The following is a 144,179-nucleotide window of genomic DNA, read 5'->3' as shown; positions in this document are numbered from 1 at the left end:
TATGTTTTAATCTCTTACTGTTTTTAATCTCGTAAACTGGTTTGAGTGTCCATGGATGGAAAAATGGGGTAAAAATAATAAATCAAATCAAAAGAGTGAGACAGAGAAATAAATTGAGAACTCAAGAAAATCTGGTTTAGTAGCACTTAGTCTGATAATAACTTTGACCAACTTGCACCTGTATAGTAGTTTGGGAAGCTAATGAGAAGAGTTATGCTGCCATCTATTGGCAATGTAGTTCTGTTCCACGAGTTTCTTGAGTTAGGAAAACTAATTTTCTTCCTTTGAAGAAAAAATCTGGAGGAATTGTGGCATACATCTATTTTCGATATGCATTTGAAATATGTGCTTCCAGGGATTTTGCTAGCATGCTTTTGAATACCACCACTGAGGGAGTAGACATGGACAGTAAAGGCACAATCTTATGCATGTTTAGATGGAAATAGGGCTCACAATTCCCAGCATGCACCAGCCAGCTATGCTATCTAGGGGATGTTGGGAGTTGTAGGGCCTTTTTCTGTTTAAACATGCATAGAATTGCACTCTAAGTGAACCATATCTTCTCCTTGGCTTGTAGCCTCATTTATTTATTTATTTATTGCATTTCTTTACCACCCACTAGCTGAAGCTCTCTGGGTGGTTCACAAAAATTAAAATCATTCAAAGTATAAAACTATAAAAAGTATAAAAGTATGTTCGAATAGTCTAAAATCTCAATTCACTTAAACCATGAATGAAGAATTGAAAAATTCTATGCCATTTCCCCCAAAACTGCTATTAGAGTAGCAATTGTTCTCTAGTAGAGTTAGATACCTGAATGGCGCAATCAGAATTTATTTATTTTTGCTCTCACTAAGACTGCAATTCTATACTCCAGAGGTGCAAATATTGAGCCCCTAGACCTCCAGTCCTGTCTGGCTCACACCTGGACCTCCAACATCTGCTGCTGAACAAATTGTGGAAGCACTGTTCCAGCAACCCATACAGCAACCTGTGTGTGTGTGTGTGTGTGTGTGTGTGTGAGTGAGAGAGAGAGAGAGAGAGAGAGAGTGAGGTATGTGTGAGAGTTTTATGTGAATGTGCATGCCTCCACCACCCCAGCAATGAGATTAGACCACCCAATGCTTGGGCTGAAAAATTTGTGCACCTCTGGGTCTATTCAAAAGTAAGTCCTAGTGAGTTCAAATCCCATTGAACTCAGTAGGACCTATTTTTGAGTAGAATTGCATAAGGTGTAACTAAAGAACAGTGCAAAATTTAGGCTGCAATCCTATAAGCACTTACTTCAAAGTGAGTCTCATTGAAGTCAATGGGGCTTACATCGAACATACATGTATATGATTGCACTGTCTGCTGAGACACTGGAAGTAGCCCAAGAAAGAAGGAAAGCAAAAGGCAACAGTGATAGAGGGAGATATGCCCAATTGAATGCAAAATTCCATAGGTTAGCCAGAAGAGATAAGGAATTATTTTTAAACAAGCAATGCGCGGAAGTGGAAGAAGACAATAGAATAGGAAGGACAAGAGACCTCTTCCAGAAAATTAGAAACATCGGAGGTAAATTCCAGGCAAAAATGGGTATGATCAAAAACAAAGATGGCAAGGACTTAACAGAAACAGAAGAGATCAAGAAAAGGTGGCAAGAATATACGGAAGATCTGTATAGGAAGGATAATAATATCGGGGATAGCTCAGACGGTGTGGTCAGTGAGTTAGAGCCAGACATCCTGAAGAGTGAGGTTGAATGGGCCTTAAGAAGCATTGCTAATAACAAGGCAGCAGGAGATGACGGTATCCCAGCTGAACTGTTTAAAATATTGCAAGATGATGCTGTCAAGGTGATGCATGCCATATGCCAGCAAATTTGGAAAACACAAGAATGACCATCAGACTGGAAAAAATCAACTTATATCCCCATACCAAAAAAGGGAAACACTAAAGAATGTTCCAACTATCGTACAGTGGCACTTATTTCACATGCCAGCAAGGTAATGCTCAAGATCCTGCAAGGTAGACTCCAGCAATTCATGGAGTGAGAATTGCCAGATGTACAAGCTGGGTTTAGAAAAGGCAGAGGAACTAGAAACCAAATTGCCAATATCCGCTGGATAATGGAGAAAGCCAGGGAGTTCCAGAAAAAACATCTATTTCTGTTTTATTGACTATTCTAAAGCCTTTGACTGTGTGGATCATAACAAACTGTGGCAAGTTCTTGGTGGTATGGGGATACCAAGTCATCTTGTCTGCCTCCTGAGGAATCTGTATAACGAACAAGTAGCAACGTTAAGAACAGACCACGGAACAACGGACTGGTTTAAGATTGGGAAAGGAGTACGGCAGGGTTGTATACTTTCACCTTACCTATTCAACTTGTATGCAGAACACATCATGCGACATGCTGGGCTTGACGAATCCAAGGCTGGAGTTAAAATTGCAGGAAGAAACATTAACAATCTCTGATATGCAGATGACACCACTTTGATGGCTGAAAGCGAGGAGGAACTGAGGAGCCTTATGACAAAGGTGAAAGAAGAAAGTGCAAAAGCTGGGTTGCAGTTAAACCTCAAAAAAACCAAGATTATGGCAACCAGCTTGATTGATAACTGGTAAATAGAGGGAGAAAACGTGGAGGCAGTGACAGACTTTGTATTTCTGGGCGCAAAGATTACTGCAGATGCTGACTGCAGCCAGGAAATCAGAAGACGTTTACTTCTTGGGAGGAGAGCAATGACAAATCTTGATAAAATAATTAAGAGCAGAGACACCACACTGACAACAAAGTTCCGCATAGTTAAAGCAATGGTATTCCCCGTAGTAACCTATGGCTGCGAGAGCTGGACCATAAGGAAAGCTGAGCGAAGGAAGAGAGATGCTTTTGAACTGTGGTGTTGGAGGAAAATTCTGAGAGTGCCTTGGACTGCAAGAAGATCAAACCAGTCCATACTCCAGGAAATAAAGCCAGACTGCTCACTTGAGGGAATGGTATTAAAGGCAAAACTGAAGTACTTTGGCCACATAATGAGAAGACAGGATACCCTGGAGAAGAGGCTGATGCTAGGGAAAATGGAAGGCAAAAGGAAGAGGTGCCGACCAAGGGCAAGATGGATGGATGATATTCTGGAGGTGGCAGACTTGACCTTGGGGGAGCTAGGGGTGGCGACAGCTGACAGAAAGCTCTGGCGTGGGCTGGTCCATGAAGTCACGAAGAGTCGGAAACGACTGAACGAATAAACAACAAAACAACAAACACAAAAAGTGATCTTATGCACATGTCTAAGTGAATGACACCTTTTCAGTGATTAACAATGGAAAAAACAGCAAATTGCACAAGTTAACTTGAAAATCATTAACTTGCACAAATAAACTGTCATTAACTTGCACCATCCCCATAAATACAAATGTTCTTGAGATTAAATGCTGGATGATCAGGTGAACACACACCATAGAAACCATGGGTTCCTCCAATTGTGAAGGGAACCAAGATCCAGCAGAGGCTTCCTGATGGAGGAAGACGGTAGGCTCCATGATTTATTACATTCCCCCTTTCTCCCTGCCCCCCAGCACCATCTCCCATGGAGTTCTGAAGGGTCTCCCAACCTTCTTAAATAACTTTTCTGTAGGCACAGGGGATACAGGGGGAAAGGAGATTTGTAGACTTGCCCCTTCCTCCATCACTAGCAGAACTCTGCCAAACACAAGTCTGCACCCAACTCGTTGATTTCCTTTCCTTTGAACCGAGAGGAAAAATACACAATCAGTTAATCATAGAGCCAGTGTAGTGTAGTGGCTAGCACGTTGAACTGGAACCAGGAATATAGACATTCAAATTGCCATCAAACTATGAAACCCACTGGATCACCTTCGATAAGTCACTATTTTTCAGCCTAATTTATTGCAGTCCGAATAAATGACAAGAACCATGAACACCATCCCGAGCTCTTTGGAAGAACAGTGATATTTTACTGCACAGCTACTGATGAGAGTGGAAGCTGAAATGTTTGGCTCAAAATATGCTTTTTTAAAAAAAAAAAACCCTCTGTTGTTATTAGTCTTTCTATTTTTCCCATATATGTACATATGTACAACACTATCATATCCAAGGAGAAGGCACTGAGACACATGTTCCAATATGTGACCAAATCCACAGTGACTATTCTAAAATTATCCCTATGAAGTGAATTTTGTTTTGACTTTCATCACATAATTGCCATAGTGGTTATGTGAATCTTGGTTGAATTTGAAAATGTAACTTCGCATTCTATACTGGGATAGAAAATAAAGCTAAACGTAATAACAGCCACATTATAAAGACAAAGAAATTAAGTATAATTTCCCCCACTGAAGATAATTAATGCCAGTATCTGGGACACAGAAATGTTGATTAGTGGAATAACAGGACCATAGGAAGCTTCCTTATACTGGTCAGACCACTGGTCCATCTAGCCCAATATTGTCAACACTGACTGGCAGTGGCTTTCCAGCATTTCAGGCAGGCATTTTTCTAGCCCTGCCTGGAGATGTCAGGGATCAAATCTGGGGCCTTCTTCATGCAAAGCATGTACTCCACCACTGAGGTATGGCCTCTCTATAATAACTCTAGCACAGGTGGTGTTGATCAGCTGATGTAGGGTACAAAGTCCTCTGGATTTCAACCATTGCATTCATTTCTGCAGGCAAAATTTTCTTTGACACATTTTCCCCCTCCTCTGCCTTTTGCACACTGTGATTTGTTAATACCCAGCAAGACAGGAGAATCTTATTTGAAATACTTCATTGTATTTTATATTAAAATCCAGGAAATTCTAAGCCAGTTTAATGCATAGAAATGTGGTTGAATTTGCATCTTCTGCTTTGTAATCAGCCATGTTATTGTCTGTTACTCTCAGCTGAATCTTCTGTCAGAAACAATACTCTTATCAATCCATCAGGAGACCCAAGCTAGAAGTCTTTCTCCTCTAACATTCCCATTAGCTGCACTGCCCAGAGACTATAGTACATATATTATTCAAGATGACATGGTGTCTCAAGCCTTCTGCTATGTCACATGTCAGGGATATGTTCTTCCTTTTATCCTCCTTTATGCCCTCCTTTCACAATCTTATTTTGAAGAAATTGTGTTGGAAGAGCAAATCTCTTTCGCATGCTCTCCTTCTCTCTAGTTCACTGGGGTTTATTTACTCCTACTTACACTTATTTACTTCATTTAAACTATGTATTATTAGTCTTCTCTTGAAATCTTAGTTTTCTTATTATATAACTAGGATTGGGGGAGCATTCCCGCCCCCCCAAAAAAGAGTCAGGCAATTTTTCATGCTGTGCATTGTGAATCATCAGCAAAGACAACAAATAAACTTTAGAGAAACTAAAGAAACTTTAGAGAATGTGTGGGGTCGGTGGGTGGGGGTAGATCTGCAGTAGGTATTTGTGTGTGTGTGTGTGTGTGTGTGTGTGTGTGTGTGTGTGTGTCTGTGTTTGTGTTTATATAACTGGGGAAAGCCAATGAATGTCAGTGAAAATCAATGGAAAGCATTAATCCTATGGGCTGGTTGTTCAAAGCTGGTCTAAACGTTACACCTGCTATGGAGATAAACATCTTAAGTGGATAAGATCTTAGACATGCAATGGGATAAAACCATATGACAGGTTTCATGCCTCACTGTGCCCTAGCCATACTGTTCAGCAGACTTGACCAAAAGAAGCATATCCGTAGTGAGTTTCCCCATAACTCCTCCACATCACTGGAAGCCATTATCAGGGGCTGGTAACTGACTCTGTGATGGCCAGGATTCATTTACTTTAGCTCTAGATTGTACTAATGGTCAATATAAGGAACAACTGTATGCAAACATCCAATTACCTTGGCTATATCATCAGGTCTAAACAGAAGTCTACCAAAGTCCCAGGCAAACATCTTTCCTACTCTTCTTGTAAAAATACAGGTGGAATGAGGGTGGTTGGGGAGTTGTTTGCAGTTTAAAATATTGGAATGGGTGCTGGAAAACCTGTATCAAGAAGTATACATCTCAGAAAACTAACATCAGTATTTTAAAAGATAATTGGTGACACACACATAGATGTCTGAATACACACACACACACACTTGAGATGGGACACAGTCTCATTAAGTGTTGAATTCTTCCAACAGAGTTCAGAGGGCACCTAGAGGTCCTAACCTGGAGAAGATGAAATGATGGTCATTCCAAGGGATACCAGCATGTGCCTTTGTATGAAGGTCAAGTGGTATTTTATTCTCCAAAATACTTTCTTCAAAGCAGATCAAAGAAGTCTATTTTCAAAGCAATATATGGGGATTAAGTTAGGTCACCATGCTTTGAAAACTGACTTCTGCAATACATGATGGCTTCTCTTGCTTTACTTTATTTTCTTTCTTCTCCCAGGTTGTTATCTTTTTTATTCTTCCTGATAATCGAACTCCTTCCTGTTTGGAGTCCTTTTTTTTTTTTAATGCCAACCCTGTCTCTCAGACTTGTCTTTTCTCTGTCCTCTCCTCTCTGCTCTCCTTGTAATCCTACTGACAACCATATCTCAAAGACATCTATCTGCTACAATTAACTGTGGTGTTTATAGCACACAGAAGGAAGATGCATCAGCCACCAGTACAATCACGTTTAATTTTCTCGGCCTTGTGGATCAGATATATATTTGGAATGCTGTGTGGAATGAAAACTACCATGTTGCATGGCATCTAGTGGAACTCAATGCCATAATACAATCATAAGCAGCCACTATCGTATTCTTGGCTATTTATTAAAATCTGCTAGCATTTCAGTTTGGATTGGTGCAATTATAGAAGTGGTTAAATAAATCATCATCATCATCATCATCATCTGTTATTCAGTCACAGACGCACTGAGAGACAGTAGCAAACATCATTAAGACAGCAAAAACACAATCATTGAATCATTATGCTGAAGGCAGAGAAATATTAAAACATACGCATGTTTAAAATACCTTAAACACATTCTTCATTTTCATTAGCACTTCCATCCCTTTAGAAGCCCATAGTCAATATCAAGTTATTTTGATGTATATTTATGGCTGAGCTATTATTATTATTATTATTATTATTATTATTATTATTATTATGATGTCAAGGGACCATCATCTTTGGCTAAGGTGTTGATGGGCCAGGGATATAATTTGTATCTCTGGGCTCATCTACACCAAGGAGGATATTCCACTATGAAAACAGTATATAAAAGGCAGGAGCCACACTACTGCTTTATAACAGTATTGAAGTGTAATGCAGGATCTACACTGCTGCCTTATAGTGGTAATGAAGTGCTCTGACAACTGTTGGGGCATGTCACATATCTACACCAAGCAGGATATAACACTATTAAAGTGGTATATGGTCTGTGTCAATGGGCCCCAACAGTTGTCAGTGCACTTCAATACCACAATAAAGCAGTAGTGTGGCTCCCGCATTTTATATACCGTTTTCATACCACTTCCATAGTGCAATACCTGCTTGGTGTAGATGAGCCCTCCACCTTCCTAAACCTCATAAAAGTTAGCCCAAAGATATCACTTTGCTCAACTGAATATTACATCTAAAACTGCTAATATATAATGTGTATGAACAAAAATAAAGTTTTATAAAGATAGAAAATCCTGCAGTTCAGTATTTCAGACTCAAAGGAAATTACACTGAAAAGGTTGTGAAATTAAAGGTAAGTTTCTTTCTGGAGAATTGAGTATACTCTGTGTGATGATTCCAGCCTCTTGCAAAATTACAAGTAGCTAATCTAGTACATTCTTTTTTTTGGGGGGGGGACATGGTAATGGCACATGTTATAATGCCCTGTCCCACTGTGCTAAAAAAAAAAGAATACATCACAATTAGATTTCAGCAAGTCTTTGGAGCAAGTCTTTAAAATGCTTACTTCTGCTTACTTCACTTCTTCATTATGTGTATACATTCAGTTTAAGCTGCTATTATACATAAAGTGTTTTCAAACTGTTCATTAAAATAGTTTTTTCATGAATTTTGTATAGCACTGAATATTTTCATTTTAATTATTGCTTTTATATTAGAGATGTATGAATTGGCAAAGCCTGAGATCATGGAAGTTCTCTGAATTCCATCTTGAATCTCCTTCTGACTCGAGTCCATATCAGATTGTAAACTGTTTTTTCTCATGAAAATCCATGCTTATTTTCATGAATAACTTCCCAAATGAATGCATCAGTTGTGCACATCTTTGAACTGTTTGCATTCTTCTCCCATTAATTGAATGCATGTTTGTGTGCATTATTCAAAAATAATTTTTCAATGCATTTTTTAAAATGTTTGGGGTCTTCAATTCACATTGCAAACTTGGAAAAGTACAGACTTTGACTGGAATTTGCACTTGGATCTAAGTTTCATCTGGAAGATATGAACTGGATAAATCCCAGTCAAAAACAAATTGAAATGAATTTCTCATATATCCCTATTTCAGATGATTATGGGCTCTACCACACATGGGAAAACACGCTCCCTACCATTGCTTCTCGTCTCCTGTTTCTGTTGCTCAGTTACTTCCTGTTTCAAAACAGGAAGTAAACAACGAGCAAGAGGCCCATTCAGTAGGCTGTTCTAATCCCACCGCTTCTACTGCACACAGCAGGAGAGAGCAGCAACTTCTGGGTTTAAAATTGTATCAGACTTTCTTGAGAGTTTTTTTGTCGCACAAGGAAGGCCGGAAGAGGCCAAAGGTGTGTGGGAGGCAGGCGATGTCAATGTGAGGGACCTGCAAAAAATCCATGAGTGCCCAGTAATGAGCATGCAATAAAATGCTCGTCGGATGGAGCCCTATGTAATATGAAAGCATTGACAGGGAATGTTCATTGAGTCAAGGTACCTTACAACTATGCTAAATTCCATGGTTGCTATGGAGCAGGCCATTCTACTGAAGCAGAATACAGTGAAGTAGTGATGGATGAGAATTTAGTTCCCACTTGCAAATCATGTGAATGTATCCCATTCGCAGCCCTGAATGCGAACACGAGCAGGAATGCAATTCTTGGATTTTTTTCCTCCAATTTCCTGAATTTACACTCACCTCTGAAAGTGTGCACTTGCACAATTTTGCACAACTGAAAATGTGCATATGTGTAAACCCCCTTCCCCAAATCTATAATTTTACACTTTAGCCAATGGATGGAAGTGCATATTTTAAGTCCGGGAAAATGTGCATTTTTTTAAAAAAATGTGTGTACTTTTAAAAATATGCATCTTATCCCAGTCAGAAAAAAGAAGTTTGTGCTCACAAATGCGGTCAAATGAGCTTTAAAGAAGAATTCAGAGCTCAAAAAGTGCATGTTTGCCTATCCCTACAGTGAAACTAGTTTCTAACAGGGATAGGTGAGAAAATTGCTCTGTTGGGTTTCTTTTCATTTAGAATGGATTTAGCCTATTTACAATTCTTTAACTTTTTGTGAGTTGAGAAAGAGGTATATTGTGAAATCCACATTTTTGTGAGCTTTCTGGTGTAGCTTGTCTTGAGAAAAAAAAAACTTTACCAAAAACAAACATATTAGGGTAAACAGCACACAAAGGGTTTACATTTGAGAAAACTGTGCACAAAACAGTATTTCAGTAATGGAATACTTGGAAAATAAATATGTACATTTTAAAATGTGTACATTAAGGCCATAGCTAGACCTAAGGTTTATCCCTGGATCAGCCAGGGGTCAAACCTGTTCATCTAGGTGACACACAGGGGACCCAGTGCTCAGGCAGGGGCAAACCCTGGATGATCCCAGGATAAACCTTAGGTCTAGCTGTGGCCTCAGTATGCATACATTAGGGAGAAATGGACAAAAAAGGTACAGGTTTCCATATTTAACAACAACAACAACTTCATGCAAAAATGGGATGAGCTTGACCTCAGAGAACCAACAATCTTGGCTAGACCAAGGTTAGATCTACACCAAGCAGGATGTAGCGCTATGAAAGTGGTATGAAAGTGTTATATAAGAGGCAGGAGCCACCCCAAGCAGGATATAACACTTTGAAAGTGGTATGAAAATGGTATGGAAGCAGTATATGGTATGTGTCACGGGGCTCATCTACACCAAGCAGGATATTCCACTATGAAAGAGGTATGAAAGCAGTACATGGTATATGTCATGGGCCCCAACAGTTGTTGGTGCACTTCAATACTGCTGTAAAGCAGTAGTGTGGCTTCTGCCCCTCGTATACTGCTTTCATACCACTTTCATAGTGCTACATCCTTCTAGGTGTAGATCTGGCCCAAGACTAACAAACATTCATCCCTAGTCCCTATGTAAATAGTCAAACTCAAGGAAAGATTCATCTTTAACAAGTGTCAAAGTTTGTATGGAAGAAGGTGAAATGGAATGGACCTACTGTTAAAAGTGCATCCTATTCCCACCCCTTCCAAAACAGTTCAGAATGATTAGATGGCCCACCATCTGAATAGCTCTTGAGGTCAGAAGACTCCTTGTCAAACTCTACATGCTGGTGACCCACTATGACAGCTAAATAAATTTCCATTCCAAACACTGTTTTATCCAATGGTTTTCTGCAGGAATCAATTATGTTTATCAATGGCCACAGGCTTAACCACCTTATACAAAATGACATATCTGATGTGAACACATTTGGGAGAGAGGTTCAAATCAGTGTTGTTTAAGAAGGAGATATTTATTTAAAGCATTTCTATACTGCCCTTCACCATGTGAGATTCCAGGCTGGTACACACTATAAATAATACATTATTTAAAAACTTAATGCAGGTACAATAAAACTATTATCCAATACTTCAATACAAGAAAGCAGTAAAAAAAATCAATTACACTTTGAATTTGAAAGACAGACTGAGAGATTATACAAATTAAAATGATTCATCTCAACCTGAAGCCAAAAAGATCGTAAATTAAGCACCAGCTTACCTCGTTAGGTAAGGCATTCCAAAACCGTCACCACAGCAGAGAAAGCTCTCTCCTTCATAATTACATACTTCATTTTGATCAGCAAGGCACTTGAAGTAGGGCTTCAGCAGAAGGTCTTAAGACATAGTCAGGCTGGTATGGGAAGAGGTGCTCTTTCACATCTCTACATCCCTAGCTGTTTAGAGCTTTCAGGGTAAGTATCAGCACCATGCACTGGGCTCAGAATAGCCAATCAGTGCAGTTCTTTTAAAATCAGAGTGTGTAAACTAACCTGGAGATTCCACTTAAAATTCTGACACCTGAATTTTCACTAATTGGAGCTCCTGAATCAACTTCAAGGGCAACTCCATAGCACCACCTGGGCCTCAAGTAACAAAGGTGAATCTAGGAGCACTCCAATCTATGAACCCTCTTTCAGAGGGAGTGCAGCCTTGTCCCAAACAGGTTTATCTATTTATTTATTACATTTATATACTGCCCCTTAGCCAAAGCTCTCTGTGCAGTTTACAAAAGTTAAAAACAGTAAACATTAAAACAAATATATAAAGTTTAAAAACATAAAAAGCATAAAAACACAGTATCCTTACAAAAACAGCTATTCTGGGGTCCGTTAAAAACAAACAAACTCAGCATATGTTGTTAAATGCTGTTAAATGCCTGGGAGAAGAGAAATGGTTGAACACCATTTCCCTGGACCTGAGAACCATCTTTGCATAGTGCCTCCATATTGTCAGGATTGGACATATTGCACTTATTCAATAACTTTGGGGCGGAGGGATACATATCTCTTTCACTGAAGCATTAATGAGAGCAATTAAAAATGCTAACTTCTCTTGACCTGCATTAACTAGGGGAAATGGGAAAGATCTGAGTGCCTGTGTGCTCAAAAACTCCAATAGCATTTTAGTTCTTGATAAGTGTAATTGAAATGTACCTTAGCAACAGTAACAACCAGCTGTCCTGCATCACACTCTGTAACAACAGAGGCATCCAAGTCATATCAGATGCAAATAATGTCAGTTTGCATTCTTAAAGAGATGTATTTTCCCTCTCTCCTTTAAACAAAACAAAAAAACAAAAACAAAAACAAAAAAACAGAGATGAATTCAGTTTCCAGCATACAGAACTCACATTCTCCATCAGAGGGTGTTTTTCTTACTAATTTGTTGTTATGGTGTTTTTTATCATTGCCTTTGTACTTGGCACTTTAGCATTTCTGGTTCTCTGCTTTTCCCCCCAGCCTTTTGTGCACTGGGCTTCATTACAGCTCTGGTTGAAATTCAGGCCTTAGCTAGACCTAGGGTTTATCCTGGGATCATCCCGGGGTCATCCCTGTTCATGTAAATGACACACAGGATATCCCGGGAGCAGACAGGGACGATCCCGGGATAAACCTTAGGTCTAGCCAAGGCCTCATAAGAGAACTATGAAGGGATTTTTTGTTCACTTTAAAATTTTAACCTGACAATGTTATTGCAATAATTTATTTATTTATTTATTTAGAATATTTATATACCGCTCCTCATTGAAAAAATTTCGGAGCGGTGTACAAGGTAAAATGAAAATAAAAAAAGAATAAAACAGTTAAAACAAAATTTAAAAAGAAGCAAACAACAACAACAACAACAACAACAACAACAACAACACAGAAATCCAAGGCTGCATGTTAAAGAAAGGCTTCTTGGAATAAAGATGTTTTCAGGAGGCACCGAAAGGAGTACAAGGTTGGCGCCTGCCTGACCTCCAGAGGCAGGGAGTTCCACAGCAGGGGTGCCACCACGCAGAAGGCTCTTCCCCTGGTGGATTCCAATCGGAGGATGGATCTAGGTGGAACCACCAGGAGCAGGCCCTCGGATGACCTCAGTGACCGGGCAGGTTGGTAAGGGAGAAGGCGCTCTCTCAGGTATCCTGGTCCCAAATTCTTTAGGGCTTTGTACACAAGTACAAGAACCTTAAACCTGGCCCGGTAGCGAATAGGCAGCCAGTGCAGTTCCCTCAGCAGAGGAGTTACATGCTGGAAAGGGGCAGCTCCAGACAACAGCCGAGCTGCAGCATTCTGCACTAGCTCCAGCTTCCGGAGCAGCTTCAAGGGCAGCCCCACATAGAGCACATTGCAGTAATCCAATCTTGAGGTTACCAATGCCTGTACCACCGTGGTCAAGCTATCTCTGTCCAGGAGAGGCCGTAGTTGGCAAACCAACCGAAGATGGTAAAAGGCACTCCGAGCCGTGGCGGCTACTTGAGCCTCCAACCACAGAAATGGGTCTAAGAGTACCCCCAAACTACGAACCTGTTCTTTCAGAGGCAGAGCAACCCCATCCAGAACAGGCAATGAGCCTGTCTCCCAGACTCGGGAACCACTCACCCACAGGGCTTCCGTCTTGCCAGGATTCAGTTTCAGTTTATTGGCCCTCATCCAGCCCATTACTGAGTCTAGGCACTGGTCCAGGACCTGCACAGCCTCACCTGATTCAGTTGTCACAGGGAGATAGAGCTGCGTGTCATCAGCGTATTGATGGCATTTAGCTCCAAATCCCCTAATGACCGCTCCCAACGGCTTCATATAGATGTTAAATAACATTGAGGACAAGATGGTGCCCTGCGGCACTCCATAGCTCAATTGCCAGGAGGCCGAGGACTGGTCACCCAATGCTACTCTCTGAAAACGACCCCGTAGGTAGGACCGGAACCACTGTAAAACAGTGCCTCCGATGCCCATCCCACAGAGTCGATCCAGCAGGATACTATGGTCAATGGTATCAAAAGCTGCCGAGAGATCGAGCAGGATTAACAGGGTTGCATTCCCCCTGTCCCTCTCTCGATAAAGGTCATCCATCAGGACGACCAAGGCTGATTCAGTCCCGTAACCAGATCGGAACCCAGACTGGAATGGATCTAGATAATCAGTATCCTCCAAGAGTGCCTGCAGTTGCTCCACCACAACCCTCTCAAGTACCTTCCCTAAAAAAGGAGTGTTAGCAACTGGGCGGTAGTTGCCTAATACCATCAGGTCCAGGGAGGGCTTCTTTAGGAGTGGTCGCACTACTGCCTCCTTAAGGACAGCAGGGACCACCCCTTCCCGGAGGGAAGCATTTATCACCTCCTGGACCCACCCAGTCAAACCCCCTCAGCTTGCTTTTATAAGCCAGGAGGGACAGGGATTGAGAGGGCAAGTGGTCGGCCGCACTGCTGCAAGCACCTTGTCTACATCATCAGGCCGCAATAACTGGAACTGATCCCACAAAATTGGGCAGATGGTGGCATCGGACACCTCAACTGGAGCTGCACTAAAAACAATGTCAAGCTCGCTGTGGAGAGAAGCGATCTTGTCCTCAAAGTGTGATGCAAAAAGGTCACAGCGGGTCCTTGACGGAGCCAGGGCCCCATTTGCTGGGGAGGATGTTAGCAGTCCCCGGACCACCCGGAAGAGCTCCGCTGGGCGGCTACTCGAGGACGCAATGGAGGCAGCAAAATAAGCCTTCTTTGCTGCCCGCACTGCCACGCAATAGGCACGATTATGCGCTCTACAGCGTGCTCGGTCATCTTCGCTTCGAGTCTTGCGCCATTTGCGCTCCAGCTGACGTCCAGCCTGTTTCATTGATCGCAACTCCTTAGTATACCAAGGAGCAGAGCGGGCTCTACAGGACCGGAGAGGACACTCAGGTGCGATCAAGTCGATGGCCCTCCGCATCTCACCATTCCACAGTGAGGCTAGGGCCTCAGCTGGATCACCAGCTCTCTCCACTGGAAAATCCCCAAGAGCATTCAGAAATCCATTGGATTCCATCAGTCTCCTGGGGCGGACCATCCGAATGGGTCCCTCACCCTTGCAGGAGGGTAGTAATGCCGTGAGTTCAAATCTCACCAAGAAATGGTCTGACCATGACAATGGGGTTACTTGGACCCCCCCAATCTTCAGATTACCCATCTCACAGCTTGGAGCAAAAACCAAATCAAGGGTATGCCCTGCTTTATGTGTTAGCCCAATGACAAACTGAGACAGTCCAATGGTTGTCATGGAGGCCATAAAGTCCCGAGCCGGAGCCCCAGAGACAGCCTCAGCATGAAAGTTGAAGTCGCCCAGAACCACCGTCCTGGGTTCCTCCAACACCACACTCGAGACTGCCTCTGCCAGCTCAGTCAGGGAGGATGCCGGGCAGCAGGGTGGGCGGTATACCAGTAGCATCCCCAATCTGTCTCTCTGGCCCAACACCAGATGCAAACTTTCAAGGCCTGCTCCAAGATGGAGTGGTTTCCTGGTGATAGAGATGGAAGTTCTATGAATCACGGCGACCCCCCGACCCCGTCCCTCCAATCTATGTTGGTGCTGCACTGAGTACCCAGATGGGCAGAGCTGAGTCAGATCAACCCCACCCAGCTCACCCACCCAAGTCTCAGTAATGCACGCCAGGTCAGCCCTCTCATCCAGGATTAAATCATGAATAAGAGAGGTCTTATTGCGGACCGACCTGGCATTAAAGAGTAGCACCACAAGGAAGGAGGGCTCAGTGGATGAGCTACCAGGTACATGAGAACTAGAGGAGGAGGGTAGAAGGGGAACAGTATCAAGACACCTGAAACCCGTTCTACGCTGATGTTGCAACCCCTTCCTCCTGCCATATCTCCTTCTGCCCCAAATCACTGGAATAGTGGCTCCCCCTCCATGTGTCCCTGAATCACGGCTTCCCAAAAACATCTTTACCTACACCACCTATGCACTCACTTACCATTCAAACCCACACTCAGTCATACAAACAACACAGTCACATTTCTCACTTGTGGTAACCAGCCACTGGTCACAGATGGACATCAGGCTACTACCAACTAAGCGATAAAGTGCTTTCCCCCGCCCCCATAATAATAACATAGGAGAAAGAAATCTTATGGGAGGGGAGGGTGGTGAACTTGAGGGAGTATTTTTATCACTCTTTTCATACATAAAGGTATCACCTAACATAAATTATTATTATTATTATTATTATTATTATTATTATTATTATTATTTACATTTATATACCGCCCCATGGCCGAAGCTCTCTGGGCAGTTTACAAAGGATTTTTACAATCTAGCAATGCTTGCTTGCATAAGTTAAACGCAGTGCAGTAGTGGAGTGCTTCCACTTTTATTTATTTATTTATTTATTACATTTCTATACCGCCCAATAGCTGGAGCTCTCTGGGCGGTTCACAAAGCTCTCTGGGCGGTTCACTAAACTCTGGGCGGTTTTCTAACAGGAGGAACAATTGCATCATTTCTTGAACTGCTATTTGCCAAGCACCTGCATCCAAAATAAATAAGCATTGCACAGAGAGAAGGCTGCCAAATAAGCTGAGCAAACAAAATGAAAGAAGGGGGTGGGGAGGGAGAGAGAGAGACTTAGGGAAATGGTCTGAATTAGTCCTCATGGAATAAAACCCAATAGGGATGGTTGAAGTCACCATAGTTCACCCCGTGTGCCATATGCTGGGCTCTGCTGGCTACCCAAACCTGCTCACCATATTTATGTATTTATTTATTTCATTTCATTTATATACCGCCCCACAGCTGAAGCTCTCTGGGCGGTTTACAATAGTTAAAAATGGTAAATATTAAAAAGTGTACAAAATTTAAAAAACATCAAAAACATAAAAACAACAGTATCCATTTAAAAACAACAATTCTGGGGTCCATTAAAAACAAACTTAACGTTTCTAAATGCTGTTAAGATGCCTGGGAGAAGAGAAAAATCTTGACCTGGTGCTGAAAAGATAACAATGTTGGCGCCAGGCGAGCCTCATCAGGGAGATCATTCCACAGTCAGCGGGACACCACCGAGAAGGCCCTCTCCTTTGTGGCCATCCTCCGAGGTTCCTTGCATGAGTGCCCCTCGCTGAGCTGCCATTTTACATAAAAATGGCAGCTCAGCCTTTTTCGTAAAGGGCCATTTACACAACATTACAGGTGTAAATGGGACAATAAAGGGCAAATATGGGGATTGCAGACTGACATCCAGGGGGCTGGCAATGAGAAATTGTCCAGCTTCGAGCCCCAAACTGACTCCCATGCTATCCCTAAAAACCAATAAATATACTTATAAAACAGTGAAATACTTCATTCAGACAATTATCTGTATCAGTGTTCAGATGAAGGTGTTGTCTTCTGAGAAAACTCATTGATTATGGGATTTAAAAAGCTGAAGCCTAAAGCTAAAATCCTATACACACAGTAACTCCTGTTGAATTCAGTGGTCTTTACTTAACATTTCCTAAGGAAATACTTAGAATTGGTTGATGAATCATCATCACCATAATCACATTTTATTTACATTATTTATATACTGCTCTTCCTCCCAAAGTAGCCTAAGGTGGTACACAACATAATAAAGTTACATTATTTATACATGACCATCAACTGTAAATGAAAAACCATAGCACAACACATATACATTCATGAAGCAGTAAGGTCCATGTTAATGTCTATATCTATATATTTATCTATAGCCAAACAAGGTAAGGGTGTACAGTATTCCATCCAAAATAGCTATGTTCAGTTCAGAAAATAGACTTGGCTTCTCTGAAGGCTACTTCAGGCTACTGAAGGATACAGTTCTACTGTCAGAGATAAGCAGATCTGGCTATTTAAACTGGGAGACCACCTGGGAACCATATATAAGCCATTCTGAGTTCCTTGAAGGAATATCATTTTTTAAAAAATGAAATAAATGCAACAGGGAGCTATTATTTGCTGTGGGTCCCAGTGCATGTACAACACACACACACACACAGTGAAATATATGTATGGAGCCCAGTGGAATCCCAGACTAATACACAGTATAAAATATGTCTATAAAATCAATAAAATCTGGAAGGGTTCTTATCACTGCAAAGTAGTTCAAGAACACAAGGAAAGCTGAAGAAGCTACTATGGGACACAAGGGAGTTAAAGCGGGATTTTAAAATGATTTTTGGTATAAGTAAATTGGAACAAAAAGCATGATTATGTGGAAGGACATTTCACTGGCACATTTTAAATTATTTTCGAATGTATTTTAAGGCTTAAGTAGAAATAGGATAGGGAGTTATGAGGCAAGGTCACTGCAAGGAAAAGGCGTCATTTCCCCTGAATAGTAGGGTACACATTGAAATAAATAAATTGCTCTTAGAGCACCTTGTATAATGAACCCTTGAGCACTGAAAGGTGAATGCAGCACACACAAAGAGTAATGTTCTTGTTTTTGTACTATAAGCACCAATAAGGATGCTGGATATGATGATTTATTTGTTGAGTTATAATATTGTAGATGACACTGCCTAATATACAGGAGCAGGCATACTTCCTCTTCAGGAGAAAGCTTACAATTTAAATTTCCATTTGTACTGAATATGATATGGTTGGTATGGCCATTTCCAATGTATTAGCATCTCCAGTCTGTTTCATGTGCCCAATAAGAAGGGCTGCAGATGGTAATGAGTTTTGGCTGCTACAAACTTGGGCTGGATTTTAAACATTGACCTGAGGTGAAAGGTTTTGTCTCTAATTACCAATCCCTTACGGCAGCAGCTCCCCACCCCCACCCCCCACCGCTGCTTCTTCCGTTCCATTCAGTAACTTCAGTGGTTGTGAAATGTCATATGTCAAGAATTACTGGACTGAACTGTCACCTTTTAAACTCAAGTGATTGCCTATATACATCGCTGCACTGATGCAAGAAAGCTAATGCACCATACCTCCCCACAGACATCAACTGTACAGCCTCATGTTATAGAAGCGCTGTGCATTTTTATGATGTCCTATGTAAATTAAGGTTGCCTTAAATTAAATCAGATCGGCCTCCAAGTATAAAAGTTAAAGATCAGCTTTCCTGGAATTAATCCAAGAAATGTTCAAAGATACAGTCTTTTAGGAAACCTAATTAAAGCCATTGCTCCATTCAGTACTTGTCTCTAGTGACGGGCTTAAAATAAGGAAGGGATTCTGGAACAGAAACATCCCCTCTGCTGTGATATTTTTACTCTCTTAAGACACCAGGGTCTTCTCTCCTTCAGCCCAAGCTGCAAAAGTTTGGAGAAGACTTGGGCCTAATCCACACCAAGCAGGATATTGCAGTATGAAAGCAGTATGAAAGTGGTATATAAAAGGCAGGAGCCATACCAAGCAGGATATAGCAGTATGAAAGTGGTATATGGTATGTGTTAATGGGCCCCAACAGTTGTCAGTGCACTTCAATACCACTATAAAGCAATAGTGTGGCTCCTGCCTTTTATATAGCGCTTCCATACCACTTTCATAGTGCAATATCCTGCTGGGTGTAGATTAGGCCTTGGGGCCTGTGGTAGGTTGGGCCACAGACAAATGGGGGCAGGGCCAAAGACAAAAAGCTTGCATTCAAAATATAAAATAACCAAAATACCAGCATATTGTAGCTTACAGTTCTTACTGCCCGTAAAGAGGCATTTCAACAGTATGGAAAATGTACAAAAGCTGGGGAACCAGGAAACGTTCCATGGTTTTGGTGGTGGTGGTGGAGAAGTAGGAACAACCTGGAGAAGATGGAGAAGGCAGTGCAGCTGACAGGTGGCAGGCTTGCTGGAAGAAGAGGAGTCGCAACGTCTTACCAAGTGCCCACAGACCATGCAGCAGCTCGCTCTGTGTGCCAAAGATGGTCGGGCAGCTGGTGGGAGGCTGTGTGGCTCACAAGGTGGGTGCAGGTGAATTCACCTGTATCCAAGTATTACTACAGCTTTTACATATAATATGTTTTTGTTTTGTAGCAGTTCCTATCTTTATTAAGAATATCTATTATTTTTATCTTCAAAAAGTATAAAGAAATGTTAAAATAAAAAAGTATCCAGCTGACCTCTTACAACTTACAGCTTTCTTTTATTATTATTAATATAGCACTTATAAAATAAAGCTGTGTTCCCCTGATTTTTTTTATACCTAGCACAAATGACATCAAAGAGTAGAAACTGAAAAAGAAATATACTTTAAAGCTAATTGAAGGAAGGTCATTTTTGTAGTACCCAAAGAATTTGTAGAACATTGAAAAAAAAATGTTTACCAGCATTTCATTATTGCATTTCTTCTCTGCCTTTTTTGCCCCAAGGAAACCCAATGTGGTGTACATAATCCTCCTCCTCTCCATTTTATCTTCACATAACAATGCTGTGAGGTAGGCTGGGCTGAGAGTCTGTGACTGGCCCAAAGTAACCCAGTGGGTTTCCTTTATTTATTTATTTATTACATTGTTATACCATCCAATAGCCAAAGCTCTCTGGGCGGTTCAAAAAATTAAAACCATGAAAAGCATAACAACCAACAATTTAAAAACTTGAATACAAAATACAATATAAAAAGCACAACCAGGATTAAAACCACACAGCAAAAATTGATATAGGTTAAAATATAGAATTAAAACAACAAAGTTTAAATTTAAGTTAAAATAAGTGTTAAAATGCTGAGAAAATAAAAAAGGTCTTCAGCTGGCAACGAAAGGAATACACTGTAGGCACCAAGCGAACCTCTCTGGGGAGCTCATTCCACAGCCGGAGTGCCACAGAAGAGAAAGCCCTCCTTTTCATGGCTGAGTGGGGACTAGAACCTGGATGTCCCGACTCCCAGTCAAGCACTTTAGTCACTACACCACATTTGGTTTTTGCCTCCCTAGTTCACTGAAGAAAGTACATAAAAACAAACACACACAGCCATTGAGCTCTAAGGCTGTTCCTGGCTAGAATACTGCTTCATAGGGCGTTGCTAGACCTGCCGGGATAAGCTGGCTGGGAGGCGGGGTGACGGCGTGCTAACTTTAGCGCGCACCGCCCAGCCTCCTAGACGGACGACGCGCAGGGACTACAGAAGCCCTGCAGCGTCGGCCATTTTTTTTGTTTTAAAGGGGCCATGTGCGCCCCAAAGACTGCGGACAAGGTAAGGTTTTTTAAAAAATTAAGCCCCCTGCCCCCTCTTTCCCCACCCTCCCTCCCCCTCTCCCGTGTCGCTGTGTCTCCTGTGCCAGCCCTCCGTCTCCCGTGTCACCGTGTTGCCGTGTGCCAGCTCTCCCTCTCCTGTGTCGCCGTGTGCCAGCCCTCCCTCCCCCTCTCCCGTGTCACCCCCCGGGATCCACCTCCCTGGCCTGGTGGGCACAGCGCTCAGCGCTGTGGCCAGTCCGTGGCTTTTTGCGGCTACTCGCTCGTGAGTAGCCGCAAAAAGCCATGGAAGTCTATAGATGTTCCGCAGCCCCAGCCTCAGGCCAGAGCTGTGGAAAAGGCATGCCATAAGTGACTTCGCTTATGGCGCATTAGAGGAGGCTTCAGTGCGGCCTGGGGCCAGATTCCCCTGTGCGTCATGTGGACGCACAGCAGGGAAACCGGCTCTCAAAGCGTGCTAAGGCCTCGTCTAGCAAGGCCCATAGATGGCAGTCTGAGCACTGGGAGCCTATGGATGTCTCATTTTCTCTATTCCTACAAGTAGCAAAGAATAAAGGAAAGAATGAGCAAAAGTAATCAGACTGAGGAATTTCTAGGAATGTCTTTTTTCAGAGAATTAATAGAGCAATAACTGTACTTAAATAGTAGAAATCCATTATTACTCACACATTCAGAAACATGGGATGCTCATTGTTTATATCTTCATATTCCAAAGGTCATCCTACTCTCAACATCTCTATGTGGGGCTACTTGAAGAAGCAGCAGCAGCTGCTGCTGCTTCATTTATGGCCACTTTGTTAATCTTCTATGAAAAATATACAAAGATTTACCACAAGTCATTAAAATCAAATCATATGTCAAGAAATACTTTTGTAAGCCGCCGTGAGAGCCTTTTTTGGCTGAATGGCGGCATAAAAATCCTTAAATAAATAAATAAATAAATAAATTACAACAAAGCCTAACAAAGCCAAGCTATACTACAGGGTGGGGATTCTCAAGGCCTTCTGGGATCCCAATCTGGCCTTCTGTGGTTTCCAAGATAGCCACATTTCTTCCTCTTGACTCCACTATTTTCTCCCAACCAACGATCATAGGTGGGCTTCCAGCTGTTGTGCAGTGTTTTCCCTCAAGTTCTAAATAGTTGAAATGCATCTCCCAAGGCTTTGGTACTAGCAGCTCTATCCACCATGAAATGTAGCACCTGAAGCTTCTCCAAAATTGAATTCAGCCCTGAGGCTGCTATATCATATTGACAATAAACTATTACAGAGGCCGTAGCTAGACCTAAGGTTTATCCCAGGATTGTCCTGGGGTCAGACCTGTTCATCTAAGTGCCACACAGGGCATCCAGTGCTCAGGCAGTGACAAAATCGGGATGGTCCTGGGATAAACTTTAGGTCTAGCTATGGCCTTAGTGAACCACTCCAGTACTTAAAATACCTGTTCAGATTTCATCTAGTGTAGTGGGCAGGTCAGCATCATCAAGCACCACAAGGAAATTGGGGAGGTTACTGCAGTCTCATCCTTAATGTCCGTTCAATGACAACCAAAGTCATTTTCTTTCTTTCTTTCAGAGGACCTTGACTCTTGATTTTGATGCTACTTGTTCTCATTCTGTTTTTTGTTTTTTTTAGTATTTGTTCTTGCTGCTTATTATTATTATTATTATTATTATTATTATTATTATTATTATTGGTCTTATTGCTCATTTTTATTTTATTGACTTAAATGATATGCTACTATTTTTAACAAATAGTTGTATATAAAAATTAAAATAAATGAACAGTGAACCAAAAGCATTTAAGACATTCATAGCATTTTCCTACTGCATAGTGTACAGTCCCATCATGTCTTGTGTCTGCCATGTTAACCTTTGCATTAACCTTCCAACATATGATACTCAGCCTCTTTTCAATTTGGGGAGAAAGCATATATTGGTATAATTCAAATTGCATTATTGAGTCTTACCGTCTGTTGGCCAAATTAGACTTTAACGAGCACAAGAATGCTAATACACAATGTATCAGGGGAAAATATCTACTGGTTATGCTGCACCATCTGGGAGAAAACATAAGTACATCAAATACTCTGACATCTAAGAAAGGCCAGTGAATGCTAGTAGTGTGAATGACCAGAAGGCACATTAGCACACATGGTGTGGAGCTGCCCATCAATATCACAGTTCTAGAGAGAGCATGAGGATTTATTTTGTATTAGATCCTGTGCTTTCATTAAACTAATATACAACACTCATAAGGATTCATCCAAGTCATCTGGACCTTTCGAAAAAGAATAATGTTTGGATTTATGTAACAGTGGTTGCAGAAGAGAACTTCTCTGCAAAATCAGGGGCCTAAGTAATCTTGACAATAGAGAAATGGACTCTTATTTTCCTAAACACAATTGTAATCACATGGAAGGAAAAAGAAGGGCCATGTCATTCCCCTGTTATTATGTTCCCTGCCAGCCCCACCTCACTATTTCCCACATGTTGTAATGGGGAAGCTGGCTCTCCCCATGATCTAAAAGCCAGGGTGATCAAGGTTCCAAATCATGGGAAGAGCCAACATACATAAAGGCCTTCCATTACAGATATTCCTCCAACATCAACAAAAAGTGTCGGGGCGAGGTTGGGGGGGGGTATGACATGTGGTGGATAATGAGTGAAAAGGGCTAGTATTTCAATTCTACTAAGTGTTCCCAATTTAAATTGAAGTAATTCTTATTATTGATTATTGTTTTTATTTTGCACTGCAGTTTTAAACTTGTAAAAGTTCATCTAATATTTTTTCATCTTGTATTTTATGCTTTTGATTGTTGAGAACCACCCAGAGAGCTTCAGCCATTGAGTGGTATAGTCATGTAATAAATAAATACACTTAGCAAACGATCATACTCAACATAGAGGAGGATTGTTCCTGTCTCTAAATGTATGTATTATATTGTATGTATAAAGAGATAACTCCCATTTGTTCGACTATTAATAATGCATTCGTCCTATATGTCGGAATTTGTTTTAAAGCAGTAGTCTTCACCTGATCCAGACCCAAGACCCACCTCGAACTCCCGACCTGCAAAGGGGACCCACTATCGCAAATTCAAAATTGCCCCAAATGGTAGCAATAGCTTTGCAGAATCCCATCTGGATTGATCTCGCAACCTACTAGTTGAGGACCACTCATTTATAGCAGCCTCCCCCAACCTCCCATTTTCCTCATCCAGCATGGCTATTGGCTGGGGCTGATGGGAGTTATAGTGCCACACTTTTGGAAGGCACCAGGTTAGGGAAGGATGCTTTAATGTTCTGAATCAAAATTATGCTCATACTTCTGTGCCCCATATATATATATATATGTGTGTGTGTGTGTGTGTGTGTGTGTGTGTGTGTGTGTGTGTGTAACTCTCCTTTCACACAAACATTATAAACTCCTTTAAACATTATTTCTGGTCACTTCCTTTTACATATTAATCACAATGTCAAAAGGGCAGAAAGCAAACACCATTCTAGTGTAATATGATCCATCATAGAAAATGATTACATGTACACTCACTGTTTGGTATAATAAGGACAAATAATTACAACAGAGCAATTTTTTGGCTTACTTCTTATATACCATTCTGTCATCATATACATATATGGAATATTTTAGAGGGAGTTTTATTTTCATTGAAACTACAGAGCATTCAATATTTGCCCAGCAGTTAGAGACGTCTAATTTCCTCTATATTATGGCACTGTTTGACAATACACATCTAGGGGGAATAGTGAAGACTTTCATTTGGTCATTTTTAAATGAACTAACTAACCTAATTTGCACTTCCCAGAATAATATGTGGATAAGAGCACATCCTTCAGATTTGCAATTCTCCAAATTTTGTGATGCAGTTCATGGCTCAAAGGTTGCATACAAAAAAGTGTCTATGGGAAAGTTCTGTATACAAAATATGTATACTAGTAGAAATTGTGTAGAAAAAGAAAAGTTATTTTTATACATTGTTTTAAAGATTGCAGACTGTTGCAGAAATTGTATGGACTTATGACTGAATAAATGAAAAACTGACCAGAAATAGAGTGATATAGTCATAGCTTTACATAATGGGTCACTGCTTTGTGATATTTCAAAGCAAAGAATGACACAATTTGAATGATGTTTTTGGTTAACATTTGTTGTTGAATAAACTGGCTTGGCTAACTGGGCTTCCATGAATAGAAGGATTACTTCCATTCACAGATGGGAGTGAAATCCAGCGATGGACAGCAGTAGCAGAAAGAGGGAGGCAATTTCTTCCTTCCGCCTGCATCCCAGCCTTCATACTGTTCCAGAGGTTCTTCATCGTGGTCTCTATGCATCACACATATGGGCTTTGCGCCTGCGCAGAGACCAGACCGGAATCTCCAATAGCTTAGGGAAACGTTTTTGGGCGGGAACCCCTCCCCCGCGCTACCGCGCATGACCACGGGGTTCCCGCCCTTCCCTCAGTTCTTCGTCGTCCGCATTGTGCACAGACCTAGAAACCGTATTCTCTCCAGTTATCTTTAAACCTAATACTTACCACTAAATTCTCCTCGTATTCTTCTTTCCACGTATCCTTCTTCAATTCTCTTTTCCTACTTTGCCTAAAAAAAAAAAAAAAAAAAAAAAAAAACCCAGTTATTCTTCTGTTTTCCTTTTCTTTTTCTAGCGATCCTTCGATCGCGTTGGCGCCTCAGGCGCATGGCCGTTAGGGCCCCATTTCGTAAGTGCGTAAAATGTGGCTCTAAATTGCCACCAAAGGACGGTCACTCGCTCTGTGTGCTTTGCCTGGGTGAGGGACACAAGGTTCAGCAGTGCCATCATTGTATGGCGTTCACCAAACAAACGCGGAAGAACAGAGCGGATAGACTTCGGTCTATACTTTGGGAAAAAGCTCTACGAGCTACTGAGCCTACGCCTCAAAAGCGTAAGGAAAAATCCTCCTCAAGGGCAATGGAAGAGACCCATAGCCCTGAAGTTCAATCGATTGTTATCGATGAGGAGATGAGGGCGGATAACAGGGCCATACCCCTGACGCCAGGCCGATCTCTAGCGGTGTCTGCGGCAAGAAAGATTTCAAAGAAAGCCCGGACCCCTAAGTCGGCAGAACACTTAAAAAAGAAGAAGAAAAAGAGGAAGGACGCTGATAAACGTTCCTCTCCTAGGGTCGATACCGTACCCACGGTGCCCGCTAAGCCTAGTTTGCCAGCGGCGACCTCGATACCGACGCAATCGTCGATGCCGACTCCGTTACCAACTGCAAGGAGTTCGATGTCGGAGGGCGAAATTCGTGACTCCACATCGGCTATCTCCGCACCGTACCCTTCGGTACCGTGCGCTACTGCTCCACAAGAACCAACTGGTCTCGCTGTGTCTACCTCTTATCGACAATTGCATTCTCCTAGACCTGACTTTGACCGCATTTCGCAGTACTCCGGTTTTCAAAGAGACTATTCTTATGATTGGGAATACTATCGTCCCCAGGAATTTTACCCAGCAGAACGGAGGCATTACGATCATTATGCTCATCCTCCTCCAAATGCAAGGGTCATTCAAATCCCTCCTGCTCTTCAATCTCACACTCCTCGCAGTCAGCACAGCAGAGTCGACCCTGCTGAACAGCGTTCTATACCGAGGCTGACAACACAGGTCTCTTCACCTCACCAAAGCCAGACCTTGCAGCCAGTGCGTCAAACACTGCAACCACAAGACTCTCCTGATGAGGACTATAGATCTGATTCAGACTCTGTGGTGTCGGTAGCCCCATCTATGCCTTCCCCCGATGACGTTGTAAACACACAAGAGCCCGTTTCCACATCGGAGGACATGGGAAACTTTACCGACCATGTAAGGCGGATGGCACGAACGTTGGGTCTCGATGTCGACCAACCGACAGAGGTCGATGATGACCCAATATATGATGTTATGCAAACGGAAGCTACTTCTACTATCGCTATCCCGTTCCCTCCTACCTTGCGGAGGACAGCACAATCCTCGTGGAAAACTCCTTGTGCGACTCAACCAACGTCTAAAAGACTTGAGTCGATGTACAAAATTAAAGAATCTGATGCAGACTTTCTATTCCAACACCCTAAACCTAATTCAATCGTTGTTGAATCTGCCCAAGGAAGATCCCAAAGAGTACATTCAGCCCCTACTGATAGAGAGGGCAGAAAATTGGACTATTTAGGCAGAAGGGTTTATGCGTCTTCTTCTCTAGGGATAAGAACTGCAGCGTATGAGGCTACGATGGCCAGATACCAGATATTCTTATTAGACAAGTTAAACTCCCTCTGCGACCATCTACCCGAAGAGAAAAAGGAGTTGGCAAAGATTTTCCAGACCGAAGCTACATCAATAGCTCGTCTCCAATTGAATTCAGCAAAACACCAGACGGATTCACATTCAAAATCAATGATGGGCTCCATAGCCCTACGTCGTCATGCTTGGTTAAGATCAGCCAACCTGACAAACGAAACAAAAACTAGGATTGAAAGTCTTCCATTTGATGGAGAAGGACTATTTAACAATAAAACTGACGAGTCCTTAGATTCAATATATAAGGCTCGCACAACAGCCAAGAAGATGGGCTTCTCGCAACCACAACCGCAATTTAAACAAAGGCGCTGGACTAGACAACCGTACCAACAGATGCAGCAGCGCCCTCAATACGACAAACAACCTGCAAAGCAGCAACAACTTCAAAGAAAGAGGCCGTATCAGGCCCGATACCAGCAAAGCAGACACCAGCCTGATTTCTCTAAAAGACAGCGGCTTTGACTTCTCCGTCCCAGGCCTACTACCATTTACCAACCGTCTAGCACCCAAGTACCATCAATGGGAGTCCATAACATCCGACTCCTGGGTGCTCGCTATCATCAAGACGGGATACGCCATCGAATTCGATGCCCTTCCTTTTTCTTCGGGAGTGAAGATAACAGCACCATCCCCTCCTCTGCTGCTCGAGGTACAGACCTTGTTATCGAAGGGAGCCATCTCTCCCGTACCTGCGGAGGAACTCAACCAGGGATTTTTCTCCCGTTACTTCACGGTCCCGAAGAAAGATGGAGGTCTTCGTCCGATTATGGACTTAAGACAACTGAACAGATACATCACTCCAAAGAAGTTTCGTATGACAACAGTTACTTCAATCCTCCAACTGTTGCATACAGGGGTCTGGTTCGCGGTAGTAGACCTGAAGGATGCGTATTTCCACATCTCCATCAGGGAATCGCATCGAACTTACCTACGGTTCGCCATCGGCGTCGAACAGTTCCAATTCAACGTCCTCCCTTTCGGCCTCGCGACGGCGCCGAGGGTCTTCACGAAGGTGATGGCTGTTGTGTGTGCCCACCTGCGAAAAAAGGAAATACATGTTTATCCATACATAGACGACTGGCTCCTGGTAGCGGAGGACAGTCACACGCTCCAGGAGAATATAGCCACGACTCTAGAACTTTTAGAATCCCTTGGTCTGTGGGTCAACCAGGAAAAATCTATACTGACTCCTCAGCGGACGATAGACTTCATAGGAGTGACTCTGTCGTCTCGAGATGGAAGAGCTTACCTCCCGTTAGCGAGGGCAAGGACACTTCGGGATCTAATTCTCGATGTCGAAACCCAAGCAAGACCTTCGGCATGGACAATCCAACGGTTGCTGGGTTTGATGGCGGCGACTACCGCTGTCATCAGATTCGCCAGACTGCGAATGAGGATTCTTCAAGGGTGGTTCTTGAAGACCTTCGATCTTCGACGCAACGCTCGCAGGACTTACCTTTCGATACCGAGTCAGGTTCGGGCGTCGTTGAAATGGTGGCTTTCGATGGAAAACCTCCTGGAAGGGATTCCTTTTCAGCAAGGAGCACCATCGCTTACCATCACGACAGATGCTTCTCTCGATGGATGGGGAGCTCACTGCAATTCGCTTACCGTCCAAGGTCGATGGTCCCCTCGGCAGAAAGGGGATCATATCAATCATCTGGAACTCTTGGCTGTGGAAAATGCTTTGAAAGCGTTTGCCCAGATCATCGAGGGCAAGGACGTTCTGATTGCAACAGACAATACCACTGTTGTCTGCTACATAAACAGACAAGGGGGAACGAGGTCATACCCCTTAACCCGTTCTGCACTCAGGATTTGGAACTGGTGCATAAAGAGACAGACTTACCTGACTGCGATCCACGTAGCGGGGAAGGAGAACATCGTAGCGGACTCCCTAAGCAGGTCCTTCCATGTCAACCACGAATGGGAGCTCGATACCGAAGTAAGAAACAACCTCTTTCGGTATTGGGGCGATCCGGCCGTCGATGTCTTTGCCACTGCAGAAAACGCAGTCTGTACCAACTTCTGCAGCAGAGCAGGAAGCGGAAGGAACTCGCTAGGAGACGCTTTCGCAAGAACTTGGACGGGGGGACTATTATACATCTTCCCACCTTTCCCACTCCTAACAAAAGTCGTGGCCAAGATAAGAACAGACGGCACAAACTGTATTCTGATCGCGCCGTGGTGGCCTCGACAACCATGGTTCCCCCATGTTCTTCGACTGTCGAGAAGGGACTACATCGAGCTACCATCGATACCGAACCTTCTGTCTCGACACCAAGGCAGAGTTCGACACCCAGACCTCTCGACACTCAAGATGACGGCATGGAGAATAGTACCATAACCTCCGGTATCGAACAATTGACGGTACACAGTATTTTGACTGCGTCGAGGAAACCTTCGACAAGGAAATCGTATGCTGCTAAATGGCAGAGGTTTTCTAAGTTTGCACTGCAAATGAATCACATCGCTGAGACTTGTCCCGTCTCTGTGATTCTAGAATACCTACTCTCACTGTTCAAAGGAGGCTTAGGACTTTCGTCCATCAGGGTTCATTTAGCTGCCATCACTGCCTTTCATGAAGGTGTAGAAGGGTTCTCCCCCTTCTCCCATCCTACATCCAAGGAATTTTTAAGGGGTTTGAGAAACACTATACCAATCTCTAGAAATATCGTACCATCGTGGAGCTTGTCGGTTGTGCTCCATGCATTGACAAGAAAACCCTTCGAGCCTATGGCTACAACGAACTTAAGACTTTTAACTCTCAAGACTGTGTTCTTGGTGGCCATAACTTCAGCAAGGCGTGCAGGTGAGCTTAAAGCTCTAAGGATAGATGCTCCTTATACAATTTTTCACAATGACAAGGTTGTGTTGCGTACAGACCCATCTTTTTTACCAAAGGTTGTGACGCCTTTTCACTTGGCTCAGGACATTATTTTGCCAGCCTTTTTTCCAAACCCCACAACGCCTGCAGACACTGCTCTCCACATGTTGGACGTTAGAAGAGCTCTCTCTTTTTATAGAGCTAGAACTGAAGGATTTAGAAAATCCAAACAATTGTTTGTATGTTATGGTGAGCCTTATAAGGGACTCCCGGTGTCATGCCAGCGATTGTCACGCTGGATAGTAGAGACAATTGAACTTGCCTACTCTATCTCTAAACTAGAGATACATCGACCTGTGACAGCTCATTCAACCAGAGCGATGTCGACGTCGGTGGCCTTCAGCAGGGGTGTTCCACTTCAGGACGTTTGTAAGGCTGCAACTTGGTCCACCCCTTCTACATTTGTCAAGCATTATAGCTTGGACACTCGATCCAGACATGACTGTTCGTTTGGAAGGGCGGTGCTCTCGGAAGTGTTGAAATAGTACACCAACCCACCTCCAAAGGTATGTGAGCTTGTTACTCGCCCATATGTGTGATGCATAGAGACCACGATGAAGAAATGCAGGTTGCTTACCTGTAACTGTAGTTCTTCGAGTGGTCATCTATGCATTCACACAACCCACCCACCATCCCCTCTTGGTGGTGTGATATTTAATAATGACATTATTGACTAGGGATTATATTTTTATCTTATTTATTGAATTACACTCATGTTTATGGGGGCACAATGCGGACTCCTGTAAACTGAGGGAAGGGCGGGAACCCCGTGGTCATGCGCGGTAGCGCGGGGGAGGGGTTCCCGCCCAAAAACGTTTCCCTAAGCTATTGGAGATTCCGGTCTGGTCTCTGCGCAGGCGCAAAGCCCATATGTGTGAATGCATAGATGACCACTCGAAGAACTACAGTTACAGGTAAGCAACCTGCATTTCCTCTGCCCCTCTGGAGCAGTCTTCCAGAGGCACAAGGGGCTTCAGGGGAAGGGGGAATAAGTGAAAGTCATCTCATACCCCCCTTTCACTGGTGAGATCCTCCCATGATATCTGGTATAGATGGAGTATTGGATTTAACCAAACCCCAACTGAATTGGGCCCCTTCAGATCATTCTAGTGAGGCAAAGTAAGCCTGTAATCTCTTTAAGCAATGCTTGAGTGATTCAAGTCTGGGACCCGGAACATCTCAAAGGGGAGGTGAACCAGGTTGCAATATGATTTAAAGCAATATATAATATGATTTAATGCAATATGTATGCTTATATGCCTTTCTCTCCTCAACATAGATGAGAAAACAGTCTCACTGATCTTACTGAAGAAATTTGTAGGTTTTCTATTGTAAATACTTTGGTCAACTTCACATTTCAAGATGTATAGGCCTCTAAGGTTAAAAAAGAGAGTTTGGCTGTACTTCAGTCTACATTTATTGTTCCTTTCAATTAGTATTGATATTTGCCTTAAGCAAAGTCAATAAACTTTTAATGTACTATTGAAGATCACCAAATGCACTCATCAAAGTCAGTGAATTATAAAAGAGTCACAAGGGACCGTATGAGTCTTTCTATTGGAACCTTGGTAGGGATAAGTGAGAAATTCATCAGGTTCACATTCTGATGCAAACATGGTGCATACAATGCATACAATAAAATGCATATCAAAATATGTACGTTTGGAAAAATGTGCATGAAAACATGCATACATTTCCACACAGGGGAAAGCAAAGTCTTTCAACCTGATGCAAGATGAAGACAGAATGAAAATACCTGTGGGGAAATGAGAAGTTCAACAAGAACAGAACTGACAGTTTCACACATCTCTAAACCTCTCAGCACTCTAGCTGAAATGAATATTAGCATATATTCAGAATTCATCGAATTTTTACAATTTTGCTAGGCAAATTTTGAAACCTACATTCACATTTTGAACATGTCGTTTTCAACTCAAAATTTGATTGATTTGGAATTAATGTGTCTTATTTTGATTTTAGCAGATCCCTATTATAATACCTCATAAGCGGTCAACTCTCAAATGTTATGACATAAAATACTTGGGTTCCTCAATAAGAAGAATATTTGAAAGACAGTGTGCCCAGTGCTCACTTCCATTGATCTTCCACTGCAATATATGGACACAGGATGTGATGTTGTGTGTTGTAGGAAACACCATAGTGGGCATGGATGAGGTCCAACAGCATTTCTTATAAACATACCCCCAACTATTCTGCCCTGGGATTACATGTCAAACACAGGTCAGATCTACACCTTGTGTCAAATTGTCATGAATTAGGAATAAAAAGCAGAAAATAACACTATGAATGCTGTATATGGAATGTGTCCTGTGCCCCAACAGGTATCAGTACACTTCAACACTGTTATAAAGCAGTAGTATAGATCTAGCCACAGTAGTTCCTTGAAGATGTAGATATGGTTCAGCTGCAAGCCATAATAAGGTTTTTAGAATTACAAAAATAAAATCTGCCAAAATAACTAATAAAGTGCAGACCAATAATCTGCACTGAGGCAACATTATAGAGTGGACAAAATTTCACAAAGGATCATTGACCTAGTAGCAATCAAGAACAACCACACTGCATTGTGATTTAGCCAACACTAAGGTAAACTTAACTTGTTATATCAGCTAAATTAGCTTCCTTAGATCAGACTGTGAGAAAAGTGACTAATACGTTTGTTTAGTATCTGCCTAAAATGTCCTTTTACATTAAACTTCACAAACATTAAACTTCACCTTTCACCTAGGCCCTTTCTACACCTAAGGATTATACTTATTATGGCAGGATCATCCCTGCCTGCTCCCGGGATCCCCTGTGTGGCATTTGCATGCACAGGAATGATCCCAAGACGATCCCGTGAAAAAAGGCAGTTGTAGAAATGGCCCTACTCTTTCACCCACTGTCCTTTTGCAAATACTTTGTTCCTTCAAAATGTGCACCACTAACTTTAAGTCAAATGGCCTGGAACAGCTAGTTAATGTGAAGACGTTTCTAATGTTTGCTTGTTTATTGCAAATTATAATTTGAGTTCCATATCAACATATTTATACAATTGTTTTCAATTATTGTCAACCCCATCCCCATCTACTCACACACTTTGGGATTTACTTCCAAGTAACATGCTCTAGTCAGGATGTAGTCATTTAGTAACTCCATCATTTTCATAGGTTTGCTGAACTTCACGAATAAAATAGGAGCGGATGATGTTTCTCATTACAAAAGCATGATTTTATTTGTAAGCATTAAGTAGGGAAAATTACCAAATTATTTGTAACTTGGGAAAGTATTAATTTCATATTATTACTGCAAGGGATTGCTTGCTGTGTCTCTTAATAAAGACTCTGGTAGATAAGTTTAATTACTGCTTGCTTTTTGCCCTGTTGTGGTTAATGTTAATATAATTTTGTTATTATTAATATCCTCTAATGCTTTATTTATTTATTTAATTTATATCCTGCCTGTCCACCAAGGAAATGGTGCTCAGTGGCTAATAATAATAATAATAATAACAACAACAACAACCAAAATTTAAAATAAAAACATAGTTAAAACAGTAACAAAGCAATAATAAAAAACGGAAAGAAAAAGCACAATATTCAAAGTATAAAACAGCTTCCAACCCAATAGACCAGCTTACAAGGCAAAGGTCTGTTTGAAAAAAAATAAAAAGCTTTGCATGCTGGTGGAAGCAACCTAGCTCCATTAGGCAGGAAGTTGCAAAGCCTGAAAAGGCCTTCTCTCATGTTCTACCGAACCTACCTCTGACGGTAGTGAAACCTATTGGATGGTATAGAAATGAAATGAAATGAATTAATGAATAAATAAGGACCTTACACATAGATCTTTAAACCCAGCCGGCTCATATGGGAGTCTTTCAGGTAGCCTGGTGCAAAGCCATATTTGGGCTTTATAAATCATAACTGGTACTTTGAATTGTGCCCAGAAACAGACTGGTAGCCTGTGAAGCTTTGTAACAAGGGAGTCACGTGCTCCTTGTAACCAGACTCAGTCAACCATTTGGCCACTGCATTCTGGACCAGCTGCAGCTTTCAAATATTTTCAAAGGCAGCCCCATAATACAGTAGTATAAACAGGACTATTTGACAATTAAATAATTGACAATTAGAATTGTTTTTGACATTGTGTACTATATCTTTTCTTTCATCATATTCTTTGTTTGGTATGTATTATGGTTAGTTACTAATATGTTTTGATGGATTGATTTCTTTTTGTTATTCTATTCTGAGCATAACCTAATTTCTATATCTGAATTCTTATTCACATAAGCATTTTTGCTAGGTGCATGATTTGCTAGTCCCCGATTGTGTGTGTGTTTTTCTCATCATTTTTATTTTTTCCAACAACATCTAAACAAACATCACACATCATACAAACATAATACATAATACATACCAACAAAAATGCAAATAACTACAATTACACTAAAAAAAACATTTAGGGGTGAGGTTAGAATATACATATATCTATATCTATATATAGATATAGATATAGATATAGATAGATAGATATATTCTTTCGCCCTCTTCATGCCTGAAATGCCCCTTAATTTCTCAATTACCCTTCCACCTAATTTACATACATTAGATTCATAAAATTGTTCCCTTTTCCCTGATTTAAAATCCACAAACAAATACATTATTTTTCTCTGTCTCTTTCAAATATTCTATCAAAAGTTTCCATTCCAACATAAATGTGACTGTTGACCTTTCTCTCATTATCACTGTAAGTTTTGCCATCTCTGCCAGTTCCAACATCTTCAACATCCGTTCCTCCACTGTCGGTATTGCTGGGTCTTTCCAGTTCTGTTTAAAAAGCAATCTTGCTGCCGTCACCATATACAAAAACAAATTCCCCCCTTCTCTTTTGTTTGTTTGTCCATTAGTCCAAGTAAGAATGCTTCCAGTTTCATTTCTATATTTGTCTTCAATATTTTTTGAATTAAAGAATGTATCTGAATCCAAAATGTTGTGGCTTTTTTACAAGTCCACCAAAGATGATAGAAGGTTCCTTCCTCTTTTTTACATTTCCAACACTTACTTGAAGCCCCTTTAAACATTTTTGCTAATTTTACAGGTGACATACGCTATCTATACATCATCTTATAAAAATTATCTTTAAGCTTTGCACAGAATGTAAATTTTAAACTCTTTCCCCACATATTTTCCCATTCTTCCATGCAATAAAATATTATGTCCAACATTCTGTGCTAGGCCCCTAATTGTTCTGTGCATGAAGATCACTGGCCAGCCTATGATTACAAAAGTGAGCACACTGGCTGAACTTGCTACTGAATGATTAGTGTGCTTGGTGATTCAAAAAGACAATGGCTGATTCAGCACTGAGCCCAGTTACTAATATCCCACCATACTAAAAGGTAAATGTGAATCAGACAGCAACTAGTGATTAACAGGAGAAGAAACTGAAAGGAGACTAAACCAGACCTGGCCCCAAACACGTTGCTGCTTGAGGTGACGGTGGCTCCTCCCTCTGCCCAATCCATATACCAAAGCCAATTGAAATAGAAGTTGATTTTTACTTCAGTTTTGGTGTTGGCACAGTATCCTCCAGTACACCTTAGGGCAGTGAGTTACATTAATGGGCACAGATCAGGCCACACACACTTGTTGTCTTCAAACACCTTGCCATCACTCCTTGCCCCTCCCCACATCCTCTGCCTGAGGCAGCTACTTCACTCTGCCTAAGGGTTGGACCGGACCCGAACCCAGTATAAGGATAAATAGAGCAATTTTGACAAACACTGAGAACAACGGAGATGTTGCATGGAAATTGTACAGGGAATAATGCAGTCACCTCAAGTTTAATATGCATAATATATGCAAGTATTTTCACCAAAGAGAAGTATATTCTCTGGGGGAGTCTACACCAGCCGTTTATTGCAGGATATCTTTATGAGATGGAAGTCAGTAAATAAAGAGACGACACACAGAACATGGGATTTAAACAGGGCCACATTTTATTAAAGATATGAAAAGGGGGAACCTAAAGGAGCATCCAGTCTGGCCTGGTTTTCAGACCTTTCTGAGTAGGGTGAGCTATTCATGTCCCATGGGTTGGTGCTGTACAATTCACCCTCCAACAGGCTGCCCCTTTTGGGGTAGGGAGACCTTCCAGTGTCACCCCCAACCCAGGCCACAAGGCTCAAGGTGAGTGAGAAAGGTTGGCCTCAGAGGTAACCCTTATCTCCCAGCTCAGCCACGGGGCTCAACACTGGGAGCCCTCAGGAATTACCAGTCACCACAACAGTGCCTGTGAATGCTCACCATTACAAAATCCTTCTGGACGCCCGTTCATTCCTGCCTATCAGCAAATGTGACCAAATTAATAAGCAACACCAAACCTATTTATACTCCCTGGCTGTCTTACAATGTGGAGTAGGCAAAAACTCATTAACAATTTAGAACATGAACAAAAAAATCCTATTCTGCTCTGAATGGCGACCAGAGAACTCACACTACATACAGAGATGGAGGGAGGGAGCTGCGCGAACAAGAAGGAAAGTGGGGTAGGGAGACCAAGCCTCCACCAGGTAGGTAGACCAAGCCTCCCCACATCCGTAGGGGTAGACAAGGCCCACCAGGTATGTAGATCAAGACTCCCCGCATCCGCTGGGGTAGACAGGGCCACCGAGGGGCCTACCAACCTAGACTAAAACTGTGGCCAAAAGGACAGGTGAGACTCTGTCAGAGCAAAGATGGCACAATGAGCATGTTGCTGTACGCTCCTCCTGCTCCTGATGTTCTCATCATGTAAGGCAGCTGCATGGACGAGTAACCGCTCCAGAGCTGAGCGAACAAGAAGGAAAGTGGGAGGGGTAAGTGCCTCTTTATAGGCCAGCATTATACCCCTCCCTGCTCGGTGGCACCTCCTGCTCAGAGCCAATAGTAGGAGGGCTCATCTCTATTCTTCCCCCACTCACAAATGCTTCCTTATGCCCAGGCTGTGCCAGGCATGGCAGAATGGCCCTAGTCACCACATCTGGGGCACATGGTGTTCACCTGATCCTGTAGTGATCTTGACTCCACCACTCAGTTTTCCCGGAATATCCCTGACTGCTTTTGTCACAGTCTTTCTGGCTCTCTTGCATCCATTCTGAAGAACGTTTGTGGCGTGCCCCCCCCCTTTGTGAGGTTGTTTCTGTTCACCATGGGCTCAGTCAACAGCCAATGAGCTGTGAGGGGCATGTGCATGGGTATCTGCATGCTTGGTTGTTGTTGTTGTTGTTTTAAAAATACAAACATATCTCTGTGCAGAAGCACAGGTTCAACAGAGTTCATATCCCCCCCATGTGTTGCTGCACATCTGAAGTCATGCACATTCCTCACGAGTCTCCTGCAATGGCACTCCTGTCATTGCGGTAAACATTGGTCCTGTGAGCCCCGATCATGGAAGTGGGGAACAGCCCTTTTCCATTGCAAAAGGGCTGCAGGTGTAGATTAGGCCTCTGTCTCTAAAAACGGGTCAGATTTGTCCACATACTTAGAACATCTCTGTGTTTAGATATGGTATGTCTAACTAGAATATGATGACTATTAACTAAAAGGAACAGATAGTGTCATCATGTTCTGCTTGTGAATATTCCTCTGGCATTTGACTGGCTAAGAAAGAATGGCTTGGGCCATTTAATATTCTACATTGCTTATTTACTTTCCTTTTTATGTTTTATTACAAAATATCCTTCTGCATTCTTGCTTTCTGCCTTTCCAAAGTTTTACACAGAATTTTGAGTATCTAAAAAATGGATCACATGTTGTTCGCTGATGGTAATGCTGTACAATATTTAATTACAACAGTCTTATCTGTTGGGAATGAATTCCCTTTCTTTATTGATGAAAATAATCGGATGCAATTATTTATATAATCTATATAAAACAGGTTATATAGTTATAAGATAATAATTGCATGAAAATGTTTGGATCGTTTTTGGGTGAAGGAAAAATTATTATTTTCTATTATTTGATTCACCCTATTATTTTCGAATTACACTTTTATAAAGTCATCCTAGAGCTGCATAGTTCAAAGTAAGTATCATTCATCTCAGTGAGACTTACTCCAACGTAGGTGAGTATTGGATTTGTCTGGGAATAAGCCCCATTAAACTCAATGGGATTTGCACATACTTTTAGCAGACATGCACGAGACTGAGATTGCATTGAAAATCTAAATTAAGGCAGTACAACTTTATCAGAAGATTTAGTATGGTTCAAATGTTTGTTTCTTGTTTGGATTATTGCTAATATCTGTTAAGGTTTTTTCTGGTCTTTCTCTCTCTTGCCTTAAACTTTTAATTTATCTTCAGAATTCTGCTGCTCCATCTAGCATGGTACTTTGATTATGTCACTTCCCTTTACGGTTCACTTCACTGGCACCTATTATCTTCAGTATCCAATTTAAACCTTTGTTTCTTACTTTTAAAGCCATGAATGGTTGGGCCTCCGTTGTCTCTGACCTCTCATTATATGCCATCTCTCCCTCTTATCTTGACCACTTCTTTCTTCTTAATAAGCCTTATTAGACTTTTTGTGTGTTGTTTCTCATCTTTGTCCTTTCCTTTTAGTTTCTCCATATACTATGTTTGCACTTCCTGTTATATTTTGAAATATGTTGTTCTTTTAAAAATCTCCTTAAAGCATGTATTCCACACTGACTTTATCTCAGTGTTTTTCTTCCCTGTTATATCATCTACTCTGGTTTAAAATAAGATAAAGAAACAGAAGCCAACTTTGGATTGATCTCAAACCCAAATAACATGATGTACCATGCAATTCTGAGTGTTCAGCTGGGGTAGGGAAGTACTTTTGGGTGGGTGGGGAACAAGTCATCCATGGGCTGAATGATGTCAGCGAATGTGGGTATGTCTTTGACATCTTTTGGTCCCTGGATAATGCATCAACTAGAGATCCTTTGGCTTAACTGCACATGGGTGTCCCCTGGCTGGAGAAAGTCTGCACGCAGCAAATTTGCCCTGGCCAAGGGTACAGATGGATGGCATTGGATGCATAAGGTCAAAGGTTCAATTGGGAGAGCAAGTGTTGCTTTAAGTCAGGGGAACCCCTGCTGTTATCTCCCAATTGGGAGGCAAATAACATGGTGGGAACCTCCAGAGGGCAGGGCTTGGGGAGGATAGGCTGGGGAGGTCAGGGAGGTGCCTGAATCCCAGATGGCAAAGCTTTTGTGGGCTGGATTAGGCTCACAATCTTCAGCTACTCCCCACCCCTGATCCCTGGTGTAAAATATTGAACAGATGACCTATTTCAGATGGTGTGTCCAGAACTGTTCACACCATTCCAAAAGTTCCTGCAAAATATTTAGTATAATGGCATACAAGATGAATAGTTTTATTATTAGTCCCTTTCATACAAAAGGCATTGGTAAATGTGATGGTCAATTAAGAAAATATCCAAAAATCATAGTAGGGCATTACTTTTATTAGGGTGAGATAAAATGTCACAAGCTTTAGAATGATCCAGAGCTCTTCTTCAGGCAGGGCATTTAGCAAAATAAGTGGGTGGGGAGAGATGAGCAGAATGTTAAAGCATCAATACCCAAATGGAGTGCTGAGGGTGTTATGCAGATTTCCAACATAATTTTTTATATGTCTACTAAAACCTGAGTTTAATGGTACCTACTCTTGGGAAGGTGAGTATAGGACTGCAGCCTTAACTAGATTAGTCTTTGCTAAGTACAAAACAGTTTCCAGACTGCCAGGGCAAAGACATAATGGCTGTTCCTCCATATGGAATTCAGGAATGAAGGTAGCTGGCTTTCATAGAGGCCTTACCTAGAACAGGCTATATCCCGGGGTGAACCCCGGGATCATCCCTGTGCATCCACATGATGCACAGGGGATCCCAGGATCAGGGAGGGATGATCCCTCCCCTGCCCCGGTATAGAGCCTTCCCCTTTGGTCCCGCTTTTTCCACGGTCCCGGCCTGAGCCCAAGACCGTGGAACATGTGGCCCATTTCCGCGGCTTGAGCCTGCTCTGCGCAATTACTCGTGTGGTGCCAGGAGGAGCACTGCGCCCATTGGGGTTGGGGGGGGGAGCGGGGAAACCAAATATTTTTTTAAAAAAAAACACTTACCTTCAGTCCACGAGCATTTGTGTGCTGCCATCGCTTTAAGAATTTTTTTTAAAAATGGTGGGTGCGATGCCTCTCTTCCTGAGAGGAAGTGTAAACGGAGGAGGGATCTTGCATTAATCACAACGCAAGATCTTCACTCCTCCATTGAGTGGTAAAAGGTAGGTCTAGCTAAGGCCTGAGTCTGCCCAGGCTGTTCAGCATTTTTGACACTGACTGGCAAGGCTTTTCAATGTTTCAGACCAATTTTTTTCCAAAGATACCTGGAGATACTGGGAATTAAACTCGGAACCTTCTGTATGCAAAGCATGTGTGTGACAAACTTAATTATACTCCCTTCCTCAATATGCCCAGTTGCTTGGCTCTGTGGTCGAAGTAACTGACCAGAACACATATTTTCTTTTCAGGCAGGAAGAAGAAATGTGAAATGATGTTGTCTTTAATTTTAGGTGGAGATTAATTTGGGGTGGTATATTAGGTCAAGTATCAACAGCGGCCCAATTGAGTAACATTATCTAGTGATAGGAAGTCATGTAACCCATAAAAGCTATGTCCTGTCTTTAGCTGCAAATGATCCACTTCTATTTTAAGAGCCCACTCATAGATGGCTAAATTTAGTATTTTCCTAGACATACCAAAGATATAGTTAGAAGCCTTGATCTATCAGAAAGGAAGAAAAAATCATAATCCCAAAAAACTCAAAACTTGCTCACTCTTTTGTGACGTTTTGGTTGGTCCCAATAAAAGTATTATTTATTTTATTATTTATTTATTTTATTTTAAGGATTTTTATGCCGCCATTCAGCCAAAAAAGGCTCTCACAGCGGCTTACAAAAGTATTTCTTGACAGTCCCTGCCCACAGGTTTACAATCTAAAAGACATGACACAAAAGGAAAGGGGATTGGGAGGGAGGAGAAGGAGGGGGAAAAGGAAAGCAAACTCAGGCACTACAGTCTTAGTTGGAAAGTTCAGCAGTTACAGGTGACAGCAGGAGGGAGGGGGCTCTCAGCTGGAGCTGGACCCAGGCACGGTGGAGAGGGGCCTGGCTGCTGCTTCCTCCCTCACTGGTGGCCTCTCCAGAGATAGTTCGTAGCAGGAGGGAGGGGGCTCTCAGCTGGAGCTGGACCCAGGCACGGTGGAGAGGGGCCTGGCTGCTGCTTCCTCCCTCACTGGTGGCCTCTACAGAGACAGTTGGTAGCAGGAGGGAGGGGGCTCTCAGCTGGAGCTGGACCCAGGCACGGTGGAGAGGTGCCTGGCTGCTGCTTCCTCCCTCACTGGTGGCCTCTCCAGAGATAGTTCGTAGCAGGAGGGAGGGGGCCATGCTGTGATGTTTGAATCCCGTTCCTAATGATCCCTAGAAAGGAATTGCCTGTTTCATAAATGTCAAACACTGATTGATCTGAAATACCCAAATGAATTGTTTGCCAACCCCTAGGTTTATACCACAAAAGTAGGGAATGGATGTCTGATCTGCTAAAGGTAAAAAGAAAGCAAAACCTCATTTTGGTTTTGGTAGTAGTAGCAGGGAGAAAAGCACCCTAGTGCTTTTCAAAGGCTTCAGTAAACGGATAGCAGTAATTTTAATAGCTTATTTAACATATGTGTGATATTGGGAACAATTAATAGCATAGTTAGAGTGATTGTTTAAATAGTTTCTGTTAATAGAAAATGCATGCTATCTTGTTGAAATCCCCTTATCTCTACATCAGAAGCACTAATGGTTGTCACCTTGTACTATTGTAATCAGTGACAGCATCTCTTAAAAGTTAATGAGCCATAGCATAGCATAGTGAAAGGAATACAGTCTCCGAAGGAAGAACTCACACATTATTCTTACAGTTGTATCTCTCTCTACAGAAGGCACATGTGGCATGGAATTCTCTTAGATATGTTCAATTGTAGATTCGTGAGATGTGGCTATTTATTAAACTGGAAAATTGCAAATTCATTTGCTTATGTAACTGGTTACTGTGTTGTGTGGCGGTTTTGAAGCAAATTATGGTTTGAAGTGTTCAGTTCGCCCCACCCGCTGCCACCACCACCACCCCTTACATACATAAACACACACTAAAAAGTTGTATTTAGAAAGAGCTTCCTAAAACTGATGCCTTCTAGATGTATTAGACTATGACCCCTACCATCCCCAGACATCATGGCCAGCTGCTGTATGGTTAAAGAACATTTTTACTTTTTTAAAATATATCTTCAGCTGTTCAATGAGGCTAACAATTTTAAAAAAAAACAATGAAAGGGGAAAAAAACATGAATTATGTCAAAAAGCAGGAGAAATCATTCTTAACAGAGGAAGCACCAATAAGATTTTTCAAGATATATAAGTAGAAAGATAAGTAGCCCTTGGGGGCATAGATTTTTTTTTCAAATCATGTTGGGGTTATTAAAGCATTTTCAGGAATATGAGAATATGTTCTCTCCTGTTTTCTGGCTAACAATGATGAACAATCTAATAAAAATGGGAATAACACCTTAAAAACCACAAATGCTGTTCCACCATGTCTGCCTCACATGGCTGTGGGGAGGCAATTGTGGATGGTGGGGAAGGAGAGATGTGCCCAATTGCCATTGGTGGTGATTGAGTGGCACCACCAACTGGGGGCAGAGCGACTGAGCATATATTTGCTGGCTGCACCCAGCCCTCCAATCTCTTCAAAATCGTGCCCCCTCCCTCCCTCACTGTATGCAGTGTAGGTTTCACCTGGTTAGCCTTTGTGGGGCCAAGTAGGAATTTTTGTCACGTCGCCTGATCGGCTGGGGTTTTGTGTCTTTTCGCCTACTTCACACTGTAAGTGGAGAGAGGGTGTCTTAAAACATTGGTAATGAGCTCCATCACACCTACATTTTTGTCCTGGTTTGCCCTCTCATTATCCACCTTTGTTTCATTAGCAGATCAAGCGCTGCTCACTTCCACGTGTGTGTGTTGTTGCGCTATTTCAGCTCCTGCATCTTTTCACCCATGCTGGCTTGCACTCCCTCATATTGCTACTATTCTGGTGAAGTCTCCTCTCATTTGGTTTTTCTCCCAATATTGTGCCTGCCCTGCCAGCTCCCTTCTCCATTCCCCTGCAGTCCATTGGCTGTTGTGTTTGTGAGGGACATTGAGATGGATGTGGGCAAATTTACACCACCACCACCCCATCATTCTGGTTTTTCATCTAACATTTAAGGGATTTGTAGTTTTATCGCCCATTTCTGGCATTTGAGCTGTGTGTGGTGCAGCATCTTTCATTACACCAGCTGCTTTCAAACTGGTGGGCAGAAACTTTTTTAAAATTATTATTTCTGCACAAATACAACAGTAAGCAATCATGGCAGCCTGAAACTGTGTAATTACAGAAAAGCAACACATAACACTTTCCCCCAGGAGTTTATTAAACAATATAAGTGAAGGGAGTGGTTGTTGTTAGCAATCGGCAATCAGTGATGGATGCTTTTGGGGAACCACACAAGAAACGGAAAGGTGATTTTTAATGGGAGACAGCACGGGCAGTTAGGGGCTTTAACAGTGGCACCTGTTTCTGCCATTTGAGCTTTGAGGGGCATTCATGCACCTGCACTCCCTTTCCAGTTGCGCAATTCCACCTGAGCACCCATACAGTGGGCAGAAAAAAGAAGGAAGCTGAAAGAGAGTGGGAGTTGGAGCAGTGAAAATATGGTTGACCGTTCGTTCATTCCACCGACTCAGCATGGAGAGCCCAAGCAGAATGAGGAAAGGAATTCAAATGGTACACTGGAGGAGAACTGCCCCCACCCTCCTCTTCCATCAGTGAGGCCACCCTTCAACACACACAGCCCCAACAAAAATATTGGGATGTGCTTTACACAGGGACAGAGGGGTGGTTTTATTGTGCATGGAAGGAAAAACTTTTCTTACCTTATTTCCCCCCTCTTTTCACTTGCAATCCTAAAACACACACACACCAAATATACAGACCATTGCAATGAATGCACTGAGAGAGTAGTTTATTAGTTAGCCTGCAAAAGTCATTCTGAACAGATATGCTTCCAGGAATTGAGAACAGGATTTAAGAAAGACATAGGCCATAGCTAGACCTAAAGTTTATCCCTGGATCGTCCAGGAGTCAAACCTGTTCATCTAGGTGACACACAGGGGATCCAGTGCTCAAGTAGGGGCAAACCCTGGATGATCCCAGGATAAACCTTAGGTCTAGCTGTGGCCATAGTCAGAGGATAGAACCAGAGTGGGACAGTCGTTGAAAAAGCCTGAGTTGGTTGGGAAGACATTCAATGATGGAACACATGTGTTGAATGCAGAATATCCTATCCCAGGTTCACTCTTTGGTATCACCAGTTTGTTTGTTTTTTAAGGGATCTGGTAATAGCAGTCTGAGACCTGGAGAGCTGCTGGCAGAAACAACAGGCAATACGAGATAGACAAAAGGCCTGCTGTTGTGTAAACACAGGTTCATATGATGAGCTTTGACTCATCAGAGCCCGGTGAGGCTTAGGTAAGGAAGGAGGCAAGACCTGTGGGATTTGAGTGGAACAGGGTTCAAGGCTGGGCAATGAACTCTTAGGCCCAATGCAAACATGCAGGAAAAAATGTGCAGTACCTACTGGGACTGTACAACTTCAAATTACAGCTGAAGGACTGGATGTTAGAAAGTAAATGTGAGTCCCTTGATCCAGACTGGGATGCTAGTGTGTGTGTGTGTGTGTGTGTGTGTGTGTGTGTGAGAGAGAGAGAGAGAGAGAGAGAGAGAGAGAGAGAGAGAGAGAGAGTTTGGGGTAGGGGAACTTAACCCTTTGCCCCCACTGGAGTCCCGATCTAGCTAGAGCCCATACACCTGCAATTTGCTTTGCCAAAAGAGAAAAGAAAAAGGATCAATTGAAAAAAAGAGGATCCATTGAAATGAATGCAGTGTTTTTGTTCAAAATGCAAATCACATGGAAGGCACCACAGCAGGGGGATAAGACCTGTAGCCTGAAGTGGTACAGTCCCAGCAGGATGAAACTGCATGCTTCTGCCATATATTTTATTCAGGCGTTAGTTGTTCTAGATAAAATATTTGTCTTTTCCCCCCCTTGGGGATAAGCCATCCCAATCTTCCTCCTATAAAGAGGATGCTTCTGAAGTGAAGTCAGCGGGCAGCCTTACAACATGCCATGAAGTAATATTGTCTGAGACTTTTGGGTAGCACAATGGAAGGGACTGTCTTTTGCCTGATGTCAGTGAACAACATCCAGTGTGAGATTGGCTGAAAATGCTTACATCCTAATCCAAGGATTTCATTGGGAAACAGGAACTCCCATGCATACATGGAGCCCCTAGATGTAAGGGTTTCACCATTTCTGCCTAAGGATGGGTGAGAATTTCATTTGGTGCTCTTTTTCATTTTGATAATAATTTACCAAAATTTGTGGCTTTCTCCATTAACTGGAAAGAACTTAATTTAAATAAAAAACAAATGTATGTGGGAGAAAGCAATGCTGACAGATTCATCCATCCAGGCAGAGGGGTTTGAATGCTTAGCTGTAGTTCAAAATGGTGCGGAATTGGGCTTGCTACCTCCTTTTTTTCTGACAGGCACTTTATCTTTAACAGCTACATGGCAGGCAGGTGCAACATGGTCCTTTCTGAGAGCCCTTGGGCAAGTCACCTTCAATGGGCCTCTTCCCTCAGAGAATCTAACTTGTCATCACACATGTCTCCAGCTGCTAGTGTTCCTCATCCTCTTTCTCCTCAATCCTTAACAAGCAGAAAGCCAATGAGCAAGTAGGAAGTGGCCTCTCCTGCTTCTCCTTCTCACCACTACCATTGTCTGGGCCAAAACAAGAGTCAGGTGAACAAGCAGACTGCAGTGCTGAAGAAGAGGAGAAAGTCCAGGATGATATTTTCAGTGGCCCCCTACTGGGGGTAGGCTTTCAGCAGGTGCCTGACCATGCCTATCTTTGACACCAACCTGGTCTTCTCCATGCTATTAAATTTGGTCAGTTCAGACTCAGATGGGTGAGAATTTACTTCAGTGTGTTGGTTCATAAGAACTTGCCAACATTCATATGTGTGATGAGTTGTTGTTGCTGTTGTTTAATGAATATGGAAGGAAAAGAACCTAGCAGATTTGCCTATCCCTGTTTATGTCAGTCGAGTGAGAGATATCAGCTGTATGCAAGGAAAGGGATGTACATGCAAGGCTCCCTCTATAGAGGGATAAATTCATGCAGGAATTCCATGTGAATACTGGAGCACATCAACAATGCAACATTTATTATAGCATTGCCCTGTTTATTTTACTTGTCACTTCCAGTATTTATTTTGGAAAAAATGTAAAATAAATTTAAATCAAATGTCATGTTAATGTGGATATCTGAATGTGATCTCAAGCAAGGCTTTGCCTATTAGTTTGTCATTGTTCTTTGTGTACATTTAATTAATTGCTGTTACATATTCAACTACTCTCTTTTCTGAAAAGAAATACTTTTAAGTACGTAGGGGAGGGGAATTCTCACTAGCTTAAGTTTCCTCTCTTTATTATGTTTAAAGCCACTATTTCATTTATTAAACTTTATTGCTTAACTGGATTTGTTGACAAAAATGCTCCATTTGGTTTCTCCCGTAGTTTGACTTTAATTGTGTTTACTGGCTGTGACTGATATGTGCTTTGTTCATTCTTTTCCCCCTGTGTTTTAATGCACAGCTTTATACCAGAGCATATTTTTATATTTCCTTGCAACTTTAGGATTTCAAATGTCCTCCTGAACAAAGCATTTCAGCAAGTAATCACATTAGACTGATTCTTGGCTACTGGCTCTGCAAAATTAACTTTTCAAGATTAATGGACTTTGTTTATTATTACCTCAAATGCTTCACACTCACATTTTCATCCATTCCTAGCCTTTACTTGCATTGTTAGAACAGAAATAGTTGGTTTTAAGTAGTTTTAATTGTATGGCTTCAGAATTAGATATCTCTCTATATAAAATATTTGATCCTACAAGGTCTTGAGTGCACAGTCAAAACTCACAAGAGTTCCATCCAATAAATCGTTGTTATGTTTCAGTTCGTAACAGACCATTTAAATTTGGCTCCAAGCCTTTTAAGTTGGAGGCTATTTCTCCCCTCAGATTTCAAAGTTACATGTTGGGAAAGTGCTACCAGCATGATTTCATAATCACATTTAGATGCCGCCTAAGGGAGGTTTAATTAAATGCAGTACTTTGACTACACCCTCATGCCAACTAAACTCTTCCTTCGATGATGGTGAGGGGCATCTCCTGTCACTTTTCCTGATATACAGTATACCCAAGGTTTTGTTCTTGTTATATATTTTGCAGGAGTTTTCTTGTGTTTTCCCCACAATGAACATGGAAGTGAAAGAAAAGCCAGGGTTGACCTAGCAAAAAACATTTCACCATGGGAACATTCAAGCAATTTTCCAGATACCTTCCATGGTTTTGTAACATTTGTTCAACATGTTCTTTTACTCAAATCCACTTATACATTCTATCTCCAATTTCCCATTACTATAATTTGCTTCTGCAGTCCTTATTCTGTCCATGCTTTTTCTCAAAAGGAGCCTAGCAAGGTAGATTATCATGCAATCTGCTAAATTGCATGAAAAGTGGGGAAGGGACAATGACATACCATACCATGATTTGACAGTGTTTACACTCTACTTCCTGCGTATCTTACCAAAAAAAGTTTACCAGTTTTCCTGCAATCAGGATAAAAAACTTCTGCTATCTTCCTTTTTCACTGGATAAAGTTTTCCACTATCTTTATTCTTTTCACTGTTGTCTTCTTCCTCCTCCTTAAGGATAGAGGGGGAGGAATTATTCAGTTGGCATTTTAAATGCAAATTTAACTAATTTTGCAGTTTTGAACCAATATGTGAACAACACCTCAGTTATCTTTTTAAACCCACACATCTGAATTTTTCAATGGAGTTCTCTAATAAAAAAAAAACTGCATACAAAATGCATATACTCATGAAAAATGGACATACTAATGAAAAATGGACACAACAATGATTTTTTATCAGGCAAGAAACTTGCAAAATTATGCATATTAGGAAAGTTTTCATACCAAAATGCATATGTTAGAAGAAAATCACACAACTACTACATGCATTTGCAAGGAAAGGGGGGGGGGGATAAAGAGATGAGAAAAGTATATTTGGTATAAAATTTGGGCCATATTTATTGATGATCTGCAAATGGAAACTGGGTGGGCCCTAATCTACACCAGCAACTATACTAGGTGTTGTATTGGGCGAAAACATTCTATGTCTGATGAGTGGCATCTTATGATTGTCACCACCAAGCCATACTCCTTTTGGTTAGGGTAGGCCTTCCCATGTCACCCTCCCCCCAGGCCATCCAACTCTAGGTGGAGTGAGTTGAGTTGGCCACACAGGTAAGCCCTATCCCCCCTCTGAGGCTGCACAACCCTCAATGGAAGGCCTCAAGCATCACTTTTCACCAGAATGGTGCTCACCATCCCTTTCCTCTAAGCATGCCCACCCCTACCTGCCTGAAATTAGTGACCAAATTAACCTATTGCCAAACTAAAAGTCTTTCCTAAGACGCTGTCTCCCAACTTGTAGGTGAAAAGACCCATAGCTCCAGCCAATCAGACTATGGGACAAAAAATCCTACTCGGTCCCCAAAAGAGTGAACAGATGAACCCACACTGCATACAGGGATAGAGGGAGTAGCAAATGAGAAGAGGCGGTAAGATAGGTGTGTTAGCAGAGGTCTCTCCATTTTTAACAGGAAACTGTAAAGTAGCCATCAAATTGCAAGCAAAATGTCATGATGTCCTGTATGCGAGAATGTCTCCTTGTGTGCATCCTTGCATCTGTCTTATCTAATATAAACAAGAGCTCTGGCTCCAGTATTCCTGTGTCAAAGTTAACTTTTTGTAACTTATTGTAAGGCCAAAGGTATTGTTTACAGAACAGAGAATTGTTTAGCATAATTAGCTATGCCCCAGTGTTATGTTCTGATTGGTTAATGCTGCAACAGGGCCCTGCCCCTTGCAAGCTCAAATACTGTACTGTATTCCCTATGTCTTTTGTCTGATTGCTCCCTTGGAAGAGACCAGGCCTTGATTACTAATCAATAAAGCGCTTTTGAACCCTCTGTCACTGGAATGGTGGAGTCGTGCTTAAGGGCTGTTTGGATTTCGTCCTTGGGTGAAAAGAACATTGATCTAACAGGTGAGGCCGCTTAATAAAGGCTTTTCCACCTTTCCCCGTGCCCCACTGATGGTGCCACTGCAATCACCACCAATGGTGATCAGGAACGTCTCTCCTTCCCCTCTGCCCGCAACAGCCTCCCCATGGCCACGTGCCAGGACATGGGGAAAGGGTGTATGTTTAAGTAATTTTTGCTAAATATATATGCCTTTGTGCGCTATTTTTCCTGCATCACAAAATAGAATTGCAGCACAAAATTCAGAGACATGAGAAAACCAAAGAATATTTGTAATCCTGTTTGCTTATTTGACTGGGAATTGCAAATTAGGGCAGATGTACTGAAAAATGTAAACTAAACAAATTTCTCCCCCATTTCTCACAATTATCCCAATCTACTGTCTTGTGTCTTCCATATGTTGGGAAGGCAATGCTTCTACTCACATCGTCTATCTGCTAATTTTGTCTGCTAGTCCCTTTTCAGAGAAGAATCTAAACCTGGCTACGTCACTTCCTGAAACAGTTGACATGTCCCCAGGACCTAGAACTAGAACCATGCTTGTTATTTTCTTCTATAGAATAAGAAACCTGGCTCATTGTAGCTTGAATAAGTCTGTATCCTGTTAACCTTTGCAGAAGTGCCTATTTCCTACCTTGAGAATTGGCACAGCTGGAGGTCAAAGACACAAATCATTAGCTAGAAGACCTTGGTTTAATTCTCAGCATGACCACTATCAAAAAGTATAAAATGGAGATATTGGCCTACCTTATAAAGATGTTATGAGGAATACCGAGGTAATATGTGTGATAGATTTGAAAAGGTGCTACATAAAAAGTGAAACACTTATTATTATTATTATTATTATTATTATTATTATTATTATTATTATACATTTAGCTGAAGGATCATCCTGTCTATTAGTCAACTGCTCAAAAGCCTCACACATTTTTTGCACTAAACCTCTTCAAGCTGCTCCAGCCCTGGACTTTCCCCATTTTGTACTCATTTACCCCCTTCCTGTTTCTCAGTCCTAATTTTAGATTTCTCTGAATCTGTACATAGAGGCATTATATCAGTGCATGGTCCTTAAATGACAGAAAAAATAACCGGAGTGCTAACGATGGACCCTGCAGAGACTGGTGTGATTTGGGACTCCATTCATTTGTGGGTGTTCTGTCTGTGTTCAGGCACATTGTTGCTCTCCTGCTGTGACAAAGTCCAGTTCTACATCACAAAATTCGATCTCATGCTGCTAAGAACAGTTTACTTAGGCAAGCTGCGGAGGCTACTCTACAGGAGTGTCAGCCCACTTTCAGAGTTACTAATTTCATTTTGAACTTAGAGATATGCTGTTGGCACTTTTAATGTTCACAACTTCAGTCCCAAAGATGTCTTATCTAACACATTAGACCAAATTTGTGCATTAGGGGAATCTGGTAGTTCAGAGCAGGGACCATGAAATGATGCATCATTCACTTCCCCAAAATATCTCCTCTTCATTAAACTACCAGGCAATTCTAAATGCACCAAGAAGCTTTAATATTAGTCCACAAGAGATCTGCAGCACACACTGCAAATGTGTGCACTGAAGTCAAGAACATGGTGGAACAGTAGTTTGAGATCCAAGAAAGAAAGGCTATAAAGAGTTGAATACGTAAAAATATAGAAAGAGAACATAAAAGTTTCATTCCATTAAGAAATAATAAATCAGTTAAAAAAAACCAAAAAACACAAATCTTCTAGACACATGAAAATATCCACATATAATTAGATAACAATGCCATTGATACTCCAAAAAGTATTATACCTATGAGAAAGTAATAACTTCTGTGTTTATCACATTTTGCCTTTACTCTATAGCTAATGGAAACCATTAGCTCATACATACAATAAAGGAACAATACTCATTGCTAATCAAATTAGCTCTCTAGATGTGACCGTTTCATTGTCAATGTTGCAAACATTTAACTGAAATCAGCTGTTCTCAACCCCGTTGAACATTTGACCTTATTAATCCAGCAAAACAGTAGGAAATGGACTAAAATACTTTATTGTATGATATCATAGAAACTTCTAAACACTTCATTTGCATAACTAGATGAATAGTACAATTTTACACAAGTTAGTCCCACTGAGTTCAATGGGGCTTATTCCCAGGTAAGTGGGTATAGGATTGTAGCCTAAATAAATGGGAAATATATGGTGCAGCCAACAAAATGTTGGAATGGAATTTGTGTACTGCTTCCTTTGCCTCCAGTTTCATGATATTATACCCAACTGGAAGTCTAAGAGGGCACAATATCAGGAAAAACCCTAAAGAACTGAGTAGGGCAATGGAGCTGTGGTGGAATGAAGGACACTTTCTTCCCTTCAGAGCTGCAGTGGTGGATGTCAAAGGGAGATCATAGGTGATGCACACCCATCTCCTTCCCTAATTGTTTTTCCCCTGTTCATTGAGCAGGCTATCTGGCTCATTCATCTAATATTACCTTTTTGTCTTCCTAAGCTATCCTTGCCCTGATCATTACTAACATGGAAAGACTTTAATAATAAAGGGAAGCTGAGCATAGTCAGACATGCACCCTGGAGTTTTAGGAAAGCTGATCAACAAGTTGAAGGGTGAGAAGTAATTCTCAAGGATAAGGGAGTTCAAGATGGGTGGGTGTTCCTTAAAAGTGAGATCACAATCAAACTAAGCCATCCTAAAGCAAGTAAAAGGGAAGATATCTAATTAAATTAAGTGGCTGCATAAGGAGCTTTCTGCTTTGAGACTGGAGGCAGGGGGACATACTAAACCGAAGGACACCGAATGGCCATTGAAATGCATTGGTTCATTCCAAATCACAAAGAGCCAGCACCGGTTTCTCAAGATTAAGTCATGCCACACTAACCTTATATCTTTTATTTTATAGATCTACTAGACTGGTAGATTAGGGGAATATTGTGGACATAGTATAGGATTTCAGTAAGGCTTTTGACAAGCCCCATGTCTCGTGATATTCTTGCTAGCAAGCCAGTAAAATGGGCTGTTAGGTGGTTGGGGTATTATATCGAACTGGAATGTCCCATGGCATTGCTATGTGATTGCATTAACTATTGGGGGTCATTACTGGCTGAACTGTCCCTTGCCCTTCACTTCACCTGATCTTGGATTGCAACAGGCCCTCCCCAGCTTCTGTCTGTCTCCCACTAGTAAGTTGAATCTGGCAGTGTCCCCATCATGAGCTATGATGGGCACACCGATCTTTTACTCTGTTTAGGAATAATAATGGCTTTTTTCTCATCAGAAAAGGTTGTGATGTTTACATATAAGAATAATAAAGATGATCATTTAAAAGTTAATACTCAGGTATTACTACTAGGGGCTGGAAGTTGCTGAGAAATGTCTGAGAATGAAATGTGTTCACCTAAAGGTTATTTATTGCCAGGAGAAAGCATGGCATGTTTTTATGCCCGACCAGTGAATGAAGACAGCATGGATTATAAATCTTCACTTCCAGACTTGAGGTTTGCAGAGCCATAGTCCCCAAACACATCAAAAACAAGAATAGTTCATGAAGGCCTAAGCTAACCTGGCTGGACCCAGCAGGAATGCATTAATCTGCAGAGCATGTCTTCAGATAGAGTGAAATGAAGAGAAATCAGTAACAAAAACAAGCCATTTATAATACACTGTGAAAAATCACTAAAACAATAGCTTTTGGAAACCTTGCATCTGCAGAAAACCTTCTGGGCTTGAATCCAATACAAATCTGTCAGAAAATATTGATGAAAAATGTGCATTTACAATTGTAAATAAAACATGAATATGGAACCTGCTCCTAAATTCAATTTTTCCAGAAGGAAGGTAAGCCTTATTTCAAAATATGTTATTTAGTCAAAATGATTTAATTAAGGTAGTGTTGTTGGCAACACAATTACCTGTGAGCTGAGCCGCAGAAATGATTATTGACAAATAACATGGACATCAATTACCATAACCATGTTTGTGTGCACTGCTCCTATAGACACTTCCAATAAATTACTGTGGGACCTGAGATTATATATAGATATGCTTTGAATATATTCAAAGCAATTGTCAAATGAGCCTAGCCTTTTCCATATTGTATGTGAAATTCCTTTTAACTTGAAAGACTGCAGAGTCTCTTAACCCCTTCACTATCTATGTTGTGATGGAGAAGAATCGCACCATCTACAATTGTTCAAAGACTTTCTTACTCTGTTTATATTACACTGTTTCTTTACTTTGTCTTTATAATACTGCTCCAAAGCAGAGGAATTGTATCTTTCAGAAAGTTTAACATTGGCCTTAGCCCAGTGATACACATACACAAGTACAAATCTAATAGCCAGTTATCAGAAATCGGACAATGGATATAGACAACAAAACTGGGCTGCAGACAAAAATGCAGCATTGAATATAACATTGGCAATGGAGTTCTGGCAGCCTGGATCCACCCTTCCCCTCCATGCAAAGGCAAAAGGGGGGGGGGGGAATTGGTAACATCTATTAATTCACTCCTCCACTTCCTTCAATCGAAGAATAGCATCTGCAAAGTTAACAATGTTATCTACTTGGCAAAACATGCACAGTTCCCAGTCCATTCTCAGTTCCCACATCCTGAGTGCTGAATGCAAAAAGCCAGCATGGGGGCCTATGATGCAGCTCTCTTTTCTGCATGGATTTCCCAGTTTGCCAAGGGTGTGGTTGCAAAATGCTGCATGTGGACTGGATATGATTTTCTGCCAGCTTGGACCCCAGCATGAGCTAGGCATGGTGAAACTCACTCTCCAGCCACTCAATACGCACTCACCGGACTGCCATTGCTCACCCCCCACTGCTTGCTCTGCCACACGAGCTGCTGGACTGCCCAGCAAGCACCCGGTGAGGGGTGTGTGGCTTCCCATCCCCTCAACGAGCTGCTGTTTTGTGGGAAATGGCAGCTTGTCATTTTTCATAAAGGGCCCTTTTGTGCAAATGGTGGCCATAAATAGCCCTGTATATGCAAAATTGCAGGAGTAAATGGTCTACTTAGAGCATTTATGCCTGTAATGTTTCATAAATGGTCTTATGTACAGCCACCACTTGTGTAAAAGGGCCATTTATGTAAAATGACAAGCTGCCATTTTCCACAAAATGGTGGCTTGTGGGAGTCACCATCACCCTCCACCAATCCCTCATTTTGTACTTGCAAGGAGAGAACAAGGGTTTGGCAAGTGGCATGAAACCACCTGACAACCCTTCATTCTGTCTTTGTATGAAGAGAGTGAGGGATTGGCAGGCAGTAAAGCCCCTCCTGCCTATCAACCACTTGCATGCTCCTGGCAAGAAAGGAGAGCACAAAGGGTTGACAGGTGGCCAGGTCAAGAGTCCCCATTTCTCCATTAGAAAAAATGGAAAGAATTAAGCAACATCTGAGGGATTTTGAAGAAGTTACGAAATTGAGAATAAACTGGACAAAATCAGAAATGATGTTGTTTAATTATACTAAAAAGGAAGGGAAGGATTGGGAAAGTAAGGAAAAGAATATGAAAATTAAAGAGATGATTAAATATTTGGGAATTAAAATTACAAAAGATTTAGAGGATTTAGAAAAGGAGAACTTAAACAATTTTAAAAAAGAAGTTATAGATAAAATAGAAAAATATAAAGGATTAAATTTATCGTGGTTTGGAAGAATAGCTTTAGTAAAAATGAAGATATTACCAAAGGTAAATTTTGTATTTAGAATGTTACCAATAAGAATATCTGAAAAAGAGATAAAAAGTTGGCAAAATATTTTAAATAATTATTGTAATGGGAACAGGAAAGCGAGAATAAATAAAAAAGGTGGTATTTAACACAAAAAGAAGGAGGATTAGGACTCCCAAATATAAAATTATATTATGTAGCTAATAGATTAAAACACATAGTAGAAGGTATGTTAGGAGTGGGAGATTTAAGTTGGTTAGAGGATAGAAAAGGAATGGATAAAGAGAGGAAATTGGAAAACATATTTTTTAGAGAATATAATAAAAATTGGGGGGAAGAAATAGAGAACCCCCTGCTAAAAAAAATCACTGGGAAATATGGCGTGTATATAAAAAGGAGTTCCTTCCAGGTATTTCCCCAATAACACCAGTGATAATGTTAGGAAAATTTACAGGGAATTTAAAAGATAAATTAGGGAAAATATTAATAGAGAAGGACATAATGAAACTAAAAAATTGGTTAAGGAGGATGAACACTCGAGAAGAATTAGAAGAGGTATTAAAGGAGAAGAATTTTGCATGGTTAAATTATTTTCAATTAGAGCAATGGACGAAGAAATGGTTAAAGGATAATGGAGAGTGTAGAGAATTAACGAAATCTGACGAGATGATTATAAAGAGAGAAATTGAGAAAGGAGAAAATAAAATGATAAAAGGTTTGACGAGTGAAATATATACAATATTGCTTGGGAAGGGGGAGTCAGAAAACATGGGCAAGATTGTGTGGGAAACGGATTTGAAGATACAAATAGGGCAACAGAGTTGGGAGGGAATATGGAGACAAAGAGTGTTGAGAAGTATGTCAGTGAGGATAAAAGAGAATTACTATAAGATTTTATGGAGGTGGTATCTAACCCCGGTGAGATTAAATAAAATAAACAAGCTGTATTCAGCAAATTGCTGGAGAGGATGTAAAGAAAAAGGAACGTATTTACATATGTGGTGGGAGTGTGTATTTGTTCAAAAATTGTGGAAAATGGTGTTTAAAGAGATAAATGACATAGTGGGAATGGAGATTGAAGAGACACCTACAGTAGCATTGCTATCATTATATGGAGATTTAAAATGTAATAAAGAAACAAAAGAATTGATAACGAATTTGCTGACAGCAGCAAGGCTGATCATATCTAGGAACTGGAAGGTACAAGGAGATTATCATGTTGAGGATTGGTATAAAGAGATTTGGGATATTGCTATAAACGATAAATTGACATGTAATATAAAAGTAAGAAGAGGTATAACAAAAACGAATAATTTTGAGGGAATTTGGAAACAGTTCCTAGAATATGTATTATCTAAGGGGAGTGGAAAACCACCTCCAGAAGAATCAATGAGATTTTGGAAACAGGAATAGATCCCGGGGTGGGGTGGGTGCACTTTATGTTATGGAATGATGTTTAAAATATCAAATTAGAAATGTTATAAGGTTATTCAATTTATGTATTTTTTTTCTTGTTGTTGTTATTGTAGTATTGTATTAGTGTATTGTTAATCAATAAAAAATAAAATAAAAAAGAGTCCCCATTTCCTGTCAACCCCTTGCATTTTCAACCCTTGCAAGGGAAGCGTGAGGGGTTGGTGGGCAGTGGAAAACCACAAGCTCACCCAAGTCATTGTGTGACAATTTGGGCAAGCATGGTGATCTGTGGACTGGCATCTGGGGAAACTGAGCTGCCGATTTCTTGCCAGGCCTCAAGCCTCAAATGGATGCAAATACCATGCCTAGCATGAGACAGATTAGGCCCATGGGGTGAAGGTTTCCCTCCCCTGACCTATACTCTAAAGTGGGGGGAGGGTTATGCATCTTTGAAATAATTAAATAAATTCTGATCTAAGACTCCAGGATAACATGGGATTTTCAGAATTTTAATTTCTACCTTTAATTTCTATCCTCACCTTTAAATCAAATGAGCAATCTATGGATCAAAGAGTGTGGTAAACTATCATATCCCAAACAGACTAAGAATAACCCTATAGAAGAGTGGGGAATGTGACATTCCAGATATTGTTGGACTCCAGCTTCTAGCCAGCATGTTCAATACTAGGAAGTTGCAGTTCAACAATATCTGATGTCCACTCATACCCAAACCCTGTGCTCAAGTGTCTGCAATTAGAATACTTTTCTGGAAGTTGGAAGAGATACCCTGTCATGTATTCCCTTTTCACAATTACCCATCTGGTATAAACTATTTATTTATTTATTTATTACATTTCTACACCGCCCAGTAGCCGAAGCTCTCTGGGCAGTTCACAAGCTATCTAGATTTTCATAATGTAAATTCAGTGTCATTATTTTTCCAATTTGCTAGCTACACTACTTCCATCAATGGAGCTCCCCTTCCCCCAATTAATCAACACAATAATCCATTTTTGTCAAGGGCCCAGCTTTTACTACCTAGATTCCCTAGGTGAAATATCATTTGGCTGTATTGTGGGAAAAGGGAATTTCTTAATTTCCCCATATTCTAGGTCTCCACAACCTTACAAAATGTTTTGCAAGACTAAGTGTTCTCTGGGATTAGAAAATCATCTAGCAGCAGTAAAGTCTAGAGCAGTCTTCAGACATTTTGCACTTCAACTCCCTTCAGTTCCAGATATCACAGCCAAGGTCAGGTATGCTGGGATCTGTAGTCCAAAACATCAGGAGGGCACCAGGTTGGGGAAGGCTGTTGCAGAGTTTTCAGTTGAGGATCAGCCTACGGTAATAGCCTTTCAGTAATTTATTTTTATGGGACACCTTTACAGAAAGGGAGTTTACCAGAAAGGAAAATTCTCTCTCCCCTCCCCCAGATCCATAAAAACCAATTTTTCAGATTCCTTTAGAAAAATAAATAAATCTGAGACTTTTCTTTACTCTGTATTGTTTAAAGTGTTCATGGCTCAGCTCCGCTCAGCTGAGAACATTTGTGGTGACTGTGCAATGTCCTTTTGTCTCCCAGAATTAATCCATTCTACTGGAGATAACTCCATCCTTCACTGAGAGGGGTATAACTTGGCCTTATATTTTGCAGTTCATTACAGAATGATGGTTCAATATTTTAAGAAATTGTTTCCACTTTAATAGCTGTATAATAAGCATAATGTAGTGTTAACTGGCCTACTGCTGACTCTGGATTGCTAGGCATTGTAGGACTTTCTTTTGTCTAAACATTCATAGGAATGTACCTTAAATGTGGGTTCCCCAAAGATGGTTATTTCTTCCAAAGGAAACACTTGCAAATGCTTCTGTAATGTATGTACTTGGCTGTACTGTGAGGTAAACTTTTCAGGTTCTGAAAATCTGTAAGCAGAGTTTTGTCTTTCCCTCAAGATGTGTGTTAGAGAAATCTTAATGGTTTTGCAGACATTCTTGAACTTGTCAGGTTTCTACAACTGAATCTTGTTAATTCAATTTTGAAATGTATTACAATATTCAATAAAGCTTATTAAAAAGTTTCTTTAAAAACAACAACAACCCAATATCATTCTAAGGTCTCCAGTGCGTATGTGCACTTTGAAAGAGTGTGGTTGTATTATGTGATCCCACAAACAAAAATCATTCAAGCTGGAAACAAGGAGGCAAAGGGACATGGTTAAGCTATTCGAATTCTTTAAATAGATGGTTATAAACTTTGCTAAAACTGGAAAATGTATTATTTTGACACTCCTGTGAAGAAGTAACATGTCCCCAGGTGGACTACTGCTCAGTTTAAGAATCGTTTTAACGCCCGTGTCCCCTGCTGCCCTACAGTGAAATAAAAGCAAATTTTAAAAGCCGTAAAATAAGAAGCTGCTGGGTCCATAGAAACCAGAGCAGTATTTTGTTCACTTTTAAAGGTTAAGAAGCTTTTTAACTTCCACTGAGGCAGCTTTTACTCTCATTTCTGGTTTCTCTTGATACTTCATAAAGGTCAAGACAAAGTACTTCTTGATCAAGTCACAGGCATGGCAAATCCAAGGCTTCTTTAAAAGAAAAAAATCTGCTGTGGAGGAAAATGCAATGCTTATGCTGCTGCCCATCTCCTAGTTCATTTTTATTTCCCCAGAAACAAGTATGTCTGTTAATACTATACGCATTCTCGCTGGGATAAACCTCATATGGTTCTCTTTGAAATGATCAGGCATTATTCTGGGGACAATTATAGGATAGTCCTTTGGTGTTTTCCCTCACATTATAGCAATTATGTAAGGGGAGAGTGGTCCTACCTTCTCTGTCACATCCTCTCCTTGTCCCACCCTTACACCCTTGCCCCACCTGCCACGACACAGGCGCTGACACCAGGCCTGGCTGCGGCTACTCCCTACTCAAGCCAAGCACCACTGCTTGATACACCTGAGGTGAGGGACAAACATCACCTTTCTCCAAACTATGTGGAGAAAGGGGTTAAATGGAGAAGGATTTCAATAATAAAATAATACACTGTGAGTTATATGTGCTGGGGTGAATTATTGTCAGAGTGGGTGCTAAATGTATAATCTTCAGATAATATATGCCAAACAGACATATGGGATTTTTGTGGTAGTTAAAACAAAATAATTAAAATTTATTTTAAAAAGTTCACAAGCTTTGTTTCAAATTAAAACATTAAAAAAACCTTTTTGAAACCTTTCATCCAGTCCTTTCACCCATTCACATACACGCTTTCCTTTCTCTCACATAATCACTCTTGAGCTTTTTTTATTATCAGTATTGTTTAATAGACATCAGCTATGTGCACACCACACTCCAAAGACACCACTCTCTACACTGAACCTCAAATTCTCCAGACCCAAGTACTCTAAACCCCAAAAGCAAACACACAGAGAGCCCTAAGAGTACCCAAAAGTCCCCAACAATCCCCTCAGTCATTCCCTTATATATCACTCCTCCCGCTCCCCAGACATTCTAATTCCACCCACTCAGGCCAACATTCTGAAAACCACAGATTTACAAACACCAGACATACATTTGGGAACTGACTTGTGGGGTGTAACGCCACACCGCCCTCTATCGCATTCTGTTGCCCAGCCCCACTTTCAATATGTTGGAGGATCATCCCACTCTATATATGTATGTCGGCATGGTACTCTATAGGGATGGTACTTTATGCAGTCAGGGTTTTAAATCACATGGGAAACATAGTCGTGAAGAATAAGCCCCCCATTTCACAAATTCACCCTCTAACAAGAGATAGGGAGGCAGCAGAGGAGTTGGGGTCCACAAGGGCAGCTCCTTTTCCCCTCTCAAATGAATGCAATTGTGTGAGGAGAAACACCTGAGAAGGACTATTGTAATATCTACTTCAGTTGGTCCAGTGCTGCCAGTCTCCCCACCCCACCCCCACCCTAGTGACAGGAACCACCCCTGCTGACTCCTATGATACCTGGGTCCCCTGTTATCCCCATTACCACAGATGCAAATTGGTCTCTCATTGAGGCTAGGAGGGACAGATCAGTCTGTTTACATACCATATTAGATTTGGATGCATTCAGTCAAAGTCTGTTGCACCCCATATATATGTAAATCTCTGTGTTTTAACTGCATGAAAATTTACATTATTTTTCCATGCATTTAATCCTAAAGCACACCTTGTTGTGTGTTTTATTCTAGAAGCTCCAGATGAGGAGTGTTTTATTGCACGCTCATTAGTGAGCACTCAATGAGTTTGCTCAGGTCCTTCACATGACATTGTCTGCCTCCCATGTGCCTTTTGCCCCTTCTGTCCTTCCTTTCATGACAGACCACCCCCTTGTTAACTCTGATGTTTTTTTAAACTTGGAATTGCTGCTCTCTCCTGCTGTGTGCAGGAGAAGCAGCATCATTAGAACAGCAGACTCCATGTGCCTCATGGTCATTGTTTACTTCTTCTTTCGAAAGAGGAAGTAGCTGAGGAACGAAAACACGGGAGGAGAAGTGACGGTAGGGAGCGTGTTCCCCCCCCATGTGATGGAGCTCTAAAGTAGTCCTACTAGTATTTTTGTACACATTTTTGTACATTTTTCAGATGAGAAATGTATCTCAATATTCAGGAAAGTGTGTGTGTGTGTGTGTGTGTAAGTGTAAGAATGATCTGTGTATTAGTCCAGGAAATTGAAAGCAGGTCTGTTTGCTTAAAGGAAATTCTGGAATATTTCTACTTAGCGCTGCACTACCTGCTGGTGCTGCTGGCATAGTCACTAATCATATACGTAGCATGCACTCTGGTGGCAATGCTTTAAAAGGCTGCCATGTTAAAATGGCTACCCTTTTCCCTTCTCCCCACTTTCACACTTTTTCTTAAAAATACAAATGAAGTCAGAAGGTGAGGAGCTGCCAGGGGTTACAATTACAATGTCTAAGTATTCTATCTACATTTTCAGTTCTCAGCATTGGGGGCTTCTGAACATGCTCAATGCCCCCTCCGAACACCCACCCACACATGTACACACACTACTAGAACTGTGAACAATGTAGTGTGTGTGTGTGTGTGATTAAAATTCAACGTGCTAGCAAGCTCATAAGCAGACACTGAAGTCAAGTATTCCCCTTAAATTAACTCTGGGAATTATAGTTTTCTATTCCAACTTCTTATACACTTACATAAAAGTGACAAAGCAGACTGATTTGCCCATCCCTAATAATAATTAAAAACAACAACACATAACTCTACCTGATTTTTAAAATAACAATGGATCATTTAATTTATTTATTACATTTCTATACTGCCCAATAGCCAAAGTTTCCAGACAGTTCACAACAATTAAAACTATAAAATAGAAGATGAGAAAATGTAATGTAAAGTTTTAAAATTTAAAACTACAGTATAAAAATAATAAATAAATAGAACCTGCAGTGCAAATATTTAAAAATGTGCAATTCTGCCATGCCTGGATTAGCCTGGGCATGGGGAGGCCTTTGCAGGAAAGGGAGAGGATGAGTCGTGCCCACCAGCTGTTGGCTGGGCACAATATGGTACCACTTGGCAGTGTGAGCTTGCTGGTTGCCATTCAGGGCCGAGTTGGATTTTTTTTACTCATGTTTTAATTTTTATGAGTTTCACCTACTCCACACTGTAAGACAGCTAGGGAGTATTAAATAGGTTGATTTGTTTGATTCTCAATTTGGTGACATTTGCTAATAGGCGGCTAGGTACGTGCATCCACAGAGAGATTTGGGAATGGTGAGCATTCATAGGCACTGTTAGGGTAACTGGTAATATCTGAGGCTCTCAGCTTTGAGCCCCACAGCCTACCTAGGAGATAAACCCCAACCCTTCTTACCCACTCGGAGCCCTGCGGCCTGGGTTGGGGGATGACACTGGTAGGTCTCCCTACCCCATAAGGGGCAAGCCCAGGGGGAAGGCAAATAGTGCAGTGCCAATCCACAGGCCATGAATAGCTTGCCCAACTTAGAAGGGTCATATTGGATGCCCTATAGAATTTACCCCTTTGCAGATCATGTATAAACGTGGCCCTATTTAAACCCAACTCTTCATATCTCAACTTGTTTTTTTATTGAACTCCACACTGCAAAAAGTACCAGATTTAAAACAGAAACTGAAAAACTAATGCCCAGGGAAATAAAAAAGATCTCTCTGACCGAATTTCCCCCTTCTCTCACTCTCTTCCCTTTCCTCTTCCTCCCTGCCCTGCAAGGTGCCAAAGAAGAGACAGATCCCTCTGTTCCAATTTCTCCCTTGGGGGCTAGACATGTTGGTAGGCACACCCCCTTGGGGACAGCCATGTTGTCCTCCTTTTTGGTTTCCAAAATATGGTTAGCCTAGTTTTTGCTACCTGAATTGTATTTGCCAGCATCAAATTGCACTGGCTCAAAACAATTAAACTAAAAATGTAACAATTTATTACTCTGATTGTCTTGTGTGTATGGAAATGAATTCATAGGACAATGTAAAATCAGTTCCTCCATTTTCTTCAGCCAAGACACAAAAACTCAAATTTCCCCTTCCATTTGATGACCAAATGGCTCCCACCTTGTTACTTCAAATTAAATCTGCACAGCTCTACAGAGCTTGAAAACCTTGACAAATAATTCTTCTCATGGTTAAGAAAGAAAGAATGGGGCAGAAAAGTGAGTAAAACATTGGTAATGTGTTTAGCTGGTGATGCAGCCTGTTCTCCAATCAAATTTTGTTTCCCAAAGGAAAGTCGCAGTTTTAAATTGCACAGCAAGCAGGCAAGAGGAAGGAAACAAATAATCAAAACCCTCCCAGGAGGGGAAAGAATAAAGCAGGAACTCTAGAGATCCTATTTAATAAATAAACACCTTCATTTTTGTAAGTTAATTTCACCATAGGAAATAAGTTTAGTCTTAATTATATTGCCTTATGTCATGTTTTATAAAAGGTAAATGAGACTCATTGACTCACTCTTATTAAAGGTATTGTGTGCTGAAAATCATTGCATGTAGATTAGATCTAAAGCAGATTCCTGGTAGGCTGCAATTATGTATTATGGAATATTGGTGTTGTTATCCCATACCTGTGGCAATTAGAAGGGGGTTTCTCAAATTGAATTTCATTTTCCCCAGAAACAGATAAAGTAGGAAAAGTATATGGAAAAAGAAAAGAAATATATGGTACCACAGAACAATGAAATGCTTATAACAGACAAGTCTAAACACCTTGCCTTGTGCAGTCTTTGTATACATCAATGTAGTGATGCTCCCAAGTTTATCATTCCTAGCTTTGCCATATACACATTTTAGATACCCATAACACTAATCATCAATATGAGATGGGTTTTACAGCCCTCTGAGTTCTCCAGCTAAAGATACTCCAGTAATCCACACTAGGGAAGGTTTCTTCTCTCCCATCTTTCTACTTGGTCTAGGTTGTGGCAGCAGCAGCTGGAGTTACAGAAGCAAGAGAACCCTGAAAAGTGAAATTTTCAGTCCACCTGGCATCCACACATTCCAGGAGGTACCAAGGAGAGAAGTAAGCCATGAGGCCTTCCTGCTGCTACTGTCACCAATCCTGACTTCTTCCCAGCTAAGTACAAAATAAGTGTCATGATGGATCAGACAAAGAGGGCATCTAGTCCAGCACTCTGTTCACACAGTGGCCAACCAGCCATTTGCCAGGGACCAACAAAGCAGGACATGGTGCAACAGTAACCTCCCACCCATGTTTCCCAGCAACTGGTACACACAGGCTTACTGCCTCGAATACTGGAGATAGCAAACAACCATCAGGGCTACTAGCCATTGATAGCCTTTGCCTCCAGGGATTTATCCAACCCCAATCCAAATTGGTGGCCATCACTACATCTTGTGGTAGTGAGTTCCATAATTTAACTATGCACTGTGTGAAGAAGTACTTCCTTTTGTTTATCCTGAATCTCCCACCAATCAGCTTCATGGGACGACCCTGGGTTCTAGTATTTTGAGAGAGGAAGAAAAATGTCTCCCTATCTACATTTTCCATACCATGCATAATTTTGTACACCTTTATCCTGTTTCCCCTTAGCCTCCTTTTTTTCCAAGCTAGACAATCTCAGTTGTTGTAACCTTCTCTCATAGGGGAAACCCTTAATCATTTTAGTTGCACTTTTCTCAGCTCCATAATATCCTTTTTAGGTGTGCTTACTAGAACTGTACACAGTATTCTAAGTGTGGTCGCACCATTGATTTGTATAAAGGCAGTATGATACTAGCACTTTTATTCTCAATTCCTTTTCTTATAATGCCTAACATGGAGTTTACATTGTTTACAGTGGCCACACACTGGGTGGATATTTTCATCGAGCTGTCCACCACAATCCCAAGATCTCTTCGGTCACCACCAGCTCAGATCCCATTAAGTTATACTTGAAGTTGGGTTTTGTTTTGTTTTTGCCCCAACTTGCATCACCTTGCACTTGCTTATATTGAACCATATCTGCCATTTGGATGCCCACTCTCCCAGCTTGGAGAGTTCCCTTTGGAGCTCTTCACAATCCCTTTGTGTTTTAACAACCTTAAATAATTTGGTGTTGTCAGCAAACTTGGCCACTTCACTGCTCACTCCTAATTCTAGATCATTTATGAACAAGTTGAAAAGAATTGGTACCACTACTGATCCCTGTGGGACCCCAGTATTTTCTTCCCTCCATTGGGAGAATTGACCATTTATTCCTACTCCCTGTTTTCTGTTCTCTAAGCAGTTACTGATCCATAAGACAACCTCTCCTCTTATTCCATGACTGCTAAATTTGTTCAGGAGTCTTTGGTGAGGGACTTTAACAAAAGCCTTTTTGAAGTCCAAGTAAACAATGAAGAATAAATCCATCCCAAGATCACCATACAATCACACTATTAGCACAATTCCATACATCTACTCAGAAGGATAGAATTGGAGCCTTAAAGAAACTTTGCAATGGTTGGTATGATAATTTGGACACTCAGGCCAGATCTACACCAAGCAGCATATAACACTATGAAAATGGTATAAGCAGTATTTAAGAGGCAGGACCAAATTATTCAATACCACTATAAAATTATACTTTATAGTGGTATTGAAGTGCACTGACAACTGTTGGAGCCCATGACACATACCATATACTGCTTTCATACTGCTATATCCTGCTTGGTGTAGATCTGGCCCTAGCCACAGAACTGACAGTTCCTCTAAATCAGGATGAGCAAACTGTCTAGATAGCAAGTCAACAATGTAAGATTTCACTGAGGACCTGTAAAAACATGTCTTTTTAAAATGTTGGGTTCTTCCTGAGTAGGAAGGGAGTTTTCAAAGTTTAGTCACATCTACTAGATAGCTTAAGAGCTTGTGAATGTCTTAAGCCTCTGGCAAAATTCTCTGTCATAAGTCTTCAAGACGGTGAATACAGCTATACAAGGAAAGGCCTGGGAGCTCTATTTCAAGGGTCCTCAGAGAATAGAAAATAAATGTGGATATCACTGCTTTTCTTTCATTCCGCTACAGACAATTGTTTTGCTGGCTGACAACAGCTATACTCAACTACAACTTGTTTTGTCACTCTTCTTATATCGCAAGGCTATTTTCACATGTGACTAAAACCAGCCCCACTCTGGATTAATATGGGAGCATGATAGATATATTTTGTGAAGTATAAAAGAAGATAAGCAAAGTATTAGATATTGATGAGTTCACATTATTTTTCTCTTTCTTCTTGAATAATGTTAAAATTAGTGGGGGACTTAATCCAGGTGATCACACAAACATCCATGGATTGAGAGGAAATGAGAATTAAAGATTTCTCTCTTCCTTTCATTATTATCTAAGACTGGCAATAGGGCCTGTTTAGCTGCTCAATTACAACTGCCCTGGGGTATTTCAAGATGGAAACACTGTACTGGAATAGAGTTAAGCTAATACTGTAGTGTCCATGTATCCTGCTTTACAGGGGACAGTGCTCTATTTTAAGGGCTGTCAGAGGACAGTCCTCTGTTTTATGGTGCCTTCTATTTTAAGGGCTGTCCAGCTGGAGAGCAGTTTTAAATGTAATAAGAGAGGACAAGGGGCCTTGTAGTTGCCCATGTAGAGTTAACAGCTGGGCCAGATCTACACCAGGCAGGATATGACACTTCGAAAACAGTTTGAAAACAGTATACTGAGTGTGTCCTGGGCCCCAACAGTTATCAATACTGTTATAAACTGTTTTAAAGCAATAGTGTAGATCCTGCCCAGGATATCAGACTGAGCACACACACAGGGCAGCTGGTCACAATCCTTCCCTATGATGGTGAGATTATCGTATTTAAATTATGATGATTCTTTCTAAATATGTTTCTATACATATAATTATCAAATTCAAATTTTATACAGATCTATGTCCTCTTTTGTCTTCTTTTTGGCAAAGGGTAAGTGGCCATATATAAGCATGTATATAAGGATGAGCAGGGGGTTGGACTCGATGGCCTTGTAGGCCCCTTCCAACTCTGCTATTCTATGATTCTATGTAGAGGCTCCCCCATTCAAGGAGGGTCCTTGATTAAATCAGCTCCTCATGTGGGGGTGGTCTGTGTAAGAACATCAACATGGGTGGAGATGAGAGTCCTTTCCCATACCATCTCAATGTGCAGATGGTGGAAAGTCTTTCCACCACTGGTGTCAATGGCTAGTCCATACAGCTCTATGCCCCCTCACATGTTCTTTCAACACATGGGGAAGAAGCTTAATGTAACCCTCCCCCTTTCCAGAGCCACATAAGTTCCAACTATGGGAGGGAACAATGATCTCCATCCACACATTCCTAAAAAGTTGTAAACCATTCATCAATTATTGGAATAGGATCCTGAAATGATCCTATATCCAATAGGTTCTATGGCAGCTATAGATACACTATATCTGTGTTAAGCTAAAGTACTGCAACTCTCTTGAATGAATGTATTGGGAAAGAAGCAGCTCAGTGATTATTTCTGCTAAACCACTTAATGTACCCAAAACTGTGCCTCTTTTCATTTTTCAACTGATGGAGGACCTAGGACTGGCATGTTGTTGACTGAGCATATTAGTTAAATAGACCACAATTATTTGCAATCAGAGAATAATCAGCAATGTCTGTTGATGGTTTGCATTTTCAAAAGGATGCTTGATAGAGGTAACTTCTGGAAATCACCTGACTGTTTTGCTTTATTGAGGAATTTCTCACGTACAGGCCTTTGTTCGATTAAAGTACCCCCACTCTTATTTTACCCACTTTTTAAAATTTTACATGTGACTTAATATGCTTTTCAGCACACAGACATTCTTCTCTTAAATTTCAAGACCTTAGCCAGTGCTTGAAATGGTGAAGAAAGAAAGTGAGATGGGTAGGCCAGATTCAGTTAGGTCTACATGAAAAAAGGGGGATGGCAAGTGGATGGCATCCTAATCTATCCAACCCCACATTGGGCACTGCCTTACCAATTAAAATCCAATGAAATAGGGCAAATGCTGACATCTTGAAGCTTCTGCTGGACAGGGGTCCTGCAGCTAGCTAACTTTGCTCCTGCCATCTAGTTTAATTCCTGTAAAATGCAGTGCTATATATGATGTTGCATTCTATAGGAAAGAAAACAGTGGCCGGGCTGGGTCTAAGAATTGGGGACAATGATCTTCTCTGTGCCAGTGGACACCTGCTGCCATTGAACACCTGCCACTATCCTCCAACCAGGTAAGCCCATGAGGGGCAGCCCTTTGGGATCCTCAGAAGAGCCTGCCATTGGGGGGGGACACTCCTTAAATCTGGGGTCCCTTTGCTTTCACTGTTTAGGTAACACTTCTCTAAATCTCCCTGAGGGTATATAAATTCATCAATATAGATTACTAGGATATAAGATGTACTCTTTCTGGAGAGCAGTCTGGAGGGCAGTATATTAAAAGAGGAGTTAACTTGATTTAAAACAACAACAACAACAACCCTGCTTGTTAAATAATTTCCAAGGTTGGATTATGAACTCTTCTGGATCCTAACGGCCACTGCAAATACAAGTTTATGAGCATGATCCCCCCACCAAAATTATTTATTTATTTGATTTGTACCCCTTTCTACCAAAAAATGGTGGTTTTATAGTAGCTTGCAGGCACAATTACAGTGGATTAAAGCAATAAAACAATACATTAAGATACAATAAAATCATAACTCTTTGCTAACAAGTTTCCTCAAGCCCTTTCAGGAATGCCTAAATAGGACTAATGTATCTTCTTATTCCAAGTTACAGTATTTACAGGCTCTATTTTTAAAGTGTCAAGGATGGATGTCAGCTCTTGTACCTTATCTTCCCTATTACACTTATAACTCGAGGTACTCTGCTCACTCATGCGTGAGTCAAATGACAGGGGATTTGTGATTTTTCCATAGGACTATCCAATTTTACCTTTGCTATATTTTTGGCCCCTTTCCATTCAAGAAATGTGTACACCCATCATAGCTTTTGACTGAACATACACCATGTATGTATGTACTCCCAAAAATTCATGATAATATTTTCATTTGATGGCATACAACCTGGGCACTACATGTAATGTACCTATTAATTTTATAATGTGGAGTGACCCTTAGAGCTGGCATTGACATGGACTTTCTTGGCACACTATCCCATTTTCTATAATTACTAGTCATTAGAGTTTCTTTCCTTTTCTCTTAACATTTAATCTTACTGATGTACATGGAAAGGAACTATACTTACTGCCAATTCTGTTTCTTTATCTCTAGGCTACTTAAATGTGCTGGCATTCCAACTTCTGAATAAAAACAAACCAGCACATAATGGAATGAAGGCAATTTGAAGTTAGAGAAGCAAACACTGTGTGCCTGATTATACCCTTTTCCTTTCTTAACTGAAGTCTCCTGAACAGATATCCATGGAAAGGTCATCATGTCAGATATTTTCGTACAGTGTTTATAAACTGAGAAGAAAAGGGATTTTTTAAATTGACACTATATAATAATAGAGAAAGGACACCAGGCACCTCAAGGGTAATGCATAATAGCTATATCAATTTTACATTGTTTTTCCTAATAACTTTCAGGTAATGGATGCCATATCCTATTTTTCATTAAAACACAGAAGTAGCACTGCTGTCTAGATATTCCACTTGTTGCTTGGGAATGTATGAAATATACAGAAATGTAGAATATTTATTCTAGGGTCCATGAAAACCATTAGGACTACATTGTCTGTGGTTTCTGGAGGCCATAGATTATGCTGGGCATACTTGCAGCACTCTTTAAAGCCATCTAAAGGCCACCATTAAGGCCCCAGGTAAATCTGAGGAAGGGAGAAGGCAGGAAATAGGTTTCCATGAAGTCGGCTTGATATGACCTGTGTCCACTTTGTGTTGCAGAATGTTCAACATCATGATTTAGTTCCACCAAATTATTTGTTCACCTATCACCTAGTAATACCATTGCAATTAATATGTTCCAATAAAAGCCAGCTAAGGTAAAATCAGAGTGTTATCACCTTATGCAGACTTACGTCTGCATAAGGAGCGTTAGGACTTACGTATTCTGACAGAAAATTAGTAAAATGGATATTATACAAACTATTGTATGGTGCTATAATTCTTTGTGCTCTGACAAGAGGAAAGGAAAGGAACCTCTCGTGCAAGCATTGAGTCATTACTGACTCTTCGAGGGACGCCAACTTTCACTGACGTTTTCTTGGCAGGCCTTATAGTGGGGTGGTTTGCCATTGCCTTCCCCAGCCGTTATTACCTTTCCCCCAGCTAACTGGATACTCATTTTACCAACCTTGGGAGGATGGAAGGCTGAGTCGACCCGAGCCGGCTGCCTGAAACCAGCTTCCGCTGGAATCGAACTCAGGCCATGGGGAGAGTTTCAGCTGCAGAAACTGCTGCTTTACCACTCTGCGCCACACGACATATCCTCAATTTGTCGAACACATCCTTGTGTTTGTCTTGTTCCTGATTCCCAGATTGATATGTGCAAAATTCCTCCATAGCCTGAATCAGCCCCGACTTAGTCTATGAAAAAAAGGTGCACACATTAAGAAATTGGCACAAATTTGGAGGAACTTGTGCAAATATCCCATTTGATTGTGTTCAATTTGTGCAAGCTTTCCCATTCATGCAGAGCAAGCAGGGATCAGCAATGGGAATGGGAATCAGGCTCAAGATAATATTCATAGAATCCTGGCAATCTCAAAAATCACTTGCTCGCCCCATCCTAGTTGGTGAATTTAGAGTCTAGAGGGTACAGCTACACTTTCCACCCTTGCACAAGCTTTTTCTCCCATGAAGTGGGGTGGTAAAATTTCACTAGCTTTGTAGAGGTGGGGGCTAGTTTTACTTACAATTAAATAGGGTGGCTCAGGGTTCCTTCTTACTTTCCCTTTAATTCTGAGAGAAGTAATTCAATAAGCTGTATTTTACTTTTCTGAAATTTTTTTATCTATCCTTTGCATGTTTTGGTGTTGATTTTGCTGGTCTGCGACCGTAATAAATAACAAATTTTGAAAATTTGAACTTTCCCTTTAAAACTCATTTGAAAGCACCAGCAAATATTTGCCCCAAACTCACAAACATTGCAGCACTCCCAGCTCATTTTTTGGGGAGATTTCCCTCTGGCCTCCAGAATATACTGAAAATGTTTTATTGAGAACATTCAGCATAACTCCATCTAAAATAGAAATGAATAGAAATGAACTGTGCTCTGTGTGTGTGTGTGTGTGTGCATGTTTATGCTTTCATATATATATATATATATATATATATATATATATATATTTTATTTATTTATTGCATGTCTATGCCACCCAATAGCTAAAGCTCTCTATATAATCTTTTTCAAAGATTACAATTCAGCTAAAATCCTTGAACTCGGGTGAGCTAGAACTTAAAACACAAATCATTTATGTGGCCCTCTCCTATGAATCTTTGCTTAGAGGTAGACCCTACTATATTCAGTGATGCTTTTAATCTCAAATAAGTGTGCATAGGGTTGCAGCTTCAGTCATACAAACTGTATGCAAAGATACTGCAGATTCTGTAAACTCAAAATGGCTGGAAGGTAGTTGATTATACCAGATGGTTTCTAAGATGATGTAGTTACAGATTCAGTAAATGTTTACTAGGGGTGTGCAGAGCAGGTCTTCTCTAGCCTGAATTTCAGAGCAGTGCTTTGATGAGGTGTTTTCCCACCCTAATTTTCAGAGGGGGGGTTCCATCTCTCTGCATTGCTGGATTACTCATTTTCGGAGAATCACATTATTATCGTCAATGGGAATGAACAAAAAATGCATACATCTGCATAATTTTTAAAGATAAAGAAATGAAACATCGCATGACAATAGCTCTTTAGTACAGCTTTAGACATGCCAAGTTTGAAGCAGTTCCTCTATCCCTTGATTTTTAATGATTTCTTTTTAAAAAGTTTGAGGATTTAAAATATTTTTTTAAAAAAATGCTGTCATTGTTAAAGATAAAGAGATGAAATTTCACACTAAGATTCCCCTTTAAGTAGGGCTTTAGGCATGCCAAGTTAGAAGCAGATCCCTTCATCCCCTGATTTTCAGGATATATTTTTTTAAAACACACCCACACCCTCAAACCATTCCTCTGCCCTTAAACAGACATACACACATGCCTCTCTGATTCTGTGTTAATTCACTGTTGCACATTTATGAAGGGAGTTTTTCTTCTTTACTTTACTGATGTATCTTCTGCATCTTCAGTTTATAAAAATAGAAATCATCAGCCTTCTTCTTCTCCTGCCCCTCAGGAGAACCAGCAGCAGCAGCAGGGATAGCAGAGAAAGGTCTGTGCCTAATTTGGGGGGGGGGACTAGAAACACCCTCCCTCTCCCAAGACAGCCAGAGCCAGCAGCTTTATTAATACAGAAAACTGATGTTTGCTCAGGTCCCTCACATGACATTGTCTGCCTCCCACGTGCCTTCCACCCCTTCTGGCCTTCCTTGCGTGACAAAAAAAACACACCCTCATTAAGTTTGATATCTTTTTAAACTGGGAATTGCTCCTCCTCCTGCTGTTTGCAGGAGAAGCAGCACCATTAGAACAGTGGACTCAATGGCCCCCGTGCTCATTGTGTACTTCCTCTTTTGAAAAGATGAAGTAATTGAGGAACAAAAACACAGGTGGAGAAGCGAGGTAAGGAGTGTGTTAACACCCGGTGTGATAGAGCTCTCTCTCTCTCTCTCTCTCTCTCTCTCTCTCTCCTCCTTCCTCCTAAGTCCTAATGCTCCATGAAAAAGGAACAAGTTCCAAGGCAAGGACAATTGAGTAACAAAGAAAAGCAGTGAGACACTGCAGTTCTGTCTCTCAAACTCTCTCTCACACACACTCTCTTTCTTACACTCCATGAACTAACAACGGAATGAATTCCAGGGTGAGGACAAATGGGCTAAATCATTTGCAATCCCTCCCCCTAAGCACTGTGCTTGGAGGGCGGACAGGGACAAGACTGTGGCTATTGGTTAGCCACAGAAGTCAATCTCAAAACTACCCCCCTTTTACCCCTCGGCATCTACCTAATATGAAAGTGTGTTCAGTTAGCCATCCATCAACATGAAACGTGCCTTCATGTTATCTAAAAAACCTTCAGACCTATGGATCTATTTGGGGCTCTGAACGATCTTCTAACCATACCACAGGTTTCTGATGGTTTTAAAACCACACATTCTTTTTAATGACCAATAGAACAAACTGCATACCATATTGTTTACAGTCTGGTTTCTTCAACTAAAGCTTAGTCAAATGTGATATGTACTAATGGTCCAGTGAAATGGACCGTTAGTACAATCATATCTATATATATTTATCTTTCTTGGTATGGTTATTTATTTATTTATTTATCTATTTATTTTTGCTTGTGTTTTTGTAGCCTTCTGGAGATAGCATTGTCAGAAGCACATTGCAAGTATGAATGATCACATGAAGTACAAAGAACAGGCCAGCAAGTTTGAGAATTAGCAACTGGTGAGGTCTGTCAGGCCCTTCAACAACTTGCTAAGAAAACAAATCAACAAAGAAGGGGAAAATATATTCAGAAAAGTATAATGTGATTGGCTACGAATGGCTCACATAATAATAGTCCAAATTGATTCAGAGTATGCTGGAATACAGTAAATGAAGAACGCTTGCATCAGAGGGTTTGGTGCTGGCCTCTTATGCGGCCTGGCAGTACAGTAAGCGAGGTGCCCTGGACCTCTCTCCTAAAACTATGCTCTGAAACCTTGGCAGTTGACAAGCATAGCTAATAGAGCATGAAGGAATCAAGAACCTAAATCATCACACTTTAATTTGAATATTACTGAAGTATCGGAGGGTGACCTGATAAGAAAATCTTTAGCATTCAGATAAAATGGAATACAACATTTTATTAAAACCATTTTTATTAAAATAACTATATTTTAATATCCTAATATGGGACAATGATTCCACACTACAGCCAGTGTAGTGTAGTGGCTAAGGTGTTGGATTGGGAGTCAGGAGATCCGGCTTCTAGTCCCCACTTGGCCATGAAAACCCAGTGGGTGACTTTGGGCCAGTCACAGGCTCTCAGCCCAACCTACCTCACAGGGTTCTAGTTGTGAGAATAACATGGAGAGGAAGAGGATTCTGTATGCCTTGTTGGGTTCCTTGGAGAGAAAAAGGTGGGATATAGATGTAATAAATAAATAAATAAATAATGATTCCTGTCACAATGAGAAGTTTTATCTAAAAAAATTCCTATCTTATTCGCTCTGTTTTAAGTTATTGGATATCCTACTGAAGCCAATAAAGCTGAACTAAGATAAAAATGGTGTGGAACCAGTTGGTTGGAGCTGAATGATAATTTGAACATTATCTGAGCCACTGTAAGTACAGCATTTTAATGCTGTGTCTGGGGCTACACTTAACACTTTAAATTAGTAATCCCATGTTAGCCTAAAGCAACACAAACCTGATGATTCTAAATTGCAGTACTTTTAAAAGCACAAATTATGGAAGGTATGAAAATGTGGGGGGGACAGTCAAGGTTCCTGATTATAGCAGCATTTAACATTTATATTCACAATAATGGCTGTAGGCTTTGGGGAATAATGTACACTCTTACTCTATAAAATTTTTCTAATAGCTGTTCTATTAATGGTGGTGCTTTGATATGATCCAGGTTTCATAAAGAATGACATTTACTGTAGGTTAGGAAATTATTTGGATTTTTTTCTCAGTTACAGGAAATTCCATCTTCACAAAGGCAACACAGAATTTATGTGAAAGGCATTTGAAGAGTACTGTCAACATCCTGGTAAATGTCCATGGAAATGTTACTGCTATATTCAGTTAGGGATGGCAGAGCAATTCAGTTCACATTTTAATGGCAAATTACCCAATTTTGCACTTTTGAACTGCTACAGTCCTCCAAATTTTACAGAAGAGTTCTCCAATGAAGCAAAAATGTGTACATTAGGCAAAATGCATACAAAATGTAGGAAGTAAGAGCAATGTATGCAAAAATACTTATGAACTGTCATGTGAACTTAAAAAAAAGAATAATACCAAAGTTTGGGATGGACCAAACATAAGACTGGAGAAATTCTCAAAGTTTGAGATGAAGTGAACTTAAGACTAGAAATATGAGAAACTGAGAGAAAGCAATTGAACAGATTTGTCCATTCCTATATTCAGTAGAATTAGTACAGAATGATTAAGGGGTAGGAATACGATAATGGCTGCAATGTATCTAACATTTTTTTATTTGAGGACTATTTTCTGTATTCATATGACAAATCAAAAGTGGAGCCTATGTCAGACACCCACACCAAACTGATTGCCACTGGGAACTTGAACATAGGGATGGATCAAAAATCCTCCAAGGCCCGTGAGCTCATCAGATGCCCCATGCTCAGCCCTCTTGGGCCCTGGTAAATGTGCCTGGTGGACTTCTGTCCCATAGTTCCTTGGTTGACAATGGTGGGTGCATGCCTGATCGGGTGCAGGGAAAATGCACAATTCCCCCAGCTTTGGGGATATTGTGTTCATTCTTCCCGCCCCAACAACTGGGGTCTTAAAGGTCCTAAGGTTTTCCCACCCTCACCCCCATACCCATTGGTGTCTTTTAGGCACTGGTAGGTGCAGGGGGGAGGAAGATAAGGAGTTTTCCCTTCTACTCTAATGGCAGAAACCACTAGAGTGGAAGGGCTTTCACTCTAATGGTGGCTGCCATTACAGTAGAAGGGGGGAAACACTTTTCCTTTGCCCCCCATGCCCATTGGGGTCTGAAAGGGTCTCTTAACACAAGTGTTAAGAGGCCCTTTCAGGCACTGATGGGTGCAGGATGGGTGGGAAAGTGCACTTTCCAGGTCTCCAAAAGTTGTGCAGATTCCCCTGGCCATGCCATTAGCATGCCTGGGGGAATTTGTGCACTTTACAGAGGCCCAGAAATTGTGTTTTTATGGGTCTCCCCCCTCCTTTGCCCATTGGAGCTGAAAGGTCTCTTAAACCAAGTGTTAAAAGGTTGTTTCCAGCCTGGATAAGTTGGGGGGGGGGGTGAGGGAAAGCACATGTCCAATGCCTCTGGAAAGTGCACAATTCCCCAGACATGCTAATAGCATGCTGTGGGAATTGCACACTTTTTGGAGAATTCGGGTGCACACAACGCTGAGTCCACACCAGGCCAGCTCAGCTAGAAGAAGGCCAGCCAGGCCTTTCTATGTGGTTAGCAGCTTGAGTAGTGTGACACCCATATAATTCAAATCAGTTTTAAACACACCTAGGACCTGGCATGATATAAGCCTGAATGACCTTGGCAGGTATCACACAACTGCTTTGGACTGCATCCTTCAAAGCCCAGTTCACTCTGAGATTTCTTCATGGACACTGCAGGAAGTTGCTGTATAGAAAACAGCAACAGTGTCAATGTCTGAACAATACTCTGGTAAGTTATGCCCTGAAAACATTACAAGGCATGGCAACTGACTGAGCTGAGTACATAACAAAAACTGATAAAGTTAGGTGGGATGAAACTGGACAAACATGGTTACCCCTCTGAAAATAGAAAACAGAACTTCATTTTCTGGAGCCAACATTTCTATCAGTGATTTATAATAATGAACTCTGTGATAATAGCATGTTTTATGGTAAAGATATAATGGATCATAAATGAGTGGCACAACATGTAATCAGTTGCAGTGAAGAGCTTTGACAGAATTATTTTATTCTCTACAGCCAATTATTTTCTCTAAAATATAATTTGTTTAGGTAGTATACACACACACACACACACAATTTTATTCTGGAATCTCAAAAGAACATAGTTAAGGAAAACAAGTTTTACATCAGGATTGTGCTGCACTTTCACCACAAACATTTTGAGAGTAAAATGTGTTACAACACTCCTACCTCCCACTTACCTTTTTCATGCACGGTCTGTTCATGGTTGCTCTTTCCTCAATCTGCAGCAATAACACCACTTTTTATTTTAAAACAGATCTTCATCTTGAGGTATTCTAACATGTCAGGGCTCATGTAGCTTACATGTTTCCAGTCATAGTTGGGAATGTGAAAACATAACAAACCAAATCAAAGCAAAGGCTGGAAGCTTTGCCCACCAAAATGTTTTTGGTGGGTTTTTTCCACCATTGCTCTGGGGAAATGCTCTGGGAAACAGGCTCTGTGGTTCCTACCTTAGAGTGCAAACCTAATTCCTAGAGCATTGCAGGATGATTTTGCACTGCTATACTAGGATAAAATGCTGAATTGAAAATACATTATGTTTATGGTACAAGAGTGATCAAGCAAAAAGAAACAAGAAAGAAAAAGAAACAACCAACAACAAAAAATGTGAAGGAAGCTCTAGCTGTAACTTACATAAAATGTGGAGATGCTGCTAAAAATGGCATCTCTGTGTTTTCTCTCTTTCCCCCTATAATATGCAGGATTCCTTATCCTGTCCAGTGATACCATCACCACATTTAATAACCTTGACCCACACCAGAGGTAGCCAGTTATGTAGAATGTATACAAGGAAATAAACAATGTAATAATGACACAGGGGAAGTGATCCTATATGATACCGGAGAGAAGATAATCAAGGTTGCTATAATGTTAGATCTTATTGGGTTCTTCAATAGCATTAAAACAAGACATTTAAGTTTGCATTTACCAGTACATGCAACAGAAAAAGTACATAGCACAAAAAGTACATAGGACACAGAAACTCAGGGAACCATCAAGGCTTAAAAAAGTAAAAATAAATGCATCTTCTTATGAAGTACCCCAAAGGCTCAAAATTCTCAGAGGGTTTCTGTGTTCTCTGAGGCATTACACAGTAACTAATTGATCTTTGGGAAGTTTAGGTTTTGTGAGCTTGTTTTTCTAGTTTCTTCTCTGGCACTCCATGTAGTTTTCTTAAATTTAAAAACATTCTAAGGCCTAGTTTTCACTAAAGTGCTAAACCTCTATACAAGTGTAACAATTTCATTGGGAAGGTGGGACTCACATGATTAACCTAAGTCCATTATTTATCCCTTAAAGGCCCCCCTTTCACAAAATATTTCATTCCCCATATAAAGGGGCTTTGTCTTTTTGGCCATGTATAGAAGGGAAAAAATAATATAACACCTTCTATTAAAAAAAAACCCTGCCTGGAAGAAAATTTTAAAAGTGGGGAAAGTGTAAAGCTATAAATAACAAATGATTCTGGACATAGTCATCCATGCAACATAACTCAATATACAGAATGAGCTGTTGTTACTTCAAATACACTGCACCCTGACTAAATTAGCCAATAATTCTCACCTGTACAAAAACTGTGAACTACAAATTTTATGCAAGGAAGATAACATAGCTAAAAAGAGAAGCAAAGCTAGAGGAAAAGGAGGTTGATCTACTTAAAAGTTGTTACAACAAACTTGATAAAACTAATGAATGCATGTGCAACCCACTGCAAAAATCTTTATTCACCATGGTTAAAGCCATGGTTTAAGGTGTCTTCCGAACATGTGCCCGGCTTTCTGGCTTAACCACCATAGTTAAAGCAGTGGTCTAAGGTGTCTTCTGAATGGGGCCAGTGACGAAAAGGAGGTTTACTGTGTTAATGACAGTGTACTTCAATCTGCCTCCCCTCAAAAATACCAAACCTATTTATTGCCTGATGGAAGATTTGGTCTGCAGTAAATATGGGTGTACACTGTAGATGAGATTTAGTTTGGACCCTACTTTATCGCTTTGGAAAGGGTTTCTTCCCCGAGTTGCTTTGGACAATTTGTATGGAAATGGCATACATTAGATAACTCAAGGTAAAAAACCAGTAACATTTCAGAAGGATGTTAGGGAGTTGTGAAGAACAAAACACACTTTGAGGCTTTGTTTTTGTTTTCTGCTCAGTTGACACCAACTGGTAAGTTCCTTTGGCATCCCTCCCCAAAGCACTGAATGGAAGTAAATAGGAGAACTGTGTTAATGTTATTGTCTGATAGTAAGCTACAGCTGTCAGTCACAAAACTACACCCCCATCCTCTCCTTCCCTCTCCTTACTGCCTGTCATTTGCATTTAATTGAGATTTTGAAATGGAATGTCACAATTTTTAGTGGTGCAACCCCTGTGCACAACTGGAGGAGGAGCCAGTTTTTTACAGTGGCAGGTTTTTTCATGCAAAATACGAGTCTTGCCACCCCTGCCCACTGCCTTTTTGAATTAAAAACTGCATTCTGTGAAGTTTCCAAGTTTTGGGAACTTTATCGTGGCTCAAGCTCCTGATGCAGACCAAGCTGAGCCTGTCACAGGGATCTGTCAGGCCCCAAAAAGGCTGGATTTCCCCACAACAGACAGCCCTAGAAGAGGATCCCAATTATATAGCAGGACTTGTAGTTGTACCTTGAAGAATTTAATGTACCTCCATTTTGTACATGATTCACAGAAACCATTTGAATTTTGATGAGTTGGTACAGGATTGAGTACTCAATGATCAATGCAGAATTCCATGCAGAATTCAAAGCCATCTATCTCCATTTAAAACCAGCAACTTTATGACCAGTAATGTTCATGTCAGTTTTAATGGCCACTTAAGCTTTATTTTTATTTTTATTTTTGTAAATATATCACATATAACCTGGTGAAGTCTAGCATAGCTTACTTCTTGCAAAGTCTGGCTCTTTTCAATCCCCATTTTCTCTTTGTAAGCCATGCAAATAATAAATTTTTAAAAAATACTGCAAGTTTTAAAGATTCAAAAGCAGTACACCACCATTATTTCAAGTTTAACAAACACACAAAACACCTATTTTTCTTTTAGAATAGCTATTTTATCTAAGTAGGTGTGGGCATGACATCCCTCTCCACAATCCTTTCCACAAGGTACTCCTACTTGATAAAAAGACAGCTAGTAATTTCTCCTTGCACTCTCGAAAACTCCACATATTTTACAGGCATAGCTGCACCATTTCCTTCAGGGAGCCTTTCCAGCTCCCTGGCATTAGCACAAAGAAGCAGAATAGTTAAGCAATTTCTTGCCAAATCATGTGTTAACTGAACCACTCATAACTACAAATGCAGCTCTGTACATCTTAAACAGAATGACTTTTTCAAAATAAAAATAAAAACAACAACAATGAAAATAAAACATGAATGATAATAGCTTTTTAATTCTGTAGAGTCTCTGGATACTTTCTGAGATAAATCTGGAAAGCAATATGACATATTGACACAGGAATGAAGACATTAAACAAGGGCTACCAGTTTATTAATATTAAACTCTAGCTTAATCCCTATTTGCCTCCCAACCCCAGCATGAGTAGCTATGTCTCATCTGGGTGAGGTGGCACAGTTTCCACTCATTAGGGTGATCAATTACAGAACACCCCAAAAGAGGAAATACATTACCAAATGAGAGAAGAAAAAAGGGCACATTTGTATTGCATGTGCATATGCTAATTAATATGTATAGATGAAAATTTAGGAAAAAATGCTTTAATTTAGATAGAAATGCTCTCACTATAGTGGGGAAGACAGAGGCCAGTTTACCTATATGCGTTCTCAGCCTGCTGTCCAGTTACTACTAACTGTTGATGGGCAACTACAAGACTCCCGCTCTCCCTCTATGGGTCTTTCTCTTTAAACCGGTCTTGGACCAATCATCCCTTCAAATAGAGGACTGTCCCCTGACATCCCTTCAAACGGAGAACTTCTTTAACTTGTACTGAGTCTTCCATCCATCCAAAACCAATATTTGGGCAACCCCACTCTCAGACTCAGAAAGTCAGACAAGTTGCCAGTTCAACTCCTTGCTTGTTATAGCCAACACAACAAATATATGTCTGGCTTCATCACCAGTCACCCTCTGAGCTATATGTGTGAAAGGCCCCAAGGAAGTTCTAGGCCTTGAATCACCTGAACCCTGAGAATCAAGCTGAGGGGGGAATCCTGATGCTTCAGCATATTCACCAACATACTTTACTTGATCATACTACCCTTTAACTTGTACTGACCCTTCAAGCTGTGTCCTAAATGCCTTTTCCCCAATGGATTAAAAGCCAGGCCAATCAGTTTGCAGTGCAGAGAAAGCAGGACAAAATTCCCATCACCAATTCAGGTCAAAGAGGGAGTAGAAATTTTACTTGCTTCCAACAGGCAGCCAACTAATACTATAGCACAAAACCTGAAGAACTGTGTATGTAGGGAACATTAGCAAAACTACCCATGAAGTCAGGTCTTACAACCTTCAATAGCAAGCCCATACCTAATTCTAATTGTCAGACCTGAATGAGGCAAGCATGGCAAAACCACAACCTTTCACCTAATCTATCCCACCTTCAGTAGCTATGGGGAAGGCTGCTTCCGCATTCAGAGGGAAAGGAGGGAAAGTGAACAGAAAATTTACAGATTAATATATATATAGATTTTACTCCCATCGATCTGACCAGTTTTTCCCAAACTTTAGAACTTGAAACTGTCTTTCACAGTGGTGAGAAGTCCAGGGGCTCTATTTCATCTACCTGGGGTCAGGATTCAGCCTCTGGGTTCTCCAGATAGTCATGCCCCCTTTCCTGGCCCCACCCCTTTCCCCGACCACTGAATTGTTTTGATGGTTTCTCAGCTTTTGAGCACTTTTTCCCCAATCTAAGGCCCTTACTACACCTAAGGATTATCCCAGGAAAATGGAGTGAGTGTCCCTGCCTGCTCCTGGGATCCCCTGTGTGTCATTTGGATGCACAGGGATGATCCTGGGATAAATGGCTGGTGGAGACATGCCCTAAAAGGTCAAAATATATTTCCTAAGTCTTAGTTACTGACAATTTTTAACCTAAATATGTTGGCCATGCTTCTTGTCTTTGGCCCTGACAAGCCCTGGAATGTAGCCTCCAAGAGCTTCTACAAAATTTAATTTAGCCCTCAAGCTGAAGAAGGTGAGTTTTCTTAAGCCCTCTCTTCTGTCTTCATTTTTTCCTCTTATATCAAATATTTAAAAATAAAATCTCTTTGAAATTCAAAGCATACATTGTTGTTGTTTTTTAAAGAAGGTGAGATAGAGATACTCATTTCCAGGTTCTCTTTTAATTAGCCTTAAGAAGAGAAAAATATCAATTTCCCATCAGTTGGCTAATATAGAACATCAAGGTGTAAATTAGCATGTTTCAGCAATGGCTTTACATGTGGCCAACTCCAACTCCTAAAGACTGTGGCTTTTTCTACACCTAAGGATTATCCCAGGAAAATGAAGGGATCATCCTTGCCTGCTCCTGGGACCCCTGTGTGTCATTTGGATACACAGGGACAATCCAGGGATGATCCTGGGGGGGAAAGGCAGGTGTAGAAATGGCCTGCAGGTCTTCTAAGGGGACTTCATAAAAGAAACAACAGTCATGTTTTCAGACTGATAGACATACAATATTCCTTGTCCTTTTAAGAGGAATGTCTTCTGTCAGAAATAATTAGGTATAATTCATTCATTAAAGTAGAAACATGTGGGATGGCAAATAGGAGATGTAGTCAAAATCATTATCTACATTGATGTCCCACATCTGTTGAGTCATAACCTGCATTATTGTTCCCAAACATGCTTTCTTCAGTTGAAAATCATTTTCTAGAGTCCTCTACAACAGATCTCTGTGCCTTGCAATTATCACAGTTCTGTTCAATATGCCACATGTGTCTGTTTTTGTTTGTTTTTTGTTTTTTGTTTTTGGAGCAGGATGGGGAATGGAGAAGTGATCTATATATTTTTGCTTCTTTAGTTCCCGTTGTTTAAGCTCCTTCTCTTCTGCTGCCTGACTTATATTTATAGCTGAAGGTGGAAGTATGTATAGGTGTCTGCATTTATTTTCTCGAGAACGGGGGACAATGCCGCACAGCAGTTTGTAGTTATACTGTAGTTCATGAACAATGTGCATGCTGCTACAACACACCGTTGCATTTTCCTTCTGTGTGTGCTTTGTTGCTTAGCATCTCATTTCATGACATTTGGCAACTTACACAGAGTAGTAGAAGATCTTGAGAATTTAACAACACTATTGTAGAAGAGTGTTATATTCAAGAAGCATCATGGCTCCAACAAACTTTATTTGGAGTGAGGGCTCAAAACAACAACAACCTAGGAACAAGAGTGGGGTGGGGAAACTGAATGCACAAACACAGAACCACTGTCTTAATAATGTCATATCAGAGAGATGGGGAGATAAATAGACAAAAGCAGGGCTGATTCTGTCTATTGAGCAAATTTACACAAATTAGGAAATGGGTGTAAATCAAACTGGAATTGAGAATGAAATTAATGCAAGCACATGTTCGACAATTTGTGGATATTTCTGGCAAAAACATGCTCACACTCATTTTCAAAGCTTCAAATAGAGTATGCTTCCGTATTTTGTGAGCAAAAACAAAATTCTGATACATCCTTCTCCTGGAGATGCTGTCCCTAGTGTCAGTTCTTCTAGGCACTCTGAGATCACAGATCTAACTCATTTACTCATACACATTCTGAAGTGTTTCAGTCATATCAACAGCATCTTGCTGTCCCTGGCATAGGGTGTTTGTCCTTCTGCTAAATCCTGTTAGCTCTTCCTCTGCATGGACTGGAAATGTTAGGAACTCAGGGACATGGAGTTCTTGAGATAGCATGACCCATAAAAAAGTAGGATTGTGGACTGCTTTGGTTCTGGATCTGAATCCCAAACCAAAATGGGGCAGAGTGGGTTGGGATCGATATAAAGTGTTTCAGATCACTTCAGACCAATCTGTACAATTCAGAGTCCTTATGGATGAATGGACACATCTCAGTCTGGCAGGGCAGTCACCATTCCTCCATGCAAGCCACCAATTTTATGAAAGATTAGGAGGGAAAGTAAAAGCCGCCCCACATTTCCTGTGCAAATGAGAGGGCAATTTGCCCTTCCCTGCCATGTGTAAGCCATCCGATTTCTTGTTCCTCTATTTTGGTTTCAATGTGAGTTTTCTCTGATGACAAGGGCATGAGAAGAAGTTGACAGGCAAGCCAATCTTATACATGTTTAGGTGGGAGCAGCACCCACTGTCTTCAGTGGAGATTGCTCTACATTATTACACTCTTTGAGCAGAATCTAGTTAGTGGCCCTCTGCCAATTATTGTCACCCAACCTTCCAGTGCAGCTTGGTATGTGTGTGTGTGGGGGGGTACAAATAGGGTGACCATAAGAAAAGGAGGACAGGGCTCCTGTATCTTTAACAGATGTATGAAAGGGGAATTTCAGCAGGTATCATTTGTATGCATGCAGCACCTGGAGAAATTCTCACTTCATCATAGCACTGCAGGAGCTATACTAGAGTGACCAGATACAAAAGAGGGCAGGGCTCCTGCAGCTTTAACTGATGTGATGAAGAGGGAATTTCACCTGGAGCTGCATGCATACAAATAACACCTGATGAAATTCCAATTTCAATACAACTGTTAAGGATACAGGAGCCCTGTCCTCCTTTTCATATGGTCACCCTAGGTACAAGAAACCATAGAGAGCAAAATAAATTCCACTGATGAAAGACTGCCATTAACAGAGGGACACTATTGTCATGTATTTTCCTTCATAAAAGTTCCACTTCAATGCATAAAACTCAGACCCAAAGTGGGGGTTCATTTTTCCATTTCCTTATTAGCACAATTGGCAAAGTGTACAAAAATATTAGCTGCTAAGATGGAGTATATTTATTGTATTAAAATAGTAAATACTCTGTCACTACCTCCTGCATAGCCCCATTTGAGGTTCCAGCAGACTCCAGCACATCCATTTATGACTTAGCAGGAGAAACAAACTTAAAGTAAATCTTTAGACTGGTTAAATAGAGAATGTAGAAGTTTTACTGGCAGTGGCACCCTGCACAGGTCTGTCTATCATGGGAAGGTATTTCTTGCCCTGGGATTTTGGAAGGTGCAGAATTAAATTGCAGGACGTTTTCTCAGTCAAACATAAAATCAGGAGGTTGTTATTCGAATGCCCTGTCCTTGGTCCTGAAATGATTTCAAGCATATAATCATAGAATCATACAATCATAGAATAGCAGAGCCGGAAGGGGCATACAAGGCCATCAAGTCCAACCCCCTGCTCAATGTAGGAATCCACCCTAAAGCATCCCCGACAGATGCTTGTCCAGCTGCCACTTGAAGGCCTCTAGTGTGGGAGAGCCCACATCCTCCCTAGGTAACTGATTCCATTATCGCACTGCTCTAACAGTCAGGAAGTTTTTCCTGATGTCCAGCTGGAATCTGGCTTCCTTTAACTTGAGCCTGTCATTCCGTGTCCTGCACTCTGGGAGGATCGAGAAGAGATCCTGGCCCTCCTCTGTGTGACAACCTTTTAAGTATTTGAAGAGTGCTATTATGTCTCCCCTCAATCTTCTCTTCTCCAGGCTAAACATGCCCAGTTCTTTCAGTCTCTCTTCATAGGGCTTTGTTTGCAGACCCCTGATCATCCTGGTTGCCCTCCTCTGAACACGCTCCAGCTTGTCTGCGTCCTTCTTGAATTGTGGAGCCCAGAACTGGATGCAATACTCTAGATGAGGCCTAACCAGGACCGAATAGAGAGGAACCAGTACCTCACGTGATTTGGAAGCTATACTTCTATTAATGCAACCCAAAATAGCATTTGCCTTTCTTGCAGCCATATCACACTGTTGGCTCATATTCAGCTTGTGATCTACAACAATTCCAAGATCCTTCTCGTTTGTAGTATTGCTGAGCCAAGTATCCCCCATCTTGTAACTGTGCCTTTGGTTTCTATTTCCTAAATGTAGAACTTGGCATTTATCCCTATTAAATTTCATTCTGTTGTTTTCAGCCCAGCACTCCAGCCTATCAAGATCACTTTGAAGTTTGTTTCTGTCTTCCAGGGTATTAGCTATCCCACCCAATTTTGTGTCATCTGCAAATTTGATCAGCATTCCCTGCACCTCCTCATCCAAATCATTAATAAAAATGTTGATGGGCACTGGGCCCAGAACCGAGCCCTGCAGTACCCCACTCGTTGTTTCTCCCCAGTTTGAGAAGGTTCCATTCATAAGTACTCTTTGTGTCTGTAGCCAACTGTGAATCCACCTAATAGTTGTTCCATCTACCCACTTTTAGCTAGCTTGTTAATCAGAATATCATGGGGCACTTTGTCGAAAGCTTTGCTGAAGTCAAGATATATGATGTCCACAGCATTCCCACAGTCCACAAGGGAGGTTACCCGATCAAAAAATGAGATCAAATTAGTCTGACAGGATTTGTTCCTGACAAATCCATGTTGGCTTCTAGTAATCACTGCATTGATTTCAAGGTGTTTACAGATTGACTTCTTTATAATCTGCTCCAGAATTTTCCCATGGATGGATGTCAGACTGAGTGGTCTGTAGTTCCCAGGTTCCTCCTTTTTGCCCTTTTTGAAGATAGGGACAAAGTTAGCCCTCCTCCAGTCGTCCAGCACCTCACCCGTCTTCCATGATTTTCAAAGATAATAGACAAAGGTACTGAGAGTTCTTCCGCTAGCTCCTTCATTACTCTAGGATGCAGTTCATCGGGCCCTGGAGATTTGAACTCATTCAAAGAAATAAGGTGTTTTTTGACCATTTGTTTATCAATCTCAAACTGCAATCCTGCCCCCTCAACTTCTGCTTCACTTTTTCCAGGGGGGTCATAGACCCGCTTTTGGGAGAAGACTGAGGCAAAGTAGGAATTGAGCACTTCAGCCTTTTCTTTGTTATCAATTTGCCATCCTCATTAAGCAGTTGAACCACCATTTCTTTCCTCTGTCTTTTACTACTCACGTATCTGAAGAAAGCCTTTTTATTGCTTTTAGCATCTCTCGCTAATCTGAGCTCATTCTCAGCTTTAGCCTTCCTGACGCCATTTCAGCACTTCTGTGCCACCTGTCTATACTCTTCTTTTGTAGCCTGGCCTTCCTTCCACTTCCTATATGTATCCCTTTTTGTTTTCAGGTCGTCTCTATGCTTTTTGTGGAGCCACATTGGTTTCCTCTGTTGTCTTCTGTCTTTTCTCCTTGTTGGAATTGTTTGTAACTGTGCCTTTAAAATTTCCTTTTTTAAATACTCCCACTCATCCTGCAATTTTTTTATGAAAACATTTTTTAAAATTCAAAGCTCAGGATGAAACAAAGATAAGATTGGAAAAATTATAGCGGTTCAGAATGAACTGAACATAAGGCTGGAATAATGATAAACTGAGAGAAACCCAAACTGTTAGATTCCCTCAGTGCTAGCTTGAGCCCTAGCTGTTGATAAATTGTCTTAGTTGAAAATTTACAACAGCTTTTCAAACAAATCCAGAAGAGAAAATCATATAATATTTTTTAAAAAAAAGAAGTGCAAAGGTCAATGCTTTTCTGGTCACCAATAATGTACCACAACGAGGTAGCAGGTTCCAGGCTTTCATTAGCCAGCGTGCTGCCAACCAGTGTGTTTCCTTCAATGGGAAAGCAAAGCTGCCAAGTCCACACCCCCCACCACCTCCACCCTACCGACTTCCAAACCAATTTTTGAAGGAGAGGAAGAAATCGTCTCAAGGCCAGAGCCAAAATAATCTAAATTCCTTCCCCTTAGAGAGTAAAAATAACTTTTCAGAACCTGAAGATCAGGTGATCTTTTATTTTAAAAGAGGAACATTATCTTCCAAGTGGAATTTGGAAGCCCCTTATCAGTCTCATACAAATTGCTAAAGATAAACAGATCCTTATAAAATTGTTATCTTGCTCAACCAAGTTATCTAATCAGCTGAAATTATGTTTATGCAAAAAATATGCTTCGAAAATTAGTTTGCAGGCTGGGAAGGTACATGCCATTTATTTTTCCATACTTTACTGAGTTAGGGTACAATCCTATGCATGTTTAAACATAAAAAAACTCCTACAACTTTCAGCATTCCCCAACTAGCCATGGCAGTTCCCATAGCTGTATTCCCAAGAAGTGTCCACAAATCCAGACAATGTTTTGAGTTCATTGAGTTTCTTATGTTTTTGCTTCTGAGCTTGGTTCATCTCAGCCTTTTTCTTTATGAGCCAAAAAGGGGCAAATTACAATGTGCCTTTTTAAAGTAAGCATCCAAAATATCTACTTTTGTACCCTATAGACACAACTGTGAAAGTGTGTGTGTATATATATTTTAAAAATACATTTTGAATGCAACTACAAGCTTTTCTGTTTTTTCTTGTGAGCTTTTCTGGAAAATTACCCTCCCATTTAAATTTGTTTGGAATTCTTTGTGGCCCAACATGCACCTGACAAAGCCCAAGGGCAGCCTGCCATCAGCAAACCTGCCATTGTGCACAACAATGCCAACTCAAGAAATTGTGTATTTCCAAAATTGCAGAAATGGTAGCCATAAAGGCCCCATGTATGTGACATTAAAGGCATTCACACCTTTAATGTTGTGCCCATGACATCCCTGCTAGATATCTCCTGATGGGCACAGCAACTGAACAAGATATCTGAACTTCCGCCTAGCCCCCTAAAAAGTGTAGACCTATACTAGTAAAATCCCCATGTTAGCAGAACCACCTCCATTTTTAACAGGAAACTGTAAAATCTCCATTGCACACCAAGCGAGATGTCACGTACCAAGAATGTCTTCAAGGATGTTTCCTGTGTAACTATCTTATCCATCCAGAACAATAGCTTTATGTTCCCAAGCGGAATGTACTGTTACAGAGGAAATGTTTTGCAGAAGATAAGGGGGCTCTCTAGTGTTACATTCTGATTGGTTAATGCTGCTACTGGGTCCTGCCCCTTGAAAGCTTTAATACTGTACCATATTCCCTATGTCTTTTGTCTGATTGCTCCCTTTGAAGAGACCAGGCCTTGATTACTAACCAATAAAGCGCTTTTGAACCCTCTGTCGTTGGAATGGTGGAGTCATGCTTAAGGGCTGTTTGGATCTCGTCCTTGGGTGAAAAGAACATTGATCTAACAAATGGCGCCTGACTCGGATCTACCCCAAGACGGATTCATGCCTGCCAGTGGAGCCTAGATTGAGAAGCGATCGCCAAGAGAGATTTCTCTTGCCTCAAGTAGGTTGACATGCACTGTGCAGACATGGAGACTGAATTGACGGGACCATTCGAGCCAAGGTTACAAAATCGACTCCACCCGACAGATGGAAGGGAACAGGCAACAACAATTTGCAATCAGACGTGATTAGAAAGGGCGAAGACGGGAGACGGCTATTTGGTGAGTGAAGCCTTTAATCCCATGGACCCTGACGGGAAATGGAGGGAGTGGGTGTTCACAATTGACCTCAGAAATGGGAAGCTTATAGTTCGTATTGGAAAAGAGTCCCCGAGCCCTTTGGTTAAAGTTGTTGTCTTTGGGAAGCTTTCATTGAAATTGAAAAAGAGGAGTTTGAAACTGTAACAGTGTAACAATGAGTTAAAAATGTTTGTGACTGTGAATGGATGTCTTTTTTATGTTAGATTGCCCCTTGTGGATTTTTTGAACTTGATCCAAAGTTAATTTCAGCTGTGTCATTGGAATCAATTTGCAAACATAGAAATGTAATTGAGTAAATGTACCTCTCAAAGGATCGCCCTTTAGTGTTGGAATGTGAATTACAGAAAAGTTGGTGTTGTGTTAAAGTGAAAGAAAAAAATTGTCAGTTTGTGTTTTCCACCCGGCCCAAGTGAAAGAAATTTGAAGTTTTTGTTTTCCTTCTCCTCCCTAGTGTTTTTTTGCTTCTCCTATGCTTAGCAGCTAGAGATAAGCAGTTTTATTTTCAGTGAAAGTAGTCCAAAGATTTTGAAGACTTTGTGTATTTTGTCTTTCACAAACCTCAGATAATTAGAAAATGTAGAACCCCATTTTCACGGAAGAAATGTCTTCCATAGCTTTGAAGATTCACTGCCTGAGTTGAAAAGCTCAAGTCCTTGTACAAATAGTTTTGCCAACCATTTTGCCAAGATGGGAGAAAGAAAAGTATGTTGCTGAAAGTGGGGAGAGAGAGAGAGAGAGAGAGAGAGAGAGAGAGAGAGAGAAGGCTGTGCAGAAGAGATAGTTTGAAAGACTTTTAAAAAGGTTGTTTTGGTTGTTTTGCAAAGATGTTGATTTGAAGTGAAGTTGATTTGAAGAAGAGTAAAGTATGTGAATAGCAGAGGTGAAGAAGATGAGAAGTTGAAACATAGTGAAAAAGGAAAGTGTTTGAAGGTTAGTGTACGTGGCATGGTTTTTGACCAGAAGGAAAAGGGGGGTGAAGAAGCCCTGCCTTGAAAAAGTTAGTGAATGGACAATCTTGCATCCTCTGCTGATGAAGATTGGAAATACTGAATTGCTATATTTTTGTGTGTGTTTTGAACGTTGTGTTCTGAAAATTGCCCAGTGGTTCTTTTTTGGGGGGCAGAGATATTCTAACTTTGGCCTAATAGAACTTTTGAAATGCTTTGAGCCCTGAGCCTGAGCCCTAAATGCAGCTACAATTGAAGCCTAAAAGCACCCCTGTGTTCTTGCATCAGTATCCTTTGAAATTAGAAGCCAGAAGAAGAATACAGCTATTGCTTTTTAAAAATGGACTTGTGAAATGATTAAAGCAATTAAAAACTCCAGCTTGCATTACTGTGTTTGCACTACCAGCCTCAAGTGTGCTGTGCTAAAAACGTGGCACAGACCAGTGGAGTACAGTGGAAGAAGCTGACACCTGAACCCTGCCTGCCAGTCCAGATATGAGATCAACCTCCTCGTGGACCCAAGGCTCGCCTCATTGAATCCTGCCATGTTGATACCTGAACTACAAAGAAGAAGTTCCAGAGCATGACTTGAAGTCTTGCAACTTGGCACCAAACCTCGCCCAGACCTATATGATGACCTCGAGTTGTTTACTGATGGATCCAGCTACAATTGTACAACAAGCAGCTGAACTCGTAGTATGCACAGAAGCCCTGATGCTTGTTTCAGGCAAAAGACTATATTTACTGATTCAAAATATCACATGGACAGATTTGGAAAGAAAGAAGATTTGTGACTGCCCATGGAGCAGTGACCCATGGAGAATTAACAGTTGATCTGTTAGAAGCCCTGATGTTGCCAAAAGAATTGGCTAATTTGTCTACAAGCGAGCTGCCATAATTGGAGCTAGCCCATTTCTCAGTATTTGAATCCACCTTATGAAAAAGAAGACTTGGAATTAGCACAATAACTCAAAGTTTTCGAGAACCCAGAAAGATGGGATTTGTTACCCCTGATGTGCCAAGAATCATCATGACCTCCCTGTCATGACCTCCCTGAATCAGCCAAAGAATATAAATGCACAGTGAATTGTTTTTACTGGCTTCATTTGTAAATGCATCAAAAGAAAAGCCCCTGCAGACATGGACTTGTTATCTTTTTTTTAAGAATCCAGATTGACTTTGTTGAAATGTAAAAGTTTTTTTGAACGCCTACTTGTTTTTGTTCAGGTTTTTTCTGAACACCTACTGTTTTGTTCAGGCCTGAAACCATAAAATCAGATCTAGAAAGCTATTTTACTTCTTAGGTAGTGTAGAACATGGCACTTTTGTCCTAAAAATAGGCTGGCATCTCATGAAGATTCCAGTCTGGTAGGCAGATAGAGTTAATAGGACCCTGAAAAGAGACCCTAGCAAAAATTAAATTAGAAATTTCCTTGAAATGGGTGGATGTATTTCCAATTGCATTGTTAAAGTCAGAAAGAGTCTTAAATTGTTTTCTTTTGAACTAATGTTTGGCTTTTCCTCTCAGGTTTTAGTGGGGGAACAAGAAAAAATTAAATAGGAATTGGGGAATGTTTTATTCCAAGAATATGTAATTGCCCTGCAGTTTTCTCTTTTCCAGCTCCATCGTTACCTGCACCTTTCCAGATTGTCGTTAGAAGAACCCTGCTTGTTCCAGCCTGCCTGCTTAAAAGTAGGACCCCAGGATTGAGAAAGCCCTTGCTGCTTTGTACTTGTAAGTGAAATTATTATAGACACATAAATGGACACATTGTTCTAGAATAAAACATTTTCATCAACCTCTGCCTCCTCTGAGTAGCCGGAGCTCAGAGGACACAGGCAACGATTATCTGCCTTCTGGTGCACCGGAAGCCACCAGCAACATAGGCGAAGAAACCAACACGGAGCAGCCTGAGTACTCAGCTCAACATTTAGAGGACACTAAAGTTATCTTACATGTGTGTGAAGATTGTGTAGCTGCAATTTTGATAATTGTTACTTTAGTAGTTCCAAGTGTTTCTTTAATTGCCATAGCAAATGTTTTTAAGAAAGGATTTGTGCCTTTTACCACTCATAAGTGACTTGGCTTCGTTCCACAATTGCCAAATGTTCTTTGCAAAACGCTTATCTTCCTGCCCTGCAAAAGCTTGTGATCACCACACAAGCCAAAATATAAGATAATTAAAGGTTCAGAATTGTGTACACATATTATGATTCTACCCAAGGATTTTTAGAGCCCTATGTTAGTTGTAAATGAAAGTTAACAAAGAATCATAGAATAGCAGAGTTAGAAGAGGCCTGCAAGGCCATCGAGTCCAACCCCCTGCTCAATGCAGGAATCCACCCTAAAGCATCCCTGACAGTTAGTTGTCCAGCTGCCTCTTGAATGCCTCTAGTGTGGGAGAGCCCACAACCTCCCTAGGTAACTGATTTCACTGTCGCACTGCTCTAACAGTTAAGAAGTTTTTCCTGATGTCCAGCCGGAATCTGGCTTCTTTTAACTTGAGCCTGTTATTCCGTGTCTTGCATTCTGAGAAGAGATCTTGGCCCTCCTCTGTGTGACCACCTTTTAAGTATTTGAAGAGTGCTATCATGTCTCCTCTCAATCTTCTCTTCTCCAGGCTAAACATGCCCAGTTCTTTCAGTCTCTCTTCATAGGGTTTTGTTTCTAGACCTCTGATCATCCTGGTTGCCCTCTTCTGAACACGCTCCAGCTTGTCTGTGTCCTTCTTGAATTGTGGAGCCCAGAACTGGACACAATACTCTAGGTGAGGCCTAACCAGGACTGAATAGAGAGGAACCAGTACCTCACATGATTTAGAAGCTATACTTCTCTTAATGCAGCCCAAAATAGCATTTGCCTTTCTTGCAGCCATATTGCGCTATTGGCTCATATTCAGCTTGTGATCTACAACAATTCTCGTTTGTAGTATTGCTGAGCCAAGTGTCCCCCATCTTGTAACTGTGCATTTAGTTTCTATTCCCTAAATGTAGAACTTGGCATTTATTCCTACTAAGTTTCATTCTGTTGTTTTCAGCTCAGCACTCCAGCCTATCAAGATCACTTTGAAGTTTGTTTCTGTCTTCCAGAGTATTAGCTATCTTACCAAATTTTGTGTCATCTGCAAATTTGATCAGCGTTCCCTACACCTCCTGACAAATCCATGTTGGCTTCTAGTAATCACTGCATTGATTTCAAGGTGTTTACAGATTGACTTCTTTATAATCTGCTCCTTTATAATCATTCCCAGGAATGGACGTCAGACTGACTGGTCTGTAGTTCCCAGGTTCCCAGGTTCCTTTTTGTTTTTTTGAAGATAAGGACAACGTTAGCCCTCCTCCAGACGTCCGGCACCTCACCCGTCTTCCATGATTTTACAAAGATAATAGACAAGGGTTCTGAGAGTTCTTCTGCTAGCTCCTTCATTACTCTTAGATACAGTTCATCGGGCCCTGGAGATTTAAACTCATTCAGGGAAATTAGGTGTTCTTTGACCATTTCTTTATCAATCTCAAACTGCAATCCTGCCCCCTCAACTTCTGCTTCACTTTTTCCAGGGGAGTCATAGACCCGCTTTTAGGAGAAGACCGAGGCAAAATAGGAATTAAGCACTTCAGCCTTTTTCTTTGTTGTCTGTTATCAATTTGCCTTCCTCATTAAGCAGTTGAACCACCCACTGATGATCTATTTAGATGGCTCACTAGTTAGTTATCCAATATGGAGTAGTTAAAAGAGGGATTTCTTGCATTGTATTTTGTTCCATTGTAATGATTTTTGTTTATCCTTGCTTTTTGCCTTCCCTGTATTTTGTCTTTTGTGAAAAGTCTTGCAAAGTCTGTAATCCACCAGCAAATGTATTTGTATTGTGAAGCCTTAGCCACAGATGATCTAAAAGAAGCTAGCAAGCTTAAGTTTTGAATTGCTTTAAAAGGGGGGAAATGTTAGCAGAACCACCTCCATTTTTAACAGGAAACTGTAAAATCTCCATTGCACACCAAGCGAGATGTCACGTACCAAGAATGTCTTCAAGGATGTTTCCTGTGTAACTATCTTATCCATCCAGAACAATAGCTTTATGTTCCCAAGCGGAATGTACTGTTACAGAGGAAATGTTTTGCAGAAGATAAGGGGGCTCTCTAGTGTTACATTCTGATTGGTTAATGCTGCTACTGGGTCCTGCCCCTTGAAAGCTTTAATACTGTACCATATTCCCTATGTCTTTTGTCTGATTGCTCCCTTTGAAGAGACCAGGCCTTGATTACTAATCAATAAAGCGCTTTTGAACCCTCTGTCGTTGGAATGGTGGAGTCGTGCTTAAGGGCTGTTTGGATCTCGTCCTTGGGTGAAAAGAACATTGATCTAACACCCAGGAGCAGAGTGATGCTGGGGATATAGAAGAAACTGGGATTGAATTCCTAGGTTATTCATCGCCATCCAGGTATAGAGTCCTACTCTACTGGCAGCAGCACAAGCCTTCATTAACTTTGCAGAGGCTGAAGCAGCATATAGGACCAGTCATTAAAATATATACATAACCATTACAATTGATGCAAGAAACAATTCTTCCATGAAGCAAATGAGGAATACAATCCTTCAGCTGAATTTCGAGGCACAGGAAGGTTCATTGTGACTTTTAATTATTCCTTGCAGGGAAGGGTAAGCCATCAATTTCAAGCTAGTTGTGAGAATTGTGTCATCATAAGTCACGTATTATTGATGGGAATGACATCTCATGGCTGAGGGGCTCTTTTATGTTATATGGAATGAATAGGCCTTGTCTCCATACTGATGTACTGGCAGCCTTCTGCTCATAGCCCTTAAATAATGGTCACCATCTCAATTAGTACCAGCAAAAAACCCAACATCAATAAACCACAACAACTCACAGTTGCAAGCCTTATTAAACTTTCCTGGAATGGATTTAGAAGCGTTTTGGCAAACTTTTGGTCTCCACAGAGCTCTGACTTACTGGCTTGGAGTAATTTGCATATTGCTAATCATTACATTCAGTGCTGGAGTTTTCTTTATAATTAGCTCTTTTTAAGTGTATCAAAGCTTTAGCAGACATATATTCATTTGACAGCTCACTAATTGCTTTTTATGTTGTCATCTTTGTTGCAAAGCAGCTTTATGATCTTAAACCTCTACAACAGTTTAATTTGCCCTAGAACTTGTTATTATAAAAGGCTACAATCTTTGGTCTTTTTAACAGCTCATTTTAGACAGTGTCAGAGTATTTTACCCCTTCCCATGAATCACAGCATGCATCTGTGTGCCCAAAGCCAGCTGAAAGGTGTAGAATGGTATCAGAAGAGCTTTGGTGCTTTTCTCCTCAGATGTCCATGTTTTGATACCTTAGAGTGATCTAATGCCCACTATACAGCTCATTCTCTCCCTTCAAGTTGACCTCTTCTAGGGAGTTATATGTACAAGATTCAGGTTCTCACATATGTAACAAATGATGTGTAACTTGGCAGGCAAAGGAAATCATTAGGGGGCTCACTAGAAGCCCTTCACTCATTTAATGCATGTTTGAGGGAGACAGAGAGTCAAACCAGCTAGACCCATCCAGCCTCTACTGACAATGTGTGTGCCAGCCTCACATCCTATTGGCTGTGCATTCAGCAGCAGTGTGACAGGTATACATACAGCTTCTTCATGCAAGGGGGGATCCTGGAATACCAGAATTCTCCTCATATGAAGGAACCCTATGCCAAGTACATTAGTATAAACATCCACCAAAAGCATAGTCACTGGGACATGGCTGGTGGTACATGCATCAACAGCTTGCATTAGATGTCATTATCTCCCCTCCCTCACAATACACATGATTTCAACATGTGAGGAACTTGTGGGTACAACCCTAGCATCTATATTCAACAAAGATGTGTCCTGCTATTAAGCAAATCCGTCTGGAACCTAATTTAAGACTGATATGCTAGTCTGCATTCTTGCAATACTGTTATTCAACATCACATACAGTTAAAGAGAACAGATAGCGCAAATTCAAAGCCGGGATTAAACTGGGACAGCTGCCCACACATCCCACGGTCTTGGGACAATCCTGAGACCGTGGGAAAAGTGAGCTAAAAGCCGTTCCGGTTATCCCAGGATCTTCCCTCACTACCCCCAGGATCCCCTGTGAGTCATGTGGATGCACAGGGATGATCCCGGGACAATCCCTGGGATAAGGCATGGCGTAGACATGCCCCCAGTGGGTTTCCATGGCCATGTGGGGACTAGAACCCAAATCTCTTGACTTTAGCCACTACACCACACTGGCTCTTTTGTTTGAACACCCAAAATAATTTGGTGTCATCAGCAAACTTGGCCACTTCACTCCTCACTCCTAATTCCAGATCATTCATGAATAAGTTGAAAAGTATTGCCCCCAATATGGATTCTTTGGGGAACCCACTATTTATATCCCTCCAATGAGAGAATTTACTATTTATTCCTATTCTCTTCTTTCTGTTCTTTAACCAGTTACTGATCCAGAAGAGGACACATATAGCTAGTCCTCTGGTTTTGTTTTGTTTTAAATTATTTCAAACTGAAAAGTACTGCTTAAAATTATTTCATTACTACTGATCCTCATTTTGCATTGCTGTTCAGCTGTGCCTAAGAAAATGACCTACTCAAGAATACAAATAAATATTTCAAGGTGTGTATATGGTGGTTATAATGTATTTTTACTATTGTGCATTTTACCAACACCAAAATTTCTCTAAGCTTGCCAAAAGGAGCAAATCAAGCTTACTAGTTATAATTTTGCAAATCTTACTCAATGTGAAATAAAGTAATAAGAATAAGTTACTGTTTTACAATTATCAATGAAGCAGCACAATTCTTTATGGCTAACAGAAATTTAAATGGGTGTTGTTTTAGTTTAAAAAATAAATCCAACTTTAAATCTGATCATTTCAGCACATTTTAGTAATAATACAGTATTTTGCTCTTGTGGCTCCAAAGAAACAGATTTAAAATTAATGAGCTTTCCAGCATGGATTTCTCCCCAATTTTCTTGAATGGCATCTTCCTTAAATAGGCTTTCACATAATGCATGTTCTTATAAGTCCCAAATGAGTAACCATGATGTCTCATTAGTCTTTGTCACCTCTTAATCATTCATGTTGCATTCTAAACAAGCAACATAAATTGTTGCCTTCAGAAATTATTTTGGAATTAAAGAACAAAAATATGTACCAACTGAACTTGCAGCTCATTCCTGTAAATCACTTTATTCAAAAGAAATTTCACATCCTGTACAAGAGTCCCTTTTTTATTAAATGGCTTATTTTCAGTTGAATGTAGGCACCTTATCACATCCAGTAAATAACAAAGAGCCTGTTTATGTTGCTGATATCTCTGGAGATGAAGTTACATTCTCAAAGGCTAACATATCAGATAATGTCTGAAAAGAAAAAGAAAAGGATGCTGTTGTTCCTGGAGAGCTATTGGGACTGTACTAAATTTGAGAAGGCAATAAGTGCAGAGTCTTTTTTCCCCCTTTATTGATAGTAATCTGTAGGGATGTGCTCCGCTCCGATTAGGAGCGTAGAAGCAGTAGCGGATTGGCCTGCTCCGCCTTACCCAGAGGCGGAGTAGGAGCGGACCGCGGACCCCCTAGAAGCAAGGCGAAGAGAAGCGACCATTTTTCGGAGCTCCGAGTTCAGTCGGAGCGCTCCGGTCGCCATCTTGAAAACATTTCGCCATAGGATTGCATTGCGGCAAATAATCGCGCATAACTACGTTGTTTTTGAAGCTATCGTTCTGGAAATTCTTGTGCACAGAGAGTCGTGGATGGGGGTCATTTTGAGACCACTCTCACCTCTCTGCGTGCTGTGGTTCACGTGCAATATTTTTTTAAAAATCGGGTCAACCGCGGGGCTCAAACTGCGTTTCGGCTTTTCGCCCATAGGATTGCATTGAGGGAAAGAATCGGGGATAACTGGGGGGGGGTTTAAGCTATCGTTCTGAAAATTCTTGTGCACAGAGAGTCGTGGATGGGGGTCATTTTGAGACCACTCTCAACTTTCTGCGTGCTGTGGTTCACGTGCAATATTTTTTTAAAAATCGGGTCAACCGCAGGGCTCAAACGGCGTTTCGGCTTTTCGCCCATAGGATTGCATTGAGGGAAAGAATCGGGGATAACTGGGGGGGGGTTTAAGCTATCGTTCTGAAAATTCTTGTGCACAGAGAGTCGTGGATGGGGGTCATTTTGAGACCACTCTCAACTTTCTGCGTGCTGTGGTTCACGTGCAATATTTTTTTAAAAATCGGGGTTTGGGTTTTTTTTTTTTATTATTATTATTTTTTTGGAAGCGATGACAGGCACATTCAACTCCCAATCCTGATGAGAATTCATCTCCTCAGAAAGCATCCTCCTCCAATCCCAGCGTTGGAGGGGGGACTAAGGCAGACCCACCCTGAGAACTTTCTGTTTTGTGTCTCTTTGTGGGTTGGCGTTCGTGGAGGGAACACTTACTTAGCTAGTGCTCCTGCTTTGGAGATAGATTAATTTAATATAGGTTTAGTTTGGCGCGTGTGTGTGTTTGTTTGCTTCTTTCTGACTTGTAGCTTAGTTTGCCCTGTGTTTTCCCCTTACTTTGATTTAATATAAACTTTATTTTTGAATTTTGGAGTGTGTGGTTGGGTTGGTTGCCCCCCCCCTTCCCTGTATTAAAGCCTGACTGTTCTGCTTTTGTGAAAGCTTTCTTTTGAAAGCATACACACACTTTTTGTCCCATTTCCCTACATTTATATTCTTAAACATATTTTATTATATTCTTTCACATAGTCCATTAGTATATATTCTCATACATATTATATTAGTATTCATATTTTGTTCTTCTTATAGTAGTGGTTGGTTCTTTTTCCCCCTCCCCTCTCTTAAATCCTGATTGTGTTTCCTTCTATCTTCTATATACCAAATATACCAAAAAAATTGGATTCTCTTTTTCTTCTCTGTGTAACTTCGACGGAGTGGGCTGCTTTTGTCAAGTTCAACAGGCAGCCACAGATTGAGCATTTTGGGGAAAGCATACGCACACCATTTCCCTATTCTTAAACATATTATTATTATATTCTTTGACATAGTCTTAGTAGTCTATTAGTATACATTCTCATACATATTAGTAGTAGTATTCATATTTTGTTCTTCTTATAGTAGTGGTTGTCCCATTTCTTGTCCCATTTCCCTACATTTATTAGTAATATTCTAAAACATATTATTATATTCTTGTAGATATTCTTAGTAGTATATTCTCATACATATTAGTAGTAGTATATTTTATTGTTCTTGTCCCATTTCCCTACATTTAAACATATTATATTCTTCTTATACATATTCTTAGTAGTACCTTATACATAGTATTAGTAGTATTAATATTTTGTTAGTCATCATGAAAAGAGAAAGCAGGCGTGCTGAAAGCAGCAAGGCTCAGTCTGCCAGCAGGGCTTCCTCTCCTCCTGTGAAACTCAAACGGGCAACTCCTTGGCTGACTGCTCCAAAACAGAAGCAGGACAAGCAGCAGGCAGAGCCACTCTCTTCTGCAACTTGTGCCCGGCGTTCTCTTTTTGAGGGTGGGAATGGGAAAAGTGCCCGTTTGCAAGAGGCACGTGGCAGCAGTGCCATTAGAGGAGGAGGAGTATCCCCAACTCCTTCATTCTCCTTTCAGCCCACGAGCCCGCTGATGGACCTAGACGAGGTCCTCAGCACAGTGGAGGGGGGGGAGGAGGAGGAGGCGGTGGGCCTCCAGGATGTGGGGGCTGAGGAGGAGCAGCAGCAGGCCGAGGCTCTCTCCCCAGTCTCATCCCACACCCCTGTTTCTGTGGCAACACCAGAGAGCTCAGGCGGGCAATTGGTGGTGTCACCACAGAAACGAAAGACAAGCATCGTGTGGGACCACTTTGAGTTGGGAGCGGATCCCCGCTTTGCTGTCTGTCGCCACTGCAAACTCAGCCTAAGCAGGGGTTCATCGACAGGGCATTATGGAACCAGCAGCATGAAGATGCATCTTCATAGGCAGCACCAGGCGATCTTGCTGGGGAAAGAGGCGGGCAAGGCGACTGGTTCCAGGGGAAAGCCGAAGGCTGCTGCTGGCACTGCCACTCTAAGCTCTCCATCTCCCATCCCCACAAGGGTTAGGCAGGCAACCCTGCAGGACATGGGGTGGGGGAAGTATTGACCCACAAGATGGCGTTTTCCAATGCCCACCCAGGGTGCTACTGTGTTGGGGCATCTGCCGGGACTGACTCCTCCCCAATACTAGATCTATGACATGTCACTCTGCCTGCCCCTCTGCTAGCCTGTCCTCCTCGGTGACCGACTCGCTGGGATGGTTTGCGTTTGCAATGCGTGACTAACTGCAATGCTGGCTTAGAAACCAGCCATCACTTCCTTGTGCCCCCAGAAATGCCCGCAGCCTGCCTGCCTGCCTGCCCGCCTCCCCCGGGGTGCTGCTGTGGTGGGGCATCTGCCAGGACTGACTCCTCGCCTACTCTGCCTGCCTCTCTGCCCGCCTGGTGCCTGGTTTGCTCCCAATCGTCCTCCTCTGTGCCCCTCAAGGCGTAACTGCTGGCTTAGAAAGAAACAACCAGCCATCTTTGCCTCACTTTGCGCCCACTTATGGGTTGGTTTGCTATGCGTTAGTGCTCAAGCCATCCTTGCGGCACTACAATGCATGCTGCCTGCCTGCTTTCCATTGATGGTGCTATATAAATAAATAATAATAATAATAATAATTCTCCCCTTCCCGCCTTGCAGCGATGGTGTATGTGTCTTGCTTTGACTAAGGGGAGAAGTCCTTCCTGCGCTCACTTAGACTTTATCAAATTCAATAATCCCTTTTTCAAATGTGCCAGAAGATTTAGGGTTATCTCGTGGCATGTTGGGATTGCCTTGGAACTGGCCCCATTGAGCTGTCTGCAATTGCAACTTTAAATCCCTGACATACTGGAGTGTTCAAATTTCAAAAGTTCCCCTAACATCAGGGGATGATGGGATTGCCTTGAAACTTGGTGTCCATGGGGACACATGGGTAAGCTGTCATGGGACCAAAGGATAGGTTTCTAACGTGCAAATTGACGTAGTTGTAGAATGGGACTTGATTTGGGGTGAGTTAAAAAGTTTAAGCCGCGCCAAAAATCAGGGGATGATGGGATTTGCTTGCAACTTGGCGTGCATGTGGACACATGGATAAGCTCTCCTGGTGCCGAGTTTGAGGTTTCTAACATGCAAATTGACGGAGCTATCCCAAGGGGTGTGAATGGGGTGCCCGATTTTCATAAATTCCCCAAAAATCAGGGGATGATGGGATTGCCTTGAAACTTGGCGTGCATGTGGACACGTGGATAAGCTATCATGGTGCTGAGTTTGAGGTTTCTAACGTGCAAATTGACGTAGTTGTAGAATGGGACAATTTGGGGTGAGTTAAGCCATGCCAAAAATCAGGGGATGATGGGATTTGCTTGCAACTTGGCGTGCATGTGGACACATGGATAAGCTCTCCTGGTGCCGAGTTTGAGGTTTCTAACATGCAAATTGACGGAGCTATCCCAAGGGGTGTGAATGGGGTGCCCGATTTTCATAAATTCCCCAAAAATCAGGGGATGATGGGATTGCCTTGAAACTTGGCGTGCATGTGGACACGTGGATAAGCTATCATGGTGCTGAGTTTGAGGTTTCTAACGTGCAAATTGACGGAGCTATCTAAAGGGGTGTGAATTAGGGTTATGGGAGGTGCGTTAGAGGGTAGAGCCGCTCCAAAAATCAGGGGATGATGGGATTTGCTTGCAACTTGGCGTGCATGTGGACACATGGATAAGCTGCCCTGGTGCCGAGTTTGAGGTTTGTAACATGCAAATTGACGGAGCTATCCCAAGGGGTGTGAATGGGGTGCCCGATTTTCAAAAATTCGCCAAAAATCAGGGGATGATGGGATTGCCTTGAAACTTGGCGTGTGTGTGTATACGCCCATGAGGTGTCATGGTGCCAAACGTGAGGTTTCTAACTTCAACGGAAAAAAAGTTGTTTACTTTTTTAGCTTTCAATGCAAGCCTATGGGGGGGCAAAAACGGAGCTCCGGATCCGATCCGGAGCTCCGGGCGGAGCGGAGCGGAAGTGGGCGGAGCGGGGGCGGGGCGGAGCGACCCGCTCCGAAAAATGGCGGATCTGCAAGTGAAGCGGAGCGGGGGGTCCGTGCACACCCCTAGTAATCTGTATGTTTTTGTGGTCTCATAAGATTTGATCTCATAGCATTGGTATTAAATGATAATTTTACCTCAGAGTGTGATGCTTACTTCTTAATTGTATCAGATTGCACATTATGCTTTGCAGGTTGAGGAGGGAAGGATATAATCTGGTTTACTTATTGTTAATGTGTTCCTCTGCCTGGAATGCTACATTTTCCAAACAGAAAGAAGAGGATGACCACAAAACGAGAGCTGTCAAACATCTTGGATTGCTGCTTAAAGGGTGCAGTTTATCCTCATATACCTTGTAACAAAGGTAACCTCTTTATAGAGAAGGACTAAGCTTATACTAAAATAATTAAAATTATGTAGATCGACTCATATGTAGGAGGTGCAATGCTCATGGTACAGCACTCCAAAAACAAAAGAAATGACCACTAGTAGCACATCCAGTTTAAATCTATATTTTAAAAAGTTTTTTTAAAAATCATGTGTTCGACCATTTGCTAATTCTGTTAACAATACTCAGTTTGACATAGGATTTTGATTGCTAAGAATGCCAAAGATTTGCAGTGCTTGAACTGGTTGTATGTGACCAATGAGGTGTTTTTCAGTTGTATTTCTTGAACAGCGTCCGTCCTTTTCCAGTTTGTAGTATGAAACTGGGGGTCTGTTGTTCAAAGTAAAGAAACAGAAAATCTCCCAGGGCTGCAAAACCCTTTGAACCCTTCATAGTTCTTGTTTTAAGAGCCACTTGCTTATCCTCTCAGCTGTGTGTGCTTTGATAAACATCATCCCTTGCACACAAAGGAGCACCTTTCAGAAAGTTCTTCCATGTAGAGGGGGTGCAGAGCCGTGCCCAGTGCCCTGTCCCTGATGTTGCTGTGTCCCATCCCCCATGCACCCACCCACAAAATGCCAAACACAGATTTAGAGTTCTGAAAATGGGCACCCAGGGGCACAACATCTGTTCCATTATATTTGATTATCTACCCAATGATATAACAATGAATTTTTCAGTTTTGTGTTTGCCTCAGTTTCTGGCTGCTGGCTTAGATGGCTTAAGCCATCTGGAAGACACCAGGCTGGGGAAGGCTATTTAAAGCCCACTTCGGGTGCTTGCCTGAACACACATGGGCTGATTGTGAATGAGGGCACGGGTGCACATGCAAGCTCCACCACCAGTGTCCCTGAACATGCTGTTTCTTCATCAGACCTACACATATTCCACATAAAGGTCTGATGAAGCCTTCTACACTTGCTCAGTTGGACATTTTTAGGAGCCTCCTTGTGATTCTGCTATGTCAGCATTCCCAATCTCAGGGAGGTTCTAAGCATGTTCATTCAAATACACTTAGAACCCCTCTTTGTTGTGCAAGATTTCCATGGCCATGTTAGGAGTGGGGCTTATGCACAGGCCCCACCCCAACTGATTTTCAGTCCTCAGAAGTTATGGTGAATGCCTGAATAAGGCTGTAGATGGTGGAACCTCTACATTCAGAACAGTATGCCAGTGGATACCAGTTCCTGAGCAGTAACAGTGCTGAAACAGCTATTGCCTTCATTGTGCTGTTCCCAGCGGCATTGAGCTGCCCAATGTAGGAAGGAAGATACTTGACTAAATCTACCTTTGGTAGATTTATTGTTCTTATGTCTCGACACTCAGTACCTGCAAAATTTCAACCAAACAACGATACATAAAGGCAGAGGATTAGATGGTGACCCATTCAAGGGTGTGTGTGGGTAGGAGATATGGAGTATACACATGTAAAGGACAGACACTTCATCCATCCATTTATATGCACACAAGTATTGTGTACACATCAGTGGTTTGTGAAATATATTAATCCCTATATTGGGTGGGGAAAATCTTTCAGCTAAATCTTATTGAAATATCTTTGCGAAGAAGACCAAAAAGACAAAGAAAAGAAAGAAAAACAATCTCTTTACATAAGATCTTCCAATTATAAATTGGCTTCACTTTTAATTAGTTAATGATCCAATTCAGCTGTGATCAAAGCACAACAGCTAGATAATTCAGGATAGAAAATGGAGTTAATTTACTTAGATATGATACTACTTGGCTAATGACTTTTTATTTGAATGGAGTTTCAATTAGTTATTAGGTTATTTTACTCATTAGAGTAACAGAATGTCTGTTGGCAATTAACATGTCACTCCTTGTGGAAACAGCACACTTTCCCCCTTAAGGGATTGTCTTTAAGATTTATATCTCTAGGATTACCAAAGAACTTTATGGAAATACTAATTAAATACTAATGTCTGATGAAGTAGCACTTTTTGTTCTTATATGGGTATACAGAAGTTGAGTTTCTTAAATGTTCTCAGGAGAGTAATTCTTTTAAGACAACATATGGTTTTAGTTAGCTTGTGTGACTAGTCATTAGCAACAAGATTTGGTGAATTTAACAGTTTTGTGCAATCAATCCACCCCTTGTTTCACCTGCATTAGAACTTGACAAATATTTGTTCAACTGTCTCATCAAAGGGCTGGTTGCTTACAGAATTTTGTAAAATGCATGAGGTTTACAAGGCCAGGTTACATGGTTACAACTCCATTTGGTTGCTTCTGAATGAATGAATTCCTTGTAGAGCTCTGCATAAATGACCTCTTCAAATTCTCCACCCTATTTACAGACAGAGAAATTGGGAGGGCAATTTCACTAAATTTCTCCAGGGAGAGGAGAAATTCTCCAATAGTTTCTCACAGGTGGGGTTCACCACTGGTAGGGATAATAGGCCAGCTTTTTCATGAGAGTTTTTTGGTTTGTTGTGCTGCCACTACAATTGGCGACAGCATCAGCTGTATTTGGCAACCTGCCCTCCATTTTGCATCCCCCATAATGCAGGTGTGGGGGCAGTATTGTGTCTAGCTCCAGGGAAGAGCTGGAGCTGTATCTGATACATTCTCCAGTTTCCTGAAAGTTTCCATGTTTCTACTTCATTCTCAGGGTGTTTATAATTTATTTTTGAGGTATTTTTATTTCCCTCATTATGTCTTTCCCTGGGGTTTAATTGAAGGGCAGGAAGCCAAGGAGGCGCCAGGTTGCCAGAGAGATAATTGTACAATGAAAGACAAGAGAATAATGCACACTTCTCAGCAACTTCATAACTAAGCTAAGCATAAGAACCCTGAAACCAACCTATGAGAATTTCTTCAAATTTTTACTCTCCTTTGACTTTCTTTTCAAAAGCAATTCTTTTCTATCAAAATGAATGAGAATGATAAAAAAAAGCTTTTGACACAGCACCAGTTCATCTAACGTCCTTGCAGACACATGGGCTAAGAAGTCATGCTTCAGGATCCTAGATAGGCACCATCATTAGCTCAAATCACACTTTTTTTAAAAAAAATTTTTTTATTGCTTTTCCACATTGATTAAACATACAACATTACAATAAAAGTAAACATCAAAACAACTATTACATACTACATACATGTTGAAGAAATGTTGAGTACATATGTGTTGAATAGATATTAACTATAAAATATTATACCATAACATAATCACTCTTGACATAATAGTGCTCCCCCCACCTCGGGATCTATTCCTGATTCCAAAATCTTATCGTTTATTCTGCTGGCGGTTTCCCACTTCCCTTAGTAAACACAAATATTAGGAACTGTTTCCAGATTCCTTCAAACTCATTTATTTTAGTTATACCTTTTCTCCACTTAATATTACAAGTCAGTTTATCATTAATAGCTATATCCCATACTTCTTTGTACCATTCTCCAATAGAATATTCCCCTTGAATCTTCCAGTTCCTAGCTACCATCAATCGTGCTGCAGTCAGCAAACTCGATATCAGCTCTTTAGTTCCTTTTCCACATTTTATATCTTCAAATAGTGACAGTAATGCAATCTTTGGTGTTTGTTCTATTTTCATTCCCACTATTTCTTCAATTTCAAAAAACACCATCTTCCATAATCTTTGTACATATTTGCATTCCCACCACATATGTAAATACGTTCCTTTTTCCCCACAACCTCTCCAACAATTTGCTGAATGCTGATCATTTATCTTATTCAATCTAATCAGGGTTAGGTACCACCTCCACAAAATTTTAAAGTAATTCTCTTTTATTCTCACTGACATACTTCTCAACACTCTTTGTTTCCACAGTCCCTCCCAGCTCTGTCGCCCTATTTGTACCTTCAAATCTGTCTCCCATACCATTTTCCCTGAGCTATCCCTTAACTCCTTTTCTAACAATATTTTATATATTTCGCTCATTAACCCTTTTAAAACTATACTTCCTCCTTTACCTTTTTCCTTATTTACTATTAACTCTTCAAACTTCGTCATTTCTCTGCAATCTCTATTATCTTTAATCCACTTTTTATTCCATTGTTCTAATTGCCCATACTCTAACCAAGATAATTTTTTCTCCTTTAACAAATCTTCCATATCTTCTCTTGTGTTTATATCTCTTAACCAATCCTTTAATTTCAATTTGCTTTTTGCTTTTAATATTTTACTTAATCTACCCTTCAGTTCCTCTGGGAAATTCTTTAACATTATTACCAGTGATAAGGGAGAGTTGCTCGGAAGCAGCTTCCCTTTAAATTTACTCCAAATTTCCCACTGAGACCTCAGGAGTGTATTATCTATACTGCTCAAATCACACTTTTGAAACCTGCTTTAACCATGCTTACACAATCTTTGAACATGTGCTTGGGTCCCCTGCATGTAATAAATAAAAAAGCTGGAGGCATTAAATGAAGTATCTGCATTATTACATTCTTTCAAGGATAATGTGGCAGGAGGAAATATTCTTTCTGTTTTGTCTTAAATTGTATTATTATTATTATTATTATTATTATTATTATTATTGAATTATTTATCTATGATATTGAAATGAATTACTGTACTGTAATTCTGATTTTATGTTGTTTTATTACTATCACCCATATGTTTATAATATATAGTTATATGTTCCCTGATTTTATTTTTTTATCTATTGTGATCCACATTGAGCATATTTTATTGCAGGTAAGTAGCATACAAATAAGTCCTTAATAGACAATTAATAACCAATTATGAAGATGTTGATAATGTTGACTCTTATAATTAGCAAATTTCTAGTGTTGTTCTTGAGCAGGAACAACAGTCCCAAACTCTTACGCAGTTTATTGAAAAGACCTCCAAAACTTACACTTTTCAGGTTAGTTTTGTAGGCTGTAGATGCAAAGGAATTCACACATACGCACACGCACACACACACACACATACGTTTGGTAAAGAGTCCCATTGAGGAAAGAGTTCATTTGTAGCTTTTAGAGGAACAGCATAAAAGAACTGGAAAATGCTCCTGAAATCAGAGCCTTTCATTCAATCTCTTCACTACCAAAGGACAGGAATTAAATGTCTGAAGTGTCTAATGAGCCAATTTATTTAGCCTTGTAATCAACTGCATTTTAAAAATATCCCTGCCCTGAATTTTAAAAAAATCCAATTAGCCTTTAATACCTATCATGTGCTCTTTTTTCTTTCTTTCCTTTTTTATCATTAGTTCATACTTTTATCAGATAAGGTGGAAGTTCTAGCCTCTAGGATACAAAGGAAATCAAAAAGGCTAAACACTGAAAACAGTGACCTTGAAAGGCTTTTTGATAAAGCCCTACAAAAATAATGAATGAGAAGAAATGAGTTATGAATGGGGGGGAGGAGAAACAAAACCAAATGTAGGCACCATGGAAAATTAAGCCATTTGATCAATAGACGAGAACATTTCTTTTGAATATGCAATTTATTAATAGATGTGTGTAGTCTTTGGCAAGATCTACACTACTGCTTTATAATGGCTTGAGTCCTTAATACCTAATGAGGTGACTCCTCCAGCATTTCCAGGTGCCTCCTCCAAGGGAGTTTCAGAGAGCGGCAGCAAGGGAAGAGCCTTCTCAGTGGTTCCCCCCCCCATCTGTGGAATTATCTACCTGATGAGGCCCCACCTGGTGCCAACGTTGTTCTCTTTTCAGTACCAGGTTAAGCCCTATCTCTTTTTTTCAGGCATTTAGCAACTTGCTATGGGTTTTTAAGCAGTTCTGGATTTGTCCTATGGTAAGCTTTACAGTTCAAAATTGTTTTAAGATATATTGTTGTCCTTATTTATATTGTTCATGGGTTTTATGTCAATATTTTTTAAAACTTTGTAAACTATATTTTAATGGTATAATCTTTGAAAACTGCCCAGAGATCATCAGCTATGGGGCGGTATAGAAATGCAATAAATAAATAAATAAGCAAATTATAAACAGGGGAATAATGGCTAGGACTTCCATTGAGAGCAATAGAAATCCCGCAGTTCTGAATCACCCCTAAAACCGAATGTCCTTGCCAAAGGAGTCCAAAATTTCACAGGTATAATGCCATGGGGGAGTAGCATAAGAATTGGAACTATGTCATTTGGACACAAACATTGTAGGCAGCAGAATCAGGAAAGATCTCCATTGAAATCAATGGAAAAACGACTGAAGGTAAAATGATTAGGAAATGCTATTAAAATGTAAATGAAACTTAGAAAGTGCAATTAAAATGAAGTTAAAATGAAATGAAAACAAAAATGAAAAATGATTTTTAGCTTTTTAGCTGCCTCTTCCTGTAGTCAATTGCTTCAGGAACTTAACAATAGAAACATAAATGCAAATCAGGATTTGCTGCATTTTCTTTCCTATTGGAGAAGATGTCAGGTTTACTCCTACCTTCATGGTGCACTTGATAAATGCAAAGATTCATACTTTGTCTTCTCTCCATGCTTCAGGCATGCGGTCTGCCTTAAAAAAAAACAATTAAAGCTCTTTGTGTACATTTGCTCAATTAAAAATAGGCAGAATCTTTTTAAAGAAAGAAACTGCTGTGGTCAGAAGAGTTTTCTGCTATTTTCTGCAAGACAGAAGAACACACAACAAGTTTCATCTGAGCAGAATCCAGAAGGAAATATGCACATCAACAAAATGCAGGCTTACCACTCAGGTTAAGTATGCATCCTGTATGAATCCTCAAAGATTTAACTTGTAGATACACAGGAAGTGGAGGTGGATTTCAGGTGGAGGGGAAGCAACCTTGTACCCTCCAGATGCAACTCCCATTGTCCCTGATTATTGGCTATGTTGGCTGGGGCTCATTACATTTTAATTACCCAATTCAATAGTTGTTCAGAGTCAAACTTGAACTTTATTCTGGTGATAAAGATAGGTGAGGATTTTGTTTCCATGTGGTTTTGATGAGAATGTACTAAAATGTGCTAATGTCTCCATATTCAAGACAAACAGAATGTGACATTTTAAAAAATGAATGTGGGAGAAACCAAAATGGACAAATTTGTCCATCCAGACAGAGGGCCTCGAGTGCTTAGTTCTTAAAAGTTTGAATTTGAATCCTTTTGTATTCAGCTTTGTTAGGGCTAAATTAGGGTTGTCACCTCTTTTTTCTGAGAGGTTCCTCACTTTTAACAGTTGTATGATGACATGCAGGGAGGCCCATAACATGATCCTCTCCATACTAGGAATAGATGTACCTCTTGAATTCGGCTGTTGCAAATTGATGAAAGTTTAGTTTCAGTTCTTTTGGATATGAATTAACCGAAACACACACGCACACACGAGGAAAAAGAACTTGAGATTTAAAACATATGAATTGGGGAAAAGTGGAAGTGACAGATTCACCCATCCCTAGTGTTGGAGAGGGAAAGATAACTATGGCAGTTTCTACACCTGCCTTTCCCCCGGGATCGTCCTGGGATTATCCCTGTGCATCCAAATGACACACAGGGGTTCCCATGAGCAGCCAGGGACGATCCCTCCATTTGCCTGGGATAATCCTTAGGTGTAGAAAGGGCCTCTGTGTTTGACTTGTCTGCTTTGTACCTTACTATGCTTCCAGCTTAATGGAATTGTGAGACAGGGCAAGCCCAACTCATTCTACTGCCTGAGGTGAAGATGATGCCTTTTCCCCCTTCCATTTACAGAAGCTGGCTGGACTGACAGTTGAACCTTACTGTCCCACTTGTGATGGGATAGTTTCCTCTATCACTACTTTAGGAAGCCCAGGGTATACATAGCTCTGTCCTCCAACAGAAAGGAACACCTGAGGAATTCAGGAAGAACAGCTTGGAGGCTACTCATACTGCTCCCAGTATCTGCCACCTGAGGGGATCATCTGTCTAATATTAGGGTTGGCCTGTTGTGAGAAGCCAAGACTGTGAGACGGCCATACCAATACACCCTAAGTTGTTGCACTAGCATCATTCAGGCCAATAAATACAAATCTGTGCTCACTGTAAAGATGAAAACTAGTTGACCCACCTTGGATTTGCTGCCTGTTTCTTACAATGAGAAAAATCCAATAAGGACATAATAAGAATTAGTGATTAGGGTCAACCACAGGACAGGAATTCATTTTGGGTTGTAAATTAAGCAATGGAATAGTTGGATAAAGTCCACTAAAAAGTGAAATGCAAAGTTTTAGTATAGGTATATGACACTACACTTTCATTGCAGGTAAATCATTCCCTTGATTAGAATGCTGGTTCAGGAAGTTAATATAATCCTGTGGCGGTGTCATCCAATCACAGTATGCCCTCTTATTAGGTTATCATAAAAGTCAGGGCTTGTGGTTTAGTTTTGAAATTGTCTCTAACTTCATTTGAAGTGGTGACTAATTATTCAGTGCAACTGAAAGCTTATCATTATCTTGATGCTTCTGCCTTAATATGGATCTTCTGTCTCTCCATGGTTGGGAATGCTGGCTATTTCGATAATATACTGTATATGCAGGGCAAGAAAATGAGATTAAGGCATTGTTTGAATTGCTAATCGATAGGAACTATACTAAACTAATAAAAGAAGAGCCCATTCTTGCTTAAGCAATTGTACAAAAAGTATATTCTACACAACATAGACATCATGAGATGGTTGTTTAAAAATAGAATTTGTATCTAATGTTGCTGTACTGGAGTCCAGGGTCCTAAGAGTAGTCAATGAAACAAGTTAGTCATGACTAGTGTAGGTCTTATTGATTTTAATAAGATTTACAGCATAATCCTATACATAATTGAATTGAATTCAATGAAGCTTACTTCCTAAAAATGGCTTCTGATAGTTTTATTCATATTTGCATTTCACTTGTTACCTCATTGTCTTTTTTATTAACCATTCTTTTTGTCTGCTGTTCCTCTTATTATAATTTAGGCTGCAATTCTCTCCCCATTTACGTGAGAATAAGTCCCCTTAAATTCAATGGGATTTACTTCTATGTAGGAAGGACTGTGGCATTAGTGATCTCATTATAAACCATCTTTAAGCTATTTTGTGGAAGGCAAGGTATAACTGTTTTAAATTAACAAGTTGGTTACATAGGAACACAGTTCATGGAGAAAAATCAAATAACTTATTGTGGTTTTTGAAATATTCAAAGTGTAATATCTTTTATTTTTACAATACTTCCTTAAATTCAATGTTCTTGTTGTAAACTCGAGTGGCCACTGTAATGTCCTTGTTCTGGTCAATGGACAACTTGATTCTTGATGTTGGCCAATGAGCACACACAGCTCACGGCAATGTAGAGTTCACCATGGCAGAAGACAGGTATAGGCAGATAAGTAAATGTCAACTTGGTCCACAGTCTGTCCCTTGCCTGAATGAGCACATACAGCTGCCTCACAAAAAAATAGTCCTATAGACAACAGTTATAATGTCCTTGTTAATAATGTGTGTCTGGGATCTTGCTCATGTCTTCTCCAACAGCTGGGAACTCTTCTGCAGTACCATTATGATGGAAGGTACGTAGGCAGTAAATTCAGATTCATGTTGTGAGTAAGCTGGAGTTTAGTGGCACTGTTCCAGGAATTGGATTTCTTCAGCAACTGGCAATGATGGCTGCATGGGAGCATGTGGGATGACGGGCAAGGTATGCCTAAAGTCACCACCAAACACAATAGCGTTGCAACCAAATGAAGTGTCATTGCTCATGAGCTCCTTCAGCAGCCTGTCTACACAGCCAATAGAAAAGCAGTTGGACCTTGACACTTCATCCCAAATAAACTCCTGACATTGAATTATGGTGAAAACCATTGTTATTCATGAAATCTGCATGTCAAGAGCTTTACAATGAAATGTGTTTCATGAGGATTGGTCAAGAAGGAAGACAGTCAAAAAAGGATGAACAGCTAACTCCCAATTATGAATCAATATATAAGATAAATAAATGATGCAGTCAAAGTTAAGCTTCTTAGAGAGCAACTCTTTGCCCCTAGACAGTATCTGGGAGGAAATTGGATTGTTCAGTTTCTTGAATCTTATGTTTTAGGAAAGCTTTTACCAAACCTCTCAGTTTTTCCTCTCTGTTTTTCCTTTTTCCAGTCTTAAATAAGCTTGTCTTGAACTTGAAAAATTTTCCAGTTCTAAGCTCAGCTTATCCCAACCTTTGAAAATTTTGCATTAAGCGTTGTTGTGCACAATTCTCCTAATACATGCCTAATATACACATACCAATCAATGTTTCTAATGTACATATGCATCGTGGACATTATTTTCCCAAGTATATGCATTTATGTTTGCATATTTTTGATTGGAGAAGTCCACTGCAAAATTCAGACAAATGTGAATTTTGAAGGGTTTCAGTTCTCATCGTGGTTTGAAAGTGGAAATTTTGATAAATTTGCATTGAAATGTGAACCAAGCAAATTTTTCCCCCATCTGTGTTTTTGACATGATGGCCTGGACCAGGAAAAAAGATTTGGGAAAAGCACAAGAGAAAAGCCAGGCCTGACACTCAGTACAGAACTGTGTATGTGTCACAGGCCATAGCTAGACCTAAGGTTTATCCCAGGATCATCCCAGGTTTGTCCCTGCCTGAGCGCTGGATGCCCTGTGTGGCACTTAGATGAATAGGTTTGACGCCAGGACAATCCTGGGATAAACCTTAGGTCTAGCTATGGCCACAATGTCATCACACCTCTATGGCATACATATTGTTCTAAACACAATTACTTGACTTTTTCCTATCCATGCATACTCTTTCAAAAGGACAATCCAGAGGACCATCTAGTATTTGAAGTTCTCCTTTGTTTGAATGACTGTCTTGTCCAATTCCAGTTTAAAGAAAAAGAACAATAAGAACTGTTGCATATCAACAATTATCTTAGCAGACGGAACAGCCAGGCACACCGATCATCTGGTCACCATCACCCGTACTGTCATGAGATCTACTTTATTTCTAATTAATATTTATTTCTAAATTTGGGTATATACATATATCCACGTTTTAATGAAAATGTGTGTTCCCTTTGGTCCTCTTTTTGGATAATATATTTCCTCTTTTTTGGAAATTCATAAGTGGCCACCCTATTCCCATCAGTAGATATGACTTGCAAACTTGTAATTACTCTCCAGACAACAATCCTAGAAGAATCAACAGGAAAAGGCTTTTGGCAACCTGTTAATTTTTCCCTTTCTGCTTAAGCAGGGAGGAAGAGGAATTGTCAGTGCAGTTTATTCCTAAACAAACACCTTTTAAGACGCGTTATTAGTTTTGATGAGCCAAGGCAGGATTTTTGTCTTTGGTTGTATTTTAATAATTGTACTCATGTTTGGGTGTATATATAAGCAGCACCCACTCAGCCAAGGAGCTAGGACTCCTTTAATACAAAGAAGCACAATTTCTCTCCCACAGCAGGATTTTATTTTTTATTTTTTTGAATTTTCTCTGTTCTCTCTCACTTTTGGTTGCTGAAGAGGCAACCCACTGCTTCCACCTTCATTGGTCTCAAAACTGCCCAGACAAAATTAACCCCTCACCAGAAAACATTCCGGACCGCACCCCATTTTCCTTCCTTCTTCACCCCCACTTTTCTGGGGAACTCAGCTAGCTTTTTCTTGCTCCTCCTATTTTTTGCCAGGTTTCTGTGTGGCTTCAGGGAGCTTATTTTGGTTTGAAATGTGCAATGGATAAATAAAACCAGACCTAAAACAGATTTTTTTGCTACAAAATTTAAGACTATTCTCAATAGAAATAGAAAAATGAAGATGTTTTTAATCTAAACAATAAATAAGAGTATGGATGGATGATATTCTGGAGGTGACAGACTTGACCTTGGGGGAGCTAGGGGTCGCAATGGCCGACAGAAAGCTCTGGCGTGGGCTGGTCCATGAAGTCACGAAGAGTTGGAAGCGACTGAATGAATAAACAATAAAAACCTATTATCATTTTAAAAACCTATAAATAAGGGTACTTATTATATTTTTATCTAAAAAATAAATAAGAGTAACTATTATATTAATAGTATTGGATCGGTAGCTGAATTCTTCCAACATGGTCTTCTTTTATCTTACACATTATGTATTATATGTAGATAAATATTGCCAGATGTCCGCTCTGCTCCGCTGCGGAGCTCCGTATCCGGATCGGAGCTCCGTTTCCCCCCCATAGGCTTGCATTGAAAGTTAAAAAAGTATACAACTTTTTTTCTGTTAAAGTTAGAAACATCAAGTTTGGTACCATGACACCTCATGGAGGTATACACACGCATGCCAAGTTTCAAGCCAATCCCACCATCCCCTGATTTTTGGGGAATTTTTGAAAATCGGGCACCCCATTCACACCCCTTTCGATAGCTCCGTCAATTTGCACGTTAGAAACCTCAAACTCGGCACCATGATAGCTTATCCAGGGATACACATGCACGCCAAGACTCAAGGCAGTCCCATCATCCCCTGATTTTTGGCGGGGCTTAAACCTTTTAACTCACCCCAAATCAAGTCCCATTTTACAACTACATCAATTTGCATGTCAGAAACCTCACCTTCAGTACCATGACAGCTAATCCATGTGTCCACATGGATGCCAAGTTTCAAGCCAATCCCATCATCCCCTGATGTTAGGGAAAATTTTGAAAATCGAGCACCCCATTCACACCCTTTTCGAATGCTCTGTCAATTTGCATGTTAGAAACCTCTAACTCAGTGCCATGATAGCTTATCCAGGGATACACATGCATGCCAAGACTCAAGGCAATCCCATCATCCCCTGATTTTTGGCGGGGCTTAAACCTTTTAACTCACCCCAAATCAAGTCCCATTTTACAACTACGTCAATTTGCACGTCAGAAATCTCACCTTTGGTACCATGACAGCTAATCCATGTGTCCATATGGATGCCAATTTTCAAGCCAATCCCATCATCCCCTGATGTTAGGGGAATTTTTGAAAATTGGGCACCCCATTCACACCCCTTTCGATAGCTCCTTCAATTTGCATGTTAGAAACCTCAAACTCAGCACCATGATAGCTTATCCAGGGATACACATGCACGCCAAGAGTCAAGGCAATCCCATCATCCCCTGATTTTTGGTGGGGCTCTAACCTTTTAACTCACCCCAAATCAAGTCCCATTTTACAACTATGTCAATATGCATGTCAGAAACCTCACCTTCAGTCCCATGACAGCTTACCCATGTGTCCACATGGCCGCCAAGTTTCAAGTCAATCCCATCATCCCCGGATTTTTGGGGAATTTATGAAAGTCGGACACCCCAGTATCTGCAGACAGCTCAATGGGCCCATTTCAAAGGAAATCCCAACATGCCATGAATTGGGGAGTAGAGGTAAACCTAAATATGAATCTTCTTCCACACTTGAAAATTTGATTTGGAACTTGAGCACAGGAAGGACTTCTCCCCTGAGTCAAAGCAAGACACACAAAAACTATCCCTGCGAGGTGGGCAAGGGAGGAGGGAGGGAAGGCAGGCAGGCAGCAGACATTTCTGGGGGCACAAGGAAGTGAGCCAAGGATAGTTTCAAAGCCAGTAATGCATATAAAATGGAATAAATAAATAAATAAATAAAGGAGGGGTGGAATTAAAAGCAGCAGTGTTGCTGAATAAACAACAAGAAGAATTTTTTTAAAAAAGGCTATATCTGTCTTTTACCAGTAAGAGGGGGTGGACGTGCCCAAGGGGAGGGGGAATCATCTGCCAATTTGACTGGTCCTGTCTAGGTACCAGTCTTTAAGAAGCAAACGATCACTTCAACTCATGATAGGCATTCTCTCCAATGATTTACCTTTGGAGGGCTCTGATGGCCCTCCAAGGACAGGAGAGTGCACAGGGCACATCCACATGCCCTAGGGGAGCTCATCCCCTTGCACCACATCTATTCAGTTGTTCCCCAAAGTTAGGGTGGGTAGCAGTGCTGTGTTTTCTATCTCTTATTATTGGCTTAGTATATGATTTCAGGTTGTGTTTGTGCATTTGGTGGGGCTACTGTTTTAAAAAACACTGGGAAAAGTCCGTTCAGACTAAGAAAGAGAAGTTCCCAGATTCCCAAGTTACCCGTTTTGCCTATCCCCTCCTCCAACTTTGGGATCATGTGATCATGACCGGGAGTTGACTCTGCCTCTCAGCCCTTTGAAAAAGGTACATTTTCCCGCTGTTTTACCCAATTTTTCCAAAAATTCTAGCAAGCGAACCACAGCATGCAGAGAGCTGAGAGTAGGCTCAAAATGACCCCCAGCCACGACTCTCTAAGCACAAGAAGTTTCAGAAAGATAGCTTAAAAAACAACACAGTTTTCACCTATTCTTTTCCGCAATGCAATCCTATGGGCGAAATTTTTCAAAATGGCGATCGGATTGGTCCGCAAAAAGAGAAGCGCTCTGCGTATGGGCGCTTCTCTTCGCTGTGCTTCTATGGGTCCCCGGTCCGCTTCTACTCCGCCTCTGGGCAAGGCGGAGCAGACCAATTCGCTTCTGATTCTCCGCTTCTAATCGGAGCGGAGCACATCCCTAGCTTTTCTATTACCAGATGCAACTTTAGCAAAAAGTATGATCAGAATTTTGAAGGAGACATCCATCATGCTTCTCCCTTGAATTAGCTAATAAAATTTCTTTTCTAGTAGGGCTGTATATAAAAATGGATATATATATATATATATATATATATATATATGAAGTATTAAGGCTTTGGTGTTGGTTACTGCATAGGGCTATAATCCCTCATATATTTTTCTGCACCAAGACCACAGATCCTGTCTGTACTATCCAGCAGTGTCCATAAACCCATGTAGTGGCCTGAATGCCACTGACCTGTGAAGGGCTTTGGATCTAATTGTGCCAATTGGCATGATTCCAGGGCAGAGGACTTTTGCAGATACTCCAATAGGGCCTTCAGTGTATTGCCAGGCAAAACCCATTAAGAATCTCCACTGAATGTCCTTTACATCCTCTGAGTGATTAAAATAAATGCAATAATGCTATTGAAACTATGTATAGGTGGAATCTGACTTAACTAACTACCCTTGGCACTAGTCCAAATGATCAAAGGAAGTGGTGTGGTTTTATTACATGAAACTTTCCCAAGTGTGGTGATCTGCTTCTCCCTCTGGTTCCTTTAAATTGACTTGCAAAATGTGCAAATCCCCCCATAGGCATTTTCATGCTTTAGCCTATGGGGGAAATGCATGTTTTCAGATTGTGCAAATTGCACAGCAGTCAAATGGGAAATTTGAACACATTTCACCAAATGTTAAACAATCTCTCCAAATTTGTGCAAATTTCCTACTTTGCACAAATTTCTTCCATAGACTAAACTGATGCTGATTCAGTCTAGAGAGGAAATTTGTACAAATTTAAAATTTGCACAAATCGAACCGAGAACCAATAACGAGATGAATGTGAGTGTATGTTTAACAGAGGACATGCACAGAGCTCCAAATGGCTCTTGGTCAAATGTTTTGCAGACAAAGACAAAATTCTCATACATCCCTAGGTACTATTGCATGCTAGAGGCTATGTTTCAGTGCTAGATGGATGGTCACAGAAGAGATCAAGGTTCTTAATGGTCAATTGATAAGTGGCAAAGTATCATCTGATTACAGTAAGATGTGAGATTCTTTGGCTTTTGTAGGTATTTAACCAGAGGCAGAGAGGGCCAGGATACTATTTTTGCTATGTTAATAATAGGTGACAATTGTTCTGGATAGCTAGCTCTTGTCATCAAGCCACTACAGACAACATGGAGTGTGTGGGATGAAAATAGAAGTGAGGGTACAAATTAGAGGTGAGCTGGTATCTCAAGTAACAGTGACGTGGTGTGGTACTTACAGAACAAATCTGGCTTGAGACTCAGCATCATCATCATTAGATTAAGTATTACATGGACCATATTTTATATCGCTTTTCAGTCAGAACTACTGAAGTGGTTTCCATTCAAATTAGTTATTTATTTTATTTATTTATTTATTTATTTACAATATTTACATACTGCTCCCCATTCAAAATTTCAGAGTGGTGTATTAGATAAACAGAATAAAAACACATTAAAATAGTTTTTTTAAAAGAAGAATTATTCATTATGTCAGTCTGTAATTATAAAAATAAAATAAACAAGAAACCAAAGCTGCAAGAAAAATAACAAGGTCAGATAAATATTTCCTATTTTTGCCTTGGGGTGGTTATTAACTGTTGTTGTTGTTGTTGTTTTTTAAAAAAATGACTGGTAGGCTATTACCATAGTTTAGTTCACCCCATCCATTGATTAATCATGCCCCAACCCAAAGCCTGTCAGACTATACCCCATGATGCCATGATCCACCCACTCCTTTCTAAACCCATCCTTGGTTCTGTCAACTACACCCCTAAATCCTGTGTCTGTCTCTGCCCAGCCTGTTTACTGAACTGTATGTCCACCCACTGGCCAGCTATTTTTAAAGTCACAAGTAAGCAACCCTACCCAATGCATGTACCATAGCTTAAAGGCATTGTTTTATGTTGCTCCTACCATCAGACATTCCTGCTTTTCATTTAATCATTCATTTTATGCTGCATTTAAGAGTTAGTAGAGAGCATAGTAATGTCAACTACAAAGTCAAAGCCATTCTCTTCTTCCTACTGAGTCCAATTACCTTGAAAGTTCCTACCATCTGCTACTCCACTCATTATCCAAACCAAATCAAAGAATACAGGGTGTATCCATAGTGGACTCCCATATTAATTTCAAACAAAATCCAATTTCCATACATTATTTCTAATGCATTATCCTGAGCCATCATTGCATGTCAAGTAGTTTACACACTGAAAATCATCAAAGAAAACTTCTATATTGCAGCACAGTGGGTACTCCTACTCAAACTGCTGTGCTTAATGAAAGCTGATGAAAAATGGACACTGCAACTCTTTCCCCCAAAAAATCATGTTTTATGTTGTACTACTAAAATTAAGTAATTATTGTAGCAATGTGAGACATAGGCTCATTTTGCATGTAATGCCTAACCATGGTTTTGGGAGCTACATACACAACCATCTTTGCACACCCAGCTGAATTGTAGCACATCTGAGTTTGCTGTTACATCTGAACCAATAAACTATGGCTTGTGCTTGCCAGCAAACTAGGATGATAAATGAGGGAGTCCCCCCCCCCGTTTTCGAAGTTGCTGTTTGCCCTGCTAGGGAAACCTTATTCCTTTATGTGCAGTTTCTCTAATAGTTGGTGTTTGTGAGAGAGATATTATAAGGAACGCCCCCTTCTTTCATTTCTTGATCAAAATTTCCACACACCCATGGCTGCTTCAGAAGAGATGGTAGATCCAGTCTCAACCAATTCAGACCTAAGAAAGGAGATGTTGTTTTAAGTATTTCACCTGTGATGTGAGCAAAGCAATGCACCTTGCATATAATGATAGTTTATATTTTCCAATTATAGATGTATGAGAAATTTGTTTGAGTTCATTTTTGACCAGTATTTTCCTAGTTTGCCAAATACAAATCTGTGGTCAAACTCCATACATTTCCAAGATTATGATGCAATTTGCAGGCGGGTGGGTGGGAATGTATTAATTTGAAAAATGTGCATGAATAAGTATGCATATTTGAAAAAATGTGCACAAAATGCTTTAATCAATGGGAAAGTTGTGTACATTTCAAAACTGTAACCAACTCGTGTACATATGAGGATATGGGCACCAAATTTTAACCAGCTGCAACAGACTTCAAGGTAGAATTCTGAGAACCATGATGAACTCCAGTTCCCCCCCCCACACACACAATCATTTAATGGTTCAGAACTATGGTGAAGTTCACTCACCCCTTGGGGGTGGGGACATGGTTTGAGGTAGAGGATCCTAAGATAATGAGAGCATTGTTAAATATTGTTAATGACACAATTTATGACCAGAAATTTGCACAAAATGGTTATTTCCATTGTAGAACCTGAGGTCCATTACACCGTAAATAGTGTGTCCACCATTTTGTGCACAAAATGGAACTTGCAGGTAAGCAAGGCTCTCTGCACCTGCCCAATGTGGTGCATGCTGAATTGGGCAAGCACAGGGACCCACAAATTAGTATGTGGTGTGGGGGAGGCTGAGCTGGCAATAGCTCCCTGAGCCTCGAACCCTAACTGGATTCTTCAGACATCTCTATTTACTGCCATGTTTTCCACTATTTTCAGCCATAGAGCACTTAGTTCTACAAAAATGGTGCCCCAAAGCACTTACTTATGAATAAATTACAGGCACAAAGTGGTTACGGACGCAACTGACATATAAGTAAGCACTTTATAGCCACAGTATTCAGAGAAGTAAGTGACTCATAGGTGCAAATGGTGTAAAATATAGCCATAAATAGCATATCCTTCCTTTTTTTAAGGCTGGAAAACTGCCCTACACAAAACCCAGGAGACGTACAAACGAGAAAGATCTTGGAATTGTTGTAGATCACAAGCTGAATATGAGCCAACAGTGTGATACGGCTGCAAGAAAGGCAAATGCTATTTTGGGCTGCATTAATAGAAGTATAGCTTCCAAATCACGTGAGGTACTGGTTCCTCTCTATTCGGCCCTGGTTAGGCCTCATCTAGAGTATTGCGTCCAGTTCTGGGCTCCACAATTCAAGAAGGACGCAGACAAGCTGGAGCGTGTTCAGAAGAGGGCAACCAGGATGATCAGAGGTCTAGAAACAAAGCCCTATGAAGAGAGACTGAAAGAACTGGGCATGTTTAGCCTGGAGAAGAGAAGATTGAGGGGAGACATGATAGCACTCTTCAAATACTTAAAAGGTTGTCACACAGAGGAGGGCCAGGATCTCTTCTCGATCCTCCCAGAGTGCAGGACACGGAATAACGGGCTCAAGTTAAAGGAAGCCAGATTCCGGCTGGACATCAGGAAAAACTTCCTGACTGTTAGAGCAGTGCGACAATGGAATCAGCTACCTAGGGAGGTTGTGGGCTCTCCCACACTAGAGGCATTCAAGAGGCAGCTGGACAACCATCTGTCAGGGATGCTTTAGGGTGGATTCCTGCATTGAGCAGGGGGTTGGACTCGATGGCCTTGTAGGCCCCTTCCAACTCTGCTATTCTATGATTCTATGATAAAGGGAGCTGGTCTGCTGTGGAATTTGCAGGTTGGATTCTTGGGAATCAGAGCTCACTGGAGTCCACAGTGGATTTCTTCAGCATCCCTAGCTGAGCCCCACCCAGGACTCAGATGCAGAACACAGCTCTCTTGTCAGAGCCCTACTCACGAGGAGTCACTTTCTCATGGGGATGTCCTTCTTTACCCGTGAGCATTGCTTCTCATGGGAGCCCTACTGGCCTGCTGCTTGATATGCTTTAGAGCCAGGAGGTTCCTCAGCCTCTGCCTCAGAGGCAGAGTCCCCTCGCCCTGACACGGATGGCCCTGCAGCCATCTCTTCCCAGGGCCCAGGCTCCTCCTGGCCTGGTGACAGTGACTGATCTGGGCTGCCCTCAGTGTCTGGGAGCTGTAGCTCTTCCTCTGAGGAGAATGCCTTCAATAGAGGCATGATAGAATGCCTTTTGCAAGGCTTAGTCAACAGCAGTCAGAGCTTTAAGCTCAAATATGCTCGTATTTTATTTTTTATTATTATTATTATTTTATTACATTTATATACCGCCCCACAGCCGAAGCTCTCTGGGCTTCGCTCTGGGCTTCAGCCTGCTCCTTTGCCTTTGGCCCTTCCCTGTGTCATCTTCACCTCCACTGGAATTCCACCACTGGAATGTGAGCTCCACATGCTTCTCTGGAATTGAACTCTGGTGCTGGGCTAAATGGAGGTCCAACAACCCTGCTCTGCATGTTCACCAGCCGAACCGATGTTTGGTGCCAAATTGGGTTGGGAAGCGAGGCAGAAGGAAGAATAAGTTTAAAGGGAGGGCAAGTTCAAAAAGTTTGAGCCATACTGCTATAATAGCATTTTAAAACTACAAAGAAATTCCCTATAATTAAGTGAGGACAGCAGCAGTGAAAAATAAAATGTTCCTCCAAAATATGCATTCTTCTGCCACAGAACTGGCTCTGATGAATTATTTTGACTTCTTTTTCTCACCAGTCACAAATGTGTCTAGGTGGCCTGGGCTAACCAATTAAAAATGACAGCTTTGTGAATTACACCACACATTGCAATGGCAGGCAGAGGCTCTTTGAATTACTGCTGTGAAGATCATTTACAGAAGTAGGCAGTAAACAATAGCAGGCGTTACTCCTTTGCTACAGGGTAAAGACCACTGCTTCCATTTTGGCAAACACATTCAATTTACAATAAAACCGTATTCATTTATTTAATTTCATTATTTATTTAGAAGGTTTATATTTCATCCTTCAGTATCGCAGCACCCTGGAATATACAGAATACACATTACTGACCGCTCTGTTATAAATTCCCTTTTTAGCTAAGGAATAAACAGCAGCATGGAAGAATGGATTATAATCTTATGGCATAGTAATAATTTTGCAACAAGCATTTGAGAATAGGTTGGAATTTTAATAATACGGTAGAATGCCACCAAATTGCACAGTTACGAATTCTGTGAAGCTACACTGATGGAATACATTCAGGCAAAAACAACACCTTTGTAACTGTAGCACCTTTTTCATATCTTTGGGTTTTGAGGTTAGAAAGTTTCATAATTTGCTAACAGCCTTCCAATTAGTGATAATGCAAAAGTGCAAATCCTTTGAAACACCTACAGAAAAGGACTGAGTTAAAAATTCTTGGAGTTATTAATTATGGACAAATTAAAGCAGCAAATTGGAAGACAGAAATCTGATTGTTTTGTGGAAGACTGGTAGCCAGTAACCACATATTTGGAGGCTGTGAATTGGAACATGCCGAATAAGCACAAAATGTTGGGTTGGATCCAGGCTTTGTCATTAAAACAAGTAGCTATTAGTCATGATGGCTACGTATTGGTTCCAGTATCAGAGGCAGGCAGTATGTGTCTGAATGCCAGTCCCTCAGGAACAGAAGTAAAATGGTTCTATTGCATTCATATCATACTTGTCTCCTCCCCAGAAGGAGCTGGATGGCCACCGTGGAAACAGGAAGCTGAACTAGACAAGTATTTGGTCTGATCCAGCAGGCTCTTTGTTTGATTTAAGTGATCAAGCATCACAATGTATTGTAGACTTCTGCAGTACATTTATACTGTACTTCATGCTTTCATATTTAAAATGGCCTTTTCCATTGGGCTTTTACATTGATGAAATATCTTTGAGCCGATTTCTAAAAGCGCATGATTTTAGAAATGACTTCATTTGGAAATTTTAGAATAGTGGGTTGCTTTTACAGAATTGCTATTTTGGATGTCTAAAAAAGAAAAAGAAAATGATAGAATTCAATTTATTTTGAAGCTCCAGTCAAAAAATGAATATCACTTCAATAATCTTCTTAAGACTAGTTTTTATCAAAGACGGCATTCATTTTCCACTCAAAGTAGCACATACATGTCAATGTCTGCTACATCACTGCATTCTTTTAGCCTTTGAAAGCCATAGCTTTCATGTACGGTTCATTAAAAAGGATCAAAGATATGTCTTTCCATTAAAGTCATTTTACATAACTTTTAATAGATGCTTTACAGAATTTTTTTCTCCAGTCCCTGAGGTCATATTTTAATATGTGGCTAAGGTCATGTCAATGAAAACTTAGCATATTTATTTTCTTTTGGTTGCATCCAAACTAAGTTTTCTGTTTGCACACAAATGCATACATGCATAAAACACACACACACACACAGAGGTGCAGGTAGTGCTGGATCTTGGGGCAAATGTCCTAGACTGCACTGTCTGGGGTCATCCCAAATGACCAATCAGAGAGTGGCAGGTGATGGGGGGCAGCAGCAATCATACCCAATGTCAACCCCTGGAATGAAATGGGCATGCCAGATCCCACTGTGGCAAATTGCCACAGCATTCTTTCTTCTTACTTTTACATACATTTTATAGTCTGAGGGCACATGTCTGTACATCTATATCTATTTACATATTTATAGATGCTCTTTTTTTTTTTACCCTTTCGAAGTTATTATCCTTTCCTACAACAAAAATAGTGCTTGTTTCCAAGTAAATGTGGTTCGCATCACGGCAACAGGGTTTTCTACATGAGTCATTTATCTTGCATTCAACATTCCCTACTCACGGTTGCTTACAGGTTCTTCAGGTGATTTTGTGATCCTCCAGGTTTGCTTCTAACAAGCACTTTCAACAAGTTATTTAGAGCAGGGGAAATGCGCCATTTAATTGTGAAAGTGAAAGAAACCATTTTTGTGCTATTCCACTATATCATAGTGCCATCCAGAGATTATGGAGCAGAACAGCAGGAAAGGAATCCAGCAGATTAACACTGTTGTGTAGAAAAGCTCTCTTACTCCATGTTATTCTTGTAGTCATAACAGTACTTTGATTTGAGTTCAAAATGCACAACTGTGCATGTTCAGAGTATTTCTTTTTACGTTAGGGTTGGCAAACAGTTTTTTCCTCTCTCTCTAATGTATCCAGAATGTTGTGATGCATGGAGTAAGGGAGGGGTTGGGGGGGCAGGGAGAAGAGAAACATTCATTAAATGCCTCAAAAGTGCCCTTCCACCACATCCGGATTGCTTTGCCATGGGGACACTGTTGTGGCAGGGGGGAGGAGGAGGAAAAGGTATGCCCAATCACTATTGGAGTGATCAGGTCATGCCACATGCCAGGGGCAGGGTGGCTGAGTTTATAGAAGCCAACTGCGCACCAACCCCTCAGCATCTTCTCATAATGGCTCCTCCCCTCCCTCCCTGTATGCAGTGTGGGTTTATCTGGTCATCTATTGGGTGCAAGTAGGAATGTTTGGCTCATAGCCAGATTGGCTATGTGTCTTTTTGCCTACTTCACACTGTAAGTGGGGAGCAAGTGTCTTAGGAATTGTAATATATTTTAATTCAGTTTAATTTGCTCACATTTGGCTTAGGCTGGTAGGGGCGGGCATGCTTAGAGGAAAGGGAAGGGGAACATTCTATGGCACTGTTGTCTGGTGACAGGTGATGCCTGAGGCCTTCCCCTGAAAGCTTTGCAGTCCCAGTGGGGGAATAAGGGTTACCTGTGAGGCCGACTAACCTCACTCCACCCAGTGTTTTGTGGCCCGGGGGGGGTGGGGGTGGAGTGACATGGGAAAGCTTCCCTTCCCCAAAAGGGGTAGGCCTGGGCGTGGCAATCACCCAGATGCCACTCTCCAGACAAAGAATGCTTTACCTGATATAAATGACTAGCTAGTTGCTGGGGTAGTTTAGGGCCGGCCCAGTTTCCCTTTTCAGATCTTCAATAAATGTGGCCTGAATTTGATACCATACATACTTGTCTAATCTCTTTATTTTCCCCTCCTTTCGCCTACAACAGATGTAATGCACATGGCCCTCTAAAGCCTCACCCCGACCATTGAATCCAGGTTATGAAGTTATGTAGCTGCCCCACTGCATACATACGCATGCGCGTGCATGGACAGACACACACACTCTTTCTGATCCCAACTAGGTGTCTCAAAAGCATAGCGTCTTCTTTTCTGAGAGCTGCCTCAGAACCTATGTCACACTGTCTTGGTTTTGGTTTTCAAAAGTTATTTCTACACTAAAATTGGCTTTTTCTAACCATTGTCGACCACTTGCTCCTACGTACTGTTTGATACATGTTAATTTACTGGAACTGGATGTTTTAGGGCAGGGTGCAAAATGGAACAGATTTTTAAAAAACTCATTCACTGAAAAACATGATCATCCTCTTCCTGGATCTGATAGTAGGATTAAATAGGACGATTCTGACAACATTACCTGAAAACGTTGATTCATGTGCCAGAAAGTCTCTGGTCCCCATATGTTACTCCTGTGAATGGGATGCACATGTTGAATGGGAGGTGAGGTTAGGGCCCCCACCCCTGACTTTGTGTGGACTAGCTAGCCACATACCAACATCCACACATTGGGTCTGTTCAGACAACATGCTAAGCCATGGTTAGGCTGCTAACCCTTTTGCAGCAAATGGTTAGTGAGCATGTTTAAACTGTGATTATGTAGCCACCCTAGTTAGGAATGGTTCATATGACACACTAAGTCATAATGTTTAACTCAAAATGATTTACCACTGTGGGTTAGTGTGTCATCTGAACTGACCCATTGCGCATGAACATCTGCAGCTGTGAGGTTTACACTAGTCGGTTTCTATGTAGCTGGAAGCCCTCCACAATCAGGTTGCCTGATCTTGTCTGCCCCAGTGTTGATGACCACAAAATTGAACACTCTCAGTCAAATTGTTATGGGGGGTGGCAAGTATTCTCAGCACATGACAGCTTAGAAGACCATATCCCATCTCTTTAACCAGTTGGTTGTTTTATTTATTTATTTATTACATTTCTATACCGCCCAATAGCTGGAGCTCTCTGGGTTTTATTATGGTTTTAATTTTTGTGAACCGCCCAGAGAGCTTCGGCTATTTGGCAGTATAAAAATGTAATAAATAAATAACATTTAACAGTCTGTCCTAAATCTGAAGTGTAAGGAAGGACACACAGGCTCTCCATTTTTTAAGATCTTACTAATCTAAATATCCTCCTTCTGCCATCCTCTCCCCATGATATATAGTATGAAAATTTGGGAGATGCCATCACAGTTTTCCTGATTTGGAAAAGTATTAAGAATTTTACTGGGCACTCGCAAAATTATATGTGGTTTTCTGGAGTGCTGCTGACTGAAGTGACAGCTTGTCTGTGTCATCCTGCCCCCTCCCCCTCCACTGCAAAAATAAATAAACACTGGTATAAATTCAAATCATAGAGAAAGAGAGCTGATAAAAATGTGCATTGAAAAACACTTATGACATTACAAATGAGGATGCATACCTACAATGCTTGGCTGGAACCTTGAACTGAAAATCTTCTGCTAGGAAGGAGAATAAAATGCAACCTTTTGTTCCAGATCCCATTTACTAAAACATGTTCGCTTCGCAGGGATTTACATTTACTTGCTATTGTCTTGATATCTTATACTAGTTGCTCATCGTGAATCGATTTTCTGCCCTTGATCCAGTTAAAGTTATATTGAAAGCAATAGGACTTAGACTCATCCAACTTGTTCCATTGACGTAAATGAGACATAGGCTGCCACCCTACACACATTTACCTGGGAGTAAGTTTAATTGAATTTAGTGGGTACTTTTGAGGCCACATACACAGAATTGTGCTGTTAGTTGCCACTATCTTTAGCTAGATGAAAACGAATTTCTTCTATATGAACAGAATTGCATATTCCAACCATTAAAAGTATATGCTGGGGATATAATGCTGAATGATATTGCCTTGGATGGGGGGGTTTGAACCAGACAATAACTAATTGTGTTTGGGGATAAGGGGTTGCTTAAAAGGTTATGTCATGCTTGATGGCTATTCAGCAATATATATATATATATATATATATATATATATATATATATATATATATACATACACACACACACACACACACACACACAGCAAAGGGAATGCCTAATTTATATCTATATAATTTATCTAGGCTATTTCCCCCCCCCCCCCAATCATGAAACACATGAAGTACGAAATTTAAGCTCGGACTTCAAAGGAAATCCAGAATTTCAGCAGGCGAAAAACTAGCACTTACTGTGTACTTAGTTCTTGGAGCCCTATGGCTTGTTCTTTGAAAAACCCATGGTCTTTTTATATGAATAGTGCTGCCTATTGTTTTAACCAGCTCCATTTTGATTAATTATTTCTACTCATGAATTATTGTTTATTTATTTATTTTCATTCTTAAGGATACTAGCACTACGGAAAACCTTTCAGTACAGAGAAATGCAGATTTTTGTGGATAGCCATGCCATTTATACTAACGCTAAGGAGAAAAAAATAATTATTGCTTTGGACACTTTCACAGAGTGATTTTACAACTGATCTTCTATCTTCGAAGACAAACCTGCTCTGAAGAGGTTGTTTGTGAAGAAATGATGAGTACCTGCAGTTTATCCACACAACAATCCCTAAAAATAGGTGATGCTATGTGAAGCACTCAGTGAGCTCCAAGGCTGAGTGGAGATTTAAGCCTAGATCACTCTCATCCAAACCCAACACTCAACTCCAAACTGGTTTTCACCAGTGACTAGAGACCTTTAATATATATTTGTCCATCATCAAAGTACTCTATGTTTGTCATATGGTTTATGAGTAATTTAATGTGAAATTAGTCCCTGCTGAGTAACTAAGGCCTTAGCTAGACCTAAGGTTTATCTCGGGATCATCCCAGGGTCGTCCCTACCTGCTCCCGGGATCCCCTGTGTGTCATTTACATGAGCAGGGATGACCTCAGGATGATCCCGGGATAAACCTTAGGTCTAGCTAAGACCTAATACTCCAGCTTTTTGAGGTTCTCTGAATTCCACCTTGAAACATATTGTGGGGTATCTGCACCAGATTGCAAATGCTTGTTGTTGTTGTCGTTGTTGTTTTCTTCATTTTGCACAAAAATTCATCCATATTTTCATGTTCATTTTTCCAAATGCCTGCATCCATTTTGCTCATTTCTAATACGTAAACATTTTTCTCCCATTGATTAAAATATGTTTGTACAACTTTTTCAAAGTTTTTTTTTCAAACATTTTTTCATGCCCATTTTCAAATTTACTTCTTTCCCTAAAACATCTTGTTCTGCAAATTGTATCACAAGCTTGGAAATGTACAGACTTCGACTGCAGATTCTGTTCAGGTCTGGCCTGAAAGGGGCACACCTGGTCAATTCTGGTCAAAAATGAACTGAAACAATTTTCTCATAGATTGCTACTAAAAGGCCAACTTTGATTGTGTAAAACAGGGATGGGGAATGTGTAGTCCTCCAAATGTTGGTGACCTGTAACTCCCATCCTGGAGTTGCAATCATGCAATCCTGACTAATTTTAAAATAATTTTATTTAAGTTACAAAACATTTAAATAAATTACAAAACATTTAAATATCCCAACAACCCACAATCCCAGCTCTCCCCTTCCTAAAAACTTCCTGGACCATCGTCAAACAAATCTCCAATCCATTCACACGCCTTACCCTAGCAATATGGAAAAAATGGTCAACCTATCTCTCTCCCCCAGAGTCTCCAATGCTACCTTTTTTAGATCATCCATCTTTTAGACATGAAGATAAATATGCCCAGTTTGCTGGGTGGGATAGTAAGGGGATCTATCGTTTGAGGGACTTTTTAGTCAAAGACCAAATAATTAACGATAGTCAACTAAAAGACAAGCTAAAAGGGATCAATCCCTCTTGGCTCCAACTGACACAAGTCAGAACATTCTTAAACAAAAGATTCAGTAGCGAGACGGATTTTCGCCCTCTCTCCCCCTTTGAGCATCTATGTGTGAGATCCAAAGGGAAAGATAAAGGCGTGACCTCAGCAATTTATGACCTATTGCTTGAGAAGGGCGGTGGCTTCTCCCTGGCTCTGAGGAGCATATGGGAAACTGATCTACATATACAGATTGAAGATATAAAATGGAAACAAATTTGGATAAATCCCCCCCTCCGAACAATATCGTCCCGCATACAGGAGTCAGCCCTCAAGGTTATATTAAGATGGTATATAACTCCAATTCAACTCTCGCATGCAACGACTTCAATCTCCCCACTGTGTTGGAGAGGATGCGATGAAAAGGGCTTTTACTTACATATGTGGTGGGAGTGTAAGGCCCTGAAGCAGTTCTGGGAAACTATCTTCAATATAATTTCTAAGGCCACTGATCAGATAATCTTCCCAGAACCAAGCCTGGCGCTGCTGTCCCTGCCCAACGCTCTAAACCCCTCCCTTACCCATAAAGAATTGGTATTTATCCTCCTTACGGCAGCTCGTTTAGAAATAGCCGAACACTGGAAGGATCCGAAGGGCCCTACACTCACTGGATGGAAAGGGAAAGTGTGGGATATAGCCTGCTCTGAAAAATTAACCTACCACCGCAGAGTCTCGTCGGGCCAACTTAGCTATGACCCATTCAATGAAATATGGTCTCCTTTTCTCAATTACATCAATGGTACAGATGTGGCATCCAACTCTGGTTTAACAAATCTTCCTCTGACCACAGTAAATTGAAGGAAACAAGCTCGGTTCGGCAACTACAGAAATCGTGTTTGTGTATTTATTAGAAACGCTGTCTGACTTGTAAGTTTTTATATATATTTTTAACTTTTTTAAAAACTGCTTTGTTAAATGGAGTTTAATAAATAAATAAATAAATAATGTAATAAATACATAAAAAAAATGTTTGTACAACTTTTTCAAAGTTTTTTTTCAAACATTTTTTCATGCCCATTTTCAAATTTACTTCTTTCCCTAAAACATCTTGTTCTGCAAATTGTATCACAAGCTTGGAAATGTACAGACTTCGACTGCAGATTCTGTTCAGGTCTGGCCTGAAAGGGGCACACCTGGTCAATTCTGGTCAAAAATGAACTGAAACAATTTTCTCATAGATTGCTACTAAAAGGCCAACTTTGATTGTGTAAAACAGGGATGGGGAATGTGTAGTCCTCCAAATGTTGGTGAACTGTAACTCCCACCCTGGAGTTGCAATCATGCAATCCTAACTAATTTTAAAATAATTTTATTTAAGTTACAAAACATTTAAATAAATTACAAAACATTTAAATAAATTACATTTATTTAAATTACAAAACACATTAATATTAATTCACAATCTCTCCCCATTCCCTCCTCAAGCTTGGTCAGTTTCAAAAATTCTTCTTCCATCTTATATTTTCTGATTCTATTCCAGGGTCGTAAATTAATTTATCCTATTTCTTCATTTATAATTTTCTTCTTTTCATGAGTCCCACAAATTTCTATAAACTTCTGCTAATGTTATTCTGTTCATTTCTCCCCCCCCCCATCTAGTTATATGCATTTTCACTAGTCCTTCTTAAAAGTATCTCTTTTCTTTATTCCTCTGTGCACTGTTATCCTACCCTCTTCAGCACAAGTGTTAGCTTCTCGTTTATTGCTGTATCCCAAATAGCTGATGTGAACTCCAGTTCACCATATCCCCCTTGTCCTTGCTAAAGAACTTTTAAGATAAACTGAATAGATTGGAAGTATAATCTCTGTCCATAAGAACAGTCTTAAACTTTTGTTTTCCTTTCATTTCTTATATCCCCAGTAGCAATAAAGAAGTAAAAGCTCTGGGTCTGGATGCATCCCATAGTTGGAATGCACCCACATTAAAACAGTGTGGAGTTAGAGATTTACTTCATCCTGCAAAATTAACCATCTTCAAAATTAGGGATGTCTCAGAATTTCATTTTTGCATGCAAAACATGCAAGCAATGCACCACACAAACATGAATCACAAACATATGTCCACCTAAATTATTCATCAATTGTCAAATACGTGCTCATATTCATCTCATTCCCAATTCCCAGTTCAATTTGCGCAACTTTCCTAAATTGTGCAAATTTCCTAACATGTACACATTTCCAATGTAGGCTGGATCTATGGAGGAAAGATGGATGAATTAGGGGGGAAATTGCACAAATCTCACTGCTGAAATTGTGCAAATTTTTCACTCACACAGAGTAGCAATCGCAAATGGGAATCAGGCACAAAACAAGTGATGAGACAATGTTTGGAGGATCCTGGCAATGGCAAACATTGTTTAATCGCCCATCCCTATTCAAAATGTCACCATCTCAGGGCAATTAAGATGGTAACTCCAACATAAGCACCTATCAATGGTAATCCCCATACAGGTGTGGAAACAATTTCCTGATCCTTTCATAATGTGTTGTTCTAATCAATGCTGGTAGTGGGACTGGCTTGCATCAACTGTATAGATTAGCATCAGGTTTAGGTGTGTGCAACTGGGCTGGTGCAAGCGAACTGTCCCCTCCTCCCCATGGGAGACCCTCCAGCTCCCTAAGATGCTACACTGAGGGTTGGAGGACCCTTCTGAATAGGTGAGCTGTGGTGTGCGGGAAAAAGTGTATCTCCCCAAATCAGGCAAAGACACTGTTTGTAAGTGGAGTGCCACACATGAAGAGGTCTCTATCTGTTCAGGGAGGGGGGGTTGCCCTCATCCCCCTGCACCAGAACCTTCCCTCTTCAGCACAATCACATGACCTTCTATGTGGCATTTTGTGGTGGGCTGGAGGCTGTTGTGGAGAGGAAAGGGTGCTAGGCCAGTTGCATGCACGTAAATCTGGATCCAAACCAAGGTGATTGGGCAATGCATTGGGAGCACTGAAGCATCCTCACCGGTAGTGGGGTGGGCAATGTTTGGGTCTCCAGTTGTTGTTGGATTTCAATTTCCATTCCCATCAGCTCTAGCCAGCATAGCCGATGGTGAGGGGAGTTGCAGTCCAATGGCATCTGGACAGCCACAAGTTGCCCATCTGGAACTTACAGTATGTAAACCACCACAGGAAAGCTTTTGGATAGCAAGGTTTGCCTTGAGATAAATAGAGGTGCTTGTCTAATGAAGAGATAGCCCTTTATCCTTCAGATAAAATGTAGGATAGCATAAGCCATCCCCTTAATCATATTCTAAATAGATATTCTCATGGTTCATGAGCCAATTATTAAGTATGGAAATTAATGTGAGAAAGCCAATACCATAGACTAGCCAGTACAAAGTTGCTACAAGCACTTTCATGTACTGCCACTTGACATGAAGTGTCTTGGCACTGGAGATGCATTGGTCAATTTACGTAATCACCAGAGGAAGGGTATTCCCAGCATGATGAATGCAGGCTTTAGCTCAAAGCCAGCTCCAAGTGTGATTGGTCCTATCAAAAAGTGTCTTCCAGTGGTCCCAACTGAGCAGATTCTATTGCCAACCCAATGTAATGGGGAAAAGCAGCAGGGCCATGATCTATGGCAGGCAACTGTCAACCATTTTTGTGATCTCACATGTACTGCCACTCCATATCAGGATACCTCTATATGGCAGATGTTGGAGATCAAAACTGGGAGTGTGCTATTGTACTCATGTCCTACTTGTGGACTTCGAATAAGCAACTGGTTGGCCACTGTGTGAATAGTATGGTGGACTAGATAGTCCTTCAGTTCTTAAAGAAAATAAGGCATCATATGTCACCTTAAGTCTAATTTACTGTAATGAGTTTGTGTTGTTAAGAGCCTATTTCATTAGATGCATAAAGAGGGTGAAAGGAAGTGTTGGGTTTCTTCCTCTCTCTCTCTCTCTCTCTCTCTCTCTCTCTCTCTCTCTCTCTCTCTCTCTCTCTGTCACACACACACACACACACACACACACACGCACGCACAAACACAAACACAGGAGCACTGGGCATAGGATCTGCATAACCAACTAACCCCACTGTGATTGTTCTACTGTGGGTCACCCTGGATGTCTTGCTTATGTATTTGGATAGCAGAAGAACAGCACTCTGTTCACACAGTGGCCAAACAGCTGTCAACCAGAGACCCACAAGCAGAACACAAGTGCAACAGCATCCTCCTGCCCATGTTCCCAGGCAACTGGTGTGCATAAGCTTACTGCCTTTGCTACTGGATATAGCACATATGGAACTTGCCCACAAAGGAAACAGCCAGAGAAATGGAGGAGCACATATATTGTGCTGAATGGAAGCTGAATGAGTTTGTGCTCTTCTTATGTTCCAGGACATTGTGGGAACATCATAATGGTGGCTTCTTACTGGCCTGCAGCTACTGTTCAGTAAATCCAAGCCAAGGTTTGGGTGGCCAGTCTGCCACTCAACAGCTGTTCACCCATGCTAGGTGTTGCCAGTGGGCCTGGTTAAGGCGCACAAGTTTCTGTCCTGCTCTGTTCTCTGGTTGCCTAGTTTCTGATACCCATTTCCTGAATCCCCATCATCATTATATGAATGGTTGAGCTTATTGTATTTATGGGAATATGGCTAAAACTAATCCCATGCATTACTTGTTTTTATGCAAGTAAACCAACAAACACACACACACTATGTGTAGGCTGCATTGGAATAAACTGGGAATTCACCTGCATTTCCAAAGTTATTTCTTTTATATCCTTGTTGCTAGTAAAGGATTACAGATGTGACAGAAGCAACATTAAAACAAGGCTTTATGGCATGCAGTTCTATGAGATGCAAGCAGGAAATGACAGAGTAGTTGAAATGGGAATAAGAGAATAACTAGCTTAAAAGGTTGCAACTATAAACTTAGTGTTTAATTCCAGAAGCTTGCTAGTAAGTGCAATGAAGTGCATATTAAAATAAAAGTTTATTTAGCAGTAAATTGATGGAATTTAGGAGCACTCTGAACTGTGTCACTGTGTTAAATCTGTTTATGCTAAGTGAACAGTGTATGGATAGAATCTCATCAGCTGAAGAGTCATTGTATTGTGGTACAAATGTATGGAGGTTGGGCCTATGTATAGGGTGACCATATGGAAAGGAAGACAGGGCTCCTTTATCTTTAACAGTTGTATAAAAAAGGCATTTTCAGCAGGTGTCATTTGTACGCATGCAGCACCTGGTGAAATTCCCTCTTCATCACAACTGTTAAAGCTGCAGGAGCCCTGTCCTCTTGACCAGATACAAAAGAGGGCAGAGCTCCTGCAGCTTTAACAGTAGTGATGAGGAAGGAAATTCACCAGGTGCTGCATGCATACAAATGACACCTGCTGAAAATGCCTTTTTTATACAACTGTTAAAGATAAAGGAGCCCTGTCCTTCCTTTCTTATGGTAACCCTACCTATGTATAATTTCAACACTTCTTTATTTTCATTCCAATATTATTTAGAGATGTTGTGAGCATCGGTGTGTTCACAAAAGCAAGATCTCACAAGCAGTGCTATCTAGACAAGTAGCGCCGTCTTTGCAGCCTGCTCACCTTAAAACTGTCAGTGCCACCACTAAAACCATCCTTTCCCCCTGCCCCCAAATCTAATGATTTATCTTTAGGCATGGGAAGTAGGCAGTTGTTGACAACAGCACCAGGCAGTCCCGAAATACCAGCAGAGCTTTTCTTCCTATTGACAGTTAGACTTTTCCAACAGCAATGTTACCTTAAAGATGCAGCTAGCAACTATGTCTTCCCCCCCCCTTCTTCTTTACTATAGAGTAAACACAGCTCTCCCAGACACATACACACACACCATCTGGATTTGGGCCCTAGGTTAGAGGGCTTTAATCCTTTCCCCCCTTAAAGTGATCCCAATCTGGTCACTGTCCTTTAGCGCCAGTTGCCGAACAGTGATCCACTTGCTTTAAGGGGGCCACTTGGCAATTAATATGGCAGCCTCACCAATCCAATCCAGATTACATCAGGGAGGAAATTGTTAAATACCTACCAAGCCCACCTAGAGATCCATTTCAGATTGAGACCACTAGAATAAAAAAATGTAGCTGCTAGCTGCATCTTTTAAATAATGTATGATTTGAGTCTCCGACTTCCAGTTCCAGAATTCCTTGTGCTCAAACTTTCATTCTTAAATATTATAAATGAGAGTAAACTCCACTGGTAAATCTAAAGATTCTCTCCGATCAATGCTGCTATACCACTATCTTTTGATCTACTCTAATTTACAGGGTTGCTGAGAAAATGAAATAAAATAACCATGCAAATGGCATCCTGCATTGCTTTGAAGAAGGAGTGGATGTAGACATGTGATAAGAGTAAAAAAGCAATTTATATTTGTGCGATAAGGTGGGGGAAGCCAAATAAATACTAAGCATGTCAGTACTGACTCACAAAATCAGAAAACTTTTATTGTAGCACCAAACTCAAAGGGGTGCCATTTCAGATTTCTGGAGAGGGAATGAGCAAGACCCAAAGACTTGTTTATTTCCAGAAAAACCCATGTCCTTTTCACATGAGGCTTTTATCATGCACTTGTGATAGGTGTGCATGATAGGTGTGCAGAAGTTTGTGGATCCTTTTCATGATGTCATCAACTCCAGTCTCTCCCTTTGTTTGTTTGTTTTTAGCTTCATTGTGCCTTTGTTGAAATTGCTGAATGTGCAGTAATAAATAAATAAAGATGTGGTTTATTTCCAGAATCATGCAATATCACAGTGTCATGTATTGGCTATAGGAATGAAACATATGGAACTTGCCCACACAGGAAACAGACCAAAAAAAGGGGGGATGGGGAGAAGCACATGTATTGTGCCAATCATAATCCCACAAAGACTCTGGAAAAAGAAGCCCTGGTAAGGCTGTTAGATTTTTGCTTCATTTAAAGACACTTTCAATGTTAACTGTAAAAACAAACAATCCAAAAGCTTGCCATTTATTATTATTATTATTAGTAGTAGTAGTAGTAGTAGTAGTAGTTATAGTTATAGTTATAGTTATAGTTATATCTTGCCTTTTCCACAATACTGGAACTCAAGTTGGCTTTACAAATGTACAGTTGAAACAGAGATATACAAAATTAAAAAATTAAGCATACTACTGCATTCTCAGAGCACAGGCAGGCTTGTAAGGGAGAATACAGGCTTTCAGATAGCCTGTACCCAAACCATATAGGGCTTTGTAGGGCATAACCACCACTGAATTGTGCCCGGAAACAGACTGGAAGCCAGTGGAGCTGTTTTAAAAGGGGAGTTGTGTGCACCCTGTAACCAGCCCCAGTCAATAATCTGGCTGCAGCTCTTTGAACCAGCTGAAGTTTCTGAACACTCTTTAAAGGAAGCCCCACGTAGAGCGCATTATAGTAATCCAATTGGGATGCAACTAAGGCATGTGTCACCATGGCCAGGTCTGACATCTCTAGGAATGGGCACAGCTGGTGCATTAGCTTTAAATGTGCAAATGCACTCCTAACCATAGCAACAATATCACTACAGGATAAACTGCAAAGAGATGTATGCCTTTGTTATGCACACCAGTTACTTACAACAAGGCATGGGCTGGCTGAAAATGTGTGTATGTATATATACCCCACTCTTTGGGTGGATGTGAAATGCACCCGACAACAATGGGGCAAAAAGTAATTTGTCTGAAATTTCAGGGAAGCGAACTTACAAGGTAGCTAAGAGCTTTTGGGGTTTCCCCCTTGCTTTTTAATCTTTTTTAAAAAAGCCTTTTAACTGTTCATAGTAGCATGAAGTTCTCTGCATGGATTCCCACAGCAGCACTTGGACCAATGCCACATGACATCACATCACTCCCAAAGCATTCAAGGAACTACAGCTGGCAGGAAGACATAGAAAAAGGCCCCTGTTGCTGTTTTCACCGAGGAAGAATGTTTTGCGGGGAAAACAGGGAGAGAATTTTGGCCCAACTTTACCTAGAACCATTGAATTGCTTTATAAATGGATTATTATAAAACCTTTTATGGGTTGTACATGGGGCATTGGTGCAGGTTTTCACACATAGAAAGGGAAGTGGGGCCACCCTGCTGAGATGGCACCTGATACTATCCTCCTCCTCCTCCTCCTCCTCATTATCATCATCTATATATTTCTTACGTGCCTTAGATGCAAATACCATAAAATACATAAACCTGATTAAAAACATAAAACTGATACAATATTAAAATAACAGCCAAACATCTTAAAATTCATCTGGATAGGCCTGCCGAAAGAGATTGGTCTTTATAGCCTCTTTAAATTTGAAAAGTCTATTAAGTCAATGAATCTCTCCAAGCAGGCCATTCCACAGTCTGGGAGCGGCAGAAGAGAAGGTCCTCTGGGTAACAGTTGTGGGAAGGGAAGGCAAAATAACAGGATGAGACAAAAGACTGGATTTAAATAGGGCCACATTTATTAACTTTCTGCAAAGAGAGATGGAGGTCTAGGTGGGCATCCTACCTTGGCCAACGTCTTGGCCATATCTGGGATCAAGTGAGCCATATCCCGATAGGTGATGCATATATCTCACCACCCACCAGGTTTCCCCTTTGGTGTAAATAGGCCTTCTGATGTCAGTCCCCCTCAGGTTGGCCTCAGAGGTCATCCTTATCTAGGGTGACCATATGGAAAGGAGGACAGGGCTCCTGTATCTTTAACAGTTGTATTGAAAAGGAAATTTCAGCAGGTGTCCTCTGTATATATGGGGAACCTGGTGAAATTTTCTCTTCATCAGAACAGTTAAAGCTGCAGGTGCCCTGCCCTCTTTTAAATCTGGTCACTCTAGTATAGCTCCTGCCCCTTTAATTGTTTTTTTTTAAATTTTATTTATTAAACTCCATTTAACAAAGCAGTTTTTAAAAAAGTTAAAAATATATATAAAAACTTACAAGTCAGACAGCTCGGTTCGGCAACTACAGAAATCGTGTTTGTGTATTTATTAGAAACACTGTCTGACGCTGCCCCTTTAATTGTTGTGATAAAGAGGGAATTTCATCAGGTTCTCCATATATACAAAGGACACCTGCTGAAATTCCCTTTTCTATGCAACTGTTAAAAATACAGGAGCCCTGTCTTCCTTTTCATATGGTCACTCTACCTTATCCCATCATCTGGTGCTGCAAGACGCCCAGTGAGGGCCTCAGGTGTCACCAATCACCACAATGGTGCCTAGGAATGCTCACCAACCCTATCTTTGCTCCTAATGCCAGCACACCTGCCCCAAACTAAATGTGACCAAATTCAACCAATTGGCCTACTTATTACTCCCCCGTTGTCTTATAGTGTGACAACATAAGGCCTTACATGGTTTGGGTCCAGGCTATTTTCACGATCACCTTTTCCCATACAATCCACCCTGCCTTTTCCCATACAATACATGTCCTCTGAGAAGAATTTACTCCAGTCAACAAAAACAAGGCTGACAACTATTACCCAGAGGACGTTTTCCTCTGCCACTCCCAGATTATGGAATGACCTGCCGAGAGAGATTCGTCAACTTAACAGTCTTCTAGATTTTAAGAAGCTATAAAGACTGATCTCCTCCAGCAGGCCTACCAAGTTGAATTTTAAGATGCCTTTCAATAATGTGTTGCTTTTAATAATGTATTAGTTTTAAATGTTTTAATTATATGTATTTTATGGCGTTTGCATTTGTGTTGTACCCCACCTCAATCCAGAGGAAGAGGCGGGTAACAAATAAATATATTAGTAGTAGGCAAAAAAATCCAATCATAAGATCATTGGGAGCAAAAAACCCTACTTGGCTCCCTAAAGGGCAACCGGCAAGCACTTTATGTATAGAGCTGCTAGCCCCTCCCCACCTCCATGCACCACGTCCGCCTCCACCCACAACTGCCTCCCCAGCATTGTTGTAAGGCCTTTGTCAGCTTAGTTTTGGCTGACTGTAGTAAATTCTTTCCAGAGGACCTGAGTATGCAGGACAGATTGAATGGGAGAAGGCAATCCCACATGTAACCTGAACCCAAACCACACACGGCTTTAAAGGTAATAACCAACACTTCACCTGGAAACAAATTGGCACCCACTGAAGCAATTTTAGAGTTGGTGTGATGTGGACACCCCTAGGTGTACCAGTGACCAACCCGGCTGCCATATTTTGAACTAGTTGAAGTTTCTGGACTACACACAAATGCCCTATGTACAACGCATTGCAGAAGTCGATCCTCGAAGTTACCAGCATATGCACTACCGTCTTTAGGTCTTCTAACTCTAGGAAGTGGCACAGCTGCCGTATCAGCCAAAGCTGATAATAGGCACTCCTGGCCATAGCATCTATCTGGGCTGTCATTTGGAGCGACAGATCCAGAAGCACCCCCAAGCTGCGAATGGAGTCTTTCAGGGGGAGTGTAACCCCATCCAGAATTGGTTGACACATCTCCAAAGCAAGGTTAGGGCCTTTGACAGTAAGCACCTCCATCATGTCTGGATTCAGCTTCAGTTTGTTTTTCCTCATCCAGCCCATTACCACCTCCAAGCATTCATTCAGAGGAGACACACTATCGTTAGCTGACACTATTGTTGAAGGCATCGAGAAATATATTTTGGTGTCATCAGCATACTGATAGCACCCCGTCCCAAGCCTCTGGATGATCTCCCCCAGTGGTTTCATATAGATGTTAAACAGCATTGGAGGAGCAGTTATCCCCAAGCATCACCACCTGGAACCTACCAGAGAGGTAGGACCTGAACCACTCAAGCGCAGTGTCCCTGATTCCCAATCCCCTCAGGCATTCTGGAAGCTGCCCCAGCTGGACTAGAAGCTACAAAAGGAAGCCAGCTCCCAGAGAGAGAGAGAGAGCGAACAGGGGGAGAAAACAGGAGTTGGACACACTGGCCTACCAAACCCTCAACAAACACACATTTGGTGTGGACATCTGCAAAGTACCTGTAGGTGAGCAAGTGCTCATGTCTAGACACTTCATGTGGGCTGGGTCCCTGCATGCTTGCAGGTCCTGATGGTGTGGAGTGTTCACATGTGACCAGTTGCTCACACATTGCAACCCCTTTGCAGATTCCACACTGAACATGCGGATGTGAGAGCTTTGGCCATGGAGCTGCATAGAAATATAATAAATGAAATGGATGAATGAAATGTTAGGAGTTTGGGGTCAGCAGGAAGTGTGATGTTTTGGGGGATCATAGAATCATAGAATAGCGGAGTTGGAAGGGGCATACAAGGCCATCGAGTCCAACCCCCTGCTCAATGCAGGAATCCACCCTAAAGCATCCCTTACAGATGGTTGTCCAGCTGCCTCTTGAAGGCCTCTAGTGTGGGAGAGCCCACCACCTCCCTAGGTAACTGATTCCATTGTTGTACTGCTCTAACAGTCAAGAAGTTTTTCCTGATGTCCAGCTGGAATCTGGCTTCCTTTAACTTGAGCCCGTTATTCCGTGTCCTGCACTCTGGGAAGATCAAGAAGAGATCCTGGCCATCCTCTGTGTGACAACCTTTTAAGTATTTAAAGAGTGCTATCATGTCTCCCCTCAATCTTCTTTTCTCCAGGCAAAACATGCCCAGTTCTTTCAGTCTCTCTTCATAGGGCTTTGTTTCCAGACCCCTGATCATCCTGGTTGCCCTCCTCTGAACACACTCCAGCTTGTCTGCTTCCTTCTTGAATTGTGGTGCCCAGAACTGGATGCAATACTCTAGATGAGGCCTAACCAGGACCGAATAGAGAGGAACCAGTACCTCACATCATTTGGAAGCTATACTTCTATTAATGCAGCCCAAAATAACATTTGCCTTTCTTGCAGCCATATCACACTGTTGGCTCATATTCAGCTTGTGATCTACAACAATTCCAAGATCCTTCTTGTTTGTAGTATTGCTGAGCCAAGTATCCCCCATCTTGTAACTGTGCCTTTGGTTTCTATTTCCTAAATGTAGAACTTGGCATTTATCCCTATTAAATTTCATTCTGTTGTTTTCAGCCCAGCACTCCAGCCTATCAAGATCACTTTGAAGTTTGTTTCTGTCTTCCAGGGTATTAGCTATCCCACCCAATTTTGTGTCATCTGCAAATTTGATCAGCGTTCCCTGCACCTCCTCGTAAAAATCATTAATAAAAATGTTGAAGAGCACTGGGCCCAGGACTGAGCCCTGCGGCACCCCACTCGTTGCCTCTCCTCAGTTTGAGAAGGTTCCATTGATAAGTACTCTTTGAGTCTGATTCTGTAGCCAACTGTGAATCCACCTAATAGTTGTTCCATCTAGCCCACTTTTAGCTAGTTTGTTAATCAGAATGTCATGTGGTACTTTGTCAAAAGCTTTGCTGAAGTCAAGATATATGACGTCCACAGCATTCCCACAGTCCGTAAGGGAGGTTATCCTATCAAAAAATGAGATCAAATTAGTCTGACAGGATTTGTTCCTGACAAATCCATGTTGGCTTCTGCATTGATTTCAAGGTGTTTACAGATTGACTTCTTTATAATCTGCTCCAGAATTTTCCAAGGGATGGATGTCAGATTGAGTGATCTGTAGTTTCCGGGTACCTCCTTTTTGCCCTTTTTGAAGATAGGGACAACGTTAGCCCTCCTCCAATCGTACGACACCTCACCCATCTTCCATGATTTTCAAAGATAATAGACAAAGGTTCTGAGAGTTCTTCCGCTAGCTCTTTCATTACTCTAGGATGCAGTTCATCGAGCCCTGGAGATTTGAACTCATTCAAGGAAATTAGATGTTCTTTGACCATTTGTTTATCAATCTCAAACTGCAATCCTGCCCCCTTAACTTCTGCTTCACTTTTTCCAGGGGGGTCATAGATCCACTTTTAGGAGAAGACTGAGCCAAAGTAGGAATTGAGCACTTTCTTTGTCATCTGTTGTCAATTTGCCATCCTCATTAAGCAGTTGAACCACCATTTCTTTCCTCTGTCTTTTACTACTCATGTATCTGAAGAAAGCCTTTTTATTGCTTTTAGCATCCCTCGCTAATCTCAGCTCATTCTCAGCTTTAGCCTTCCTGACGCCATTTCGGCACTTCTGCGCCACATGTCTATACTCTTCTTTTGTAGCCTGGCCTTCCTTCCATGTCCTATATGTATCCCTTTTTGTTTTCAGGTTGTCTCTATGCTTTTTGTGGAGCCACATTGGTTTCCTCTGTTGTCTTCTGTCTTTTCTCCTTGTTGGAATTGTTTGTTATTGTGCCTTTAAAATTTCCTTTTTAAAATACTCCCACCCATCCTGCACTCCTTTTCTCATTAGGATCACTTGTCATGGCACCTTACTTATCATAGTTCTGAGTTTATTAAAATCAGCTTTCCTAAAATCCAGAGTACATGTATGGCTACAGTCAGCTTTTGTCTCCTTTATAATCAAGAATTCAAGTATGACGTGGTCACTTTCCCCCAGAGTTCCCGTAACTGCCACTTTATCCACTAAGTCATCCCTATTGGTCAATATCAAGTCAAGGATTGCCGATCCTCTAGTTCCTTCCTCCACTTTCTGAAGGGGAAAGTTATCACCCACACATGTCAGGAATTTCTTGGAAGGAGCGCTTTTGGCAGTATTGGTCTCCCAACAGATATCAGGGTAATTGAAGTCCCCCATCACTACTACATCACACTTCCTTGAAACACTGGCAATTTGTTTCTCAAAAGTTTTGTCCTCATCTTCTCCTTGATTGGGTGGTCGTTAGTAGACTCTGATTATCATGTTCTTTTTATTCCTTGCCCTGTTTCTTTTAATCCAGTTGGTCTCGATGGGGCTCCCAGTCTCATCCGCCTATATTTCTGTGCAGGGATAGGTATTTTTTAACATATAGTTCAACTCCACCTCCCTTTCTATTTCTTCTGTTCTTTTTGAACAAGTTATATCCTTCAATTGCTATATTCCAGTCATGGGAGTAATCCCAACAAGTTTCAGTTATACCTATCAAGTCGTATTTGCATTCATGTAATAAGAGTTCAAGTTCATTCTGTTTGTTTCCCATGCTCTGGGCATTAGTATATAGACATCGAAGACCATGTGTTTTATAGTCTGGCTTTGTTCCTACATTGTTTCGGACACTATTTGGGGGCACTATTGGAGCTGTTCTCTGTACTGTGGTGCATTGGCCTTCATCCATTGTTGCCTCAAAGTTTACGTCTCCCGCCCCCATAAGATTCAGTTTAAAGCCCTCCTGATCAAGTTCTTCATGCTGTGGCCGAACACATTCTTTCCAGCCCTTGTGAGGTGCAACCCATCAATTGTCAGCAG

Source organism: Elgaria multicarinata, chromosome 10, assembly GCF_023053635.1.
Source record: "Elgaria multicarinata webbii isolate HBS135686 ecotype San Diego chromosome 10, rElgMul1.1.pri, whole genome shotgun sequence".
Classification (NCBI taxonomy): domain Eukaryota; kingdom Metazoa; phylum Chordata; class Lepidosauria; order Squamata; family Anguidae; genus Elgaria; species Elgaria multicarinata.
The sequence above is the reverse complement of the archived record's forward strand: the minus strand, read 5'-3'. Positions refer to the sequence as shown.